This window comes from Clarias gariepinus, chromosome 1 (genome assembly GCF_024256425.1).
Source record: "Clarias gariepinus isolate MV-2021 ecotype Netherlands chromosome 1, CGAR_prim_01v2, whole genome shotgun sequence".
Lineage (NCBI taxonomy): Eukaryota > Metazoa > Chordata > Actinopteri > Siluriformes > Clariidae > Clarias > Clarias gariepinus.
This window is the reverse complement of record NC_071100.1, coordinates 40955589-41060387: the sequence shown is the minus strand read 5'-3', so window position 1 is coordinate 41060387 and position 104799 is coordinate 40955589. Positions and strand designations below refer to the sequence as shown.

The 104799-nt window shown below is 38.8% G+C and overlaps 3 protein-coding genes across 3 annotated transcripts; 1 reads left to right on the top strand and 2 right to left on the bottom strand.

Moving 5' to 3' along the window:
- Positions 1 to 28380: 28380 nt before the first annotated feature.
- dars2 (aspartyl-tRNA synthetase 2, mitochondrial) lies at positions 28381 to 56439 on the bottom strand. Its single transcript, XM_053504106.1, has 17 exons — positions 55864 to 56439; positions 54074 to 54173; positions 53908 to 53974; positions 53679 to 53780; positions 50953 to 51048; positions 50463 to 50586; positions 50331 to 50377; positions 47959 to 48065; positions 45149 to 45218; positions 44794 to 44973; positions 44451 to 44558; positions 38408 to 38470; positions 34365 to 34517; positions 33005 to 33223; positions 31535 to 31645; positions 29116 to 29191; positions 28381 to 28765 (listed from the first exon to the last, which is right to left on the bottom strand). The coding sequence occupies exons 1-17, from the start codon at positions 56033 to 56035 to the stop codon at positions 28575 to 28577; spliced, it is 1986 nt and encodes a 661-aa protein (XP_053360081.1). The 5' UTR covers positions 56036 to 56439; the 3' UTR covers positions 28381 to 28574.
- Positions 56440 to 56760: 321 nt separating this feature from the next.
- Positions 56761 to 64363, top strand: cenpl (centromere protein L). Its single transcript, XM_053500209.1, is given in 6 exon segments — positions 56761 to 56781; positions 56783 to 56835; positions 58616 to 58781; positions 59431 to 59682; positions 61637 to 62182; positions 64074 to 64363. Coding segments are annotated over 6 exon segments (1113 nt in total). The 3' UTR covers positions 64149 to 64363.
- Positions 64364 to 66081: 1718 nt separating this feature from the next.
- Positions 66082 to 91723, bottom strand: klhl20 (kelch-like family member 20). Its single transcript, XM_053499587.1, has 12 exons — positions 91602 to 91723; positions 78042 to 78390; positions 76690 to 76896; positions 74799 to 74957; positions 73336 to 73430; positions 73080 to 73195; positions 72794 to 72977; positions 71679 to 71822; positions 71365 to 71498; positions 68282 to 68490; positions 67301 to 67407; positions 66082 to 67200 (listed from the first exon to the last, which is right to left on the bottom strand). The coding sequence occupies exons 2-12, from the start codon at positions 78375 to 78377 to the stop codon at positions 67116 to 67118; spliced, it is 1776 nt and encodes a 591-aa protein (XP_053355562.1). The 5' UTR covers positions 78378 to 78390; positions 91602 to 91723; the 3' UTR covers positions 66082 to 67115.
- Positions 91724 to 104799: the final 13076 nt, after the last annotated feature.

The following is a 104799-nucleotide window of genomic DNA, read 5'->3' as shown; positions in this document are numbered from 1 at the left end:
GCCATGTCTTAATGGACCTTGCTTTATACACTGGAGAATATGTACTGTATATGTATATATTAACTCTTGATCCAATTAATTAAGAACACCGGGACACCTGCACATTCATACAATCGTTTAATTAGCCAATCATGTAGCAGCAGCAAAATGTATAAAATCATGCAGATAGACGTCAAGAGTTTTGGTTTACATCAAACATCAAAATGAAGAAAAATGTGATCTCTATAATTAAATCCTGGCATTGTTGCTGGTACCAGAAGGGCTGGTTTAAATATTTCAGAAACTGCTAATCTCCTGGGAAGAGCTTACACAGAATGGTGTCAAAGTAAAATAAATAAATAGATCAATTCCATACATAGATGAAATAGGCATTTACATTATACTGTACTTATTTGCCCATTAAGCACACCTGGAACAATTAAACCCTCCTTTAGAGCTGAAAGGAATCCCTGTGAGTTATAATGAGGACTCTTTGTAAAATTGGTATTATGACGTGCCAGGAATTCACATTGCAGCTTAAATGGATTTAATCACTTTACAAATAAAAATAGATACAGGTAACCTTTTTTTTCTTGATTATAAAGGCATGGATAATTGAAAGTAGTCTGTTGCTGAAATACACTCTCCCATCAGCTTCAAATAAATGAGGCAGAAAAATCAGTGAAGAGAATCCAATCAGATCTGAAAATCAATTAAGAACACCAAGTCCTGTGAGAAAAAAAACTTAGTTGAAACTCCATGCCCTTTTTAATTATGATGACTACTTCATTAATTGTAAGATTACAAGAACGGAATAACACTTTTATTGAGTGGCTTTAGAATTTAGCCAAGAGATGGCCCTTACTGATTCAAAATATGCACATATGCTTCTATTTATTTATTTATTTAGTTTTATTTATTTATTTTTTTTAAACACTGGCAATGAAATAATCAACTGCTGAATGGAGTACAAATTATTTCACTATCACAGCTTTTTGATGATCCAGAGCACAATGTGACATACATACATTAAAATCCAGGTAACATAGTGCATTGTCTTGTTAGAAAACACTTTAAATGTAGCAATAGATTCATAAGAACATTTTCATTACACACAAAACTGAAGTATCAAAAAAAAAATGCACAAATCTACAGCACTTCTTGCTTCGGTTTGTAGTAGACTGTACTTTTAGTTATATATTCAAAATCACCCTATTAGAGATACAGTATTGCAATGTTAATATGCTGTGAGAGGTTTATATATTTTAACAATCTTTAATCCTTTATAACAAGGTGCTGAGTGTTTACTTTACTATAGTTTTATAGAACTTAAACAGGTTAAAATAAATGAATAAATACATCATTGATAAATAAATTGTTAATAATCATTAGATAAACATAAAAAATGTACAAAGAATATCTGTTCCAAATTAAACTGTTTCAAATTGTACTGTAACAAAGATATATATTTTTCAAAGTAGTCTTTTCCAGATAAATAATAAATAAAGTACAAATTAAATTAAAGGTAAAAATAAGATTAAAGGGAATTTAGAGCAATTTTAAACAAGAACTGCAACACTGACCAGTCAGGGTTTTTTTTTAGCATACAATACAGTACATAAAAGGAAAGAGGAAAAACATATTAAGGTATTAATATCTAACAAGTTGATTCCATGTTGTATTGAGGATCAGTTGTGAAATCTTCACTTTTTGATTATTCTGAAGACATTTTCTTCTTGGATGTGTCTTCTTTTTTATGTAACACACCCACCTGTTAAATGTGTGTGTGTGTGTGTGTGTGTGCGTGCGTGCGTGCGAGAGAGAGAGAGAGAGAGAGAAAGTTAAACATTTTACATGTACTGTAACTGCTTTCTAAACTAAGGGCAGTTTGGTGAGGACTAAAGCTCAGGTGTGGATCCAAAAGCTGTAAGTTTTACTAATTAAAAGGTATTGTTTGTTAAGATTGTTTGCTGAATTTTGGCATAATGTGAGGCTACCCTGATTGGGCTTTTAGTGCCAACAGATGCATTCTGAGTAGATATAAGAGTGTTATTTCTTCATAATCTCCTGAATTTCAATTGTTTAGGGATATAAAATGTAAAATAAGACTGATAGGGAGCTACAGCTCTGGTCCATTTGTTTCTTAAGAGCTAAAGATGGGTAGGTTAGCAGCTCCCTCCTAACAGTTAGCCTTCTTCTTGGTTGTGTTAAAAAATTTTTATTACTGTTTTACAGTTGAAAAAGCTGCAAAAAAAAAAAGTTAGAAATGCCCTAGAATGTCCCACACGTACTGTAAGTGGCTTAAAAGGGGGTATTTTTTTCCGGCTGTTCTATCTACATCATCAAAGAAGGGCATTCTGGAGCAGTCTATTTCAAACTACAACCTCTGAAATGGTGTTTATATATATATATATATATATATATATATATATATATATATATATATATATATTCTGTAATATATAGTATAAGGAAATCTTATATTAAGTTGTTTAAAAATGGGTATAATTGGGAAGCTTTAACTTAAAAGCTGAAATAGTAAGGGAGCTTTGCACTTGTGTAATGCACTTCACAATCAATTCCACATATTGACGTAAAAATGTAGAAAAAGAAAACATGGAAATCATGAGAAAGATTCTGAAAAATACTCAAGCAACAGATACATATCCAGTCAATACTGAATATGCATTATGCATGTCCATGGATCATTATTTTCAATTTAAGGCAGTAAGAGAAAGTGCTACTCATCTCATACTCCCCTGAACAGTCAATCATAACCACATGACTACACTGCTGCAAACTACAAAAATTATGCTTGATACATATGAGTGCAATATATATATTACTCAGTGCATTTTCAATTTTGAATTAGAATAGATTCCATACAACTATCATGTCATATACATATTACAAAATATCAGGGATGTGAAATACATGGAGTGGTGGCTCGAGCATGAATTGTAGTAAAATAGACCAACAGACTTTCAGCCAGAAATAAAAGAAGGACCACAAATACAGTATATGTATTAGTGATGAATACACTGCGTTAGACTTTCTAATATATAACGGCTTGGTATTATTAAAACTTGTGTAGGATTATTACAATATTACTTTCTGTGTGCTTTCCCTGAGCAAAGACAAACAACCACTGCACAGTATTTTTCCATGTGGATTGATTGATTTAGCATGAAAATCGATATCCTTGCAGGTTGTTTTCATAGTCTTAGACTGGGTGGGTAAAAACCTTTTGTCTGGAGCTCTATTTGGGTCTGATGTAATGGGCTCCCAAAGGTTTTCCTGGCAGTTAGAGATTTTTAATTTGGCTCACCCTTGATCGCCATTGAACGCCCCATTAAAATCCTCTGTCACAGCGTAAACATATGGAATAAATCCAGTTGCTCAATTTCAATGCTAAGGGTTACATTATAGTGATGGCAACATGTTTTAGTGGGTTTACATATGGTGCCAAAAATCTTAATTCGGCATTCATAATAGAGGTGGTTTTACTCGTCAATCAACAACGGTTGTAGCTGTTTTTGTTTGTTTGTTTTTGTTTTGTTTTTTTTGGTTAAAGCAGCTGCACCGACAAGTACTGTTAACCACTAAATTACCTTTAATATGACTAAAGTCATGTTATTGACTTTACACTTGTTGTAAGTTATTGCCTAGGCACAACTAAGACTGGCCAGTTGCTCAGTAGGAAGTGTTACTAAGCAAACAGCATTATAAAAGCATGCTCCTTTTTGTAACACAACTAGCCCTTAAATCAGGGGTCGGTTATGGTTATGGTTCTTTTACCCCTCTACTGCGGCTCTCCGTGGATTTTGAAATTAAATAATGAGTATTAGACAGTTGTTAAAATTATTTAATTGTGTTTTAAAATGATTTTAGTTTGTTAGTTTTTTTTATTTAATTCTAAATTTAAAGATTATGTTGATCTTGTAACAATAGTACACGTCTAATTTTTTGTCGCTCAAAATATGCGCCACAACCGACAATAAGTGACAATCCGCTGCCACGCGATATTATTGAGCTTTTTTTTTGACCCCCGGTTTTATTCAGATTGACAACTGATACAAGATCCTGTACAGTATATGCAATAAAATGATGATGGAACAAAGAAGCAGACAATGTTTTTGGTTTGCTGCAGGTGAATAATTTTAAGTTCGGCTTTTTATCTCATAAATACGAAAAGAACTCCAAAAGACATTGAGTATTTTATTTAAAAGTAACCTTTAACCCAGTGTCTTTTTCTTTTAGAGTTCAAAATGTTTTTGTTGTATGCAGAAATAAAGTAGGATCTCCAGTTGCTTTCCCTGTAGCGGTTCATTGATTTCATAAATGCAACACACTATAGTTTTTTTTTATACATAGCATAAAGGTAAAAAAGCGATATATGCAGTGCAAATCTTCATTTTAGATGTCAAAGGGGTTTTGGGGTTTTCTTTTCTGTGGGAAACGGCACCAAATGGCTCTTTGAGTGGTTAAGGTTGTCGACCCCTGCTTTAAATAAATGGAAATGAAAGAAAATATTTACTTTTCCAACATTAAAGATCTGGCAAAATCATAATTACATGTTCCCATGGAATATTTTGTACAAAATTGGAAACGTATGGAATAAATTAATTTGCTCAACTTTAATACTAAGGGTTACATTATAGTAATAGCAACATGTTTTTAATGGGTTTACATATAGTGCCAAAAATCTTATGTGAAAATGCCTTGTTGATGCTAGAGGTCAGAGGAGAATGGGGACGACTGATTTAAGCTGATAGAAGAGCAACTTTGACTAAAATAACCACTCGTTACAATCGAGGTATGCAGCAAAGCATTTGTGAAGCCACAACACGGATGGGCTACAACAGCAGAAGACCCCACCGGGTACCACTCATCTCCACTACAAATAGGAAAAAGAGGCTACAATTTGCACAAGCTCACCAAAATTGGACAGTTTAAGACTAGAAAAATGTTGCCTGGTCTGATGAGTCTCGATTTCTGTTGAGACATTTAAATGGTAGAGTCAGAATTTGGCGTAAACAGAATGAGAACATGGATCCATCATGCCTTGTTACCACTGTGCAGGCTGGTGGTGGTGGTGTAATGATGTGGGGGATGTTTTTTTGGAACACTTTAGGCTCCTTAGTGCCAATTGGCCAATTGGTTTAAATGCCACGGGCTACCTGAGCATTGTTTCTGACCATGTCCATCCCTTTATGACCACCATGTACCCATCCTCTGATGGCTACTTCCAGCAGGATAATGCACCATGTCACAAAGCTCGAATCATTTCAAATTGGTTTCTTGAACATGACAATAAGTTCACTGTACTAAATGGCCCCCACAGTCACCAGATCTCAACCCAATAGAGCATCTTTGGGATGTGGTGGAACAAGAGCTTCGTGCCCTGGATGTGCATCCCACAAATCTTCATCAACTGCAAGATGCTATCCTATCAATATGGGCCAACATTTCTAAAGAATGCTTTGAACACCTTGTTGAATCAATGCCACGTAGAATTAAGGCAGTTCTGAAGGCGAAAGGGGGTCAAACACCGTATTAGTATAGTGTTCCTAATAATCCTTTAGGTGAGTGTATTAAGATGTAAAATTATGCCTGGCTTGGCTGATTTGAGTGACAGCTGCAATGCAGATTTTAAACCACTAGCTGTCTGCTAATCTGCACTTTTGTTAACCAGCTAACTGGAATCCTTGTAGTTTAACTTTCCACAGAAATTGTAGAAGTTGACACGAGATGATGTGTCGGGTATGGATAACAGATTTCAATCAAATGTTAAAAAGCATTAGCATATAAATAAAGTTAGCCAACTTTATAATATATAACATAATTTTGTAATATAGTTTTATAGCGTTATTAGCTAAAGCTAATCTAGCTAGCTTGTGATAATTAAGGAAGGTGGGCATGTACAACCAGCGCTCCCGCAACCGAGCTTCAAAACTGCTCATCGCAAAAGCTATATGTGTCATAAAACGGAGGATGTGTCCAGTTCTTTGGAATGAACACGTCAGCTCAAAAGTGCGTGACCCTTTCCAAAGTACATAATTATATAAATGTAATTTAATGAACATGTCAGAAATAGTTTTAGACTCTAATGCTCCTCTCCAGTATAAGAGTCTGCTCTGTTTTAACATAATGACATTGCTACTGCAGTGAAGAGATATAATTTGACTCCACATCTGCTCTAGACTGGGTGTAAATTTAACACATTACCTTAGTGCGAACATGAATTACAAGAGTTGAGACGGTGGTGCTAAAGAGCTATGACCAACTTAACAGACATCAGGCTCCTAATGTCTGGCGTGGCAACCTGCATAATCTGATGCATTTAGTACATGACTAGTTTGTAAACTCAGAATAGACTGGTATCGCTGTGACCTCATCTGTTTGAGCGTGCATGCAAGTACATCTAAAGTGAACATTTAAATAATCTTTGTGGGGGGGGTTTTTGGTGCTTTTTGGAAGTTCATACTTAAGTCCAGCTGAAGCATTCCAGCTTGACCTGCATCTAATAAAAAACTCACTTACAGTCCCCTCTGGAAATACTGAAACAGCATTATCCGATTCTTTTGTTTTCGCTATACACTGCAGACATTTGGGTTCGGGAGCAAAAATCAATATGAGATGATAGATCAGAATTTCAACTGCTGTTCTTCTTGACCTGTTTGATGTCTGACTACGCCCTGTGCTTGTGCAATGGCTCAGATTGATTTCACTCTTTGTTCTAAGCTTCAAAATGGCTTGTTTTTCTCCCATAGGAAGTACTCTGGTCTTCAGGTTGGTTTATCATATTTAACAACAAATCCAGTCTTCACAGGCAAAACATCTGGGCCTCAAGAGCCACTTATCAGTCGTGTGTTCTATTATTTATGAGAAATAAATGAGTTCAAACAAAAAGTGCCACGCTCTAAAACGGTTCACAGATCTAGATGTAAATATCATGAGATAAATTCTGACCTATCATCTTCTATTCATATTTTGATCTGAAACAGGATGTATATATTAAATGCAAAAAAGAACTAGCCTTGCTTCTTCGATGCTCTCGGAAGGGACTGTATGTCACCATAATACAAATTTGCTGGCTAGTCTAGTAACCCTAACAGAATTCTCATTAACCCTGCACCTCTGGTACGATGTGGCCAGATAATGAAAGGCACTGCGGCACATTTGCTAGGCCCTGGGCGATAGAGAGGAACGAGTATCTGAGCTGGTGCTTCAATAGCTCACTTCTGTTTAAATTCAGGCAGTTGGAGTCGAGTGTAAGCAGCACCATTATTAATGATGTCAGTTTTACTCCGGGTGCAGTGGTGTGCAATAAATGATATCCATCCCCCTGTTCTAATTTATCCTTCCTGAGCTCCAAGCAGGACCACTGTTTAACATAACACGGATGGATCCCCCTTGGCTTACTTAGGAGCCCCTTATAAAGGTCATTTTACCTGCTGTGTTTGTGTATTAAATTTGATTTGCCATTTTCCACCAGCAGCCGTTTGTGGCATCATGGCTTTCAGAAAAGTCTAAGTGAAAATCGATAGCTGGGGTCTAAACAAGGTTTAAATCGAGGCATAATGTCTATAACTGTTTGCTGAACGGATCTGAATTATCCAGTGGAGATTGGTGCTGGGTGAAATATGCCAGGCAGCCATGTGAATCAGTCCTCAGCCTTAGAAGTAATTGGAGTTTAGCAGCACTAGAGGATGTTTATGAACCATGTCAGTTCCAAACAGAGAAGATCTCTCATATACATAGCTTAGTCTGACCGATGGATACTCAATCTTAGTGTTTTATTTCATGCTCATATAAATACAGAAATACATCATCACCAAAGTGATGGTAGTGCTACAGCTTTTAAAGCTCTGGAGCCTGAGATTCAATCCTAAGTAGATTCCTCCCACCTGCCAAAAACGTCGACAGTAGATGTATTACCTAATCTAAATTGCCCCTGGTGGCCCATCTAGGTTGCAGGCCTTGGGTCTACCACAGCACTGACCAAGAAAAACTGGTTACTGGAGAGAAATTGCACAAAATAATAAATACCTTTTTTTTAAAAGTTTCATTTTGTTGTCATCCCAATAAATGAAAAATTTGGTTCTTATTTGCATTGCAGAGCATTTACTGAAACTTCTATTCAGAACTCCGCTGGGTTCTCCAGTTTTATCCCACCTTGCAAAAACATGCTGATAGACAAACTGTCTACTCTAATTTCTATTAGATGTGAACAAAAGTATGAGGCTTCCCATGATAAACATTGGATCCACCTGACCAAGATAAAGAGATCTACAGGTTTTTATTTTAACGAGATCTGCTTCAATATGTGTTTCAAACTTCAAATAGAACGGCAGACTTAATACTGTATATAAATAGCAGATTGTTATTGCCTTGGACATTTTGACAAACAAACTTTACTAGGCAACATTAACCTGCCTTACAGCAGACTCTGAGAAGCCCTAGAGCATGCTTAGATTTGTTTTTCATATTTTGATCGCAACGAAGCAACAGCACGGTCCGGGATAAAGTGGCAACATCATTCAGGAGACACACTCTGTAATGGTCTATAATCACACAGATACAAAACAACAAATTATAGGACTTTAATTGAAATTAATGTGTTATAGGACGCTTTTAATATTTGCATGGGCCAATGTTGTTGATTTTTTGTTTATCTGCCTGTGCATGCATTAATCGTTTTTTAATGATCTTTTAATGAATATATTATCTCACGAACATAACACAAGCTTAAGTATGCCCTTATGCGCTCTAGGCCAGGGTGGTTTCTCTCAGTGTAATAAGAGAAAGTGTCACACATGCTCAGAGCCATTCTTTGTACCTGAATGACGCACAGTGGATGGAAATAGACGTCCACCACAGGAACAATTTCTTCAGATCTCGGCTAAGCAGAGCAAAGGAAAACAGAGCAAGAAAGGAGGGTGGTGGGAAAGAGGTTGTATAGGGACCTGTTAGGATACTTGTGGGTTTTTTTTTACTTTGACTAATTTTCTCAAACTTTGTGCCATCAAATGGCTGGGCAGACTTTAATAAGAAACAACAGCTGTGATGAATTGCTGCATCTTTTAGTAGGAGCGGGGAAAGCGGATGCACATGCACACACACACACACACACACACACACAAGCGTTAACATGCACGCACACTCATGCACATACCCCTTTTTGAAACAATGACATCACCAATGGCTATAGCATTCATGCCCCTTCTCCTCCTCCTCTCTTCCTTTCTCCCAAAGTCAAACACCCATTCAGATCTCTAAATATTCGTCTCCCAGCTGGCCTGTAAACAGCCGAAACATAATGAGATGACGCTCTTGAGCATTCAATTGCAGGCAGACGTTTTATTTCCTCTTCCACTCCTGCCATGCTCACAGTCGTGTACAAGAGATTAGTCGGAGGAGTGCGAGACAATCTCTAAAGCCATTTTTACATAACTTGCCTAATGAGATTGTGTTCACTTTGTATTGTACTTTCCCTCTCTCTCTCTCTCTCTCTCTCTCTCTCACTTATGCACACAAGTGCTCTCTTCTGTGCCAGTGAGGATTCAAGTCCAAGTGCATTTGGCACTCACAATAATAGGTGCCTTAGCAGAAAGCTTGACTTCAAAGTAAAGGAAGAAAGACTTGCAACAGCTATGGACCGGAGTTCACAACAGTTCATGAAGGTGCTGAGGCAGTAATATTAAATCTTGTGTTAAACCTGTGTCAAAGCAGCGCATTGCAGTCAGAGAAAAAAACTTTAAGAATGATAAGAAGAAAAAATACCTTATGGAATCTATTATTTTTCCAAACTTGGGAAAAAAATCTACTATAAAGTTTTCGTTCGTCTTAGTTTGTTCATCTAGTGTAACTTTTGGAGGATTTACATACAAAACCACGCAAAGGTCAACACAAAAACAGATTTATAATGTTAGAACTATCAACACTCCACTGTACATCAGATGAAAACTTTTCCCTAAGCAATAATGTTTAGTTAGTAAAACATTTTCTCAAGCAATATTGTGGTTAAAAAAATACTAAAACAATGTAATAAAAGCAAGGGTCCTGGACACCTGAGAATAAAGTAAGTATTAAAGAAAAAAAAAAAAAAAGTCCATTCTGAACTCCCTGGTTGTGGTTATATCACTTTTATTATATACATCTACATTATATTCATTTTATAGAAGCCAGATATTATCTATAAAAGCCAGACAATATTGTTGTGGGGGGAAAAAACACAATCTGCTCCAAAACAGATTTGTAACTATTCTAAAAGAAATGAGCCATTAAAAATCCATCTGAGAATTAAAGAATTAACAAAACTTCTAAGGAACTTTTTTTTTTTCGACTAACATGTTTCTCTCTAAAAGTTTACGATGTTCAGTCTAAAAAGGACTATTGTACAAGGGCTGTACTAAAAAGTAATAAAAGAAATAGGCATAACCTTTTTATTAACTGACATCTTCAAATTGCACATTTGGTACGGGAACTCTTCCTCTATAAGCTACTACAAGACTCCACCACAAATGATGCATTTGTGCCATTGTTAAACCCAACTCTTAAATCCTCTTTAAAAATCCCTTGTGTGCAGTTGACACCTTTGACATGCGTAATGATCACAGATGGATGAAGAACAGAAACGTGCCAGCATGGGTAAAAGACGATAAAAAATATGTGTGCTTATATAGAAGCTTTTGTTATTAGGGAAGCTTCAGACTTCAAATTGTGTATTTGTGTTTTCGGACATGTCAAGTAGAACAAAAGTTATCATTACTTTGATAAAGGGTAAATTTTATCACCACCGGAATATGGGAATGAAGGTGCGAAAATGTAGAACTCACAAAATGAGCATATGATTATTATTATTTTGAGAAACATGTGATTGTGTGTTTATGTGCTATTTCTTTGTCTTTGTGACCCAGCTTCTTATTTTTTCCGCTTAGTCGTGTTTGGGGAAGTTGGTTAAAATGAACTAAAATTCAGTTCATTATATTGCCTATTTTGTGCTGGACAAAAAATTGTCACTTTATACTGCACAATCCTGAGCCCTATACATGTTTATTAAAAAACAGAAAAAACAAATAATGGCTAAAATGCTCTAAATTTTAAGGCAAACGTCACAGTGGGAGACTATCAACTGTGGCAAAGGGGACTGATAAAGAGGATGCATCAAATTGGGCTGAACAGATGCATGCCTAGTGATAGAGACTACAGTATGTTGAGTAGTACAGTACCATTGTAAAGAGGAAGAGTTACTTTACCAACATGCACACTTTTGTACTACTTTTGGTCCAGCTCTCACATCTTTTAAAATTTGTTTTTACATAATACCCTTTTTCAATTAAGAAAAAAAATGTTTCCATCCGAAATCCCAAAGAGTTTATGGAAATGGAAACTACTCTGCGTTAAAAACAAATTGAGTTTAATCTCTCTTTTTTTACGGTATTCAACCACCAGCGGAAAGATGCAACGTGTTTCTCTCATCTTTAGGTGGAAAGGTAATTAATGACTCTGGCAATACTTTTCCAATTTAGAATGAATAATCTCACCTTTACAACTTTCTAATTAACTGCACTGATACAGCAAAATGATTGGATGTGTTTAATGTAACTAAAATTAACCTATTGGAATTCCCTAAATGAGAGATTTGTCCATGCAGATAGATCATTATCTCAGTACTAAGATACATAACTCATTAGTCTGTTCATACCTCATTACTCTCTTCCTTCTCTTGCCATTGGCCTTCAGACCCACACTCTGTTTTTTCTTCCTCCTTCTTTGGGCCATCCAAAAAAACAACAACATGCAAACAGCAGTAAATAATAATAATAATAATAATAATAATAATAATAATAATAATACAGTAAAAAAAAAAAAGAAAAAACATGATGCTGCATTTTAGAGCAGGAAACAATTTTGTTTTCTCATCCTTCATGTGGTCGTTGATTTCCCAGTCGCTTTCTTTATCCTCGAATTCCCTACAGTCCCACTTCATTATGCTTGTGTGTGGATGTGGGTGTGAGAAAAACATCCAAAAATGACAAAAATAGAGTTAATATATCTTCTAAGTGTGCGTGCAGCTAATTAGATTGCAAAGTCTGTGGCCAGTTAAATATACCACATGTATCAGACACTTCGTGTTTGAAAAACCCCTTCAGCTGTCTGATGCTCATAGAACCTGTGCTTCAGGATGAATTCGTTATATTATCCAAGGTAACATATGACCCAAAGATTATCCCAAGAACACTGATTTGCGAGTACTGCTTACTACATAAGTTTATTTACAGTATCACTGACAAAGTCACCACCCGGATTTAACTAAGCAAACAGTTAAGAGACTTTTGTTGGATTATTACTACAGTGATTAGAATGGATCAGCTGGCAACAAGTTATTTCACCCTAACTGATGCAGTGAGTGGCTTCTCATTACTTAAACAACCATGTCAGAAGACATATCCTGTGGTTGTGGCGAGGACCTACTCTGTCTAAGAAGGATCAAATTACTGACCTGGATCAAGCAAAGAAAACAACCAAGGAGATTGGTGATTGCTGAAAGTATTAAATTGGGTGAAGAACTGTAAAACACGTCAATAGTGGTGAAGCATCATCTTCGAGAAAGAAATGTGGCCAGAAAAACATCCTGAATGCAATGAGAGGTGAAGGGATTGGGACTGAACAGCTGTGTAGCCCTAAGAAAACCACTTACCTGGTAAACTAATAGAGAAGAAAGTGCTATGATCTGGGGTTTCTTCAGGTGGTCTGCCCCAAAAGATTTTTTTAACAGGATGGGTTTGGATGGATTGGCCACCACAGAATCCAAACTTTACCCCTTAATTGAGAATCTTTGGGATGAGCTGCAAAAGCCTTCACGCAGCAGTCCGACTCTTCCACCATCAATGCATAATCTTGGAAAGAAATGAATGCAAATCTGTTTTGAAATAAATATTGTGCCATTGTATAATCTTATCAAAACAATGCCACTGCTGTAATCAAAGCAAAAGGTGGTCCAACAAAATATTAGAGTGTGCACAGCTTACTGTAGACACATCCTGCATGCTGCTGGGATTCAGGATCAAGTTCCAGTTGTGCTATAAATTATATCTCAAAGTCGGCGGCTGTCTGTTGGAAGACGGACAAATCTCCCTCATTAGTATGCAACACAGCAGCCAATCACTCCATGGTTTGGTCTCCTCCCAGAACCCTGAAGGGCTTGTAAATAGGTCATTTCTTTTCAGACTAACTCAATCAGGAGGCTGTTTGGTCAGAGAAGCTGATTATGCCATTTCTACTTTAAAATAGCGAAATATTAACCAGAATTTGCTGAAGTACCTGATCCCCAGTGTTTTCATTCTGTACAAACTATGTTCTTCTAAAGAACAGTAAAACCTGGTTTATTGATACTGCACAACTTACATAATATGACCAACCTTTAATGTACATACTAAAGCCATCAATGCATACTGTTTCGTAAAATAATCAACAGTACAGGACGTTTGAATGCTGTACATATTGTACTTTGTACACAGTGTACACAGGCCCTATGCAATAAAACCCAAAGCCTCATTATTAGGTATACCATTTCCAGCTCCAGAGAGAAAGTGGTGTAGTGTTAGTGGGAGCTACATGGCTGCATTATATAAGCCTTCCAAGCATCAGAATGACAAGCTGTTCAGCAAAAACACTACACCTCATTAGGCTCTAGGCACCTGCTTGTTTTTTTCCCAAAAAAATTCTAAAGCGGGTCTCTCTCTTTCTTTCTTAGTTTCCCCTTTTCCTTGTTTTTTCCTGTCTAATGAAGAATGAGATGAGAAATGAGATGCCAACCATCAGATCTAGTCTAAACCTTTATAATTAGCTATTCTATATCTTCTGCTTTCTTGGTCTTTTACCCATCTACGAACAAGGTATTGTCATGAAAGAGGCCATTCATTTAAATACATATAGGGTCAAAGTAACTGTATTGTACATCTGTGAAAAATGCAACGAAAAGACAGCTTGTGTCCGTCTTGTACTTTACATCATTCCTATCAGTCTTTTTATAGATACGCCAATCTCTTTACTGCTTTGGAAAGCAAATATGCCAGAATTCAAACCTAAACAGGCAGAAAAGTGAGATAATATTGTTATCTGAAATGTGTAGTGGCACCAAAAGAAAATAAAAGTAGGGAATCTGAGAGCTGATGACACCTCTTCACTGAGAACAGATATTTAAAAAAAAAAAAAAGCTGAGTGCCAATTGAATGTGTTCCAATTCGAAGTACTTTACCAACTTTAACTAACTGACAAAGCACACTGACACATTGCACACTGATAATTAATAAGTTAACTAACTAACAAGATAATATATATTTATATACACCAGAATAGTTGGTGAAGGATGAATTAATCTTCCAATATTCCAACTAAGGCATTTCAGACCATTCTTGCATGAGAAAAGTAGAAAAGGTTTTTTGGAGTATAAATATTTTGCATGCTAATAGCAATGGTTTAGTAGAAGAAATGATAGAATGTTAGCAATCTAGTAGTGCTGTCAATTGCTAAAAATGTTTAATCTAGTTAATCACAGTCATAGTCAATTTTCAAATACTTGTATTATAAAAGTGCAATGTTGTAATAAAGAAATAACAAACTGGTAAGAGAAAACAGATTATGCAAGTTTATAATATTTCAAACATTGACATAAGATAAATTCAAATCTCTCATATGAGACCGGCAATGCACACAGTGGCTGGGTAGCATGGGGTGTGGGAATCCACCGATAGCGGGGCTCAAACCTTGATCCTCAGAATTAAAAACAACTTCAACAACCCAGAAGGTTGAAGGTAGCTCTAGCACACGACTTTGATTTTATTAAAACTTTATATAGCAGATTTTTATAACAATAACTTGCTGTTTAGCCCATCTTGTGATGTTTCTTCAGTCATCTTTTTATCCACATTAAACGTGCCATTATCACACACAGACGGTTAACCGCGATGCAATTATTGGAAGCCGATAGGGTCAAACTTCGGGTCATATGATTAATTTGCATTAAACATAAATGCAACCTGCAATGCATTAAATATCTAGATTACATATCTATAGATGAAACACATGCATCAATATGTTAAAATTGACAGCCCTACTGTCTTAGGTACCTTACCAAACTACTATAGATAAACTTCAGGGACTACTGTAAATTCCAGAAGTTGAGGCTTAATGCACAAGAGTTTAGGTCGGGTTCATTTCACCAGGATATTCTAAATTTGTACCTACTAAAAGCTGCTGGAATCATTAACGACTCTTATAAACATCATTTCCCATGCAATATAGCTGCATAATGCAATGATTGTATAATACCACTATCTGATTGGGTTTTTGTTTTTTCCCTCATGTCATCTTATCCTTTTATTACATCACCACAGATTTGCAGCCTTTATTCGATCATGATGCATGTTATAAACATTGTATGACAAATTTTACAATAGACTTAATCACAAAGCAGATGTTATCATAGGACAAATAAAGCCTTGCTATAACAGATTAACTAGGAAGTTCCAGATGGTAGCAGGGCCACAAAGGGATCCTGGGAGCCTCTTTTATTCCAACCCCGACAAACCTGAGTGAGTACGAAAAAAACACAGGGAACACAGCACCGACATCACAGCAACTGTGTGTTTAAGAGAAAGAAAGAAAAAAAAAAAGACAATTTAGTACATAAAAGCTCAAATATACCATAGATTGGCACCACGGTGACTTAGTGGTTAGCACTGTCACCTTGCACCTCCAGGTCCCGGGTTCGATTTCCATGTCAGGTCTGTGTGCATGGAGTTTGCATGTTTGGTGGGTTTCCTCTGAGTTCTTTAGTTTCCTCCCACAGTCCAAGACCATGCATATTAGGCTAATTGGCTTTTCCAAATTGCCCAAAGTGTGAATGTTGAGCGGAGGCCCTACCACGGTTTTAAAATGGGAATAAATGCAATGTTACCATTGGCCTCAACAGTCCCTAGTTGGACTGCAGAAGTTCCAAGATGGATGGATGGATACTGTAGATTATGAATCATTTTTGATGACATGGATTTCGCAATAGGAAATATTCCATTGAGATTCTGGCCCATGTTTTTGTGATTGCATCATGCAGTTCCTGCAGACTTTCCAGGTGCATTTTCATGCTGCAAATCTCCTGTTCTATCACATCCCAGAGGTGTTCTATACAGTATGATTTAGCTCTATTGCCCAGGAATACCACTAAAGAACATGAACTAAACCAGTTTGAGATGACTCTTGCTTTGTTATATTATGATGGTAAAAGTGGTCATGGGAAGATGCTAAATTGTGTCCAGGAAGGGATTCACATGGTCAGCAAAACAATACTCAAATAGGCTGGGGCATTCTAGTGATGATGGATTGGTATTAACAAGACCAAATTGTGCCAAGAAAAACATTCCCTACATTATTACATCACCTTCACCAGCCTAGACTGTTGACACAAGCAAGGTTGCATCTTGTTGGTGCCAAATTCTGACCCAACAATTTTAATAGTGCCTCAGCGAAAGTCAAGATTCAGCAGACCAGGCTATGTTTTTTTTTCTTCTTCTTCTTTTTTTATCTACAACTGTACATTTTTGGTGAGCTTGTGTCCACATCAGCCTCAGCTTTCTGCCAATTTTGGAACTGTATATGACCTTCTTCTTTTGTAGCCCTCAAGTTTTTTTTGTTTTTGTTTTTTAAAACAAGTGTGATTTCTCAGATGCTTTTCTGTTCACCCTAATTGGGCTCAGTGGTTAAGGTGTTGGACTATGGTTTGGAAAGTCATAGGTTCGGATCCTACAACCACCATGTTATTCCTGTTGAGCCCTTGAGTAAGGTCCTTAACTCTCAACTACTCAGATGCATAATGAGATAAAAATGTAAGTTGCTCTGGGTAAGACCGCTTGCCAAGTGGCTTATTGTTGCTGACTGGATGGTTTTTCTATATTTTATTATTCTGGTACATTACCGAAACATTACCCAAACCCGCTGGCTCACATCAAATTTGCATGATTTTATTTATGGCATTGCTGGAAAACAATTAGCAAGTTGTACAGGTGTACATACAACACTTGTAATAAAGTGTTCTATGAGTGAACATGGTGAACCCATACTGAAAGACAACTATACAAAAGATAAAACCAAAACTGAGTCCAGCAGCAGCATTCCGAACACCTGACAACATAGCACAAAATTGGAATGGTCATTGCATCTATCCCAATCACTTCTTCCATGCGCTTATCTTGGTACCCTGTCAGGTCAATAGCGCTCTTTATAGAAAATCCATCACTCTAGCAGGTCCAACTTGTCTAAATGGAATGTTCTTAAGGTCAAGGTTCAGTCGCTGACAACAGATTGTTAAAGAAGAGAGTTTAGACAGGCTTAGGAGCATTTGTAACCAATGGAAAGGAACACGATGTCTTCAGTCCTCCAAGAGAAAACGGCACAAGGTGTCTGAATGTCTGGTAATTAAAACATGAACATTAAAAAAAAAAAAAATGCAAAAACGCTATCGACCGGAATGTGGAGTCAGAACGGATGGGTGGTAAAGGCTATTTTTCTCCGAGACTTAAGATGGCGCCGCTGTCTTCGAATAGATATTGCTTCATTTAGCTCCGTTTGGCAGTCTTTGTAAATCAGACTTCCAAAGGACAAAAAGACAATTCACACATCCTATCACTTCTCACACACTTAGCAGAAGGAGAAGTATTTTGGCAGAGGACGATGAAAAGGCTTGAATTTTTTTTCACATGGCCACATTGGCATGCTCCTCTACAATTAAGCCGGTGGCTCGAAAATGCTTTTTATAGTCAGCTGAAGGGACAAAAGGAAGAAACTGTGTTAAAAACCCAGGCTTACCCCAGATAAAGGCTGCCAGCTATAACCTGTTCACACAGTGGCAAATAGCCTGCTTACGTACAAAGAATTATGGCTCAGATAAATCCCAGCTTGTCCCTTGGGCCATTTCATGATTTTTATTATTAGTATTAGTATTAATATTATTATTATTATAGTTGTTGTTGTTGTTATAATAGTAGCAATTGTCAGTTAATCTCTTTCTTTCTTTCTTTCTTTCTTCTCACCCTCTTGTAGAGCTCAGTGAATTTGTGTCTAAACCCTTTCCATACAAAAAAACATCCACATCTAGGAAAAAAACACCAAGAGGCCATTTCTCGACTTGCTCTAAAGGATGTTTTGGGTTGCTTCACAGGTCCTCTGCTGATTCCGCCATCCATCACTCTGTGCGACAAGAGCGTCTTGCATATGGCACCGAGGGCTCTTAGTAATAATTCTAGTTAATCATTGTCAGTGAACGACAGGAATATTAACTATTCATTACCCTCGTCTCACGTTAGAAGGAAAGCAAATTTAATGTATCAAGAAAATGGAACGCTCCTGCCCGTCACCAAAGTGTTTTGTGCCAAGTTAAAAAAAAAAAAAAAAAAAAAACTTAGTAACAGTGGCACTCATCAATGATTCTGTGTTCGTGTGCATGAAAGAAAGGTGCTTTGATGAAAATGCATTGGCCAGATTATTTATGGCGCTAGGGAAATCGGTGGAGGACAGCACTAACCTGCCGCCGGCCCCATGTGACTGATTGAAATTCGCAACAGGCTGCGAGGCTTCGACACACTCTAGGAAGGAAACAGCAGTTTATTTGGAATAATATTCCCGCACCGAGAGACTAAGACCATCTGTCTCCATCAGCGGTACATCATGGTTACGGTTGTTTCTAAAAGCCTCGGCGTGGTGAATTAAAAGGCATCAGAAAGTCTTAGCGTTAGATCTATAGGCATTAATATAACATGTGGCCAAACCATCGTTTTATCAGTTTAAACCCAAAGCTAGACACACTCTGATCCATTCCGCATGCACGTACCTCCCTCTCCTATTCCCTCTCATGCCATTAAAACTTCATGCTTGTCTTCTTTCTGCCCTTAAGTGCCCCCTGTTTTGAAGACTGCATACCAAAACATATTTGATTTGAGATCTAAGACCTGTGAATCTTCTGACATGGTGATAAATGTTTCACGTTTTTATGAGATGATTTCGTGATCCCACCAAAGATCTGCTCTCTCTCTCTCTTACAATCTATGCTGAGCTGTGTGTGTGTACCCCTGATGCCTGATGCGAATCCAATACCACATCTTGCCACACTCCTACTGCAGAAAGATTCACAGCTCACACCTTGCAAAAGATTCCTATTGCATCCTCTTGTGACTCATCACCTTCTGATTTGGTCTCTCTCACGCTTAGAACTAAAATTGGGAAGTGAAAACTCAAGACGGTTTATCGGCAGTTGATTATTACCTGAATACTAAGGATTAACCCTGTTATCTGGTGTCACCCAGAGGAAGACTGGTTTCCTTTTGAATTTGCTTTCTCCCAAGGTTTCTTCGACATTTATTGTTGAACTCTCACATCTGGCTCGCTCGTTAGGGATCTAAATCCGCATCCTGGTTCCTCCGAAGCTGCTTTAGACTGTTTAAAGTATGTGTATTTCATTACAGAAATTTATTCATGTTTTATATACTGTAGGAGCCCCAAAAACAATTGATCCAAGTCACCTATTTTGTGTGCTCGAGAATCAAACGCTTTTGTGGATAACGAATAAACAAAACAGCATTTCAGTACAAACACGAAAGGAAAAAAACTAGAAATTCTTAAAGAACATACCCCAAATATAGATATGCATCCCCTGTTTAATGCCTTTGCTACATGCACTTCAACATACTGACCTGGAAACTAACAAACAGACTAGATTTCCGCTGTACAAAACAGTAATAATAAGAGAGGACTGTCTGTGCTGTATATAATCGGTTGGTGACACAAAAGTTGACAATCAATCAATAACTCTGACAGAAGTCAATTTGGTTAAACAAAAATCCATCTCCTGCAGTAAGGCTGGCCTGACCGCATATATTTTGAAAAGGTCATTCATGTATGAAGATGAGGCTGGTGGAAAATTGATATATGCCCTGGCCTTTCCGTAGCCTATATCTTCATATGCCTCTTGCCTCAGTGCACTCAGTCACCCATGCTTGCCTGGGTGGAAATGATACAGGGCTTTCCTTCAGCTGAAACACAGAACTCATTTCTTCAAGCAAACTTAATGGTTAGGAGAGTACAGGGAGATATTCCTCTATAATAACATGTAAAAAGGCTGACTCATGGACAATTAAAAAGAAAGACACAGACCAGTGATAATATCATGAGGAACTGCCTAATATTAAGCAGGTCCCCCTTTTTTTTCTTTTGCTATGCACCGTGTGCGCATTAATCGTTGAGCAACACAAGACCTCGCGCCAAGCCATTTTCTTACAGTATGTTTGGGGCATTAAAGGGGTTCTTAGGAGGCCAGCGTTTCAGACATGAAGCATGGTCCTGGTGTACTGAGGAAACTTGCTGGTATCCAAGCACTAGTGAGACGCTGGATCATATAGACTAAATTAGTGTAGCAGGTGATTATATAGATAAATAAGGGTTGTTTTTACTCTCATAGCCATGTTGATCCCACATATCAGTTTTCGTTAATACATTAGTGACCTAAAGGGAAAACCTACACGACCTACAAATCTGTCCTATAAACCTGCAATGAGAAACGCCTTTCTTATAATTCATCAGCAAATGCTTCTGTGACCGGACTCACTGCTGTTCCTTTTTTCTTGTCTATTCAGCATTGCTCTAAAATTAGCCAAACCGAAAGCGTTTATTTTTGCCTTCACCAGGCACACACTGTGCAGCAGCCTCCCTTAGCATACGGCGTTAAGCATGCCGCTCCAATATTGACAGCAAATGACATTAGGAGGTCTGACAGACAATCTATTATTCAGGCCCGACATGTCCTGACATATTGAAAGAGGAAGAAGAAACGTCTCAATCTTCGCTGCTAAGAAAAATGACGAGCGCCACTCATTTGTAACAATAAGAGTGATTAGCAAAGTGGCACACTTTGCAGCAGAGAAGCATGTTTAACCCTTTAAAGACCTGGCTTATTATTTCATAATTCTCCACAAAGCGTATTATAAAATGACTACCGTTAAATATAGCTGACTTATTCTCTATAGCGCTTATAGTGTTTAGGGTTGCCAGAGGGCTGAGCCTATTCCTGGGGACTCGGGGCACTAAGCAGGGTACTCTCTAGACAGTTCGGCAATTTATCACAGGGTAGAAATCACACACATACACACTACAGGCAATTAGAGAAATCTGCATGTTTTTGGACTGTGGGATGAAACCGGAGTACTGTACCCAGAGGAAACCCTGCAACACAGGAAGAGCTCCATGCACAAAGACCGAGCGGGACTTGAACCCTTGACTCTGAAGGCACAAGGCCACAGGGCTTACCACTACTCCACCGTGTCGCAAAAAACAAATAGATAAGAAAGGTATTTACGTGTAGCTACAGTCACGGCAGAGGAATGGGGAAAGTATTTCAATGGACCGAACCAAGCAGTTAAGAATAATACAGTGAGCACAAACATCTATCTAAGCATGAACTAGTTCTATATCTGTAGAAGATCTTATAATTGCATCTTTAAGGTTCATGCAGTTCCCACATACACACTGAATATGAATGTCGAAAAGTACATAACTAATGCCAGTTTAAACGATGAAATTTCTGTGCTAAAAATAAAGGGCTTAGAATTACACACAAGTGAACCTTTGTTCTGAGTTAAGCCCTCGTTTCTTAAAGCTATTGTCTATGGCACCTTATAGCCACAAATCCTTCACTCTGAAAACGACGTCCTATCTCTGAAGAACAAATTGTGCACATGCCTTTTGAGTTATTATGAGTAAGTTTTGATAACAGTTTTTTTTTTTTTTCGAGTACAGGAAAATGTGTTAAAATTCTTGTAATAAACTACTTCTGTATAAACTTCCAATGTGGCGGATGGAGATTATTGGAAAGAATGCCGATGCGTTCCTTTAATAAAACCTGAAATGAGAGGTCAGTCCATCACAGAGCTCTATGTACACACCCATTTACATCTAGGAGTAATTTCAAGAACTAAATCCAGCAGGAAGCTTTATTTAAAATTTTTTAAAAAGCTGATTGTAACCCAAGCTTGGGATCAAACCAGGAAGCCGTAAGTTGTACAGAGGAAATGTCTTAGTGTCATGCCGTGGTTAGTCTTTAATATATGAATTGATTTTAAATAAACAAACTATTTGCATTTCCATTTATAGAAAGGTATTCAGTTTACCTAAACAAACAGATGGGGCAAAAAAATTGATTCAGTAATTATTGCACTCATTTTGTTTGGTTTGGCAATTCATACAGTATATCGCCACAATGACTCCCAAATTTTGGGTTTGTTTTGGGTCTGTATCTTTGTGTTTTAATTTCTATACTATAGGCAACACAGTAGTGGAGTGGTTAGCACTGTTGCCTTGCACCCTTCAGGGTTCGATTCCCGGCCAGGCCTGATTACCGTCTCTACTGTGCATGGAGTTTGTATGTTCTCTGGTACATAACTAATGCCAACTAATGCTGTGCTTTGTGGGTTTCGTCCAGGTACTCCAGTTTCCATCCAAAGTCCTGAAAATTAGGCTAATTGGTGTTCCCAAATTGCCTGTAGTATGTGAATAAGTGTGTGCGCCCCGTGATGCATTGGCAATCTGTCCAGGGTGTACCCTGCCCCATGCCATACTGTGAGTCTCCTGGGTTCGGCTCTGGGCCCCCTGTGACTCTGCATACAGAATAAAGCGGTATAGATGGCGAGGGTGTGAATTTATATGCTTTAATTGCATTTGAAATGGTAAAATGTTGCTGTTCCTTTATAATCCTACTTGCTCGAAACTATTTATACAGCAAATCATTCTGCCTACAAGGGTGGGAGCAACTTATTTGCTAAGTTTGTTTAGAATTGGAGCAAAATATTACATTAAAAATTTTATTCGGATATTTATAAAGTCATGATTCTTACAGAATTGCAGCACAAAACCTAGGTGTCATGATGATATTGTATCAGGAGATCCATGTTGATTCCCATGTTTACTATGATAAGCCACTACAAAGACTTTAAAACGCTATATATATTTTTTTCTTTGTTTTTTAATGAAGAAGGGGGGAAAAAAGCTCCTGAATTGTCTGTTTTCTCATGATAGGGAAAATGATGGCAGTGTTGTGCTCACTGGAACAGAATTATGAGAGTGACACGGAGCTCTTCCATAACACGTGTTAAAACAACTCCACTTCTGCCACTGTTAACAAGTTATTTAGCGATCTTCACGACATCACTGTGCATGTGACACTGTTAACCAGATCTACTGCAGTTGGCAACAATCAGAAGAACAGAAATGGGAGGAAAAAAAAGTCTTTGTTTATTTTTGAAAGAATAATTAAGTGTCTAAACCCTGAAGCAGGCCAAAGTGTTATTTCAGCAAAACAATGTGAACGGATGGAAACCCTGAACCACGGTTCAGTAAGCATTTATTAACAATCAAGTCCACCTCTGGGCGCACACAGTTTTGCCAAAAGGAATCAACCAGTTGGACGTAATTTAATATTGTGTTATATCCTTTTTTGACAATAAATTCATTTTTTCTTCAAGTCCTCCAGCATGCAAATGCAAGTATGTATAGCATTTGTTTTTCTATCTCAACAACTAACACTAACACTGTTACCTCCATCTGTCAGACCCAATTTGCAGCTTGGAATTTAACAGCCATAACTTGATTAGAGCAATTTTCATGTATCTATTTAGCTGTTTACTCTATTCCATTCGATACGAGGCTCAATCTTCTTGCAATTCCTCTGAGGATGTTTTGTGAAATGAATACATCAAATATAAGCCACAAGCGGTGATCATCAGGGTCCAAACATTACAGCACAAATAGCCTCCAATTTAGAATTACTGTTGGTTTGGCAGATTAGTTTTAGATCAGATGACATGACACAAACGTCAGGAGGATTCTATTAAAAGGTTGAAGAAAAGTTTTTGTCTTCCCTAGAGGTTCATTTAAAAAAAAAAAAAAGCTTCCAAGGCTAAAAACAATGCATTACAGAGTTATTTTTTAAATGTTGTTTCACCCAATATATAGGGGAAGAAAATAAAATGTGTCATCACACACCTACACTATGGGTTAAAATATGAAAATCGTGGCTTGTATTGCCCATTAGAATAATATTTCCATGATATTTTCCATGAAATCAAGTCTAACTGACTCCTGGTGCAAAGTTTCAACACAAAAGTTGCTTACAAAATGTCTCTTTTAATCGAAATAGCCAAGTCTTATCCGCACATTTTTTTTTTTTTGATTTTGTAATAACAATGTGGAATAACAGCTCCACTCAGCAGCCATTTTCAGCATTGTTAGGTTTAAAGATTTGATGAGTGAACCGCTAGATCTATCCGCTGTGCTCCGTCACGCTTGCCGATCACTGTCCGCTGTGCTTCGACACGCTTGCCGATCACCTGTCGATCGGGAGAGACACGCACACACTTTCCTGAATGTTCTCTGGTTTATTTAAAGCTCCTTAGCCATTTCAGGAGTAAATACAAAGCTGAAGAACCATATTCATCAGAAAGTATTGCCATATGGGCAGCACAGTGGCATATTGGTTAGCATTGTCGCCTCACGCATCCAGGGTCGAAGGTTCGATTCCTGCCTTATGTCTTTGTGCATAAATGTTCTCCGCGTGCTTGGTGGGTTTTTCTCTGGGTACTCCAGTTTCCACCCACAGTGCTCAGACATGCAGATTAGGCTAATTGGCGTTTCCAATTTCCCCGGCTTGTGCGAGTGTGTGCCCCCCGCCTTGTACCCAAAGTCTCCTGGGATAGGCTTCAGGCCTCCCTCCATCCCTGAACAGGATACATATTGCCATATGAAGGATGGAGAATAGCTCAGGAGCAAAGAGAGAGGGGGAAGCATGGGAAAGTTGACACCGAATATCAGTAAACACTAAGCATTAACACCTCACCTCACTAAGAATTGATAGAGCAAGCGGTTCATTCAGTAACTGTTTTGATGCTTGACCTGAGTAATGTCCATTTATAAACTATACCAAATGTCATTAATATTGCTTTAGAAACCAACAGTTCCTTGTTTAATATAAGAGAAACTTTGTGGCTTTTTAGCTTCTCTTGCCACCAAGTTTTTGACACCATCATGTAAAAAATTATTAAAAATAATAATTTAACAACGAATGTAAATGAACTCATGGTTGTGGTTAAAGTTCTAAAACAAATACTCTACAGTATGGGACAAAGTGTAAAACACTGCATTATGTTATGAACAAGTCCTCTCATTAAGCCTGAGCTGATCGACTACAGTATCTGCAATCGCAGACAGATTCCATCAGTCATGATGGCTATTAAATGGGATTAAGCTTCCGTGATAAAGTTACCATGCACTACTCGCTCCAAGGGCAATCAGTGATTGCTAGAGGGCACAATTGGGTGATGGCACATTTCACACAGTGTCAAAACCATACTCATCACTTGCCTGAGTAGCCTGTGAATACTGCACCCTTCTGCTAAATTTAGTGTTTTTACCTTCACACAAAATTACGTTCTTTCGCAGAATGATCACAAGAAGAAAACAAAACAACACTACTTGTCAGCAGCCTGTAAAGTCTGATAAAATTTCATCCCCTAATTAAATGTTAATTGGCACAGAAAGTGATTCTTACACACAGTGCACTGCCTGACCATAAATAACTAAATAAATTATAATAATAATAATAAATTAGCACACATTAACATTTTGTTTGACCACTTTTAGTGTGAAAATTATTTCTTGTTTTTCTAGGACCACACTTTCCCAATTTGAGTACAGGAACATGCCCTGTGCCATCAGAGAAGGAAAACCCCAGTGATGTGAAACTCTGGTCAATCAGTACATGAAGGTCATCATCTGACTTCACTTTATTGCCACATAACATTGCTGAGCCTAGACCTGACCAACTGAAACAACCCCAGATCATAACACTGTCTCCAGAGGCTTGTACTTTCATACACCGACACACCTATCACCTTGCAATAGGGTCAGTCTGGAATTGAAGATCATTTTTATTTCTATATGTCGTCTGTCATATTGGTCATTTTTTATATAATTTTCGACGACATCTTCCAAGACGTTTACAGTTCAGCACTATATTTCAGGTTTTAATATGTATCGGAGAGCAAACCCTTCCGAAACCAGACAGTGTATTATCTAATCAAATATTTTGACAATTCAATTTCGAAAGTACAGCAGAGTTGCACATAAACATTTTAAAGCAAATAAAAACTAAATATATAGTTCAAATAAAAACATTCCTCCAAAATGAATGAGGAAACCAATGAAAAATGGTTTTTGAGACAGTCCACGTTGGACCACTGCTTATCCACATCCGTCATTAATACATCTTCCTCAAGCCTCCTGGGATCCACTGACATTCCAGCTGTATTAAGCTTCAATAAGGACTGATTAGTTTGAATAGAAGCTGCACTGTTTAAATAACTCCTCGTGGCACCTTTTTCAGACCTGAAGTGAAGTGAAGATTTCCACGTGAACACATTTGACGTTGAACCTCTACAGTTAGTGCCTTCTTTTTTTTTTACTCCTTTTTCTGCTATGGTATTGGGAATTACAAACGAGTTATCATCTCCACATGAGCATCACTCTGCACGGATAACCATCCAGTAACCTTCAGGGAGTTCTCTACATCCTGATTTCATCGAATGTGTGAAAAACCAAACATGGATACCTCGTTAAAACCAGCATGTTTAATATTTTTAAATCAGCTATGGGTAAAGCAGAGGCAGTTCCCCAATATTCCATTTATTTGTATATATAAATATATACAAATATCCCACTATTTGATTTATCTGCCATGCATATTCAGGGTCGCTTTGCAAGGATACATCTTTACACAATTTTCTTTAAATCGTCTCTGAATGTAGAAAAATAGCTTTTAAAGCTGCTAATTTTCTCCGTTCAGGGTTCGGTAGATAATAAGCCCTTATTCTCTGACGTTCTGCTCCCTTGTTCGTGTTCTGAGTCCACTGCCTGGTCTTAAAGACTGTGATAATAAATATGACCTTTGCTTTGCATGCGTCCGACTACGGTCCAGAAAAAGATTCATTAAAGCATAAGTAATTCCAGCCACAGTGAAACCTGTGTACTAGATTTCCATTTCGGGGTTGATCATTCTCTTTTCTAATGCAACACAGCCATGGATTGTCGGAGAAATGGTAAGATCATTCACAAATTGAGATCAAATATTAAAATCTAATCCCTATAAATATCCCTTTGATTAAAGGTTAATGTTCTGAGTTAACTGAACACACCGACACACACACAAAAAAATTGTGAGCTCATTATCCCTCCGCATGTCTCAGGAACCTAAAGGCTCCTTCCTACTCATCACTTCCACTTGGCTTACTGTCTCGAGAAATTACAAAATGGTGAAAGATTTGCAAAGTGACAAATTAAGCCCCGAGAAAGATTCTCAGCTGGTATCGGGTATAATTACTCGGCACAGCCACGCACACACTGTGTGCTAACTCAAAGTGGTTTATGTGAGGAGGGAATTTCATAGTCATTGGTCTGACCTTTTGTGTTTGCGCTACGTACTTTGAGCTCTGACGGGAGATTCATTTAGGCGGTTTGAGAGTGTGAGGAAATTGAAGGTGGTGCTGATACCAGTTGAGAACGAGCGAAGAGTTCTGAACTTGAGTCACGCTCATGTTCTGCAGTTATTTGATCACTCCTGGAACTCCGCTATGAGTGAATTGAGATTGATCTTAGTGCCTCACTGTCAGTTTCTGTTTATTTGAGGTTCTTCATCAAGGAGTTTTTATATCTTCAAAGCTGCCTGATTCCCTATCTACCAAGACGGAGAAAGTTCACTCATGCGCTGTGCCAAACTGGGTAGTCGCTCCACACTTTAGCGGTGTGTTTGGAGATTTAATGAGAACATCTGCTTACAAGCCTGTCAGTGTTGGCAAGCGCAACATCGCAACATGTCGTTTCCTGACTAAAATGTAAGCCACAGCAAGTCAGAGACTTCGTTAAACTGAGAATCGGCGCCATTCGGCATCCCTACTCACCTCCGTTTTCACACAGCGTACAAGGTCTGACCCCAAAATAACACTCAGCATAATGAATATGTGGACCCAAGTGTGGGAGATCAGTATGCTGCTGCTGAAGATAAGCATCAGCCCTCGGCGAACAACTGATGTTATACCGGGAAGTGAAAAGCATGAAATGTTAGATATGTATGCATTCTGCTTCAGGATATCCACAAAGGGAATGCAGCGTGATGGACCAACGCTACCCCCTACTGGAATGTTCTCTCTCGCGCTCTCTCTCTCCCTCTCTCTCTCTCGCTCATTCTCTCTGAATCAAGACACATGCAACTGTTCTTGTAAGTCTTGAACTAAATGAAATGCATGAAGGAAAAGAATACATTGTCTTTAATGAGTTACAGACACTACAGTATCTAAAAAGGATGTTTAACATAAAAAAAGTGGTTTGATCCAAGAAACTGCTTAGAGATTCTCAAGCTCTACATGAAATGAAGTCAGCCTCCTGCTTTACCTCCCTTAACAAAAAGAGTCAAGGTGTAAAGAAGACAATACACAGTGGAAGAGTCATGGTTTGTCCACCTGGCCATTTTTAGCACCAGGCCAGAGCACAGAGATGTGGTATGGCCTCAGCTCCTCCTTTGACACCAAACTGGGGGCGTGGCTCATGAGGTCATGACCTCTGAAGGACTTTGGGAAGGCGATGACATCCCTGATGCTGGAAGCCCCCACGATGATGGAAACCAGCCTATCCAGACCTAAAGGAGGAGGGTGAAGTGTTAAAACACTGCCATGAAATCACTGAGAAGACTTTCACAGTTTGTTACTGGATCTTCAACGTTGGTTAAAAGTTTGTGTTTTGAGTCTCGGACAGAAAATAAAATCTCAAATGGACACGGTTTTGTTTTGACTTTCGAGTTCTCAGAAGAGTTGCAGCGCTGCCAAGTAATCTCTGTCAGACGATCAATTTTAGCTCGGAGCATGACCGCAGCTGATATGGGGAGATAACTTCAGAAAAATCTTTTACTTACAGCCGCTCTGTTATGACCTTATTCTGTTTCTAACTGATGGATCTTGCTAGGTACCAAGTGTCACGGTTCGAGCTTACCTAATGCAATCCCGCCATGCGGAGGGGCTCCGGAATCCAACGCCTCCAAAAGGTGAGAGAGGAGAGACGGATCTTCCTGTAAGACAGTTAGAGCAGGTCACAATTCAAGGACAGTCTTTATTTAGTTTAGGCATTACACTGCATTATAGTCACACAAAAGAAACTCTGATTTTACGTTCCATGTAACCATGACCACCATTTCACATTTTACTTTTTTTAATTCTGCATCTGGCTGGGTATACTATAAACCTGTTCGAGATCCACTCACCAGCCACTTGAGCGCACCTTTACAGCTGATTATCCATGCAATTATTATTTGATCATCCGGCACAGACACAATGCATAAAACTGTGCAGATGAACAGCTTCATAATAAACATCAGAAGTGTCATCTCAGTGACATTGATTCGTTTGCTGATTTTTGACAATTGTTACTTACAACAGAGAATAATTTCCAAGGAAATAATAATAATTATTAATATAATATTAATAATAGTAAGAAGAAATTACTTCAGTTGAGCCTGCCAGCAAAACATGCCTTGTTAATGACAGAATGTCCAGGAGAAATGCCAGAATAGTACAAACTGACTGGAGACCTCTGTGTACTCAAGTAAAAATCTTTACAATCGAGGTGAGCAGAAAAGCACCTCAGAATGCACAACGAACCAAATCTTAAGGTGAATAAGCTACAAAAGTAGAGGACCATATCGCATTTTCCCTGCCAGGCAAGAACAGGAATCTGAGGGGACTATCTCTCCAGTGTCACATGATTGGCTAACTGTAGACTTGCATAAATAACTTAGCAGGGCTAAAGGGGTTCCTATTAAAGTGACGGGTTATTGTTGTTGCAATGCTAAATGACACCAAAAGATCAAACACACTTTAAAGAAAGTAATATAACTTAATACTATAAGTAGAATTTTTGCAGGAGCTATACAGGGTGGCTCAAAGTTTTCAATCTATGGGCATCTTTCCTTATACATAAAATATCACACTTCACCCAAAGACTAAAGAACTAACAATAAAATATCGCACATAACAATACCTAACACTACTTTTACCCTGAGGTCATGTGAAGGGAGTACTATATCAGAATCAGCCCAGAACAATCGGTGCACTAAAGTAAGAACTTAGTTCTACATGAAATGTTTAACATTTAAATACGGGCTCGTATTTTAAAACACTCGTATACCAAATTTAATTCTCCCATAAGAAATAATGGAAACTCAAATAACTCGTTCCACAGCCCAAAAGAAAATACATAATAATAATTAACACAAAATATAAAGTAAAAATAAAACAAATTAACCTGCACTGTACCTTTACAAAAAAGTAAAAATAAATCCCAACAGATAAGTGTTTCCGTTCATGTGCACAGGCGCTGTGTATGTGTGTGTGTGAAGCTAAAGCAAGCTACCCTCTCCCCCTTCTCGTCTTAAACAGTTATCCTTCCTCCACTTTTTTCCCCACATGTGCGCACGCACACAACGGAAACCCGGTTTATCGGACAAGAAATCTTTCTAATGACACTCGACTAAGTGACACACTAACGGAATCACTGCTGTCAACATAAAACAGAATAACCTGCACTAACCTAAACTAACTTTGTTTTCCAAGCCAAAATGTATAAAAAATTTTTGCTCATCTTGCGGAACACTCGCAAACCATGTTACTCGCAATCCGAGGTTTCACTGTATATACAGTAAGGCGGCAAGGTGGCATAATGGTTAGCCCAGGTTTGAGGGTTCGAATACCACCTTTTGGGCCTGCCGCATACAGTTTGTTTGTACTCCCTGTTGATTTCCTCTGGGTACTCTGGTTTCCTCCCACAGACTGTTAAGCATTTTTTTATTCCCTGTAGTCTGTAAGTGAGTGTGTGCGTGCGTGCTTGTGTGTCCTGTAGCGGATTGGCACCCGTCCAGGGTGTACCCCTTATCGTACCCCAAGTCCCCTGGAAAAGGTTCCAGGTGAATCTATTCAGTGTACATAGACAATTAAGAAAAGGTGAATTTGAGTTCTTTATAAATGTTATTATTTTAATTCAGTCTTCACCTACAGGTTTCACCTATAGATTTTGGACCTAAAAAGCCCAAACTCTGAAAAATAAAAAGCTTAATAAAAAGCTTGGTAAATATATATATATATATATATATATATATATATATATATATATATATATATATATACACACATACACAGTGTATATATATATATAGAGAGAGAGAGGGAGAAACAAAACAAAATGGCCAGGTAATGTTGTATAAAATCTCTAGTCTCTGTGTAAGCATATACAAAAGCACTGAGCTGTAACACTGCACTGACTCTAAACCTACTGTCCACATATTGTCCGGTGTTTCCACTGCGACACAAGGCATTTATATTTCACCGTTGCATTGTTTGCTAAATTGCACATGCTTTACCTTGAGGATGTTCTCCAGGATGTAGATCTGTTGAGCTGCATTGTGGATGCGGATAGAGCCGCCGCCTATCTCACAGCCATTCAGCACCAAGTCATAGTGTTGGCCACGCACCTGAGGATAGAATTGTAAAAAAACAAGTGTATTTAATTAAAGGAGAGGTTGTGGATAAAAACATGGAGGAGTGAGAGAAACTGAGGCGGTGACAAAAATGTTTAATCAGCCCTTAATTGACATGAGGGACCGACCGTGCTGGTGTGAATCCTTCTCATTTCTGATGTGATAACAGGATAATTCAGAGCCTTGGGGTTTAGATTTATCTAGTCATAGGGTTTTTATTATCTATTCTTCATAGGGTGAGTCTTAGTATTAGGCAAATACAACTTTAGACTAACAAAGTATACTTTTTTTTTTTTTTTTACCATGCCATTACTCATTTAACAAAAATGAAGCCTAAAAGAATGGCTTTCATTTATGCACAGCTCTATCTTAACAGCATTTCAGTTGGATTGAGGTCTGGATTTTGACTTGGCCATTCCAACACCTTGATTCTTTAAAGGTTTAGCCATTGTGATGTAGATTTACTGGTGTGCTTCATATCATTGTCCTGTTGCATGACCCAAATTCGATCAAGCTTTAGCTGTTGGACAGAGTATTCACATTGACCTTTAGAATACTCTGGTATACAGCGGAGTTTGTGGTCGATTCAAGATGGTCCCGTGGCTGCAAAACAAGCCCAAAGCATCAGCCATCCACCACCATGCTTGACAGTGGGTATGAGGTCTTTCTGCTGAAATGCGGTTAGGGTTTTGGCAATAATTGGCACTGAGCATTAAGGACACACAACTCTTTGGCCTCATCTGTCCATAGGACATTGTATCAGAAGCCTTGTGCTTTGATTAGATGCCGTATTGTAAACCTGTTCTTTCAAGACAGTTCAGTCTTCTTCTAATTGTGCTAGCATAGACTTTAACTTTTAACATGCTCATTGAGGCCTGTATTGTCTGACATGTAGCTCTTGTGTTTTTTTCCTTTGTATTTGCACGGTCTAATCTAGGGGTGAATGTAGAATGTGGAACTCCAAATAGTTTGGAAATTGTTTTATAACCCATTTCAGATTTATGTGTAGCAACAATTGTTTTTCTATTGCATATGTCTTTTCACTAATGTTTTACAGCGATTATGTTTTTACACAAAAATATAGGGTATGCTAACTTTTACACATTATTGTACCATTGTTATCAAAGCATCTTGCACAATTTGTGACAATTTGGTCACAATTACTCGCTTTACAAAGGAATAACAAAAATACAGTACCAAACAAACAACGCTATACTGTAAAAATACATTTCAAATATTTTAACATACACATATTTATAGTTATGTTTGCTTAAATGCCTCTATCACATTTCTGTGTTCAAACATTGTGTCTGTACAAGGAAAAATAAAATATGGATAATGCCGCAGTGCAACCTTGTGAGGCTGGGTGTAGAGCAGGTGGGCATCCTCGGGCATGGGCGCAGTGAAGGGGTGGTGTGCAGATTCCAGTTCCTCCGAGTCATCCTCTTTAGGTAAGAAGAGGGGAAAGTCCACCACCCACAGGAAGTGAAAGACTGTAGGGTCACGTACAGGCACACCGCGACCCTCCAACAGCTCAGCACACTGCAATCTCAGTTTCCCCAGAAGTGGGCGCTGTGGGGAAACATACAAAGAAAAAAAATACTGAGCCAAAAAGGATTTTTTGTTTATCTTGTATCCTAAGGCTACAAAATTCATATTTTTCAAAGTGGGATCTAGTCTTGGGTGAAGGATAGCTAGAAGGTCCATGCTCTTTTTTAAGAGTCAAGTTAGTGTAGTGCGCAAATGACTGTGTTCAATAGCAAGTAGATTAGATTAGATTTAACTTTATTGTCACTGCATATGAGGTACAAGGCAACGAATTACCATTAGCATCCAATGAGAAGTACATTTTGAAAACACGTTTCAGGAAATTAAGAACAGGAACATAACGTGAACTAGTGACTAACAAAAAGCAATCTGAGCAATGCAGGGATGAAATAGTTTACTGGCATGAATACAAGACCGATGACGTTCAGATGACTGTATTGAATTTTATCCAACAAGTCTATTTAAATGTTCATTCTGTAAATTCCTGTCTTATCCCCTGCCCTACTGTGAAGTGATATCTGTTCTCAAAGGAGAAACTTTTTTTTTTCTGTTTCATGGTTTGGTGGAATTTACTTTATAAAAGTCAGGACTTTACACCATCTGTTGTCCTGTCATGAGCTTAGGCTACATTACAATGCAGTTGTGAAAAGCACAAATAAGCTACCAAATATGAACGTCTTACTTATATACACTGTGCACTAGTACGATTATAAAGAACAAAAGCTGATAAAACTTAACAAAGAAACCGAAATTAACTATTAATGAAAGGTTAAGACAGAGTTACACACTATTGCTTTTCATTTCAATATTGACAGACCCCAATCAAAATAATGACTAATTGATTTTAATTGACTAACTGATTTTAAACCAGTGCTGCAGTTACATCCCCAGTCAGTTAGTCACTCAGTCATTTCTCCCCAACTGTTAGTTGAAAGACCGAAATTAACACAAACATTGCCGACTGAGAAAAAAAATTGTTCCGATTAAGTTTTGTAGCAAAAAAAAAAATAAATAATGAATATGTCACAGACACATTCTAAGGTTGAATTGAATTAGTGTGTGGCATTTCTAGCCGAGCAGCTGCACTCGGATGCTCTAATGAAGCGAAATGAAAGGGTATCATTTACTGCTGATGAGTGTGTGTAGTCATGTGTGTAGTACACACCACCCGCTCCTGGGCTCCGGCGACGATGAGGAGCAGGTCTCCGGCACTGGCTCTCGTCTTCAGCAGCAGCTGCTGCCTCGTCGTGTCCGGTATCAAGCGACCGAGGGGAGATTTGATGGATCCCTCTTCCCTAACCAGCATGCAGTCGACCTCCTAAACAGCAAAGCACACAAACAGGACAGAGTGGCATTTACCCCCTGGAAAATCTGGTAGAAGAAAAATGACTTAAAGTTTAATGATTAACTTAAGTCTGGTTGAGTTCATTTTAAGATTGTATGAGACTTTTTTTTAAATTTTATTTAATTTAATTTTTATTCTTATTTTATTTTATTTTATTTTATTTTATTTTTAACATTCGACCTGTATTTACAACATACGATATGCACTGCAGTCCTACCACATGATTGGCTGATTGGATAATGACAAAATTCTGCAGCTGGATAGATTTTCGTTTAAATTGACAGCAGAGTGTATAAAGTAGAGATTTGAATCAATATCATCTCACTGACTTTTTTTTTAACTATATTTGAACCTATATGTTTTTATTTTAATGCTTGCATTTGAGGTGGTAAAATGTCGCCATTCCCCTATAATTTAACAGGTTATAAATAAATCACAAATACACACTGTACAGCATCCCGTATACTAGGAGCAAAAACTTTTTTAAGTTTATAAAATTGTAACAAAATAATAAATTAACGGATATTGAATTAGGATGTTTATAAACTCATGAAACTTACAGAATCGCAATACAAAAGGAATCGACACCTAGGTATCGTGATGATAACGTATCAGGTGGGCCCTGGTGATTCCCAAGTCTAGGACGAAGTGTATATTTTTGGTCTCTGAAGGCACATTTTCTAGGCCATTGTTATCAGAAGTGTGTCCATTATCAGCCTGAGGTGCTCATTGGCTAGAAAAGATAATGTAATTTTTTAAAGCTATCATGACTTTAGCCATCAAAGGTTTGTGCCATCTTGGGTTATTCATTTCAGCGTGAAGACAATTAATGTCAAACCGTCAGATTAAAATGCAAATTACGATCAGTTATAGTGGTAGAGTGGATTTATGTAATGTAAAAAGGCCCTTTTCTAAGAGAAAGCACACACAAAAGGAGGGACTTTTGTGACTTTTGGGGTTTTCAAGGTCATTTTATTGAGATATGCTGGTACTCCTCCTCTGCCTGACGGCCTACAGACAGACCAGAGGAGGAGTCGCTTTTAAATCAAGCTGCTGCAAGTTTAAATTTCCCTTGTTCTTTTTTTTTCCAATTTCTTTTTTCCATGTATCCTAAAAAAATTTGATAAATCTGACAGGACTTTTGTCTGCTTTTTTTTTGGCTTGATTTACTTTTAATTAACTAAGACTTCTTATACCAATTTCATTTTACTCGGGACTCTGAGGGCTTGTAAAACATCAAGGTCTTCTATCTGAAATACACTTTATATTCTTCATAACTTTACCAACTTCCTTTGAAGCTTCACATGAGCTGCTGTCACATGAACATAACACGGTATTAAGTGAGCTAGAGTCTCATGGGTATCCAGGTGAGATTATCCACTGAAGGGAGAGAGTGCAAACAAGAAGCAGAGACTACCACTAGAACTGTGGTACTTTTGTGCAGAAGTTTTGTGCATTAGTTGTTAGGACATTATGAACAAATATACAGGGGGTTGGACAATAAGACTGAAATGCCTGGTTTTAGACCACAATAATTCATTATTATGGTGTAGGGCCTCCTTTTGAGACCAATATAGCATCAATTCGTCTTGGGAATGACAGATACAAGTCCTGCACAGTGGCCAGAGGGAATTTGAGTCATTCTTCTTTCAGAATAGAGGAAATGGATGGAGGAAAACGTTCCTGACTCGCTCCTCCCAAACTCCCCAAAGTGGTCCAATAATATTTAGATCTGGTGACTGTGCAGGCCATGGGAGATGTTCAACTTCACTTTCCTGTTCATCAAACCATTTTGTTACCAGTCTTGCTGTGGTGTATTGGTGCAGTATCATCCTGATACACGGCACCGCCTTTAGGATACAATGTTTGAACCATTGGGTGCACATGGTCCTCCAGAATGGTTCGGTAGTCCTTGGCAGTGACGCACCCATGTTGCACAAGTTTCAGGCCTAGTGAGTTGGGCAGCTGTGGTTTTATGTTTTTTGGATGCAATCCGGGTAAGCACCCAGACATCCCTTTCAGACAGCTTTCCACAGTTAGTCCTGTTGGATGTGGTTTGTCCTTCTTGGTGGTATTCTGACATACCGTGGATACCGTGGCTCTTGATACATCACAAAGACTTGCTGCCTTGGTCACAGATGCACCAGCGAGACACGCACCAATTTGTTCTCTTTTGAACTCTGATATGTCACCCATAATGTTGTGTGCATTGCAATATTTTAAGTGAAACTGTGCTATTACTCTACTAATTAAACCATCACACTCAGTTTTTCAGTGGCCAGTGTTTAAGTTTATTGCCCAACCCCTATATATGTATCTATCCTTTGAAACCAAAGGATAGCAATGAAAGCCTTCCTCCAATTTCCCACAAGCATCCTCATGGGCATTATGCTTATACAGAACCTGCTAGGAAGCCAATCTATTGCAATGCATTCTGGGATTTCATCAGCACACTAGATCATGCATTATGCCTTTGGAAATGACTTTGACTGATTGTTTACAAATAACTTCAGACAATACTACACAATGGCTCAAAGTCAAATCGATCTTTTTTGCATTTGGTTTGTTTTTATGTGTGCATTTTCTTTCCCAGACTAATTGTGGGTTTTACATTTTGCACTTATACTTGCATAACAGAAACTGTAAAAAGTTTTGCAAAACAGATGTTATGTATTACTCTCGAGTCCTAACTCCTGGGTTGTATCGTGACACATGAGGAGTTATGTAAATTTAGAAAAAAATGAAATGACTTCATCCCAGCTGGGGGGTGCGGTTTAAGGGGAGCAGGAGAGTGAAGGAATAAGCAAATTAACGTGGAGCACCTGTCTCTCTTCTGTGAATGCTGATTTAACGTGTTGTTTTCTTTCTCTCTCTTTGTGTATGTCTTGTTAGCATGTCTGGTGAGCGTGTTTTATATATGTCTCGTGAGCTTGAGTTGCTGGAACACTGCAGATGTGTTGCTGTTTTAATTTGAATTCCGAGCATGGGCAGGGACGAAAATAAACGCTCACCGGTAATCTCACCCTCGGTCCTTTGATATTTCATCATAAATACACATGAAGTTACAACTGCACCATAGATAAACTGTAGACCAAGCACAAAACTCAATATTACAGAGACAAAACGAGCCACTAATAAATTTACAACAGATCTCATGGTATTAATTTCAGTGTTTAATTCTTACACACTCCTTATCATTAAGTGCAAAAATGCTCTAAAGTACACAACGAGCACAATGCATCAAACTCCAATATCCAGCGGAGCAAAAGTCATCAGTGTGTATACAAGCCTTTTTCTTGTTACACATTTGTTCTTTTTTGTTCCTTATTTAACTACCAACTCATTATTTCTTTTAAGTACATCACTAAATAAAGGCAAGTGTATAGCTTTAGGTAATTAATTAAGCACACAGTACTGCGGGACACTTGGAATAAAGCGGGGCCAAACAGGTCGAATCGCTGCAGATTACAAATTGCTAATACACATTTGTTACTGCAAGTGCATGCAACAGTGCTCCAGAGAAAGTGTGCATTCATCATTCCCTTTCTAACTACACGTGAGGAGCCTCCAGAATCAGCCCGAGATGTGCCCTCCGAGTGTGGTCTACCCTTGCCTCTAGGTAGGAACACTTTTACTACGGTATCAGCCTCATGGATTACTTTTAGATAAATATTTCATAAGCGCTGCCCTTATCTCAGCCGCTGTGTGCATTATAACTACTAGTGATGTTTCTGTAATGATGAGAAGGATGAATGTGTGGGAAGGGGGCGAGAGAGAGCAAGAGAGAGAGGGGGGACAGAGGTAGGTAGAGGGGTGAATGCATGGAAAAAGGAAGCAAAAGATATAAATCGAAAAGGACTTACATGGTTGAACTGAGTCCTGGCTGCTTGTTTTAAGACCTCTATGTCCTTGGCCTTCAAGTGTTTCTGGGAAGAAAAGGAAAAAAAAAAACCTTATAAATATTTATACACAACACAAAAGCATTCATCAACATTTATGTCCTTGAGTGTGTATAAAAAAAAAAAAAAAAAAAAAAAAAAAAAAAAAAACAGTATATACTGTATATTACATATAAATATAATCAAACGGTCAAGTTGCTGTATTAAAGATATTTGCAAATAATTTGGGTGACGTAAGACAAGTAAAAGAGCACATCAAGATGTTTTTGGGAGTTTTGTCTGTTTGTTTATTGTTTATTTGTCCACACATCACATAAAAACTACTGAGCACGAGCATGAGGCAGCTTTGTTTCATCACATGAAACATACGCTACTTTGAAATTAAATTGAAAATCATTATCATTAAATAAATAAAAAAACTCACCTTGAAAAAAATCATTAGTTCATCTTAAAATTCAACAGGTGGTACTGTACATTTTTAATACATGCTTGTAAGTGTGAAATTGAAATCTACTTAATGAACACGATCTCACACTTTCATTCCGCGCACTTCACGGTATTTCCTACAATTTTAGTTCATTCAAGACTCAATAAATACCGTTGTACATTTTTTAAAACACATTTATAAGTTTGCAATTAAATTCCAGGCACAATCATTTACTGTAGACCTATATCTGTTTTTTCCTCGCTTGATCCCGGCCATTAATTCGACATTTCTAAAATAGCTTCTTTTTTTTTGTCCAGGCAGTGTATAGTATGTTGCATTAGTATTATAAAGTTTTGTTTCTGATTCCTTACCCAGACAGAATCTTATAATACTAATGTCATATAGCAGCTATACTGAAAGATATGTTAGCAATCACTCAGAGGGAGGTTTGATAATCTGCACAACAGCATTTAAAGTTGCATTAAATGGAAAGCTGGTGTGTGGGCACTACACACCAAGTAGTGTCCTGGATCAGGAGTTAGAGAGGGATTTGGGAATCTCTTGTCTTTTCAGTACTGTGAACATCCTAACCTACTTTCACCCATGCTGGCAACCGACAGTTAGTGTTAGTGTTAACATCCCAGTGCTGTTATGCTCTAAAGCACCACTTACTGAATACCAATAATCAAGTTACTCAGTTGGAACTTATGCATAATATAAAACGACACCTTGCTTTAAATGTTTTTCTAAACAACATGGCTGTTAAAACAGAAGTCCAAATCTGAAAATAGTACTATGGGGAAAAAAGGCAAACAATTTTGCAATAATTTTGTGATCTTCCATTCAATTACATTTAATAGCACTAATGCTTTAAAAAAAATATTAAGATGTGTTTCTTGTGATATTGATGGTTTAAACTGACAGCATTTGTTTTTTCAATCAACAGTTAAGAACAAATAGTAAATGTATTGTACACAGTACGTAATAGTTAGCAAACGGACCATAGTCTTGCTTTTCTCTTTTGGCAGTGATTCATAGGTCAAATTTCACTTAAATTAATTAAACATGAAGCAATGGCAACCTAAGCTGCCAAAAGCAAAAAAACATCTTTTACTTTGTATGTCCTTTCCCTTCCTGTGAACTGGCCAAACTGCCAGTTATAATAAGCAGAAAGACTTAGTTTACAAGTGGCTCTCGCTGCAATGCAACAAGATGCAACAAGAAAAAACAAAAGTAAATGCAATTACAAATCTGAAAATTCAGATCTGAAATCTAAAATACCGCACGTCAACTGCGATGGGTCACATAAAGATGTATTTTTCATTCACATAGTGGAACAAATACTTAAACATGAATAGAATTCTAAAAACACATTCAAATCACAATGTCAAAAGGTAAATAAAAAAAGAAAAAGAAAGATTGTGATAAGGAACAGATATCTTATCACTGCTCTTCTTTTTCACCAAAGTCAACCAGAGCTATTAAAAAGTCATTTGAAATCCTTGTTTATGACAATAGAAATAAATCTGTTGTACGCCCCTATTCCTCACAGTAGATGTAAAGGTATGATATACACTCACTTGGTCGTTGTGGGAGGGGATGTCAAGACTGCGGAAAATCTCCTACAGTACAAGTACACTTGGTTTGAATACACTGATGAATTAATTGAAATGAATGTAATCCAAGATGGTTGTACTGTTATTTAATATTCTGAAGTCTTGAACTTAATGCTGAAGGTGAACATGTGATTTTATTTCAGACTTGGTCTGAGAAATTTATCTGTAAATTTGAAGTGAGGCCATGGTTATACTAGATGTTATACTAAAACATGTAAATTTTACTGGTACCGGGAAATGGAAATGACATCACAAAAATATAGAACTCACAAAACCTGCATATCATTACTACTGTATAATTATTTTTTTGGTCACAGGAACAACCTAGAATAACCATAAAAACATGTGATCTTACACATATGTGGCACATTTTTTATTTCTTTTTTTGCATGTTTGTATAGTTGGTTAATATGAAATAAAATTCAGTTTATGATATTGCCTATGTTGTTTATTAAAATTAGCAATGCAAAAAAAAATTATAATAATAAAGAAGTGATGGTTAAGGCTCTTTGGTTAGGTTGTTGTCTTGGGTACTTGCTACTGATATAATGCAGTGCTGATCCCAAGCCCAGAAAACATCTAAGGACACCCAGCGTAAAACTTGTGCCAAAGTTGTGTGAGGATCCCCTTGACAGGAGCAAAAAAAAGTTTAAGTTATGCAAAAAATGCTAAAAAAAAAATGCTACATGCTCTAACAAACAGTGCCATCTTTGTACACCTAGGGTGTCTAGTTCTTACTTTTTTGACTTCGTCTTCCTCTTCACATATGGGTAAATGGAGGGGAGCGTTTGTAGGTTAGATCTCTAAAAATTGATAATAGAAATATAAAGTAAATCAAATTATAAATTAAATAAATTAAATTGTGATGAAGGTCATGTGTATTTGTTGTTTGTTGTACGTAGTAGACCACTTTGTGCTAACAGATAACGCCGACCCGTCAGACCTGTGGGAAACACCCTGAGCAAAAAAGAAATAAAATAAAAACATGTACTTTTTTCCCCTTGTAGACTCATATTCAAGTCACTGCGATGTTAAAAATGTCAGACACACAGGCCAGCAGTGCAAGCTGCTAGTGGCTAATGGCCAGTTTTTGTCCAATAAAAATGACCTTGGCTCATCTCAGACCTCATAAAGCTGACACTGTACGTTACCCTTGCACAGCCATGTTTGATCATGTTCAGCTCCCACCTCCTAACCGAGAATCTTGGAAAGTTGGCCACTTTTTGCACTAACCTTGATGTAACTGACAGCTTCATCCATTATCTACTGTATTTGTGTTCAGAGACATTTTCATGGCTGCTACAGCTTGCCTATGAATCAGACAATGTGCCCAGGAAGCCAGCGGAGCAACAGCCTGTGTGTTAATGACCAGACCATGATGGTTCAGACAGATCCCCAAGTACTTGTTACAGTTACCTTCATAGCTACATATGAAAGTATGAAGCAAACAAAAATGCTTATCACCAGTAGCTCTCTCTCAGGAAGAAAAAAATGAAATAAATTCCTTATTAACATGTCTCTGTTTAACAAATCTGGTATAGAATTTATGACACTAGTATCACTGCTAGGTGCTCTAATTGAGCCATTTCCTCTGAGCAGGGGCGTGTGAGGCTTCCCAGTCTTGGAGATCCAAAGCACTCTTACAAAGTCAGGCTTAGACTTTAACAATGAGTGTCAGGTCTCCAGGTCGCTGACCAACTTGGAGAATTTGACTAGCACAAACTACACATTGTGGCCATGCATCGTCTGTTGTTTAAAACCATATCTGTTGTTCTTTTTAAAACCATACTTTCTATATACCATTTTTCTGTTTTAACTTTTCTGCATACAATTCTGTACATGATCTTTCACTTTGTTTCTACTTATACTACCACTTAAAAGTTTAGGAGCACTTGCAAATTTCTTTGTTTTTGTTTATTGATTTATTTTTTTAAATTTTACAACAATACTGGGGATTTCAAAACTATAAAACAGCATTTATGGAATTAGGTAATTATGTGACAATGACATCAACAACAACAGTTGTTATTTTAAGTTGTTATTTTAAAACATGGAGGTCAGTCTTTTTGGAATATTTCTTGCAAGAACAGTATTGTCAAGGGCATTTAATAAACCTGGCTCTTATGAAGACCTTCGCAGGAAAGCAAGACCAAAACCTACCTCTGGTGCAGAGGAGAAGTTCATTATCCAGAGCGACTTACAATTTTATCTCATTATACATAAAGTATGAGCAGTTAAGGGTTAAGGGCCTTGCTCAAGAGCACAACAGGGACAACTTAGTGGTCAAGAAATTTAAACCGGGGACCTTCCGAACCATAGTCCAATAGCTTAACCACTGAGCTATCCCTGACCCAGCCTCAGAAATCACCAATTAACAGCACTTCAGATTAGAGCCGATATGAAGGTTTTACAGATCATGAGACAAAGAAACATCTCAACATTAATTGTTTAAAGGAGATTATTGCATATTTTGCATTGCTTTAAAACAAACAGAAATAAAAATCAGGAACTATGGAGTTAGAAAGTGATTCCAAACTTTTGAGCAGTAGTGTATATTCAGAAAATGCTACATCATTAGACTGTAATTAATGGGAACTATTCCTTGAACAGTAACTAGCTTATCTAGTCAATCTTTCATGGCCTGATGGTGGTGCTATTGGATAGATCTTACATAAACCAAAGTCTGTATTTGTAAGACAGGTAGACTAAACAACAACGATCACCAATTATACACCAGAAAAGTGGTGACAAGAGCCCACGCTCTTTGCCCATGCCCACGGAGACAAAGATCTGGGATCATTTGGTCAAAGAAAAAGCCAATGTACCACTTATCACTGAAAAAAAAAAAACTTAATTCTGGCCCGCATAGGCCCGACGGGCAAAGATCCCAAAGCTGCTTATCCGGCCCCTAAACTCCCCAGATCACAATCTGATCTAGCACCCATGTTATGTCCAATCCACTAAGGGTCCATCCTGCATTCCACAGCACTAAAAGAATCCGCTGCCAGCGCCCTGACCCAAGGGGCCAAATTTGCCCTGCTGGCACAATGGGAACCCAAACCTTAGGTTGTCATACTGTTTATGGTTTTAATGTTATGACTGAATGGTGTATATTCTACATTGTAACATGGGTGATATTATTTTTTTTACATTCAGAGCACAGGGTCAGTTCTCATATCTCACCCCCTGAGACAGAAGGGGGGAAAAAAGGACCTTCCTCAAGAGTCAAATGCAACAGATTGTGGTGATGCTGGGGTTTGAACCACCAACCTTCTGATCAGCAACCCAGCTTTAACCATTGGGGCACTATTAAAATAATTCTCTGTTCATCTTTTTTTAGCATGACTCTCACCTCATATTAAGAACCTGTGATCTACATTATAGTGTTTGTATGATGCATTTTTAATCAGTTCACAGCATTAGATCTCCAGTGTCAAGAGAAGTTACGCACTGAATAATGAATAAGTCTTGGTTATAAAGTGTTTCAAGTAAGATCAATCTTCAACCTGTGCAAGTGAAACCGTCCAGAGAGATCTTTAAAAGTACAGTATCAGTGTGTTACCACTCACACCAAGAGCGAGTGTTTCTCAGGTGAAGAAAGCTGCAAGCAGAAGTAGAAGATCAAAATGGTTCAGGTACATCCAGGAGGCAGAAACAGTGAAGAATTCCCCTAGACAATTCTTATATTTTCCAACGTCTTATATTAACTCTTACAATTACATATACAGTCGTATTTAATCTCATTCTCAACAGGAGCATAGTCTGTATAGGGCTAAATGAACACATTAATTAATGTTAAGCTTTTCTTAGAGATTATACATTACTAATGGCCCTCTACAACAGATACTTTGAAATATTTTGGCAGTGCTATCAGAGAAATAAATCTGTGAAAAATTCATTAGGTTTGACTATATGATGACTGTGTTTGAGACACTGAGACAGCTCACTCATATCTCTTACTTACAGCTCCGTCTGGAACACAGATGGCCTGGACACAGCCGCCTGGTTGGACGATGGCGTCCTTGATGAACTCAATCTGTGTGTGCTGGAACATCTCGCTAACATCCACCAGCTACACATGCAAAAGAGCACACGCCATCTTGTTATGCCAGGATTTCTGAATGTACCGTTTAAAGCATTATGCATTCTGTACTGGTGGGGAAAAAAAACATCACAGAAATGTGCTTAATCTAGGGGTGGAACAGTCTGCGGGGGGAGGGGGGGTCACAAAATGATGATGATGATGATGAAGTACTGCATATTTTCTCAAACTAGTATATAAATAAGAAACACACACTGACACTGACCTTCATTCCAAATCTAGTGTCAGGTTTGTCCACTCCATAATTTTTCATGGCTTCCTCAAATGTCAGGCAGGGGAAAGGGGTGCTGATCGTCCCTTTGTCTTCAGGCCAGGAGTGTTGCAACAGGCCTTCAATCAGAGTCATGATTCCAGACGCGTCCACAAAAGACATTTCAATGTCCACCTGCAAGTGCATTGCACTGTTATTCTAATTAAAGTTTCACCTCTAGGCTATTAGCACAGCTAGAAGAAGTGTGTGGGAGGAAGAGAAAGATAAATCACAGCATTCCCTGGCATTCAGAGCCAAACTTAGTTCTCACATATACAACAGCCAATCATAGGCTTCGCTGGGTCATTACCTGTGTGAATTCAGGCTGTCTGTCAGGCTTGGAGCCTTCGTCTCTGTAGCAGCGTGCCACCTGAAAGTACCTGAGATTACATCACACACAGAAAATCAGACATGAAATCAGATACTTGAACATCATAATACATTTCTGAAATATATTTTTAAACTGAAAAGACAAGTGACCACAGCCTCACTCCCTTCCTTCTAAATGAAATATTATACAGTATTACAGTATTCTTATATAGTGGATTTTTGAGTGAGCTGTAATTATTTAAATTAAAACAAAAAGGTGAAAATCTTACTTTATGTGTAATGAATATATAACTTTTAGAATTCAATTACAAAAAAGGGGGAAAATACTTTCCATGATAATCAATGTTCAATCAAAGTTTAATGAAGACAACAGCAACAAAACAAAACTAGACAGCTTAAAAAAAAAAGACAGATCATCTCCTCATTGCGCCAGATAAGAGTACTCTCATATCTTGATCTGCGTTCATGCTGATCGTCCCTTTATTATTGTCTTTATTTCAACAAACTCTCAATTATACTGTATAATGTGATGTCATATATTCAAACTCTCTTCCTGTTGTACATGTGGAAATTCAGATTATAATAAATGCGCTTACATTAACCATTAAACATAGTCTTGTTTTGTTTTATATTTATTAAAATAATTTCTTTTTTCAAAAATCTTTAAGTGATCACGCAGGTTGTTTTTCCATCCACTTTTCTTCATCGAAGATGATGGTTCACACCTATCCTATTGTTACTATCCTATTATTACTATTAGCCAGTGAATTTTAAGAATAGATTTTACATATTTTTTTTGCTTGATGCAGGACAACAATTTGACCTGACTGAAACAGAGTAACGTCTTTCTTTCATGGTTGTTTAAAGAATGAGAAGCTACTCGCTGCATCACAGTTAGTGTTAGATGACTGCAGTAATTATCCAATGGAAGGCTAATAACTATTTGCTTAGTTAAATCCAGGCAGTGACTTTTTGGACATTTTAATAATTTTAATAATGTCTTATACAATTCTTAACCCAAATCCAGTACTTTCGATAATATCTTTAGTTGTTGATGCAGGCCAATATTCTGACCCTTAGGAACCACAGTGACATCTTTGGCACCACCATGGGATTCGTCTTCCAAGATGGTTGTTAAAGCAACGAGAAGCTTCTTACTGCATCATTTAAGGTAAAAAGAAACATACCATGCACTGCAGAAATCATCCTATTTAAAGGCACTTACTGTAGGTGTTTGCTTATTTTAATCCAAATGGTAACTTTTTTTTGACCACGCAATGTATAATCTTTCTTGATGAATGTATTTACCAGACACAAAAAAAGGAATGGGCGAAATGACCATAGGCCCTTTTGACAATAAACCAATAACACAATTAAAGACTACCTTCTTGCTGGCAAACGTATCATAAGCAAGAATTTGAAAAGATAGAAATAAAGAGAAATCTATTGCTATATAAATTTTTTAAAATATTGGCAAACATTTAAAAAAGCAACTTATAGGAACATTATGCACTAATTTATTACAATAAGGCTTTCCTCTATATTATCCAGCTGCCAGCTTATAAGACATCCTCTTTCTGCACTAAGCACCGGGAGCACCCTTCTAATGTGTGCTGACAGCGGCAAAAAGTGTGGAGCTTAGGCACTGATGGAAAAACTCTTCAGAAAAAGCTGTCGAGAGATGCAGTAGAAGTGCACCGTCATTTGATGTGAAGTGCACGATTAATGTGAATGTAACCACGAGATTTCCACTTAAATATCGGGCTTCCATTAAATTGAGGTCATGAAATCCTAATGTGTGTGCAAGAAGTAGGCTAATAAAAATAACTCGATGTTCTCGCTCGTAAAAAAAATAATAATAATAGTTTAAAGGGTCACCCAGCTTACCTCAACGATGATGTAACAACCTCATTTATGGTTTCATATTTATATATTAACACTGCCGTTAAATGGAATTTCACAGATTATTAGTCATATATTCAGTATTTACACTAAACATGTTCCAAATAATATTGCGGTTTAAAATTATTGTCAGACAGTAGTACTGGAGCTTGATCAAGCTGGTATAAATTGAATTTAAGGGAAAGTTCAAGTCAGTAGCTAGGTTAATCTCGTGTGTTAATGTCAGGTTAATGTCAGTATTTACCCCTCACTATAAATAATTAACTCGAGACATGGTTCACCGTCATATACTACAGTACATCACAGGCACACAAACTACTCTCTATTTTCTTTCAATACATTTTTCCCTCAAAATGTCTATTTTAAATTACATAAAATACTGGTCAAATTCTTAATCGTTCTTTAAATAAAAACTAAACCAGATAAAAAGCAATGACAGCAAAGACAACATAACATAGGTCAAAGGTCTACATGTGTTATGTTAGCGGACATTAGCAAAATGAAGAAATGATGAGTTTTCATGCTGCAGGTTTCTGGATTAAAGATAAAAGATAACTTGCTGCAGCTGCATTAGAGCACTGTTACCAGTCTACACACTTATATGATGCTGAAATTTTAACACACACACACACACACACACACACACACACACACACACACACACACACACACACACACACACAGTATCACACTCACAGTCCTTCACGAGACTTTTTTATTTCCGGAAAGCAAACCCATGGATCACACTAAGGCAGCAGAGTGAGTTAAGTGTGTATGGACTCAAAAAGTTTGGGAATCCCTGTACTACATCACGGCTGAAAAATACTATACTGTGACCAAGCTATTAGTTTTTCAGCTCCATTGGAGCCGAATGTTGTGCAATCTTACCTATCCAGACCTGCCACCATCAGAAGCTGTTTGAACTGCTGGGGGCTCTGTGGGAGGGAGTAGAACATTCCAGGTTCTCCAGATGGCACCACAAACTCTTTGGCACCCTAACCAGTAACAGTACATGTAAGTAAAGTCAAAATGTGTTTTAAAGTTTAATGAGTACGAAACAATTTTGACACAATATAAATCGCTCGATTAAAAAAAATATAATAAATAAATAAATAAAAGCAAATGAAAATCTGTAGATCTTTAATTAAGAACGTAATTAAAGCTGTATTTAGCATATTTAGATTTATCCTGTATGACTAAATATAATAAGCTGTATTTCATGCCTGGCCTGATTCTGACACCATCTGTACCATTTTTCCAGCTCATTTTTCCATATAAGGTCATTGTTTCCTGCTCCTGTTAGCTTTGTTGCCATGGTTATTAATTGTTCTCACCTGTTTCTTGTTACCCTTCATTAGTCTGTGTATTTATATCCCCTGTGCGCGCCTGCATATTTTGGAGAAGTAAAGCTTTCAGTCAGACCTGTGGCTCTTTTTGTGTGTTTTTTTGTGTTAGTCATAATCTTCTTGCACCTGTACATATAAAGTATGTAAGCGCAATATACAAAAATAAATAAAAAAAAGAACATCGGGTGAGGATCTGTATTAAACTGGGAGGTGAAGTGAAACAGTGCTACCACGACTGGTTAATGATGCAGGGACGTATCGGGTCAATCACAAGGTTATGCTTTTCCTAATCACAGATAATTAGTAATTAAATACAAAGCAAACAAGGCAGCACTTCCTGATTAAAGCAAGCATGACACATGGTCATCTGGCTGCTTCTGGTCATTTGATCTCTTTATGTAATGTAATAGGTGGCTTGTAAATACAAAAACAAATCAATGCACATTTCAATTATAAAGTGCTCCAGGTCTTAGACCGAGTTCTCTGGGATTAATCACATCTGTTTAACTGAATTCGATTTAAGCACGGAGTTATCGGCACTTTTAGACATGCTAATCCAAGACCATCTATATACCCACCACTGTTAACCACAGAATCTCAATCCACCAGTCTTTCTTGTGTGTTACACTGACATGTATGTTAAATTGTGAGTTTTTATGTAGTCAGCTCTTGTATCTCTGCCCCTCGGTGCATAAATCGGGGCATTAATCGTACCATTTTTATTCTGTGCTTTCTTGCTTTCACTAACTCAGCTACAGGGTTTATGTCTAAGCCCTGATTTTTAATTCTGCCTGCTTGTAGGCATTACAATTATGTTTGTGTTTTATTCCGGATTACAAATAAACACTCCTTAAGCATGAACTTAAACTCTTGAGCACCTCTTGAGCCTCTTCACCTCTTGCACACTGTGGTACATTTTTCTCTACATATTATCCATGTGCTGAACTTTTAGAATGACAGTGTCCTTAGCATGTTTCTCTTATTAGCTATTTAGACATTAAATTAGATCTTGGTTGAATCAAGTTTATTTTCCTATAACAAGAACAGACTTTTTTTTCAGCCAATAAAACACCTGTATGATGTAATTCTTTAATAAATTCAAATATGAAAAATTGCTGTGAAATGAGAGGAATAAAACATTTTGGGCAAATAATAGCATCCATTGGTTTATTTTTTTCTAGAACACCTCATATTAAGCTTTAGTCCTTATTCATTCTTTAGCTGAATGGATAGTTATGTATAGCACTGTGAGGTTTAATCAATTATGCAATTAAATCAATCTTTTGGTGGTCGATTGATTTAACTGAACTGTTGTGTCACTGTTTGATTCAGAATAGAATCACAATTTTTTAATTAAGGTACTTGATAAACCCCTTTAAAACATACCACAATTTTTACAGTGCTCTGCGAATACTCATGTTTTATAAGTCTATTACTTCTTCTTTTAAGTTTATGAGTTGGTGCAATACCACCACCTACTGGCCTACAGTTTGGAGCTGTAGGTTGGCAGGAAAAAAAGATTATCACTTTGTAAGGGACATGACAACAAAACATCACAATGCTTCAGTATTTTTTACTTTAAATTTTCATGTAACTTTCAATTCTGTGAATAAATTAATCTTTAGTCCTACTAACTCCTTAAAGTTAAACTGAATTAATTGGCAGTTCTAGTTATAAAGTCCTGGTTTTATTATGGTCACACTTAACTAGTATGCAGAATGTTGGAACATGGAAAACGGACATCCTTACACTGTTGTAATGACACTATTGGACAACCTTTATTTGTAGTGAATGCTATCTACTTATAGCTGAAATGCAGGCAAAATGATTGTGTGATAAGTAGTAGTGTTATTTATGTATGCCTACTAGATATATTATTTGATCTTCTTAAATGAATGTTGGGAGAAAACCTACCCCAGGGGTCCTTTTAAACAGTGTTGGCGTCTCTACGTCAACAAATCCTGAGGGGGCAAGAAAGAAATGCAATTTTAAATTCTTATAACACAGACAGGGTTTGAGAGCGAGTAGTTTAAATTACAGTCCTACCATGCAAATTGCAAAGGTACTCTCTCATTTTCATCACAAGTCGCGATCGTAGTCTGAGATTATACTGCATCGGAGAAGACCGAAGATCAAGATATCGATACTGCATCCGGAGAGCTTCTGATTTCTGCCGCAACAAAACATACACGGGGGTTAGATGTAAAACGTGCCAGTATAAAAGCCACACTATAATAATGTATTGCTCAGATTCCCACCCTTAGGATAAATGCGACAAAATAATTAGCTTAGTGAAAGACGTGAAACTATCTGTCTTCAGTAATTTATGTAGAAACACTTTGGTGGAACTTTGTGAGAACAAGCTAAAACATTTGTCTTTAAATAACGTAATGATGAATGAATGCACTGCAGGGAAGGCCCACGATAGCCTAATGGGAAAACTCAAAATGCTAAATCCCCATGACGGCAAAACAATATAATGGAACGCTTTCAGAAATTAGGCATGAAATGAGCTTCCTCGCAGTAAACAACTTGCCTTGACAAAGTCCTTAATCTCAAAAGGCAGTTTGTGGCAGGTGTTCAACACGTCCAGGCTCTCAGCACACACTTCAATTTCTCCAGTAGACATGTTCTGAAAGTCACAACACCCAAAAAAAAAAGTGCTAATGAGATTTTTTTTTATGCACATTTGTTTTGATAATAACCTTGAGTGAAAAGCGTGATTATTCCTGATTATTCCAATTATGTTATTACTCCTGACAGATGCTGCAAAATGTGAATGAATATTTATTATAATTTTACTTTTTAAAGTGGTATGAATTAGTAATGTCTTAATCCACAGTTAGTGGATTCTGTCAGGAATGTGATTGGATAGACGGATGCAACTTGCAAAATGTTGAAACGTTTCATCCCACGATCTTCAAAGCGATAACGCTACGTTGCACCAATCTTTTTGGTGTTTTTTTTTCTTTCTTCTTCTTCTTTAGAGAGACCTCATTAGCTTTGTAGTGCTGCATAAATCTAGAATACATTATGCTCATGGTGTTAGAGTGAAAATGGCTAAACCGCAGGACGTCAGGATGTCACCAGGATCAAATCGACACCCAACAGGACGTCTTTTAAAAAATCACTCTGGGGCATCTCAGTACTTCAGTTTGAATCCCATGATGAAGCGAGAGAACTAGAGAGGTACCAGTGCCAGGGTCTTACCATACCACAGGTGGACCTGCCCTCTGAGCCTGCACTTTCGTATGAGAAAATATGGGAGGAAAGAAGGTGTTGATCAATATTCTTTACACCACAGCATGATAAAAAAGCTCAAATCTGATTGGCTGAAAGGGTTCCATTACTTCACTGGTAGTTCTGTGGAACATGTGCTCATTCTAATATTTTTATAGCTCCTTAAGTAGTAACTTATAGTAATGCTGTATAAATATGTATATATGAGCTACTACTAGAAAAACTAATAATTTAGATAATAATTGGTTTCAAAACCATGTTGGTCTATCATAACGTTATTTATTTATACACTGAGGACTGACTTAAACTTATTGCAGACTTTTTCATGCATTTTGTGGAATTTGCACACTATGTGGACTGTTTACAGTATATATTTTGATATTCTCATATTTTTCATATTCTGATTTTTAATTCTATATTTAATGTATTTTTAACTAATCTTTTTTACATACAAATACTTATTTTATTCTAAAAAAATTTGTGGCAAAGAATTTCATTGTACTGAGGCAACCTGTTTCTTTATTGACATATGAAGTAAACTTAAATAGCTTAAAGTAAACTTAAATAAAACTTGAAACTTTTTTGAAACATCTAATCATTGATGTGGTGAAGTTTTTTTTGTTCAGACAATTATGTAAAACCAGTGAGGACATGTTTGTGTATCGCAGCTAAATGTACATGGGTGAAAACAGGTAATAAAATTTGTCTCTCACACATTTTAATAATCATCATCGAATCTAACTACAAACCACTTTTATTCTACAATAACGAGCACTGTGTCACACTTAATAATTTAAACATTGTGATCGAGTGATATAAGCAAAATAACACACTCCAGACTGTTCTGTTACATAACAGCACAGCCACCTGTCGCGCCTTATTTATTACGTAAAGCAACTTTACAGTAAGTAAATGTGCTTCTGGTTAACAAAGAAAATGTAAAATATTGAAATATATTGGAGATTCTGCGAGAAGGGGTTTTAGCAATTTGGCAAGCGGTCACTGCTCTCGAAACAGTTAGTAGTGGAGATTTAAGACATTAAGATTCTTAATGTCTTAAATCTCATTAAAGACATTAAGATTCTTAATTTTAACAACAAGCTAACATTTAAGATTTTAACAACAAGCTCATGTTTTATTTTAGTTCTATAAAATATATAAAACCTTTATAGTTATAGTTGTAGAAAATAATTTCTCTCTCAATCTTAAAATCATTGTAGACTCCAGTGGTTTCTCTACAGTCGACACCTTAAACTCTTGAAGCCACCATAACCTTGGGCTACACAGTAACAATACACCAAATTGGGTTCTATAACCAGCAATACTAGTTATTAACTAAGGCTATCTACTTATCAATGCCCTGTAATTAAGAGTGCGGTTATACTGAATATCGGCACGGCTTTGATTAAAGTCGTAGGTGTCAGCAATTCAGGTGAAATCAATCCATACAACTGTGACAAAAAAAGTAAAACAGTTCTATAATGAGGGAATTATCAAGTATCAGACGTTTCAGACATAATATTGCTTTATTTTTATTTTGCCAGAAGAATTTATAGCTAATTCGCTATTGATTTGTACATTCCTGTTCAAGGTGCTTCCAGGATGTTTTCACTAGCGCTATTGTATCAGAATGTTATTGTATTGAATTGGAATTTTACTAGATGAACACAAACAAGCAGAGCGCTACAAACAGTGAAACCTCTTAATGAGGTTATGCTTAATATAAGCGCCCTTGGAATGTCACTCATCCAATGAAATTAGTGGACCATAACTAAGTGTTGTATAATGGTGTTTATTGATTGTGCTGCATTCTCAACGTTAACACACTAATCGTTGTGACTAAGCAGCATTTTTGTCTCTTCAGAGCGTTACTCTGGTGGATCTGTGGTTATGCTTCATTGCCTTAAGTTCTGGCCTACTGATCAGGAGAAATAACAGTGTATCCTGAGCAATGTAATTGTTTTGCTTATATTTGATCATGATCGTTTTTTTCAGTTATCATCATACAGTCACGACACATACCGCATTCTTCTGGCCCTCAGGACGAAGCCTGACTCTTCCTTTCACCTTAATGACAGACTCGGCTGATAAACCAGAGAAGGCATCCTTCAGTTCCCGCTGAGACTAAAAACAAGACAATGCCAAAAAAAAAAAAACATTCAGGATGAGATCATCACATGAGGATGATTAATAAAAGATGACAAAACTGATTAGTTTGATCTTAAATAAAGAGGTTTGTTTATTTTGATACCTCATCCTGTGGGATAAGGACTTGAACCAAACCACTGAAGTCCCTCAAGATCACAAAGAGATCCTGTCTAGAATTAAAAAAAAACGAAAGCCAGTGTTATTTAACTGGGCGTTACAAAGTGTTACAGTATATGAACAGGAATATAAACAACATAAAAATCACAAACCTCAAATACTGAACCCAGCCACATAGTGTAACTTCCTGACCCAGGTGACTGGAGCTCAGTTCTCCACAGGTGTGACTTCGGATAGACAAACTGCTCAGACCTTCAGCAAAAAAACAACAGTATTATTTATGACTAAGGTTCAATCCCAAATTACACGTTATTCACTACATAGTGCACCGTGTAGTCTATACACTCATCAGCCATATCATTAAAGCCACCTGCCTGTTGTGTACTGTGCCCTTTTGTAACCAAAACAGCCCTGACCCGTCGAGGCATGGACTCCACAAGACCTTATAAAAGCGTGCTGTATCTTGCACCAAGATGTTACCAGAAATTCCCTAACGTTGTGAGGTGGGTTTCCACATGGATGAGAAACTAAATCAGAATTTGGTGGCCTAGTCGACTCTTTGAACTCTTAGTTGTAAAGCACTGCCTTTAGAGAATACTACTGCCATTGAATGAGGTGTACGTGATCTGCAAAAATGTTTAAGTAGGGGGAACTTGTCAAGATTACATCCATGAATGCAAGGACCCACGGTTTCCGAGCAGAACATTGCCATGAGCATCACGCTGCCTTTGCCATCTTGGCTTCTTCCTAAAGTACAGCTTGGTGCCACATTTTCCCCGGGTAGTAAGTACCATTTCTTACAGTAGGTGCTGACACAAGTGGCAGCCTGTCCAGTAGCTCCGTCTGTGTATTTTTCTCTTTCTACATTTCTTTAGGTTTCAATTTTTTTTTTTTTTACTTTTTTCCCTAATTCATAAAGTTTTTAGAAGTCTATCCTATATTGCGCTTTGTTATAAATACAATTGCACTGCATTTCACTTATTAGTAATATTTACTTCATTCATTCATTATAATAATTAATAATGAATATTATTTGTGACTCATATGCTAGACAGAGAGTATTTTTCTGTTCTTAGCATTGCACTAGTAACTTTTGGTCAGCTCTTACATTACCCTGTGTCTACTGACTATATGCAAGATAACAGTGTAACAGTGTGAAATCACATCTACAAACTTGTCTTTGGCTTTCTCTTAATTGTTGGCTCAACAGCTTATTCTTTTACAAGGAAAGTCAAACAAACCACAAACACATATCAAGTATCATACTTAAACCTTAAATATTCAAGTTTTATCTACTTAAAAGATTTGTCTCCTACTACAAACTTGTCTCTGTGTTACTGTCTCCATTGCTTTATGTTACGTAAGGGATGTGGTTGCCAGCTTGACGCCTGATTCTCATTGATACACTACGGTCAATTTGGATCGTGGGAGGAAACCGACAAAGCACGAGAAGGACATGCAAACTCCATGCACGCAGATTCCTGAGGGGGAACCGAACCAAGACCCTGGATGCACTACGTCACCGTGCCGCCACTAAACACTGCATACTGGGAAAAAAACACTGCCCTAGTCGTGGGTCATCATACTTTAGCCTGTTTCAAAAGTCAGAGATCTTTACATTTGCCCATTTTTTGTGACTGTTGCTTCGTCTGAGGTTTGTACCCATCTACCCAAGTTTCATCGATCTTCAACGCAAAGGACAAGTCATCCATGGCAGATTTGTTTCTTGGCAGACTTTGACGCGATGTGCCGTCTTCTCCTGGGTCAGCAGCCTGGGGACGATACCTGATGGTCTCCCTGATCTCTCTTGAAGCTTTTTGTTACCCTCTTGTAAACCATGTTATTGATGTCACCTGTCAGTGGTTTTAATGTTATGGCTGATGGGTGTATAAGCCCTCATCCTGTACCTCATACGGATTCCGCATCACTCTGAGAAGGTTACCTGTGCTGTTACTACTGAAGAACTGACTGGAGGAAGCCGGAGTGTGTGCACACATGGAGTCTGAAGCATAAATGCGAGAGCGCGAGCTCACAGGCGCCAGCGCGTGCCGTGAACACCGAGAAACACAGCGAGTTGCCCTTAGCAACAGCCATGATGCGCGTTTACTCGCCATTACCCCAAAGTCCTGCTCTTAACAGGCAAACATTACAGCACTGACTTCCCTGTACTGAGCAACCAAATGGCTGTCTAAACCCTCCTGGATATATTGTTAATAAACAAATTAATAAATAACAATAAATAATAACAATCGGACTATACCGGCAGTCTCGCGCTAGTGATACTGTATTTAGCGCACGCGAGTCGAATCACGGTCACCTTTGCGTTACTTCCGGTTTCACTTTACACTGTTTAAGGAAATGTATATTTGTGAACGTTTAGAAATATATGTATGTATATAAAACCGTCAAAAGCAACTAAAATCACCTGCACCGGAACTGTCAAGACATATCCTTAAAACGTAACCCACAAATACACGAGTTTACTATACTCTAGCGGCGTTCAAAGAAACATATACTACCCTACTACAGAGTACGCTACAACTCTACTCCCCTGCTCCCAGCGCACTATTCTAGCGCACTGTGTAGTACGAAAGTATACGTATCTACAAGCGTTGCGTACGTAACAATCAGACTCAAGTAGTCAAACTCTACATTAATCGATTTGGCATCTTTGTGACAAACACTTAAGGCATATTTATTTCAGAAGCTTATAGTAACGTATTGAAATAAGTTTATTTGCGTTAAATGTACTACATAGTTAGGATTCTGTTTGATTTTAATCCCTTGCGTGAACTTTATTTGAGAGAGTTTTGATTGATTAGTTTTCCTATCGCGTTGCATGATGGGAAAGCGGGATGTTTCAAATTTATTTCCGCTTTAACTGGTGTTTGTTAGCCATGGAGGGGCGAGTCCGGTAGGTCAATATGGGTTTTTTTCGGTCATGGTGTTTGTTAAACTAAATAAAATGCATTACAGTGTGTTTGAAGTCGTGAGGTTATCGCTTCTTATGCAACGTTAATGCTAGCTTTGTGTTAGCTTCTCGCACTGGGGTTTATATTCTCGTATTTAATAGGCGTGTCGGCTTTATGCTGCATATCGTAAACAATAGAGGATAAGAAGAGCAGTTTAAAGCTGTAAATGGTCATTAGCTTTTCAGTAAACAATCCTGCTTGTGTTGTTGACCTGGAAGTTCGAGTTAATAGTAGTTTTAGTGAAGATCAGAACTAATTAATACTAGGTCTAGTGGAGGGGAGTTCTGTTCTAGTGGAGGGGAGTTCTGTTCTAGTGGAGGGGAGTTCTGTTCTAGTGGAGGGGAGTTCTGTTCTAGTGGGGGGGAGTTCTGTTCTAGTGGAGGGGAGTTCTGTTCTGGTTGAGGGGAGTTCTGTTCTGGTTGAGAAGCGTTCGGGTCTGGTGGAGAGCGGTTCTGGTTGAGAGGAGTTCGGTTCTAGTGAAGAGTGTTTCTAGTTGAGAGGAGTTCGGTTCCGGTGGACAGGAGTTCGGTTCCGGTGGACAGGAGTCCTGGTAGAGAAGCGTTCGGTTCTGGTTGAGAAGCGTTCGGTTCTAGGAGAGTTCGGGTCTGGTGGGGAGCGGTTTTGTTCTAGGGGAGTTCGGGTCTGGTGGAGAGCGGTTCTGTTCTAGGGGAGTTCGGGTCTGGTGGAGAGCGGTTCTGGTTGAGAGGAGTTCGGTTCTAGTGAAGAGTGTTTCTAGTTGAGAGGAATTCGGTTCCGGTGGAGAGGAATTCGGTTCCGGTGGAGAGGAGTCCTGGTTGAGAAGCGTTCGGTTCTGGTTGAGAAGCGTTCGGTTCTAGGAGAGTTCGGGTCTGGTGGAGAGCGGTTCTGGTTGAGAGGAGTTCGGTTCTAGTGAAGAGTGTTTCTAGTTGAGAGGAGTTCGGTTCTAGTAAAGAGTGTTTCTACTTGAGAGGAGTTCGGTTCCGGTGGAGAGGAGTTCGGTTCCGGTGGAGAGGAGTCCTGGTTGAGAGGAGTTCGGTTCTAGTGGAGAGGAGTTCTGGTTGAAAGGAGTTTGGTTCTAGTGGAGAGGAGTTCTGGTTGAAAGGAGTTCGGTTCTAGTGGAGAGGAGTTCTGGTTGAAAGGAGTTCGGTTCTAGTGGAGAGGAGTTCTGGTTGAAAGGAGTTCGGTTCTAGTGGAGGGGAGTTCGGTTCTAGTGGAGGGGAGTTCGGTTCTGGTTGAGAAGCGTTCTGTTTTGGTTGAGAAGCGTTCTGTTCTAGGGGAGTTCGGGTCTGGTGGAGAGGAGTTCGGTTCTAGTGAAGAGTGTTTCTAGTTGAGAGGAGTTCGGTTCCGGTGGACAGGAGTTCGGTTCCGGTGGACAGGAGTTCGGTTCCGGTGGAGAGGAGTTCTGGTTGAGAAGCGTTCGGTTCTGGTTGAGAAGCGTTCGGTTCTGGTGGAGAGAAGTTTGGGTCTGGTGGAGAGAAGTTCTGGTTGAAAGGAGTTCGGTTCTAGTGGAGAGGAGTTCTGGTTGAAAGGAGTTCGGTTCTAGTGGAGAGCGGTTCCGGTTGAGAGGCGTTCTAGTGAAGAACAGTTCGAGGCTGTGTGTGGTCTTTGTCTTTTCAGTAAACGGTTGTTCTTGTTTTGTTGAATGGTCAAGATCGCTAAGACTACTTTTTTTTTTTTTTTCCCCAGGGTTAAATATAGTCTTAACGCCTTTATTAATATTTTTTTTCTGTTTGTTTTTTTTAGCAGTGCTGTGAACACCCCGGCTAACATGCCCATAACCCAGAGGAAGAGTTATGGACGCAGCTGTATGGAGAACCCGTCTCTGTTCTGGCAGACACCAGGACACGTAACAGCTCTCGGCCACAGGATCCCAACCAGAAGAGAAGCTGCCAGGTCCTGCAATATTATAGTAAGTGACTGAAATCTTACTGCCATCTCAGAGTCTGTGTAGAGAGTTAAACAAGCTGCTTGTGTTGTCAGGTGAAACTGGTAAGTAAAACTCTGTATTGTTTGCATAAACAGTGTATTGTTTGTCTCAACAAAAAGGGTCTGGACAGATAAACATGCACACATACACATACGAATCACTCAGATAAACTCAACTACTCCAGTAACATTGGGACTGAACTGATACACACACGCACAAACACACTGATCAACAACCATCTAACAATTGTACATGCCACCATGAATTATTATTATTATTATTTTTTTTTTTTTTGCTGCCACCTAGAGAAATGTTTTTTCGTTTTACAATACGCTATATGGTTAAAATGACTAAACCTACTTGACTAAAATGGGGCTAAGGGGAAGCATATGTAATGACAAGAAGGGGGGATTGAACTTCGGGGGATACCTCAAGTAATGGGAGCAGGGATAAAGAGCATTTTCTTATTTCTCTTAGATATGACGTGTACCTCATATACTCACTTTCACTGCAGCAGTTTGTATTGTGGAGTCATTCATCTGTTAAATGACACTTATTTTTGCATGTATTTTTCGTGGGGGGAAAAAACAAAGTCTTAGAAGCAAATACTGTATGTGTCTGAACATTGCAGAGTAAAGTGGACCCAGAGCAACTATCCCTTCTGGTGAAACATGAGTGGAAGCTGGCGTATGTCACCCCGCTGTACCGCTTCCGATACACACAGCTGAAATTGTACTCCAAACACCTCACAGCATTCATCATAGCCGAGAAGCAGCAGGGGGTCGCCGTCGAGGTGGGACTGGAGGCAGGCTTCAGGGTCACCATCTCCACCGTCGCTGGAATAGCAGAAACCGAGGAAGATGCAGAGACCATTTTTATTCAGGTAAATAAACAATAGAGACTTTAACGCAATGTAAAACTCGCATAGAGTGCACATATGTATTTTTGACATCACAAAATTACTGATTGGTGTTATTTACACCAGTCAGCCACTACATTATGACCACCTGCCTTACAGTGTTGGGTCCCTCCTTTTGTCTCGTTCTGACACTTTGAGAGGCTATGAGAGAAGCAGAATGAACCTTTCTGGCAATTTGAGCTACAGTAGCTCTTTTGTTTATTTGGACTACAAGGGCCAGCCTTCACTCCCAATGTGCATCAGTGAGCCTTGGCCAACCATCACCCTGTCGCAGGTTCCCTGGTCTTCCTTCTTTGGATTATTTTGGTACAGTTTATCCTGAACACTGGAGACCAGGAACATCCCATAAGAGCTGCTCTTTTAAAATCTCTCTGACCCAGTCACGTAGCCATCATCGTTTAGTCCCCTGTCGATTTCGCTCACATACTCATGCTTGCCCCCTTATGATACATTTCTTTTGCTTTAAACAGCTCCACTTCAGAATAAAGGGTTTACTTGCTGCCTAATATTATCCCACCTCTTTTCAGCTGTCATTTTAACAAGAAACTGGGACTGCTATTTACTGTGACAAGGGCTGGATTGTGATGGCTAGAGGTGTGAGAGACCTACTCAATATTGGAGAGGTCTTCATGAAGTGACAGGTGTAGTGTATGTTAAAGATATATTCGAATACATAATATAAGGAGAGTAATAAAGTTTTTAATAATAAATTAACAAAGAAAAGGTAATGGTTTTCCTAAGGAGATGCTTGTTTCACAGAGCTTGTTTCAAGGAGTCTCCAGTGTCAGGTTCACTTTAGATTTTTGTGTTTCATGTCGCATGTTTTTTGTTATCAGCTTCAATCAGAAGCTAAGGAGAAGACTGACCCACTTTACACATGTTCCACAATATAAAAATAAGTAGCTTAAAAATTTATAAATAAATGCTTCAGGATGTGCTGTTCGAAGAAAATCAACTTGTGATAATAGCATCATCACTCTGTCATTGACTGATTTATTTATATAATTTTATATTCCTTACATATCCTGTATGCTATGCAGGAGTTTTTGGACACCAGACCCTCACACTTGGATGACGCTATGAAATCGCTCTGAAATCCCATTATTACAGGTTTGGTCCATCTTATGTTGATGGAATATTCTTAATTCTCTGAAGGTTTTTCTCTAAGCTTTGGAGTTTGGCTTGAACTTGCAGTGAGATCAGACACCGGGTGTAGTCGGTGTTCCTGTGGGGTTGAGGTCAGGGCTTTGTGCAGGGCATTTAAGTCCTTCCAGTCTTTACCCTTGGAAAATGATATTTTCACAAAGCTTGCTGTTTGCAGCCTTGTCATGCTTTAACATGAATTGTAATGATGCACATGGTATGCATAAATATTTTATACAATTTTGTGTTTCTAACTTTGTGCCAAAAGAACCAAATATAGGTGTGATGGTCTGGTGGTTCCATACTTTTGCTCATTTAGAGTTTATGATTTGGTTCGTGGTTAATAAAAAAAAAAATACCCCTCAAATATTTTCTAATTAGCCAGTGTATATCAGTTTTAAATTTTCAATAAATCATTCTCCTGTTCTAGGCGACACGGTGGTTAGCACTGTAGCCTTGCACCTCCAGGGTCTGGGTTCAATTCCCATCTGCATGAAGCTTGGTGGGTTTCCTCAAGGTACTCCGGTTTCCTCCCGCAGTGCAAATACATGCAGTATTTGGCATCCCCAAATTGCCTGTAGAGTGTGAATGAATGTATGTGTGTGTATCTGAGCTCTGCGGATTGGCACCCTGGCAAGGGTGTACCCCGCCTCATGCCCTAAGTCTCCTGGGAAAGGCTCCAGGGCCCCCATGACCATGAATACAGGATAAAGCGGTATAGAAGATGGGTGAGTAAGTAAGTGAGTGATCTCTCGTCCTATTTATTACTTTTCAGATACACTCAAAACCGGCGTTTGGGGCAGACGCTCTGAAATCTGTGTGGCGCGGCTGGTTGACCTGCGTGAACGGCGATTGCGAGTACCTGAAGTCGCTTCCCCCCGACTTCGTCAGCCTCCCTCTATTCTGCAGCAGCGGCTCAGACTCTCTCACGTCTCTGGTCAAGTCCTGGTTTGAACGCACCTTCGACTGTAATTTTGGCGCTCTGTTTCTGAACTCCACCACTCTGAACTGGCTGGCTGCTCTGTGGACCGGCTGCCATCCCAACACCAATATCAGGTTCCTAAGGCTGACCTGGACAATGCCCTCAGAGCCCGCACTGGACATCATGTACACGGTGAACCCGCAGGACGCCTGGGAGCTGTGGAACAGCATCCACGTCGAGGACAGTACAGACGACAGGGTCCACGTTGACGAGGTGCGGCGGTTTATGAACGGACTCGAGACTCACCTTTTCAGACATTTTAAGATCTACCTGTCGGCCGGGACGCTCATGAAGGTCTCCACGTCTCTTGGGTCCGCTCACCATGACGGCAAAATCAAGGTATGTACTACGTCGTGATCTATGAGTACGCTGAATTTAATGTCTACTTTATTAGTAACACCGTACTAGGGTTCCCCATCAGGAACAATCAAAATATCTCTGAGGTTCTGGTCGCATTTAAGTCCAAGTCGAACAGTCCAAGTCGAACAGTCCAAGTCGAACAGTCCAAGTCGAACAGTCCAAGTCGAACAGTCCAAGTCGAACAGTCCAAGTCGAACAGTCCAAGTCGAACAGTCCCATTATGGACTGATTTGGATATTTACGTAAATACACATTGGTACATGTATCTATACATATAGTAAAACTGTTGTTTTGTCTGTACTGTACATTAAAGATATTTGGGAGGAAAAAAAAATTAGGGTACAAAGAAGATATGCTTATTTAAAAATAGAATTATATAAAAAAAAATCTGTAGTTTGTTTCAAAATTCAACATTTTTTTATACGCACATGTGTGTGCAATTGCAAAGTACTTAATAAACGCGATTTTGCACCTAGATTTTGCAACATAAAATTTTTTTTTTTTTTAACCCCAAAATTCAACAGATAGCACTGTCCTTTTTTTTATTTTATTTTTAAATTTTTAGGGTGCTTATGAGTTGCGGGCACAAAATGAAAAGCGAAAAGAAATGCAATAACAATCCATTCTGGTAGTGAAGGGTAAGGATGTCTGCAGCATGCTTATCAATTTCACATTATACACTGCCTGGCCAAAATAAAATTTTCCCTTTCGAAAGGATCAAATTATTGACCTGCATCAAGCAAAGAAAACAACTAAGGAGATTGCTGAAACTTTCCAATACACAGGGTAGTGCAGAACCATTAACGGACAAATTCGCAAACTTTTGTCCCCCTCCAACATACACATGCACTGCTGGTCCAGTTTCCTGATCTTACACACACGGATCATAGTGAAGGCAATACACTGGTGCTGGTCGTTTATAAGAAAATGCAGCAGTAAATTCTTATGCAAAAAAAAAAAAACAGACTTGGCCGAATGTATTACTGCCTCTCTGGGGTGCCCCGGGGTTTTTCCCTGCTCCATTACACCCCATTTAATACAGAAATAACTGTTAATTAACCAATCCAGTGCCAAAAACAAAATGCACTACCGCTCTAAAGTTTGGCATCACTTGCAAATTTTCTGTAGAAAATAAATCGGTAAAAAAAAAAAAAACATTCTACAACAATTACTGGGGATTTCAAAACTTTTAAATTATTTTTAAAGAACTCATTTGGAATTGGGTAATTATATAACAACAAAAAATCTGTTGTTAGTTTTAAGACATGAAGGTCGGCTGTTCTGAAATAGTTCTTGTAAGAACAGTATTAAGTGCATTTACAAAACCCAACAAGCACCATGATGGAAATGTCTCTAATAAAGAACATCCCAGGAAAGCAAGACCAAAAATGAACTCTGCTGCAGAGGAGACATTCATTTAGAGTCACCAGCGTCAGAAATTGCCATTAGAGCCGTTATGAAGACTTTATTGATCATAAGTTCATACACCTGTTCAGAGGAGATTCCTGCATATTTTTAACGGGCGACATTTTAAAACCAGGCACAAACCGGTCGACAGATTTCACAATAGAAAACATTTTTGGACCAGATGAACTGAAACTGAGTTCTAGCTGTGAAATATCCTCCTCAGTCAGGCCGTATCGCTTGCTGGTGTTGTTTCTAATGTAATAGAGTTAATAAATCTTATTAACTTGTCTTCAGTCTCAAATGTGCCATGAGAATTCCTCTCTTCATACTTCTCAGGTTTGTGCAGCAGCGTCCTTGTCCTTACCCCATAGTGTGTACGGTCTCTAGTGAAAGGTCTCTTGTAGACGATGTTTTATTCTTGACTCACTGAAATAATCCAGTTTGTTTGTTTTGTCTGTTTCAGATCAGCAGCAGTGACTACATCAGCACCTTACTGACCCTGCTAACAGAGTGTGCTCTCCTCAGAACACCTGTTTAACTTCCCTGTCTTGCTGTTTTATCTGTAAATTTGTCCCTTTTTTTCCTTTGACCTAATAACATATTGTACTCTCTTTGTACAAGAACAAATCTTAAAATTGTATTTATTTACATGTTTTTCAGCTGTAAACATGTACCTTTTTATATGAATCCTCCTTTTGTTTTTAAACCACTGACCTTTTAGCCAAGAGTAGACACGGAGGTTTATGAAATAACCCAGTTAGATCACAGTTTGTCTGCATCTTTAATTAATGTATATTGTCTAAGTTTTGTTTTTTCTTTGTGTAATATTTACCATGTTCTTTTCCGCTTTTACACTTCCTACCTACATTAAGTGTAAATTGTTAGCTGCTAATAATAATGTGCTCTGTCCATTTCAGTCTGTTTCTGTCTTGTTGGTTTCTGAATCCAGCAAAACACTGAACCCATATTTAGTCCATTTTCATTGAGAGACTTTGATGTGATTTGTAGCAAATAGAAATGTAATGCTCTATTTTATAAATCTCCTTTAAAGATGGCGTACCTTCCAACCACCATACTTGGTGTCTACTTCTCTCTGTTGTGTGTTTACTGTGAAATAAATGGAATATATATTAAACAGCTTGACACATTATTTAAAATTTAAAGAATAGATAAATGTTTGTTTAGGGATCATCATGATAATGTCACAGGAGTCCAAAAGAGCTAAAAAGGGATGTGCTATATTTTCGCTTGTCACCTATCAGCCTCCCTCTCTCTCTAGACGGAGAGTCAAGACATAAAAAACATATCTAGTATTTGTCTGGAGTGTCAGAGAAGCTAAAAAGAATGTTTACAAAATAACATGCACACAAAGACAAAAGCTGTGTTTTATTCTGAAGTGTACTTTACACCCTTCGCAGGGAATGTTTGTCAAGAGAAGTTCCCTTTTCTAAGTTCCACCATTCAGAACACCATTTTTTATTATATACTGTATATCTACATTATATAATACTACAGATTTCTTGATTAAAATAAAATTAAAATTGTGTCCCATATATAGATATAATCCTCGCTAATGATAAATATACAAATCCATTTTCAAGCTCAGTTTTTTATGCTAAAGTGAGACCTAGTGACTGATGAACTTTCATTCCCTTTTCCCCATTAAGTGAAGATCTGTTGTTCATTCGTTTCTTTGATGTAAACATTTTCACTCGCTGCAGTTTGGAATTACACAACAGTACTTGGTTTGGACCGAGCACTATTAAGTTTACTTTGAAGGGTACTTCAGGCCAATTGAAACACACCTGGAGACCAGACACGGAAATATAAAAGTGATAGAATATTTAGCAGAGAATTACATATCACACATGAGCGGTTGAGGGACTTGATCAAGGGGGCGACAGCTTCGTGGTTGTGGGTTTTGAACCCCGAAGCTTCCAATCATTAGTCCAACACCTTAACCACTGAGCTACCCCTTCCACTGTGGTCCGGTATCACATTTAAAGATGATACCTGTACAAATCTGGGACAGAGGATAGATGGTTCATAAGAGGTGTAAAAGAAACCAAAAGAGATAGTCTTAGGCACAACCTGTCTCCTATTTTTCATGCTGCCCTTTCAACCATCCATCCATTAAGACCTCTCTTCACACGTCCACAAGGACACGCACATCTAAGCGGACTGCCCTTGTTCTCTCTGGTCGTTAAATCTTAACGACTCTCCCTAATCTCCCTGGATTATTTTAAAACAAATCTCTCCTCCCCACTGCCTAACGACTCTCCCTCCTACTCTCACCTTCTCAATTGTTCATGTAATGAGCCCATTCAAGAGGAGAGGAGAGGACTCTTGAGGACACAAATATGTGGAATTTAAAAACCTGGATGAGTGGTGTTTTTTTTATTTATTTGGAAATAACATTCATGTTAAAGCATTCTGATAAATAGTTAGCGTCACACATTTGCACTCGGGTGTAAACAGTTCAAGAGGTCAAAATGCATCCCTTTTATTAAGTAAATCAACATTTCAACACAGAGCATGTACAGCCCGAGACTGGAAACCATTTTATTTTAGCTTCTCTGGGGGGAAAATAATAATAATCAACCAGCATGTGTAACAAACTCAAAATATAAATGCATAATAAATCCACCAAAATTTTTAAATGTCAATATTGTCTCGCTGTGTTCGAAACAAAACAGTGACCCAAAAAAACAATCTTGGATTAAAGTGCACAGACTGATGCATCATATGACATTAAAGTAAAAAAAATAATAATAATAATGTTGAAATGGTGGAAACCACTTTTGAAAACTGACTTGCATGCACCTTTATCCATATTTGCACCTTCAAGAAACTAGAAAGGCTTCTATTGCTTCTACTGCTTTCATATGCACCACTATACCATGCTTTGTTCAATCCATGGCTGACAGGGGGAAGGTTATTTAGGAAAGAAAAAAATGTCTACACAAAAGACAAAAAAAAAAAAATCATCACAGTGCATCCAGTTGATAAGATTAAATTAAAACACCTTTTAGACAAGCTACTGTCCACATGAGCATGAGGCTGTGATGCTACCTGGCAAAGTATGAGCTTATATTTGACCACTGCACCCCATCCCTAAAAAAGAAAAAAAAAAATTATGAATCACAAATACTAGGCAGTACAGATCCTTCCAGGGAAGTGTACTTTTAACATGTGACTTTTTTTTTCTTGTTTGACAGGACCATGCTGCTGCAGTGAGAGTCCTCGCTCTGCCTGTCTCTCTCGTATAGACGTGAGCCTTTAACTGTGTGCAGGTCCTATGAAAGAGCGATGAAATCCAGCCCTGAACGTGGAAGTCTTCACGGGACAAGGGAGCCGCAGATGTTCAACCTCTCCATGATGATCTCATTGGCTTGAGATGTGAAGCAAAAGTCTTACACAATGGAGTCTTTTTTTTTCCTTCTTAATGTCTCAAATGAGAGGCACAAGCAATAGTGAGGCATCTGTGAGGGGTCGGAGGAGGGCGTTACCATATATGTGATTCACAGTGAGTCATTTTTATAACGCCGACTCCGCCTCCTAATCTCCTGTAGTTCATTCCACCGTAATGCCTAGAGGGAGGAGACGCACAGGATATTCACCATAAAGGTTCACCATAATCATCATTTGATTTACAATGTTTATGAAATCATCTTGTGTGTTTATAATTACCTCCACGTGTTGGCGTCAGGATCGTACACTTCTATTGTCTTCAAGTAAGTGGTGCCATCAAATCCACCAACCGCCATCAACTGGCCGTTCACCACAGCTAAACCCACCTAAAAGCCACAAACACATCGTTAAGCCTGGAGATTTAGGGGGCGTTTACACTAGCACCTTTTATTTTGTACCGTGTCCAGGAATCCGGTATATTGTATGTGAGGGCGTGGGAGAAATGAGTTTCAATGAATCAGTCCGGGAGTTTGATAATAGAAAATAGCTGTCCTGTATAGCTGTCCTCATGGTGAATAATCCTAATTTAGAAAAATCCTCAAGTTCACAGTCTAATACAGTGGAAAACAACTCTCCGACAAAATGGCGTAATTTTCGCAATTTAAAGCCGCAGAGACAACATTTCACCGTCAGATTCATTTCCTTAGGCCTGGTTACATTTTTGGCCACATGATGGCAGTGTGGGGAAAGGGGAGAGGTTTAGTGGAGTGGATTGGTATGCTTTACATTGTATATTTTCGCATTAAAGGCATAAGACTCGCTTTATCGGACTTAAGAACAAATCTGACTTACGAACGTGCTCCCAGGACAGAACTCATTCTTAAGTACGGAACTACCTGTATTTCAGAAAAAAACCTTCTGATTATGGTTGTGCAAGTCAGAGAATGAGATTGCTGCATGCAACATTCACACAGAGATTTCTGAGGACACTGACAGCACTAGTGACTTCACGTCCACTTTCATGTTCAGGTACGATTTGCTTCCATATCTAATTCAATCTGTGCCAGAGTGTATATCATTATTAAGACCCACTTTTTTTCCCAGCAATTGCAGACACGGTTCCCGAGCGCAAAACGATTGTGTTCTCACTGATCAAAATGAACCAGACTTTTTTAGGGTATTTGTAGACGGTGAAATGTGAAAACTCCCTTATGCTCCTAAGCTTGAGGCATATGAACCCCCTCTCCCCCAAATGCTTACCCCACTCCGCCGGGACGTCATGGCAACCACAGGAGACCACTGATTGGTTCTCGGGTTGTATCGCTCAGCGCTGCTCAATTCTGTGGTGTCGTCTCGGCCTCCGACCGAGTAGATCATGTCCTGGTAGACGGCGCAGCCCAAATGTTTCCGTCGCGTGCCCATTGGTGATACTGTGTGCCAGCGGTTTTCTTGAGGGTTATACCTCTCCACTGCAGACAGAGAAACAATTTTTTTTTTTTTCTTTTTAACAAAACTGGTTTTAAGTAAGTGCCAGTAATCCGGATGTAGTGCTCAGAAACTGGTCAGATGTCACTGTGACTGATTTTAACAAACAGCTAAAAATGATGATGACAATGCTCAGATCACATTAGGTAGAGAGTGAGTCTATTATTTTAACATTCATGGCTGTAAAAAGATTTATTTTTTAGTTTCCTCGCTCAGTCTGCTTTTCTTTAATGCAATGAATGAGCTGCTTTAATCGAGATGCTGATTACTCAATATATCAAACTATGCATAAGTCTAATAGATTCAGTTTGTACACAGAATAAATACCAGCTGTCTGATCATCTGTAACATAAGCTCGCTGAAACACAAACGCTGCTACTGTGGAATTGGCAGCAAAGCTTAAATTTTGAATGTTAATCCAAAAAAATTGGGAAATATTCCAGAAGACAAAACTCACTAAATTAAATCAGCAAATACGTTAGTACTGACGGAAAATGAATCGGTGATGATTCGAATCAAGACTGACGTTGAGGCCTGTGCTTATCAAATGCTACGAGACAGAAGTGATTAGTCTTTCCATCACATCGGAACATCTGATTATTTATAATTTGTTTAGACATTTTATTTTTTTATATATTGAATAAGAATAATTACTAAGCAGACATTATTTTTAATTCTGACACATATTTGCTTTCGGTTCAGGAAGTTCTCAGAACTATACACTATGCTTAAGGTATTGTTACTTAAAAATTTGTGTTTCCGCACAACTAACTACTATTCTCGAAATATACTGTTTTTATGAGAAATGATAAAGGTCAGCATGCATCAAGACATCAGCAACTAAATAAACCGGACATGCATCATAACTAAATTGATCCTTTGTTGGTCAGCATTCGACTTTTTTTAATTATATTAAAGCCTACATTAATAACATTGTCTAAAAACTGATGAATTCCTTAAAAAAAACATGTATAGCACAGCCTTTGCAAAAAATATAAATTGCTTGCATCTTCTGCAAATACTTGCTTTTTTATGAGAGTATCACTGCTTCTTCTTTTGAGTTTATGGGCAGTTAATGCAATACTACCGCCTACTGGACTGGAATGTGGAGCAAAAAAGTTTTTAGCATTTCTCCACTTATTATATATGATTTTTTTTCTGATTTTTGTCCCCTAATTGTAATCATATACAATTCCTTTCTGTAACTAGGCGGCTACCACTTCAAGGCTACCACCATTAATCAGGGAGGGCCGTAGACTACAAGCCACAAGAAGTCAGCCGACAAATCTTTTCTGTATTTCTCTTTTAATGCCATGCCTGCTTCTACAAATATATTCATGGCAAGAGTCAGTTTTTGTTATTTAATATTTAAACTTCTTCTTCTTTGTCTTCAGCTGTTCCCTTTCAGGGGTTTCCACAGCGAATCATCTGCCTCCATCTAACCCTATCCTCTGCATCCTCTTCTCTTACACCAACTAACTTCATGTCCTCTCTCACTGCATCCATAAATCTCCTCCTTGGTCTTCCTCTAGACCTCCTGCCTGGCAGTTCCAACCTCAGCATCCTTCTACCGATATATTCACCATCTCTCCTCTGAACATGTCCAAACCACCTTAGTCTGGCCTCTATGACTTTATCTCCAAAACGTTTAACATGGGTTGTCCCTCTGATGAGCCCATTCTTGATCCTATATCCATCCTTGTCACTCCCAAAGAGAACCACAACATCTTCAGCTCTGCTACCTCCAACTCTGCCTCCTGTCTTTTCTTCAGTGCCGCTGTCTCTAAGCCGTAGAGCATTGCTGGTCTCACCACTATTTAATATTAAAAATAAGAACTTTAAAACAAAATTTGGATTTACATGTTTAAAAACTTTTTTTTTATTTGTCAACAGAATAAAAAGTACCTTAAAGGAGTAAAAGAATTACAATCAAATAAAATGTTTGATGTCAGAAGGCTTCTGCACGGTGAACACTGTGGTGGATTATCTCTGGGTAGTAAAAATTTTGGCGTAGCTTTTGATTGTCCTATTCTGCTTCTTGTATAAGTGACTTGATCCCAACGATTGTTAAAACGAAATTTATGTTTTAATCAAACATCAGGATTTTTTTAAATATATTTTGTTATTTAGACATTGGTCCCATTCTGATTTCCATTTATTTTTGACGTAAACATTTAAAATTGGTTTTAAATCTGTGAATGGTATAGAGCATTTGATAAGTTTTTTTAGATAATGCTTCTTTGGCAGTTTTGTTTGCTTTTGGGATTATCAGGGATTCCTGAGTACCCAAGTATCAAACAAAAAATTGTGTTTTTAAAATGATCATCTTTTCGAACTGCTTGCTCATGCACTGTTAGGGGCGGTGTAACACACTCCGAGGACAGCGCTATCCGCTCCTTTTGCTTGTTTAAGCTCACAGAAGCCCATGATCGGCTGTAGAGTTGTGATTGATGTGAGCGCGCTAAGTGCCTCTTGTCCCACCGTGATAATCGGCCAATCGGTTCTCTCTGGGCCCTTCCCTGGGGGGGGGGAGGTTAGGGTGGCTACAGCATCACCTAGAACAAACTAGTGATCTTCGGATGACTTAACCACTGCGCCACAGTGCACATAGTTACTACTACATAGTTGTACTACTGAGACTAGCATTAGAGCTATGAATCATGGGTAGACTGTTGATTCGATTTGGTTTTGGGCATAGTGATTTAAATACAGTAGTACTAATATTTACAGTCTGATTTGTCTTACTGTATTTAAACCACTATGCCCAAAACCAAATCGAATCAACAGTCTACCCATGATTCACAGCTCTAATGCTAGTCTCAGTAGTACAATTATTTGTGCTTTAAATAATAACAAACCTGTATTTAAAGGGGAGGTGCCATCTGATCCTCCCACTGCGTAGAGGAATCCTCCAAGAACGGCGACGGCCACTCCCAAACGCCGCGTGCTCATAGATGCCACCCGTGTCCATTTATTCTCTTTAGGGTCATATCTTTGTAGAAAAGAAGCAAGAAAACAAATATGCAAAAAAAAAAAAAATCATTATAAGATTAAAGATCACAGCATCCTGAAAATTAAATCATACGTGTAATCTATACACAGCAATGTCTGAGCCTAAAATAAAAAGCTGTTTTCCGATTTGGTTTTGCGATTATAGTTTTGTTTTACCAACCTTTCAACTATGTTAAGACATGAGACTCCGTCCTGTCCACCTACTGCATACAAGTAACCTCCTAATACAGCGACACCCACACTGGTTCTGCATGTGCTGGTGGGAGCCACATCACTGCTCCACTGGTTAGTCTTGGGGTCATACCTGGAAAGAAACACCAGGGGGCAGCCTTGTTGTAGTTTCTTGATGATGCATTACTATACAAATTACATATAGTGTACAAGAAGCTGAACCCTTGTTCATAAGGAATTTATTACAATTGTTAAAGCTATACCGAATGTTTTTGTTTACTTAATGAAATGTCATCTATTACTTTTTTTTTGGGTTGATGACGTGTATTTATAACCCAAAATGTAGTGATAAAAAGAAATGTGTTTTATTGAAGGAAGAGAATTAATCCAAGGGGAAAACTTGTTTGGAATTCTGTAATTAGGGCAAGTAGCATGGTTCTTACCTTTTAAATTCTGTCCACAACAAAGTAAAAAGTACATTTAAAGGTTTTGCATAATATATACCTTACCAATTTCTTTTCTTTAACATCTAATGTAGACACTGATTTAACTATGTGCAATATATTTAATTTTCCCCATTGTAAACATAGCATAGAATATAATATAGGAAATGTATTTATTTTATTGGAAAAATATTATTCTCATTAATGTAAATTTTCTTTCAACATTCCCAAAATTACATCATTTTTTGTGACTGACTAATTTAATTGTGACTACTAATTGTGACTTTAACTACTTACTAATTACAACACACAAAAATAAAAAAGTGGCCGATCTAAGCTCAAAGTTGTTTACATTAATAGAATTGACTTAAAAATATGTAAAGCTAAAACACCAAATCCCAAAAAGTCAGGTTAAAAACAAAATATGATAAAGGAAAGTAAATCTTTCAACTATAAAGTCTAAAGCCGAGCTTAAATATTCACAGCGCTGTTAAAGATTTACTTTCTCTTGTTTATATTATTTCTTTTCCTAAATTGTTATACTAGCTCTTCTGTAAGTCTGTATTTTGTAACACATGCTTATTGCTCTACTATAAACTGTTAATACAGTGACCCTGATAATAATGCATACAATCTGGATAAAGAAACCCTTAACGCTCACCTCTCTACACTGTTCAGGTAAGAAGAGCCGTCATGGCCGCCCACAGCATACAGCAGATCGTCCAGGACGCTGACGCCGACTCCACAGCGTCTCTTGCTCATGGACGCCACCATGCGCCACTCGTTGGTCTGGGGGTCATAGCGTTCTACACTCGAGATGGCATCACCACTGCACCATCCTCCTACTGAAACACCCGCGCACACACACATATATATATGACTACTAATAACACTCTGTATTAAGAATCTCAAAATTTTTACTCATTAATCAATTATAATCTACGTACCAGCAAACAACACCTCTCCGCAGCGGATGGGCTTGCGGGGTCGGGTACGAGGTCCTTGCATGAGTGGGCGTTCTTGAGGAAGCAGAAGGTAGTTCTTTGCTTCGTCCACCAGGTCCCTGGGAAAGAAAAACTCACTCTGAGCTGCTTTAAAAGACACTAAACTTGATCTGCACAGTAACAGGGATACTAGGGTGATTCACACACCTCATATTCTTTAAAACCAAATACACAAAACACTGGTGGCACACATACACACCTACACTCCTCATCGCTCTTAATCAGTGGATCTGATCCCACTGTTCCCACAAGGAACTTGGGGCTTAGCAAGGGCAGGCGGACATGCTGAAGGACCTGAAACACACACATACAAACACACACATATTACACACATACAGGGTGAGCAATACCTAGTATCCCATGTAGGATATCAGCAACGTGTAGGTAATGATTCCTGTATGACTATCACATGTCTTTCACATCATCATCCCAGCACATTCTTCTTTACAACCTTTTCTTCAGTTCAATCATTTCAATCCCTTTTTTAAAATAGGAGACGCTTTATCCTGACAATGTTTGTCCAGTATGTCTTCTAAAGCCCTATTCGCACAGGATTAGTTTTATCTGGGGACCTTGTGTGATTTTACCGTCATGTTTTACTAAAATTTACCAGATGTGATGTCTTCGGATTTGCACAATATCTGGTTTCGCACTTTTGATGGTTTTTAGCTTTTTCTTTCTGCACATTGTATTGTTGTATGGTGTATAGCAATATGACCCGGCATCCAAAATACATTCAAAGCACGTACAACGCAGCCTAAATTATTTGCGGAAGATGGGCAAAAAGGCATTGAAACGAAAAAAACCTTGACAAAAAATGTATGTACAACCCCACCAATTTATGCAAGACATGCTGATTCACACACAATCAAGATCACAGACAACCTCTGCAATTATTACAAATGACTAGAGATCGCCAGGTAATACTAATCCCATGCGAATAGGACTTAATTGTGCCGTCATAAACTTTTACATTTAACATGCTCAGTGAGGCTTGCAGGGCCCGAGATGTAGCGCTCGAGTTTTTTTTTTGTATTTCTTCGAGCACTGCATGGTCTGACCTTGGGAATGGGAATGTGCCGGGACATCCACCCTGGGGAACAGTCTTAAATGCTTTCTACTCATGAATTATCATTGTCACTGTATTGACAATGTAATTTTAAACTTGCTTGGAAATAGTTTCCGTATTGATGTGCAGCAATAATTGCTTCTCTAAAGACCTTTGCTTATGTGTTTTCCACACTTGACATTGTGTTAACACACACCTAAATGCTCCAGACCAGCAAACTGACATAACGTCTGAGTTTAGAGGTTTATAGAGGTCTGCATAAGTGCTAATAATCAACTAATCAAGCAGAAGCAGTAAGAGGGCACTGAGTATTACCTGCATGGGTTTTTTTTTTGGCTTTATTTTAATTAAATAAATAATGGCAGGGTAAAAGAAGTTGTATGTTGTTAAGTCGTCTAAGGTTAAACTTGCTTAATACCAAGACCTGCTAAGATCAGATGGTTATTATGTTTTTACACCCAGAAAAAACCCCACAAAATTAAAAGTGGGAACGTTTATATATGACTGACTTTTACTATTAAATGTACAGGAATAAGGGTTAGACAGTACTTGGGACCTAAGTGCAAGAAATGTGTAACTGTTGCACAACTGACCTGGGGCAGCTGAGGTCGCCGCTCTTGGATGCTGTATTTGACCCAGGCCATGACTGCGTTGAACACCTGCTCCTCACTGCGCACGTTCAGCTCATCACTCGAAATGATGTCTATCAGCTGATTGGCTGGGAGCAGCATGAACTCTTCGCTCTCCATGACCTAAAGAGATAGGATAAAAAAATTCAAAAAAATCAGACAGAGAATCAATTCACCATGGAATCCAACAAGACATGTAACCAGTGGAACCAGGAGAGTGAAATGAATGTACTTGAACTCTACCAAAATAGCCTTAGGATGCTGTAATACACCTGATTTGGATCGGTCTAAAGGTGGAAGGTTTCTACGACAGCAGGTCAGATATTCATTAAGACTAAAGTTTATATTAAGGACCTTAATCCAATGGTTTCTATAATAACTTACAAAACGTGTCAGTCCAAATAACCAGATTCATCAGTGCTTATTCAGGGGTTAAGCTGTAACTACTTTTTTTTCTGCAGGGAAAAGTTTTGAGGACTTTGAGTATAGCCTTTAACCACATACCACTTAAACTCTCATAAAGTCATTCAGTGGAGTAGGAGTAGTCGGCTGGTAGATAAATCAGCTTCAGATGGCAGTCAAACAACAGTGGGTGGACTCCCGAAAGAAAAACCCACGGGTATACTTTGTCTTTTTTTTGCAATATAAAGAACTACTAAACCTAAGCAACATAAAGCTTTAAAAATAAAAAGTTGTAGCATAAATTCAAAACAGTTCAACAACTGTATTCAAACAAACATCAACTGGTTGCTATTAGACTTAATTAGTCAAGTTTTATTTGTTAAGCAAAATAACCGAACAATAAGATGTCTCATAACACCCAGAAAAAATAAAATAAAAATTGCTTGTCTTACAGATGGCCGTGTAATGAAAAGGCTCATTACAGAGAAAGAAAAACAGAAAAGGGAAACATGGCCTGGTAATTTGGAAATGTGTGGTTAAAAAGCTATTCGAGGTTAAACGATGATAATAACTTGATTACTTGATAGATTTAGCAAATGTTAGGATTCAAACTTTCCTTTGGGATAAAAATAACACAGGGCTGTAACGTCATCTATTAAACATGACGCTCGTAGAAAAAACAAAAAAATTTGCGAGACACGTAATCTATTTTATTACCAAAGAGCGTTGCTAAATTTAGCACAGGGATGTTGCTCTCGAGTTTACTCGCTCTGAGACTGAGCAGCACTTACAACCCTGACGAAAGTAAGGCTTGTTATCTGATTTCCTCACTGATTTGATAAGGGAGCGGTACCAATTATTACATTACTGAGTCTGCTCTAAAGAGAGCCCACTGGAATAAACAAACGTCACAATGACTCGGACAGCTGAATAGAAAGGCTCTTTTTAAATAGAGTAACTCTGACTAAATCTAACCATTTGAACAACTGTTAACCGGAATGCTATGATTAGTTATTTACACAGTGTAATGTTTGGCTGTTTTTTTTTTTCTTTCTTTTTAACAGAATTACATAATTGGCCGTGACTTGGGGTAAAATCTGCCAACCTAAGCAACTTCCTCACAACATTTACTTCATCCTCAGTAATGGCTCATGGTTGCTAAAACAGTAATGTAGGAATGGGACACATGGTACCGTTTACATGTCATTTAGCATAGACAATCATGTTTGCTAGACCCAGGAGAAACTCCACAGAGACATGATCTCAGGTTCGAGCGCTTGACACCGTCAGCAATTCTACATGTTGTGCCTTTGTGTAACATTTATGAAAATAATCCTAAACGCCGCCACCCGGTGGATACTGGTGTACGTCACATACACGTAATACCGCGTGTCTACTTCCACTCCTCCCACACACTCATGAGCTGAACTGTAAAGCAAGAAAAGCTCTATACCTCCTGAAAGTTGTGCTGGGTGAACTTGTCAGCGATTCTCAACAGCTCTCGGCATGAATGCGTGTCGGCAAAAGCCCGGATGCCCAGGCAGTTGGACGGGTCGAGTTGGCGCTTAAGGAACTCGCAGCACGCTTCCTGGATTTCAGCCAGCTGCAGCAGGCAGGCGGCGGGCAGCAGGGTCTGGACGTTGCCCTCCTCCACGGTCACCTGAGGGCCACAAGTACACATGCTGAGTTACTCTGACACACTGCCAATGCCAATCCACAGCAAAGATCGTAATAAATAAATAAATAAATAAAAAAGGAAGCCAACTCAAATTTTTATGGCCTATACGGCACCTTGTATATTATTTCGGTACAAACACTTAACTTTGAAGACTTCGGGGCTGCGCTTGTTCACAGATTTTTCTTTAGAATCTAACTAATGAATGTTGTTGGAAACTGACGCAATTTCGTATGAGATTTATGGCTTTTTTTCGTTGCAATATATACTTTTTTCAAGTGGTTTAACACTGAACTATTAAGAACAATATCATTTACTGATTTATTTATTTTTTTGTTAATAACTGGAACTTGGAAAATTCAACTATGAAATCAAAAACAAATGCACTGCTTTAAGAGTTGTTGGGGGGGGGATAATTAAATAAATAAAAATGGGTGAAGGGAAACACAAAATGAAGGATAAGCTAATCACAAAGAAAAAAATTATTATTTTACACAGACTATCCAGTTAGTGTTACACACACATGGCTTTAATTTACATGAAATCTAATCACTTTGTCGATTCTTTAACAAAGTCTATAGCAGCGGTCCAAGGATTAACTGTTTGAAGTGTAGCATTATGAAATCTGGCTGTGGCACGTTCCAAAATAAGAAATAAAAAAATCGAGACAGACGGCAAGTGAGTATCAGCTTCAAAACAACTTTTTTAAAATAGTCTTTTTACACAACAGTCAAAGCTGCCATTAATGTTCTGTTTTTGTTGTGAACCAAGAGTGATGTTATAATTTTACTTATATTTCATAAAAAATATAATAAAAAATATTTTAGTACTGTGGAGAGAACACAATGCAACCGTAGAGGAAACGCGGCATGGGATGGTGACTTATTATTATTATTGCATTTACCTGGCTTATACTAAAGAAACAAGCTCGCATGAATTTAAGTACATATAGTTGTAACGTGCATTTTACATTATAGCACTGCGGGAGACAGTGCAGTATAGAGGTTTATATTTACATTCTTTAATTTTTGTAATAGGGTTTTTTTATTTTATTTTACCACATCCATAGTTTCTGGGGTCGTCTGTATGCACAAAAAAAAAAAAAAAAAAAAAAAAAACACGTGTCAAACCTGAGAAGTGTAGGCGAAGTCAATGAGCAGCTCCATGGCGCGCTCGTCGATGTCGCGGATCACCACCTCGGTCTGGCGGCTCTCAGCCAGCTCGCCGGTAAACATGGCCCTGAAGTAGGGGCTGCAGGCGGAGAGAATGACACGGTGCGCGTAGATCTTCTTGGCACCCACCACCAGCACAACGTCGCACAGTTCGCGGTGCTTACGCAGCAAGTTGATCACCTCCAGGGTTTGCCGTGGGTGCTTGTCCGACACATAGGGCATGCGCGCTGGCTGCGGCACGCCCTCCGGCAGCTTGTTGGGGTCGCCCAGGGTGCAGCGGCTTGTGATGTCCATCCCGCCGGTGCCCCTGAAAGTACAAGGAACAAATCAGCAACAGGTAAAAGATCAACTCGATGAAGTTAATGCGTAATATTAGGCGTCTATCTTCCTGCACCTTTATTGGAGTGAATACGCTCGGATTTCTAAAGGACTCGTGCCCTTAAAACATTCAAACTAAAGTTTGTTGGGTACATGGCTGTGAGAGTTAAAGGCCCAGATATGGTGAAAAAAAAGAAAATGATCTGTAATCCATGTTTATAAAAATCAGCCAGTTCAAAATAGACTTTATTTACTCATAGCATAACCTGAACTGTAGAATAAACAAAAATTACGAACACACATCTGCAAGGAATCATTTTTGTTGCCGGTCAGGTAACATTCGCTGTGTTTGCAAGAGTTGTGTGGGACACTTTTGCCAAAGCAGACCAGTTTCCACCATTAATGATCTGCGTTTAAGAAAACCCAAGATGTTTTGCAACAAGTTGGCGTCAACACCAGAATTACTGGCATCATTGGTAAAAATGAAAGATGAGAAGGAGAAAAAATTTTTTTTTTTGAATATTGTTTCTTTTGTGTGTCGATTCTCGATGTATAGTCTCATTGAATCCAAAATAGATTTAGAAATTATTTATTACTAGGGATGCACGAAATTTCGGCCGCCGAAAATTTACGCCCGAAATAGCATTATCGGTTTCGGCCGAAACGTAAGAAAGCGCCGAAAATAAAAGCGAAATTGTCGCCACGCCTCTCCCATCCTCCCGTCTCGCTCGCGCTGTCATTACGCATCAAACACGGAGTATGTCGGCGGTTTGGAAGCATTTCAAAGTTTCACATGAGGACAGCAAAGTTGCAATATGCAACATTTTTTTAATACAAACAAAAATAAAATATTTTAAACATGTTTTTTAATGAAGCCATTTTCGGTTTCGGTATCGGTTTTCGGCCAAGTGCATCCAAAAATTTCGGTTTCGGCCCAGAATTTTCATTTCGGTGCATCCCTATTTATTACATTTATTATAGGATGAAGCCCCGTGTGCACTCATTTGAAGCTGCGCGCCCGCATGCTCACAACCACTCAACCAGCATAACTACAGAAATTTGAGTCTTTGAAGAGGTAAGACGTCACAGCTTCTTAATAATCCTACAGGTAAACTATTTGCAAAGTTTGTTTAAAAGAAATAATTATCAGGCATGACAAAGATACATAATGCTCAGTTAAATGTTATAAGGAACGAGTTACTTTTAAATAATAACTAAGCTTGTTTTAAAATTGTGTGAAAATAAAAGATGTGAATTAGGTTTTGAAGCTAAAGCAAAAAGTCTCTGAAATAAGAACTAATATTTTTGAAGAAGAAAAGCAGGTCAGCGCTGATGATTACACTCGGATTACACTGTATCAGAGAGAGAGAAGAGATCTGGATAAAGTAAGACATCCTGGAACTGACAGCAGACTTCTTTGTGTACATGTAAATAAATTACATTACTCTCTACTAATTTATTATGCAACAAGCTCAGATTAAGCAAGAGAGAAACACACACACACAGCATATGAATGACAAGTGATGCTTTTACATAATTGTCAAAAAGGGGGAAAAAACATAAGCTTGTGATATGAACCATATAACAAAACTGAAATGACTCAAATGTATTAGTATTAATAACTTCCATCTTTTTTTGTTTCAAGCTATGAGAGAACCAGGCTGTCTAGACAATATCTATACATTACTTTAACTGTATATGTAATATCAGGATTTGACGGCATTAAACATCTAAAAAGCATTGAAGCAGACACTCCGATCACATCACTGTTAATCCAGGGTGACACAGGCCGCTTCAGAGCCATGGCATCATGCTGCAGTAAGACACAGCTACATAATTAAAACAAACAGTTTTTGTAGATATCTTCTAAAGTAATTTGTTGAGAAATGGAATAAAGGATTATCACGAGTGAGAAACATGTTTATAAAACTTTGTGGGAATCAAGTCATGGAAACAAAGCGAGCAGTTTTTACTGCTGTATTATCCATGAAAAAATATTTTATATAACATGAAAGAGCATTTTAAGAGTATTTTTGTCAATTACAGAAGAAAAAGGAATGATGAGTATTTTCTCCTTGCTATCTGGGTTGTACTTTTCACATACTTTTTTACAACACTAACGATCAACAATCATAATTCATTTTAACCAGACACACGTTTCCCCATATGTTTAAGACTTAAATTTAAATTGTTCTAGCAGCACAAACCGACTTATTTAATTGTGTACAGGGCATTGATTCACTCAGCTTCTCTCTTTCTTTCTCACTTTACTCAAAGTGTTTAAAAGCAACAGGTGAACAGTTCTGTGACCGAGATCTCAGTAAAGATAAATGTAGCAGAAGAGAAAGTGGATCATGAGCAGACCGACGCAAACGCGAAGACCCGATTCATCAAATAAATTGTTACCAAAGCAGGCAAGGAGCCTGTCTTCTAATGTTAAATTACAGGAGTTACCACCTTCATACAAAACAAATCTTATCAGTTATTTAAAAAAAAATAAATCGCATTTTAATCTGTTAAATACCAGCTGATTAATCATTAACGTCTCTAATAAATAATGAGAAACTAAAACATTTTTCTTGTTAAGTTTCAACAGTTTAAACTGTTCTAGCAGTCTCAAACTATTAGTTATGTGCAACAAATTAATGAACCCCAAATCGACAAATCAAAAAAATCATAATCAATAAAAGGCTGGTAAAAATGCTGTCTCTGTCCTGGTTCCAAAACACCACCACTAAAAATACCATTATACTGAACACTGCCTGAAGCAGAAGTCCAAAAGAGTCAGTTAATACATTTTTAATCGGTTAAACTCTTGACAGTAATGAATCGATTATTAATTTAAGGTTATAATTAAACATCCCTACCTCTTCCAGAGTTTAAGAGTGAAATTTAGTCTTTTAGCTTTCTATGTTCACAACAACTTTTATATTATTTCCTAAAACATGAACATTTCTAACCATGAAGATCACAGAATGCTGAAGCTGGAAGTGCAAAAGCAGGTGCATTTTTCTAAACAGCATTCACAGCAGTAAGTCATCTGGTTCTGTACTTCTTGAACATGGGGAACCAAGCCATGCAAAATATATATAAAGTATTCACAAGTGCACTGATGATGCAACATAAACAAACCTCAGTTAGTGAGTGAGTGACAAAATCTAAACAAATATCAGAAATATTCTTACGAACGATGGTTCATACGAATCTCCCTGTTCCTCCGACTTCTGCAGTTCGTGGACATCTAAATGATCCACGAACTTTGTACATTGTTGTTAGGTTGTTCAGAAGACGATCCTAAATTTTTCTCTACGGAGAGTGGACGTCATGCCGTTTCGACCTGGCCACGAACTTATGACCAGGCTACAAACTCTGGATTCCTTAGTTACATTAAAATTAAATGCCAAAAACTGGCTTGCAAAAAACAAATAATGTAAAAAACAACGTAAAATTTGTTTTTTACAATGTAAAATAATGTAAAAAACAAAGTTTTGGAGAGCAGGTGATCAGGTGAAAAAATACGAGCGGAGGTAGAGGAAAGATACATAGCTGGTATAATCAACATCCGTGCACGCATGTGTGTGTAAAACATTTTATTCTGTGTCTGTGTGCGTGTTTGTACAGCGCGCGTGTAAAGCAAAAGCAAGTCTCATTAGAGACGTGTGTGTGTGTGTGTGTGTGTGTGTGTGTGTGTGTGTGTGTGTGCGTGTGCGCGTCATTGAACACCATGCCTCACACACACAGACCCCTCCTACTTACACACACACACACGCTTTCCCTCTGCTTTACACAAAACACGCGATTCTTTTCAAAGGTAAAGTGCAGGTTAATGTGTTTTATTTTTACTTTACAGCAGTGATTCCACTAGTGTTTTGAAAAATTTTATTTGGTTTAAGAGTGTTTTGGAATACGAGCCTGCTTCCGGAACAAATTATGCTTGTAATCCAAGGTTCCACTGTATATATTTGGCAGATGTAAAGCATACATGTCTATGTTTTTTTGTGTTAGTCCATTTATACTTTATTTTATTATTATTATAACAGCTCAAGGAGCAACATGTTTGTGCACTTTCTAAAGATTTTAGTTCCGTTTTTGAATAAAGGGTTGGAAATGAATGCTTTTCTTGGTTTTTGGTTTTTATCTGATTAATCGAAAAAAATAATCGACAGATTAATAGATTATTAAAATTAGGGATGCACCGAAATTTCGGCCGAAACGTAAGAAAGCGCCGAAAATAAAAGCCGAAATTGTCGCCACGCCTCTCCCATCCTCCTGTCTCGTTCGCGCTGTCATTACGCATCAAACACGGAGTATGTCGGCGGTTTGGAAGCACTTGGAAGCAAGTTTTGTTATTGTTAAACAGCCTTATTACTGTTATTTATTATCAATAAAAGTTTGATTGCTTAATTAATTTGTAGTTTTTTTAATACAAACAAAAAGAAAATATTTTAAACGTTTTTTAATGAAGCCATTTTCGGTTTCGGTATCGGTTTTCGGCCAAGTGCATCCAAAAATTTCGGTTTCGTTTTCGGCCCAGAATTTTCATTTCGGTGCATCCCTAATTAAAATGATCGTTAGTTGCAGCCCTAACAATATACAGTATACTTATTTTATACTAGATGTGTTGGCAACTTTGGCTTAACTGAATTAAACTGCACACTCACTGGTGCATTTTACCTGTTACTGTGAAGTGGGCGGAATGAAGGTGTGAGATTGTGTTTATTATGTACATTTATAAGCGTGTAGTTAAAATAGTGTACACACACCATTTGTTGAATTTTGAGATTCAAGGTTGCTTTATTTTTTATATTAGGGCACTTTCCATTCAAATTTCTTCTCTAAGCCTGTGTGTTACCTTAACCTGTGAAAATGGCATTAAAATTCGTTTTTATTTGATGCGTGCACAAAAACAAAAACAGAGACAAAAATTCCCCAAAACATCTTATGTTCTATATTTTTATGCCACTCCAAATATATATATTTTTTCAAATATCTTCAATGTCCTTAAGACATGCCAAATTTACAGTTTAAGTACATGTTATGTTAGATTAGATATCTTAACTGGGGAAATTGGTGGGGGATAAAAAAAATAATAATAAAAGACTAAACCTCCAGTCGCACTAATTACACTACACTCACACGTATGCATTGAAGGAGAATACAGTACACATTTACATTTCTTACGAACTTCCATAATTGTAAAGCTGCTTTGCGACAATGACGATTGTTAAAAGCGCTATACAAATAAAATTGAATTGAATAATGGTTTGTACGCCTAATCAGCCATACACATGTACAAGACACAAGAAAATATATTTACTGCCAGCGTCAGAGAGATTATGATCCATTTGGACGGAAGCCATGTCTTCAAACAAGTGCAGGGCGTTTCCAGACCCAATTAAATTCAGTTAAATAACCACAAAACACGCTGTCATTGTATCCAGGACTAAAGACCGAGTTTTTCTGCTTAAAAGGTAACACCTATGAGCCATGTGTCAGAACTGAAGCAGGGATTTAAAAGAGATCTCACCCTTTGAGCAGCACATGTGGGATATATTCTGTATATTTCTTGACCATCAGGTGACCTATACCTGATTCGCAGAAATGCCTGATCATGAGCATTTTAAAAGGTTTTACGTTCCAATATAAATTGAATAAATGAATAAGTGAATAAATTCTTACTAGGGCTAAAACGATTCCTCGAGTAATCGTTTTCCCCGAGTATGCTGATTTTTCTAAAAAAGAAAACCAATTAATCTTTGTTTCTCATATTTTAATTAAGCAAAAGTACATTTCATTTAATTACTCGATTAAATTTTTGGTAGAATACTCGATTACTAAAATATTCGATAGCTACAGCCGAAATTCTTACATTCTATTATAATCTTATATTCTATTTTGGTTCACTAGGTTACTAGGTTATTATTTTAGATGGAGCAGGTAAAGAGGAGTTAACCCAAATACCTACAGTAAGAAACCGGTAGGTAATTAGGCATAGTTTTAGTCCTTGCTGGACAAAGTTTATTCCCCCACCTGGGTGCCAAAAAAAAAAAAAAATATCCGGATAGTCCGGATGCATGTCTTCCTCAATCGGTGAGAGATGCTAGAAAAAGTCGAGCAGTGCCGGAGGTTCGGAGGAAACAAAGGTGGTGCAGTGTGCTGGACAAGAATGGTTATACAATCATCACCACACTCACTTCTTAGGAATAGCAGGGGATTTATGACACTGGCCTGAAAAGCATGTAAGGTTGCTTGGACTTATCTAACCGTCTCAGTCAAGAAGCCACAACTGGTTCATGATCGGGACTTTCAGCAGGACAAAGTTTTAAAATCTTGATTTTTATTTTATTTTTTTGGGAGTAAGCCATGTGTGTCATGCTTTTGTTTGTGTTTGAGGTGGTTTAATAAAAAAAATGAATAAATAAATAAAAGATAACTTTGGTTCTACATGACATATCTGAAACCCCAAATGTACAGTTTGATGTCCATCGCGTCCTCCATCGACGCACACCAGCAAGACCTCCATATAAACAGTTGTTTTTGTTTTAAATCAGTCATTAAGCAGTGCTGTGTTTCTATCGCCAATATAGTGTTCCTGGAGTTTTAAGGGTTACCTTGAAATTCGTGAGTTTTTCCACACAAAAACAGTGGTTAACTGCAACGAGATACGACTTCATTATGCTGCTGAGAAACGCGCCCACTACACTACACCAGCCAGCCCATAAGAAACTCACAGAAGACCAAGACAACAATCTGAGGTGAGATTCGAACTCCTAACCCTGAAGGCATGAAGTGGCAGTGCTACCGCTAGTCCCCTGTGACTCTTCTATATAGAGCATTATTAATACAAGTACAAGTTGTTTGTTTTGCAGCTACAAGCTGCACACATAGCAACGATGTAAAGCATATTAAATTAGGTTCATAATGTATAAGAATGCACATCTGGATTTTATGCGCACTGGGGTCGGGTTTTTGTCAGACGAAGTCGCCACGTCTCTCAAAGTCGCACCGGGTTTCAACATTAATTAAAGTGGGAAAATACTGGTTCTTTTGTACGCTTTCAGGATGAACTGGATTTCGATGGATTTTACCAGAATCACATAAAATTTACCAGAGATTCCATTCAAATGTGAAGAAACTTAGAAGAAAATATTAATATGTTTAGAGTCTATATATTCTACATACACAACAGTAAAACAGAATCTTCACAAAATACGCACACACGCACTGTACAAAACAGTTAACACAACTGTTAAACGTCTGGGTTTTTTTTGTGCTTTACGACAGGCGTAAAAAAACGCTCCTTCAAACTGGATAATTTCCGTAAATATCCGCCTCAAACCAAATCCTGTTCTTAAGTCAGACGGAAATGGGAATGCGGCTTAGGAATACAGGATGACTTACTGTAATCCATTAAAAAAATTTAAATAAATAAAACTTCACAGTGGAGCAGAACGCTGTAATGCTTATGCTGCAGCTGTTTATTTTAATTCTACCTAAAACTGACAGAAGACAAGAGACAGAGAGGGTGGAAATTTCATCAGAAAGCTGAAAGCTGAGTGTAGTTCCACTATCCGTGGTGTTTATTTTTAAAATTATTTTTAAATGAGATTACGTTCTTTAAGGTCATTTGTATAAAGATTTACAAATCTGTTTCATGGAAAAGATCTGGGGCGAACCTGAATATGCTTGGGATAAGCGAGAAAAAAAACAATGCTTGATACTGCAATAAAACTCAAATCGAAATCTCTCTCATTGCAAACATATTCAAGGTGTTTCTTGTTGGGGATCTCCTTTAACTTCTTTTCATAAATAGCCGTTATTATATCCTGCATTAGCATCCCATTCTGCACTGATTCCCAAATGGAAAACTATGCCATCCGCAATGGATTGACTGGTAGCGGACAGTTCCCTCTCATGTTACCACTCCTGTCCCACTCCTGACCCTTAAAACCAAAGCGACACAGATCCATACAAGCAACACAGCATTGACCAATGACCAATTCTTTTATATTAAAACAAATTACATATATGCACACATATACACAGTATATAAATGCATGTATGCCATTATTATCGCCAGGGGAGGCGTCAGACATTAAACTGTGCATTTGAGTTTTTCTCAAACGCTGTGTAGAACCAAAGTTATCATTACATGTAAAACGCATTAATTTTATTGCTACCGGAATATAGGAACCACTTTGCAAAAAATATACAACCCACAAAATTTTCAATTATTATTTGGTCACAGAAACAATCAAAAACAACCATGAAAAACATGTGATTTTATGAACCGGTGCTATTTCTTTTTCTGCGTATCCCCTATTTTGAACAGTCCTGACCCTCAGATATAAAGTATTTGTTAAAACATAGTCAAATGTCTAAAAATATTTAAGTGCTCTGACATACAGTGCCATCTTTGTACACCAAATCTTTGCTTTTAATCTTCCTTTTCACATACAAGTAAATGGAGGTTTGTCCGTTGGATCTCTGAAATGTGAAAATTTAAAATAAATAAAAATTCTGTGTCAAAGGTCATATGTATATTTGTTGCTTGTTGCATGTATTAGACCACTCTTGCGCTGCAGAAAATGCCATCCCTTTCCGCTGGCTACCACCGTAATTATATTCCACACCTGTACGAAACACCGTTCTGGACTACACTAAGAACAGATACGAACAGACCACGGTTCTACAAACATTCGTAGATGCAAACAAATCGCAGACGTAGCTCACAGGTATTCTACAAAAATAGACACTGCAGTACACTAGATACCAATATTTACAATTATAGATTCATGAACCGGTTTAATGAATCCGTCCAGGAGCGTGATGATGTCTGTCTTGACGGAGAATAATCCTAATTTTGGAAAATCCTCAACAAAACAGGGTTCAGAGTCCAATACAGTAAAAAACAGCTCTCGAACAAAATGATGTCTGCAGTAAACAATGTGTATGGTCCTTCCCTCTCGGGTTGAATTTAAACACGATCAGCTGACTCATTAGGCAGGTTTAAAAAAGTTTACATGCGGTTAATGCTTTTGGCTACACAGAGTAAGTGCAGTGCGGGGAAAGGGGACAAGATGCACCGCACAGATTTAGCCAATAGTGGATTGGTATGCTTAACATTGTATATTCGTGACTCACTCTGTTGAACAAATCCGACTTGCGAACGTGCTCCCGGAGCGGAACTCGTTTGTAAATCGGGGACTTGGTGTACTATGTCGTACATGTCTGCCATTTCTTCGCAATAAGTCTCCATCAACATTCTTCACTGTCCTTAATCATATGCCAAAGTTGCGCTTTCCTCTATTCAAAGCAAGCAAAGTTTAAAAAGTCTGAGTCATACACTTTGCATCGATTATCTCTCAAGAGAATGCAAACAAGCCCTGAGCCAACAACAGTGTTTATATATGTGTGTGTGTGTGTGTGTGTGTGTGTGTGTGTGTGTGTGTGTGTGTGTGTGTGTCTGTGAGAGAGAGTGTTCTGTGTGGTCCAAATGCACTGCACAGCTGTTCCAAGTACCAAATGTCAGTGTGGATTTCTGCACAAGCGTCAAGTAAAGCATCCGAGGGAGCATCGGGTCTCCTGAGCCGCAACGACCTGTGTTTTGACAATCGATTTATCTTTAAAACAAACAAAAAGAAAAATTTATACACAGTGTTCTGTTTCTATGGTGTTTCTGCCACGATTGTAACTTTGCACAACAAACAAACAGAGCTGCTACATGAGTGCGCTGATGATCTGAATTTCCCAGCTGAAAGGACCATCATCTACCACATGTGTAATCTAATCTGTAACTGACAGGGTGATCTGATTATTACTGACATACTGATCTGACACAGAGTGTCTGGGTCAGTCATCAAAGAGAATTTGAGCTATTTCCTAGTGTTGCACAGAACCTCAAAAGCACCTCGTTATTACCCCTCTGATGTCCTGCAAAACGTGAAAGAAGCACGCAGACAGTAAGGTTACTCGATTATGGCACAATGATAATTATAACTTATTAAAACCGATTATTCACTGACTGCCGGACATGTCTTTATTGAACACTGAAATATAACAGCATGTTAAACAAATATTACATAAAAAGTTATATAAAATGTTATGTGTCTTTTCATAACTTTACAACTGACACATCGAGGCATGGAGTTTTCGAAGGTGCGCTGTGATATCCAACACCACAGACGATCCTTTAAGTATCGTGTAACACTTATCTAAAGTGTTTATCAGTTTCTTTAATCCCTGATCGCTAACAGTGCTAACTGGGCACATGTCTTTTGCTACGAAAGATGTGTTGGCATCTGTTATTTCTTTATGCCTCTGAGGGCTGGATGGGACGGCGGTGCATTATCAAGAGAGCCCTCGATCAATGACTGTGTCGCAGTGTTGTCCTTCATCCGCCTCCTTGAAATCAAAGCGTTTTCAAACAGCTGAAATTGTTGAAAAACCTTATTGTTGAACGGAATGCGTCATAAATCATTTAATCTTGATTATTTTGTTATCATAATCGTTGGAAGCCAATAATCATAATTGTGATCATAAAATTTTATTAAATCTACAGCCCTAAAAGATATTTGGCCTGACTGCTGTAAGGATGCACTAAGTTACACTGCTGTAAGGATTAATTCTTTAGGATACAGTACATTATACAAATACAATGTTGAAATGTTTTCATGTACTAACCCCATCCCCTGTCCAACACACGTACGCATACACACACACTTTTTGGTCACCTAACCTTTACTTCTCAGCCATTGCTCGCCTGTGTTTTTGAACAGATTACTTGTGCTACATCAAAGGGCAGTTAAACACATTTTATAGAAATGCTATCTCCTCTCTTTCACGCACATGAGCTCACACCTAGGGTAACGGACAGAGAGAGAGATTAAAAAAAAGAGAGAGAAAGGCACAAATGATTCGTACTGTGCTTAGGAACGAATCCACCATATCGGACATTTATGCGCTCGGTTCAAAATCGTTTATATGTTAGGCTGATCAATCGATCTCCAAACATAGGCTGATCAATCGATCTCCAAACATAGGCTGATCAATCATTCTCCAAACATGGCTAATCAAACTGAAAAACAGCCCATTCTGGACATTCAACTAGTTTATTTATATTATACACAAAATGTTTTTTTTTTTTTTCTTATCGATATTGGAGCCATTGTGGTAATAACTGAATCAATACTTCCCATATCTCTACCAAGCAACCAAATCTGTGAATTACTGTCGCAAGCAAAAACATTTTCAAATAAAATCTTTATGGCTTTAAGTGATGCAAATCTTGTCCCTCATGTATACTCTTTACACACCTGATATAAAAATCAGAACAGTAGTATAGAAAGGTGTTTCAATACTCAATAAATTAGTTTATACTCAATAAATTAAAATAATTAATTATGCTGTTATAGTTAGTCCTGCCAGAGTCTCTGCTTGCATTCTACACTAAATATACATTTACATTATACATTATGTGACTGTGACCAGACCTAACATTTATCTCTCCTCTTCTCCTCTCTCTCTCTCTCCTCCTCCCCCCCCCTCTCTCTCTCCTCCTCCCCCCCCCCCCATCTTCTCTTCTCCTCTCTCTCTCCTCCTCTCTCTGTCGAGCTACACATGTCGTTCCTGAGCTGCCAGATCCAGACTTCCTCTGCCCTCTGTATGACCCATCCTGGTGCCCTGCTTCTGGTTGGAGTTCTTGTTACATGGATGCCCCGTTTGTCTCTTTGGGATGTATTCGGTGTCTGGAGCTGGTTTCACCCCATCATGAAGACGGTTCTGACCTTGACTGATGTTGACCACTGTTTCTCTGAGGACTTGACTTGGCAGCAGTTGCTCAACAGTTTAGGACTGGAATTTCCTACGTCTAACTAAGCCTCCAATAACTCCCTGTACTCCATATTAACATCAACTATTATACTGAACTGCCTGCCACCCAACACACAGTATGAATGCAGATGAATTCCTGCTCTCTGTTGACCCAGATGAGAATGGGTTCTCTGTTGAGTCTGATTGCTCTCAAGATTTCTTCCTATTGCCATCTCAGGGAGTTTTCCCTTGCCACTGTCACCCTCGGCTTACTCATCAGGGACCATCTGATCATTTTAATTCATACACATTCACATTCCATACAAACTTAAATAACTGTAGCTGCTTTGCGACAATGACAGTTGTTAAAAGCGCTATACAAAAAAAATGAATTGAATTGGATAAAAAAGGGTATATATTGCATTACACACACACACCAGATATTGCCATTTGTTGCACATGTGCAAACAACATCTATGCAGTATGAGGGACTATATTTAAAGACGTCTAATCAGAGCTGGGCGTCAGGGTGGCTCAAAGGAGTAGAGAGGAGGGTTCAAGTCCTGGTGGGTTTCCTCGGGGTACTTCGGTTTTATTTTTTCCATTGGAAAATGAGCGTGAGAGTGAGTGTGTGTGCGTGTTTGTGTATGTGAGTGTGCCCTGCTATAGATTGGCACCCCGTTCAGGATGTACCCTACCTCGCACCCTCAGTCCCATGTATACAGCATGAAGTGGTATGGACGATAAGTGAGTGAGTGATAAGTGAGTAATTGGACCTGCACGAGCACAGTCACAGCTGTAAAAATAGGGAGTGAAATCTCGCGAGATGTGCCGTGAAGCCTTAAACTTTCAGCACGAGATTTTGTGATGACTAGAATACTAGCGCACTAATGAGTACAGAAAGGTTCTGCCTGAGACTTGCCATACTTGCATACTTGATGAGGGCGCAAGTATGCGGCGGCTGAACAAATCTGTGTCGGAATGTCCACGGAAATCAATAAAATCATATTTTAGCTCTTTTTTTTCTTTTATTCCCCCCAATATATTTGACAGCACTTGGATAAAGTTACTTATATTAACAGTGAAATTACTGTTTTTAAGGGGGTAGAAGTGGCGAGTTTAAATCAGACAACATTATGGGGAAGACTGGGGGACAGATTAATAATAATAATATCTTTATCATGTTTCACACATAATATATGAAAAGAAAGTTAATGTATGTCTCTGAAATGTGTTAGTCCGGCCGGTAGCCACAGTGCTAACCGCTAGCTCCTGGATAGTTACTAGCTGTCACCCAAACAACCGCGCGCGCTCTGGCTATATCTAAAAACCCGAGGCGTACAAAGGCACAAATACATATAATATAACCAAAAAGTAGGGGTTTTTTACCTTATTTGTCCATTCAAACGGTCCAGAGTGTTCTTTAAGCCGTCTCCAGAGAGCGAATCTAGATCAAAACCAGAGTCAGTCCTGCGCTACTAACGACAGTCTGCGGCTGAATAGCAAACGGCCCACTGCTCCATAACTAGTGCACTATATAGGGAGAAGAGCTCTCTATAGCGCGCGCGACTTCGTACACTGTGTAGTGTGCCTAGGTAGGAAGTTAATAACGATTTAGGATTCAATTTGTGAGCTGCGCTACATTCGCTGAAATGGCCACCGCACATATTATACTTCAAAATAAGGGTGACTTAAAGGTTAAATAATTTTGGGTTTGCAGCATAGCACATCTCAAAGATAAGATATAACAGATAACAACAATTCGTATTTATAGTGGGCAGACAAACATAATTTTATATATATAAGCGCTCACACTTAAAAGCATTGAGACAAAAGTGAAATTCAGTGGTTTAATTACATATTGACACCTTCATGCTTGTTTTTTTTTCCTGAAAAGCAGATACAGAAAGTTCCACAGAAGTTAAAAATTTACCTGAGAACTCATTAGTTTAATTTTTTTTTTCTGTAGAGGTGGACACTCTGGTTTCAGAAAGGAAAAGTCCTGCCCCATACTGTATTTACTCCATCTATTACCTAAACCAGCTAATTCAGCTGATATTACACATCAAGATAATTTCATTTATTAATGGAAGAAAATTGGCTTAAATTTCACTTGCCACACACACGCCAGACCTGTTGAGTCAATAAAATCACTTAAATAGAACCTGTCTGACTAAGCGAGACAGGCAAAACATTTTTTAAATACCCACATACTAAAGAAATTCAAGAACAGATGAGAAACTATGTAATTAGTTTATGTATTTAGATATGTATCAGTCTGGAAAGGGTAACCAAGCCATTTTAAGTAAACAACAGTGACCCTTTATTCACAAATGGAGAAAAATTGGAACCAAAATTACTCCAAGAGCACGATAATGACTCGTCCAGGAGCTCATAAAGAACCCTGAACAACATCTAAAGAACTGCAAGCCTCACTTGCCCACAAGAAAAAGCCTTGGCAAAATGGCATCCCTAGAAGAGTTCAGAGGCGAAAGCCACTGCTGACCTAAAAGAGCATAGAGGCTTGTCTCCAAGACATTTGGGCAAATATTCTATGGACTGATGAGACAAAAGTTGTTACATCTGGCGTAAACCCTAACACAGCGTTTTAAAAAAAGAACACTATAACAACATTTAAACATGGTCGTTGTAGTGTAATGGTCTGGAGCTGCTTAGCAACTTCAGGACCTGGAAGAATTGCCATGAAATCATAAATTCTGCACAGAAAATCCTGAAGGAGAATGTTCGGCCATCACTTCACGACTTTAAGCTCACAAAAACACACCAGCAACTTCACCTCTGAATGGCTAAAAAAAATAATTAAATTAAGGTTTTGGAGTGGCCTAGTCAAATTCCGGACTTAAATCTGATTGAGATACTACAATGTGGCTGAATTGAAACAAGCCCTCAAAGAAGAGTGGTTCAAAATTCCTCCTCAGCAATGTGATAGACTCATTGCCAGTTGTCGCAAACGTTTGATTGCAGTTGTTTCTTCCAAGATTGGCACAACCAGTTATTAGGTTTAGGGGGCAATTACTTTTACACACAGCTTTGGACAGGTTTGGACAGCACTTCCCCCATGATTTAAAAACTGCATTTTGGGTTTCAATCAGGTTATCTTTGTGTAATATTAATTTGTTTGAAGGAATTAATCATTTAAGTGTGACAAATATGCAAAAAACAGGCATTGTACATACATACATACATACATACATACTGTACATACATACATACATACATACAAACATACTGTACATACATACATACATATATACATACATATAGATACATGTGCACATGTCTCTCCAAAGATATTCTACTCTGACAGAACAGGCTGTCATGTGTATTTTAGTTAGATCTCTGTCTTGACACAATCCTGTCTCGTGGGTCTACAGATAAATCTCTCGACCTCATGGCTTTGTTTTCTCTCTGACATAACTTCTTACTCTGGAGTACTGAATGATACAGTATATACAGAATAAATATGGGTGAAGTAGATCTACGATAAGCATAAGTTATAAGCAAAGATGCATAGTGGATGAAGCAGAGCAATATAAACAGAAAGTGACAGTGCAGTGGTGTCTTAGTTAACATTCCACGATTAGCTGTTTAGTGCGGCAATAGCCACAGGAAAGAAGCTATTTTTCAGTCTGTTGGTGCGGGCTCTGAGGCACCCGTAGTGCCTGCCCGATGGAAGAAGAGTTAATAGTCCATGATTGGGGCGAGAGGAATCTTTGATAATGCCTCTCGCCCTTTGCAGACAGCATTTCTTGTAAAAGTCCTCTAAGGTGGGTAGCGGGGTGCCAATGATACGTTGGGCGGTTTTCAACAGCCTCTGAAGGGCTTTATGATCCTGAACAGAGCAATTGCAGTACCACACTGAGATAAAGTTTGATGCTCTCAGTGGCACAGCGGTAAAAGTTCTCCAGTATCTTGCAGCACAGGTGAAACAGTCTGCTCCTATAGCAATCGTAAAGAATTCTGGCTGGCGTGGCAAATTACTTGCCCTTGTCGTGGCAAGAGCACCGATGGAGGAGAGGGGGAAATGAGAGCGACAGAGGTCAACATTTGCCATTTGACTTGAATCAATACTCATTTGTTTTAGTGGTGGTTGCTCTCTATTTATTCGCTCATTTACACCTATTTATATGCAAAGTGGGAGGTACCTGGTGACAGGGTCAGTGCTTATTTTTCTTTTCCTTCCTTTTTTAAGCAAGTGGCATCCCAGGGAATCCAGGACAGTATCTCCTTAGGAGGAGAGGTACCTAGACACAGGGCACATTATACCTCCGCTCAGACCTCTTCTGTCAGCATGGCAAGAGGTGACAGAGCTTCCCAAAGAGACTAGACCTCCTGATCTAGTATCTTTTATCCATCTAGCTGAGTGTGTTGCTTACCCAAGGTTCTTCTGGTCTCCTCTGGGCTGCTGGCAGTACTGGTGAGGTTGTGCCATGGGACAGCCATTTTGGCCACCTTACTAGCTGTCAGTTACTTCAAATTCAAATTAAAATTTTATTTGTCACATACACAGTCATACACAGTACGATGTGCAGTGAAATGCTTAGACAACTGCTTGTGACCTAAGAATAAAAGAAAATGAATAGGAATAGGAAATAAATATGAAAATTAAAATAAAGGGTAAGTTTAACTAGGGAAGAATAAAAATAAAAATATACAAATAAAAGTTAAAAATAAAATAACTGTACACAAAAATACACAATATAGAAAATATATGGAGAATATATGAAAAAATGTAAAACAATAAGAGCAGCCGAATAAATGGTAATAAAAGAATAGTAATGACCATGGTTGTGCAATCCACATATTAAAAGTTACTTATGCAGTGCAAATATGCTTAAAGTGATTTGTGCTGGAGTGATTTGATGTGATTTGATTTGATGACCACGAAGTGTAGTTGTGCAGGGGCCAATAGTGTAAACAAATGTCCAGAATGTCCAGTGTGTGTGTAAAAACCATATGTGTGGGTCAGTACTGTGTGGTGGTGTGATTGTGATTGAGAGACAGTATTGCCTGCGGGAAGAAGCTCCTCCTCAGTCTCTCTGTGTTGGCCTTCAGGGAGCGGAATCGCTTTTCTGACCTCATCAGAGAGAACAGTCCCTTGTTGGGATGGCTGAGATCCTTCACTATCTTCCTGGCCTTGGTCCACTGTAGATTGAGTGCAGGTCAGGGAGCTCTGTGCGGATGGTGCGCTCAGCTGATCGCACAACCCTCTGTAGAGCTCGTCTGTCCTGCATGGTGCTGTTCCCGAACCAGGTTGAGATGTTTCCCGTCAGGATGCTCTCTATGGTGCAGGAGTAAAAGTTCCTGAGCACATTGGAGGGCAGTCGGAAGTCTCTCGCGTCTGAGGTGGTAGAGACGCTGTCGGGCCTTATTCACCACGGTGTTGATGTGACAGGACCATGACAGGTCCTGCGTGATGTGAACACCGAGGTATTTGATGCTGTCCACTCTCTCCACTGGGCTCTCGTTGATGACGGGGGTCTGGTAGTTCCTCTACTGCTTGGTGCTGAAGTCCACTACCAACTCCTTTGTCTTACTGACGTTTAGAAGGAAGTTGTTCCTCTGGCACCAGTTCTCGAGATTCCTAATCTCCTTCAGGTAGGCCGTCTCGTTGTTATCAGAGATCAGGCCCACCACGACGGTGTTATCAGCAAACTTAATGATGGTGGTGGAGCTGGTAGTGGCCACACAGTCATATGTGTACAAAGAGTACAGCAGGGGGCTCAGAACACAACCCTGGGGGGCTCCAGTGCTGAGAGTAATGGAGGCTGAGAAATTGTCCGCCCATCCTTACTGCCTGTGGTCTGCCAGTTAGGAAGTTGGAGATCCACTGACACATAGATGAGCTGAGTCCCAGGTGCTCCAGCTTGGTGGTGAGTGTGGAGGGAATTATGGTATTAAATGCAGAGCTGTAGTCGATGAAGAGCATTTTACATAATTCCCCCTTCCAGTGTCCAAGTGAGTAAGTGATGTGTGGAGGAGATGAGAGATGGCATCGTCTGTGGAACGATTTGGACGGTAAGCGAACTGTAGTGGGTCCAGTGTGTCGGGTAGTGAAGAAATGATGAAGTCTCTGACCAGGCGTTCAAAGAACTTCATCACTACTGAGGTGAGGGCTACAGGGCGATAGTCATTGAGTGAAGCAGGATGAGTTTTGTTCGGGACAGGAACGATGATAAACTCTTTGAAGCATGTGGGGATCACCGACTGAGATAAAGAGATGTTGAATATCTCAGTGAACACAGGTGCTAGCTGGTCTGAGCAGGCTCTGAGGATACGACCTGAGATGCCGTCTGGTCCTGCTGCTTTCCTGGTGTTCACTCTCTTGAAGGTTCTCCTCACGTCATGCTCGGTGATGATGAACGCGTTTCCGGTGCTGGCAGTGTTTTCCTGTCTGCAGCCGTTAGCGCCGCTAGCATTAGCATCGCTAGCGTCTTTAGCTGCAGCCTCGAAGCGAGCATAGAAAGTGTTCAGCTCATCTGCCAGAGTCTCGTCCACGTTCATCATACCGGTTGTTGGTGTTTTATAGTCCGTTATTGTCCTTAATCCCTGCCACAGGCTTCTAGAGTCACTCTGTTGGAGTTGTGACTCTAGTTTTCTCCCGTAGCGCTGCTTCTCCTCTTTTACCGCCTTCCAGACGTTGTTTGACGCAGCCTTGTATTGTTCCATGTCCCGTGTTGTAGGCAGCGGTGCAAGATCTCAGAGCGTCGTGGATGGTTTTATCCACCCACGGCTTCTGGTTAGGAAACGTTTTAATAGTCTTTTTCTCCACGGTATCATCCGCTAGTTTCCCGATGAATCCCACAACCGCTTCCGTAAACACGCTGACGTCATCATCGAAGCTGTTTTTGAACATGTCCCAGTCTGCGTGCGTCCTGTAACGCGACCACCGATTGGTCCGTCCAGCGCGCGACCTCCCTCTGAACCGGAACTTCCTGTTTCAGCCTTTGTTTGTATTTTGGCATGAGGAAGATGGCGGCATGGTCGGATTTACCAAACGGGGGGGCGAGATTGTGTCCTGTCCATGCGGTGAACCGAGAAGAACTCGGCCGGCTGGATGGCGTGGTCCGGCACCACTGGGTTCAGCCATGTCTCGGTGAAGCAGAGGAGATTGCAGTCCCGAATGTCTCTCTGGAACTTTATCCTGGCCCTGAGGTCATCGAGCTTGTTTTCCAGAGACTGTACGTTGGCGAGCAGGATGCTAGGCAGAGGTGTACGGTGTGCACAGGTTCTTAGCCTGTTCCTGACGCCGACTCGTTTCCCTCGTCAAGTAGACAGGTGGGGTGCTTTCAGCGTGCTTCTTTCGGGCAATAATTTCACACATGGAACTCAGAAGCAGCACTGGTGGAAAAGATGGTTCAGGGTCTCATATTCAGGTACCTCATCTGCAGTCATCAAATGGTAGGAGTGCACTCTAGGCTCCAGTCTGCTTTTGATCAATCCAACTCATCTTCGCAAATGTAGAGAGAAATGTTTTGATGTTATAGGCTTGGGTATCACAAAAGGGTACTTAGTGACAGGGATTAAGGTAGCAAACACCTGGAGCTCCTTCCTGCAAGGACCTAATAGCTCCTGTGTGACAGCCTGGAAGCCATGGACATTCTCCTGGGATAATGTTTACTTTTAGATCATGTGCTGTATCAACTAGTCAATCTTCTGGCATGGGACTGTATTCATTCCTGTATTCTTTATCATTGTGACTACATGAGCCATTTGGGAGGCAAAACGCATACAAAAACTAGGCATAGTGGAATTTTTGTGGTAGAGACAGTGAGAGAGGAGAGAGATGCTGTTGCAATGTGGGCTCATGCAGGCCTAGGTGGTGAAGTATAATGGCAGGGGTGATCTTTACTGTGGTGCAAGTCAGCAGAGCTGCGGGGTGGCTGCAATAACACTAGCGTCTTCCCAGTTGTGCACCTTTATTATGGTAAAAAGCCATCGAGAAGTGTCCTCAGAGAAATATGTGGGGATAAGAGTAACACTTTCCATGTGAATTAAAATAATATTCCCCTGTGTTGCTGTTGGCCCTTTTTTTATACGCTAATGTTTCCTCAAGGAGTGTGAAGAATGGGCAAAGACTGTAATGCAGCACTTGCCATGTCTCATTACTCTGGCCTGCACTGGCACAACGTGTCTGGCATAAGTCCACTCACCTTTATTCACTTAACCCCCTTTTGAGCTAAAGTCTACCTTTTGCAAGGTCCATTCCTGGTTTCAATGTTTGTTCACATTTTTTTTAACTTGCAGTTGCACCCCATTAGTTGGCTCTTCCATCTGCCACTGCTCCAATTACCTTTACCTGCTTCCAATTAACCTGCCTCTCTGCTCTACAAATGCCTCAGATACAAGTTACTCTTTGCCAGATTCTCTCTTTAGATCATGTTTGAACTCTCCAGCCATCATCCTGTTTTCCTAAATTTTGCCTGTGATTCTGTCAAGTCAAACATTCCACTATTACAATAAATACCCCAATCATGGTATCACCAACCACTTCTAAAAGTCCCTGCAGTTCCTTCTCCTGTCCAACTTAACCACTTCTATCCTAACACTTGACCTCTTCCAGAATGTGCTCAGGTAATTTGGTCACCTGGAAGACACATCTAGGGTCTAGAGAGGGTTTATAGAGAGACTAGGGATTTTGTTAGCTTGACCCCCCAGCTACCAGTCGTAAACTGATTTCCAGGTCAAGCATGCTAATCAGGAGGTTGGTGTTTCTGAGCCGAGAATCCAGAAGATTCTCATGTCCTGCGCTGATCTGAGATAACACGCTCAAACACCAAGCTCACCCCTTTTTATTGCATCCAATGGTACCAATCACTAATGTTCTTACGGAACGCAAACCCCATGAATGTGACACTTGATAGCTTGGTTGAATAAAAGTGAAAAGAAGAAAGAACCAGAAAAAAACACCTGGAACTCATCACCTAAGTAAGAAAAAAAGTTTGATAATCAATATTGGGCGAATGCCTTACATTTAAGAAACTTAAACAGGTCCTTGAGGATCCTCAAGTAAATTAACAATGTGACATAGTTTGACCTGCCATGCCACAGCCACCTGTCCTTCCATGTCTCCTACTTTAAATTACTCATGGAAGGTCTTTTCCCATTCCCCTGGACATCAAAGGACAACCTTTGGTTAAGCTCCAGTAACCAATTGACTGGAAGGTTTATGGACCTGAGGAGACCACAATGTTCTAGACCCTTAGTTGTTTTACACCCACAACCCCTACCCAGCTGGTGCTCGGCTGAAGGAAAGGACTAGGAGAAGCAATCCTCCCAGAGGTATGGTAGTACCTTGGCATGACCTACTAACATGGCTGCAGTGGACTTCAACTTCCAAGTATATGCTCAACATCTAAAAGAACATCAGTAGTTACTAAGCCCAGCCTATTTTCACTTCAGTATTCCGTACACAGAGTGAGTTCTGTTCAACTGCACTTGCGTCTTCTGTCCCACGACTTTGACCGAGTGCCCCCCAGTGCCTGTAAATGGTCTAACATCAGTGAAGTCAGCAGTAATATTTTAAGTGAGTGATATTGCAGCATAAATATTACTATTGTAAAGGTATAATAAACCCGATAACATGATTATAAATCATTCAAAAATACAAAAATGAATAAAAAGACTGTCTACGTACATATTAATAATAAAGCAGATTGGCAGAAACCTTCTGCAGGGTTTAACATGAAATGTTTAAGAAACAAACCAAAGAAGACTACTGTTTTATTAGCAAGATGTGTGTGAGTGTGAGACGGTGAGTGTTTTAATACTTGGTTGTTAGCTCTGTATGAAACGCATTACTGCTGACACGTACTTTGCCTGGCTTTTCTGTTTTTCCTTGTGCTCTGTATCATTTCTTTGTGGTTGTGTCTGTGTGTGCAGGCGTGCCTGTGTGAATGTGAATAACACTCTTATAGGCCCGTATTCTTCCATCCCTCAATGGAATGTTTACAGAGCGGTTTACGAGCTCAGCCATGCCTGTTCTCTCTCTCTCTCTCTCCCTCTCTCTCTTTCTGTCTTGGCTGCAGGGCCTCTTGTAAAGATATCTTATTCAGCCCTTTTGTGGAATGTTGGAGTGTGTGAGTGTGCGTGCGGTTGGTGGCCCCCGTGCTGCACTATAGGAGCCATTACAGATACAGTCATAGGGGAAACAGCAGCACACCACTGAGGGAAACAAACCCACCATTGCCTGCGGCTAAAATGGCCCGAGTGTGCCCTCTGTAGACGTCAGTATTTCATTTCCACATAAGATATTTGACTTTTCTTTAGGTAAGACTTGTTACAATACGTTTACGTAATAATTTAATTCTAAGCATTAAAATGATCAGATATGTTCATATATGTTCATTAATAATCTATCTATTTCACGGATTAATAAGGCTTAACTGTACTATATTATGATGTACGCATACCGAGTATGATTCACTGTACCGCTCCAGAACCCTCAAGCACAAGCAAGCTGGGAGCGTGGAACACCTCCTCCTCAGTGCCCACTCCAGCTTTGTAGTGCTGCCAGCGCACCAGTCTTGTGTTGTTTTGGAGAGGGGGCACGTGGTGGGGGTTAGACTGTAAACTCCAGGCTGAACTATTCCCTTACGGCCACATGCATGCATGCAAACACAGAGGCGTGTGTGTACACATTTGAAGGCGGCTGAGCTGAAACATGTCAACATGGCCACATAGCCTCTGCTTTGATCCGATTCTGACCCACGTCGACGTGCCCACACAAACACCACCCACGCAAAGCCACATCACTCTACACACGGTGCACTTGTTGGAAAGTCTGCTCAGGTTCATATCGGTGGCGCTGTGTGTGTGTGTGTGTGTGTGTTGGGGGTAAAGTTTACACACACACACACACACACACACACTCCAACTCCCTCCCTCCCCCCCTCCTGGGAAAACAGCGACAACAAATTAGCCTTCTTTTATGTCACGGACCAAGGACGACACTTGGACAGGCCCGAGATTGTCCTCACGGGTTCCCATGAACCTCTCTAACCTTCCCCTTTCAGTGCCGAAGGAAGCGGCCATTGTGCCAGCACCTGTTTCTGTGGAAATTGGTAAAATGATGGCTTTGTTAGGCATCGCCCAGGCAACCAGGAGAAAGGGGAAGGGGGAAAAGGGGGAAGAGGAGGTGGAGGTGGAGGGGACAGAGGAGGGGTTTGGGGCCATGTGCTGGACCATAAGAGACCATGCCAAAGGTGGGGAGATAAAGGGGTGTGCCTTGCTGCTCTAGCATGGAATTATGGGCTTGATTTTCCAGGAGTTTAATCAATTAACAGTCATGTGCTTGGATGCTACTCGAGCTTGAGGCATGCATTCACATCAGTCAGTGATCTCACTCGAATACATCTCTGCTGCAGACGTGCAGGCTAACATGCTTTAGATTTATTTCTGCAAGACATTGAAATATACAGGTCATAATATTTTGCTATGAATTATAATGAACTCAAGTATGAGGATGAGCGTCACTGCTCCTGAGTTCCTGTCTGTTTCCTGCGTATGCTGTAAAGTTCTAAATCTCCCAGCAGATGGCAATCATTTATCAGTAGTGGCAGAGCTGTTCTGGCTTACATGAGGAATCATCTTCCCTCCACACAGCACGAAAAGTATTGATGAGTGTCCTGTGAATAGAGACTGGATCAAAGGATGATGGAAAAAAAGAGATTTATTACTAATTTACAAAATTCAAATGCATCAGTCGAGTGTTTTGGAAGGTGGGAGGTAAAACTGGAGAACCAGGAGGAAACCTGCTGCCTGCTGTCATCTTTACACCTTACAGCTTCAGCATCGCTGGTTTGATCCTAGGCTTGGTGTACTGCCTGTGTGGAGGTTTGCATGGTCTCCCCATGTCTGCCTGGGCTTCCTCTGGGTTCTCCCAAACCTTATAGTCGTTGACTAAATAAAAAAATTGTTATACATATAATGCAGAAAATATATGTGCCAAAGAAGCTACTTCTGAAGTTTATGCAACTTGGAAGTGACCAGTCTTGCTTCCCTAAAAATGTTAAGTTGCTAACTTTTTTTGAAGAGATGATTTTATATATGGCCCCAAAATGTCATTTTTAAAGCACATTATTCATATTTCTCTATGAATATTGATACTAAAATTGGCATAGACTTCTACTGTAGAAGCATAAAATCTATAAAAATTATTGCTTAAATGAAAGCATTCCATGCAAAATGAATGATTTTTTTCCCCCTATAAAAATCTGTAGTGTCCGTAACCATGTCACATTCATGTTACAACATCGAAACGATTTTTCATTTTGGAATAACACACTTTTTCAGGCTCATGTCTTTTCATGTAAAATTATCTAAATTGTCTAACGGTCATCTGAATAACAATTAAGATCATTGAAAGATTTCATTTCAAAAAAGTTATGGACACTACATACAAGGGCATGAGATTTTATTTAGCAAATGTGTTTCTTTTTATCTGGAAAAAAAACAACTGTTTATGCATATTAAAAAAAATAAGCATGGATCGGGAAATAAGAAGCATTAAGTATTATAAAAAACCATGTTATGTGATCCTATCTGAAAGTTCACTTTTTCACCCAGTGTAGGTGAGACACTTTGTCGCACTGATACCATGCTTCGGCTAAGAGCAAAAAAAAAATGATTAAATATAAAATCCACGGCTATTTGATTTATGAATTACATTTACCGGCTATGCCCCGAGTTGAATGACTGACAGAATGAGTGTTCTCGCTTTATGATATCAGGCTCTTTATTACTCTTAATAGTTAAAAGAAAGCTATAATACGTTCCGAGTAACTGAGCAGAACAACAGCAAACTTCAATTCTACAGTACATAAGGTATGTTTATTCAGCCACAGGCATGAAAACATACAGAAGAGATGGAAAGTCCCTGCCATTTCTCCAGCTACAGTATATGTAGGTCCATCTTCGTGAGCTGACCGTAAGGACGGAGCCGTCGCTTGTATCATTTGAAGCTGCAACGTCCGTAAAATCTCAGTGCAGTCAGCAGAAATTCAGACTGCTTAAGAACATAAACCGCCGTCGGTCACTGGCCTTGCGGGTAGCCTACAGTATATTTAAGTTGTACAAAAAATACCAATAAAAACATAGCTTTGCAGGAAAATAACACAAATAAAATAAACTTAATAACCAAGGGTGAATCTTGAAAAAGATCTTGGTGCTGTCCCAAACACCCCGAATACCAGAATACATACACTGTTCAGTGTAATGCCATTCTAACAAAACGCTACCAGTATGCTTAAAGTGAACTTAATAGCAAAATTTTTGCACTCTTTAGACCAAATCAGAAGTGTTATGACATAGCTGATCCATGTATTATTATTTCATGACCTCCATTCAGGGCGATTCCCACCTCGAGGTCTGTGTGCATAAGATTCGCATGTTCTCCCCGTGCTTGTTGGGTTTCCTCTGGATCCTCTGGGTTTCTACCACAGTCCAAAGACATGCAGATTAAACATATTGCTGTTCCTGAATTGCCTGTAGTGTGTGTGTGTGCCCTGTGATGGATTGGCACCCTATTCAGGGTGTACCCCACATCGTGCCCCTGGGATTGGCTCAAGGCCCCTCTTGACCCTGTATACAGGATAAGATGGTATAGATGATCAGTGAGTGACCTTCATTCAATATTTCTTTCGTTCATCTTCCATACCGATTATCCTGTTACAGGATGGGATGTGCCTGAAGTCTATCCCAGCAGATTTTGGGTGCCAATCCATCAAAGGGCACACACACACTTCAGGCAATTTGGGAATGCCACTTAGCCTACTTTGCGTGGCTTTGGACTGTGGGAGGAAACAGGAGGAAACTCGCATACAAACCATGCAAACTCCATGCACACCGACCAAAGGTGGGAATCGAACCTTAGACCCTGGATGTGCAAGACCACAGTGCTAGCTATTACGTCACCATGTCACCTCATTTCATATTTCATATAATGAAAGCCAAAATAATGACATATGTTAGATTAAGTCTACATAATAATTAAAGTGGAAGGCATATTATTTAATAAAAGCAGAAATACAGTATTTAGGCTTTTTCATAGTTTTTTTTTTTTTTTTTTGCATAAACCTCCGCCTCAGATTTTCCTACTCCAAAGAATGATTGAAACTTAACAGGCGTGATATAATGATCTGAACAGGAAACCCAGAAAATTAACTTAAGCACCAGTGTCTGGACAAAGTTCACCACTCTGAAACAACATAATTATGCACTATAAGCAAAACGACTCCTGTAAGCGCACTAATAAAAAAATTAAATAAATAATAATAGAAATTGCATCATGTCTCAACCATGCGGGCCGCTTATCTAAGTCACTTTATACAGAACTTGATGGTATTTTTTCTCTTCATAACTAGAAGACATGTGCTAGCTATTCAATGTCCAAAACTGTAATGTTCTTCTTTTTAAGTTCGCTTTCTGGTGCCAAACCTGTACACAATATATCAAAGCAAATGTTTGTTTATGTTATTATATGATTCTTAGAAGCCTGTAATAACATTCTTCCTATCAAACATTAGCATTTAATTGATTCTATGCCAGAAAGAAAGGAAATCATTTT

Coding starts and splice junctions, on each gene's coding strand:
- klhl20 (XM_053499587.1), bottom strand. CDS start 78,377: ATGGACATCACAAGCCGCTGCACCCTGGGCGACCCCAACAAGCTGCCG. Junction 73,196..73,335: donor AAGAGCGATGAGGAGTGTAG/GTGTGTATGTGT, acceptor TTTCTTTCCCAG/GGACCTGGTGGACGAAGCAA. Junction 71,499..71,678: donor TGTCTTAACATAGTTGAAAG/GTTGGTAAAACA, acceptor TTTTCTACAAAG/ATATGACCCTAAAGAGAATA.
- dars2 (XM_053504106.1), bottom strand. CDS start 56,035: ATGGCGAGTAAACGCGCATCATGGCTGTTGCTAAGGGCAACTCGCTGT. Junction 54,174..55,863: donor CTTCAGTAGTAACAGCACAG/GTAACCTTCTCA, acceptor TTTTTGCTGAAG/GTCTGAGCAGTTTGTCTATC. Junction 50,378..50,462: donor GTACCTTTGCAATTTGCATG/GTAGGACTGTAA, acceptor TTGCCCCCTCAG/GATTTGTTGACGTAGAGACG.